This window comes from Diceros bicornis, chromosome 35, assembly GCF_020826845.1.
Source record: "Diceros bicornis minor isolate mBicDic1 chromosome 35, mDicBic1.mat.cur, whole genome shotgun sequence".
Taxonomy (NCBI): Eukaryota; Metazoa; Chordata; class Mammalia; order Perissodactyla; family Rhinocerotidae; genus Diceros; species Diceros bicornis.
The window spans coordinates 22876527-23005987 of NC_080774.1; the positions used below are offsets into that span (position 1 = coordinate 22876527).

A 129461-nucleotide genomic window follows, 5' to 3' on the forward strand; every position below is an offset into this window, starting at 1 on the left:
AACAGGAAGGAATATTTCCCAATTCATTCTATGAGGTCATTATTTCACTGATACCAAAACTAGACAACAGTATTATAAGAATAGAAAAACCACAATATCACTCATGAACATAGAAACAAAAATTCTTTTTTTTTTTTTTTTGTGAGGAAGATCAGCCCTGAGCTAACATCCATGCCAATCCTCCTCTTTTTGCTGAGGAAGACTGGCCCTGGGCTAACATCTCTGCCTGTCTTTCTCCACTTTATATGGGATGCCACCACAGCATGGCCTGATAAGCAGTGCATTGGTGTGCATCCAGGATCTGAACCCAGGACACCAGCAGTGGAGCGCATGCACTTAACTGCTACGCCATGGGGCTGGCCCCCAAAACAAAAATTCTTAACAAAATTTTGGCAAATTGAATCCAATAATGTATAATAAATTATCTTAGTTTTTGTTTATCTCGGAATGTCTTTATTTCACTTTCAGTTTTGAAAGATAGTTTTTGCTGGATATAAGATTCTTGGTTGACTTATTCTTCCTTTCAGCACTTTGCCTTCTAGTCTCCATTGTCTCTGATGAGAAGTCAGCTGTTAGTCTTATAGAGGGTCTCTTGTATATGATGACTCATTTTTCTCTTGCTGCTTTCAAGAATTACTCTTTGTCTTTGGATTTCTTTACTACCATGTATTTGGGTGTGGATCTCTTTGCATTTTTCCTACTTGGAGTCCATTAAGCTTCTTGGATATGTAGATTAATATTTTCATCAAATGTGGGGAGTCCTCAGCCATTAGTTCTTTAAGTAGTTTTCTTCTGCTTTCTCTCTCTCTTCTCCTCTGGTGCTCCCATTATGCATGTGTTGGTGCACTTAATGGTGTCTCACATTTCTCTATGGCTCTGTTCATTTTTCTGCATTCTTTTCTCTCTCTGTTCTTCAGATTGCATAATCTCTATCAGTCTATCCTTAAGCTTGCTGATTCTTTATAAGCTCAGGTGGGTGGGAGAGGGAGAGAATGGGCCATAGTTCAAATGCTACTGACTCTTGCTGTTCTGAGATTTAGTAGATTTTCTTGAATACATGTGTCTTTGTTTGCTGTATGCACTTAAGACAATTTCCAGACACTTTAAATGGTTGTTTTTTCCAAATAATTTTTATCAATTTTAGTGGTTTGGGGAGAGGGACCAGACACCACTATTCTAGAAGCTGTCTCTGAATATATAATATATAAATATATATATTTGAATATATATAATGAATATAAAATTGAATATATAAAAAAATATAGGGGCCGGCCCAGTGGCCCAAGCAGTTAAGTGCGCACGCAGCCTGGGGTTTGCCAGTTCAGATCCCAGGTGTGCACCGATGCACCACTTGCTAAGCCATGCTGTGGCAGTGTCCCATACAAAGTAGGGGAAGATGGGCATGGATGTTAACCCAGGGCCAGTCTTCCTCAGCAAAAAAGAGGAGGACTGGCATTGGATGTTAGCTCAGGGCTAGTCTTCCTCACAAAAAAACAATAAATAAATAAATAAATATATATATATATATAATATACAAAAAGAGTAATACATCACAACCAAATGGGTTTTCTCTGAAGAATGCAAAGTTGCTTTAACATTGGAAAATCAATCAGTGTGATTTACCATTAAACATACTTAAAAATAAAAACTATAAGATCATCTCAATAAATGCAGATAAAAACTTTAAGCAAATCAGGAATAGAAGGGAACTTCCTTACATCTACCACCCCAGAAAAGAACCCTACAGCTAACGCCATCTTTATGGGGAAAGGCTGAGAGCTTTCCCCCCAAGATCATGAATAAGACAGGCCAGTTTACTCTCACCACTTCTATTCAGCATTGTACTGGAGGTTCTAGCCAATATTATCAGGCAAGAAAAAGAAATAAAAGGCATCCGTATTTGAGAGAAAGAAGAAAAACTGCCTTTATCAGCAAATAGCATGTACATCTATGTTGAAAATCTGATGGAATTTACAAAAAAGCAACTAGAACTAATCAAGATACAAGATCAATGTACAAAAATCAATAGTATTACTAGCAAAAAATAATTGGAAGTTAAAATTTTTAAAAATACTATTTACATAAAAATTTAAAAAGCATAAAAATATGAAATACTTAGGGATAAATATAACAGAAAATGTAGATTGTTGCAAGAAATTTAAAAAGTCTAAATAGGGGCCAGTCTGGTGGCATAGTGGTTAAGTTTGCATGCTCTGCTTCAGCAGCCTGGGGTTCGTGGGTTAGGATTCCAGGCGCAGACCTGCATACCACTCATCAAGCCATGCTGTGGTGGCATCCCATATACAAAATAGAGGAATATTGGCACAGATGTTAGCTCAGGGCCAATCTTCCTCAGCAAAATAAAAATAAAAAGTCTAAATAAGTGGAGAGGTATACCATGTTCATGGATTGAAAGACTCAATATTGTCTAGATGTCAGTTCTTCCTAAATCAATCTATAGATGCAACATAATCCTAGTCAAAATCCCAGCAGGCTTTTTTGTAGAAATTGACAAGCTGATTCTAAAATTTGTATGGAAATGCAAAGGACTTAGAATAGTCAAAACAACTTTAAAAAAGAAGAAGAAAGTTGGAGGACTTACATACCTGACTTCAAGACTTATTATAAAACTACAGCAATTAAGACAGTATGAGGGCCGGCCCCGTGGCTTAGCGGTTAAGTGCGTGCGCTCCACTGCTGGCGGCCCAGGTTCGGATCCCGGGCGCGCACCAACGCACCGCTTCTCCGGCCATGCTGAGGCCGCATCCCACATACAGCAACTAGAAGGATGTGCAGCTATGACATACAACTATCTACTGGGGCTTTGGAGGGAATAAATAAATAAATAAATAAAAATCTTTAAAAAAAAAAAAAGACAGTATGACATTGGTGTAAAAATAGACAAGTAGTTTAATGGAATGGAACAAAGAGTCAAGAATTAGACTCATATATGTCTATGGTCAATTGATTTTCAACAAAGGTGCAAAGGCAATTTTGTAGAGAAAGGATAGTATTTTCAACAAATGATGCTGAAACAATTATAGTGGGTTGAATGGTGGCCCCACCCCCAAAATATGTCCACATCCTAATTCCTGGAACTCGTGAATATTACCTTATTTGGAAAAATGGTCTTTGCAGATGTAATTAAGTTAAGGATCTTGAATGAGAAGATCATCCTGGATTGTCTGTGTGGGTCCTAAATCCAATGACAAGTATTTTTATAAGAGACACAGAGGAGAGACACACAAGGAGAAGGTGGTGTGAAGTTAGAGGCAGAGAGGGGAGTGGTGTGAGGACAAGCCAAGGAATGCCGGGCAGCCACCAGAAGCTAGAAGATACGAGGAATGGATTTTCTCACAGAGCCACCAGAGGGAGCATGGCCCTGTCAACACCCAGATTTCAGACTTCCAGCCTCCAGAACAGTGAGAGAATAAATTTCTGTTGTTTTAAGCCACCAAGTATGTGGTAACTTGTTATGGCATCCTCAGGCAATTAATACAGATATCCACATGTGAAAAAAAAGGAATTTTGATCCACAGCTTGCACTATATACAAAAATTAACTCAAAAATAGATCATAAACCTAAATATAAAATCTAAAACTATAAAACTTCTAGAAGAAGAGGTAGGGGAAAAAAATCTTTGCAACCTTGGGTTAGGCAAAGATTTCCTAGATATGACACCAAAAGCACAATCCACAAATCAAATATCAATAAATTGGACTTCACCAAAATGAAGAACATCTGCTCTTTGAAAGACAATGTTAAGGGAATGAAAAGATGAGTCACAGATTGACAGAAAGTATTTGTAAATCACATATCTGATAAAAGACTTGTATCCAGAATATATAAAGAACTCTCAAAACTCACAATGTGAAAACAAACAACTCAATTTAAAAAGGGGGGGCAAACAATTTGCACAGATACTTTACCAAAAAACATGTATGGATGGCAAATAAACACATGAAAAGAAGCTCAACATCATTACTCATTGGGGAAATGCAAATTCAAACCACAGTGAGACCACTGCATACCTCTTACAATGGCTAAAATTAATGATGGCAATACTAAGTGTTGGTGAGGATGAGGAGAAACTCTAGCTCTCATAGTCTGTCTTACAACCACTTTGGAAAATAGTTTGGCAATTTCTTTAAAAGTCCACAAACACCTACCCTATGACCCAGCAATTCCACTGCTAGGTCTCTACCCAAGAGAAATGAAAATGCATTTCCAGGGATGGCCCGGTAGGGTAGCAGTTAAGTGCACGTGCTTGGCTGTGGCTGCCCTGGGTTCGCAGGTTCGGATCCCGGGCGTGCACCGACACACCACTTGTCAGGCCATGCTGTGGCGGCGTCCCATATAAAGTAGAGGAAGATGGGCACAGATGTTAGCCCAGGGCCAGTCTTCTTCAGCAAAAAGAGGAAGATTGGCATCAGATGTTAGCTCAGGGCTGATCTTCCTCACCAAAAAAAAAAGAAAGAAATGTATGTCCACACAAAAACTTGTATGCAAATGTTCACAGCAGCTTTATTCATAGTGGCCCCAAAGTGAAAGCCATAGCATCGACTGGATCTACACCATCAACAGCTGAATGGATAAACAAGCTGTGGAACATACTTAGCAAGGAAAGGGAATGAACTTTTTTTTTTTTTTTAAACCTTCTGCTGATTCTTCAAACTCGAGTACAAATGGCAACTTCTCTTTTTTTTTGTTTCCCCAAAGCCCCAGTAGATAGTTGTGTGTCACAGTTGCACATCCTTCTAGTTGCTGTATGTGGGACGCGGCCTCAGCATGGCCGGAGAAGCCGTGTGTCGGTGCGCGCCCGGGATCCGAACCCGGGCCACCAGTAGCGGAGCACACGCACTTAACCGCTAGGCCACGGGGCCAGCCTGGGAATGAACTATTGATGTACACAACAATGAATGAGTCTCAGAATAATTATGTAGAGTGGAAGAAGCCACACCAAAAAACAGTGCAGACCATACGATTTATATAAAACTCTAGAAAACGCAAAGTCATCCATGGTGACAGAAAGCAGGTCAGTGGTTGCCTGGGGATCAGGGAAGGGGCAAGAGGGAGGGATTACGAAGGGCACAAGGGAACTCTGGTTGGGGGATGGATTCATTATCTTGATTGTGGAGATGGTTTCCCGGGTGTAGACATAGGTCAAATCTGACCAAATTGTACACTCTAAGTGTGTACAGTTTATTGCAGTCAATTATACCTCATCAAAATTGTTTAAAATAACTAATGTCATATGACAATATAATATAAATTTTTAAAATAAGCTGCTGTGCTGGGAGTTGGAGGCCTTTTCTCTTGTCTTAAAAGGGGGGTCAGGAGGCAAAGCCAGGTCATCTGACCCAGAACCTGTGCCCTTAACTGTCGCCTGCCTCCCAGTTTGCACCGAGGATGGTCCATTTTGGGACCTAAATGGAGCTCAGAGTCCCCTGGGCATAGCACAGAGCCCAGAGCACACGAGCCCATTTGAAGCATTTATGATGCTTCACCTTCGTCTGACTACTACAATGATGATCATGATTTTTCTTTTCTTGCCTCCATGCCTCAGTGACTATCAGCTTCTTGAGAATAGCCCCTTGCTCCTATAACCGCATATTCCTACCTCAGGGCCTTTGCACAGGGTGTTTCCTCGCCCAGTGACACCATCCTGTTCACTCTTCACCAGTTAATTCCCCTCGTCCTTCAGCTTTTGGCTTACAAAGGTTTTCTTTGAGATGGACCCACCCACTCCAAGCCCTGACATCTAAATTACGTCCCTGTTATTCTCTTTCATATGCCCTGATTCCTTCTTGAACATAATTTCCTTATTATGTAGATAATATTTCCTTATTATGTAGATAATTACAGTTATCTGACCCTGGTCTGTCTTCGAGGCGGGTCACGCCTGCTCCTGCATTGCCAACAACGAACGTGACCTTGAACGTGTACTTGGGCTCCGAGTGGGCGCTCAGCAAATGTGTGTGGGACGAGCGATGACATGCTCCGTACAGCGCCCGGTATGTTTGGGCCACAGAGCCAGCATTGAATCTCCTAGGCGTTCAAGTCTGCCACGTTCCACCCAGCAAGAAAAATTCAGAGCTGACATTAATTCAGGCCCCACATACATGATTCTCTCTGAGTAAGACATCAAGACAATCCCGCCCTTTGTCAGAACTGTGGGAGTCTGACTTCCGCGTCGAGAGAAGCCAGTCTAAAATCAGTCGCTTTTTGAAACCATCAGCCTAAGAAATTAAGGATTCTGTCACCGTGCCCTGAATTTCTGGGCCCAACAATTAATTCCTTCTAGATTAAAGGATTGTTGTGTTTCTGATACATTATTATGCGGAGTGGGCTTGCTGTGAATTTTAAAACTTTAACCAGAATCCTCATTAACTGGAATCTTTTATCTGTGTGCAACTTCTAGAAGAGGCCAGTGGCTAGAAAGTGAGCTGATGCATCCAAAAAAAAAACATTCCAGAGGGCATCCTAATGCGCATTCAGTCCAGGCAGCTGTCCCCTCTCCAGGCCATTTACCCATAATGCGCCAGGCTCAGGCTGGACCTTGTACGTCACCCCACCGAGTCCTTGCCCGCCCCAGCAGGTGGCCACAGTTATTATCTCCAGTTTATAGGTGAGGAGACTGCAGCTGGTGGAGGGAGGTGAAGAGCCCTGCTCAGGCCAATGGGTGGCCCAAGTCTATCTGACCTCCTGGCCCCATGCTTGACCCCACCTCCCTCTGCACCTCTTCTCTCTGGATGACAACAAAGATCGCTGTGCAGAAGACCCCAGGCCTTTTCAGTCCACCAGCCATCCAAGACCCATTCCGGGGTGTGGGGACCAGTGTCCAGGCCACTTATGTGCTGGGAGCAAGGCTCCCTGGGCCCTGGGAGTAGGAGGTCAGAGGGAGCAATGACCCAGGGAACAAGGATGCCGTCCTCTGGGAGCACCCACTAGGACCCTGGCCCAGGGAGGCTGGCCCCCACCCTCCATCATGAGCAGGCTCTGTCCCCGCTGCAGTGTGGGTCCCGCTCCTGCGATATGTCTGGGAACCTCAGGGTTCTCTCAGGCAGGGGCCAGCCTGGCTGCACTTACGGTAGAACCTGAACTCAGACGCAACCCTGGAGGGGAGATTTCCGGGACCCCTGCCAGATGCTGGCTGAGGCACTCCCAGATTAGCCCAGTCCCCGCAGCGTTTTAGCCGCGCCCCCTTTTTAGTTCACACATAGTGTTTGCGCACACAGCCATTTCCTCACCCCACCCCACCCCTGGGCAGGCGGGGAACCAGCGACCCCCAGCCCAGTCTGGTGCCTGGAACCCAAGGATCTCCTTCTAGAAACTTTAGAAACTCAAAAGGGAATGAGTCAGGAGCTCCAGCATCCCTAAGAAAATTCCCCCTTCCTTCTCCCACACAAGAGGTTGGGAGGCAGGCGGCGCCAAGAGCAGATCCTGTCGCAGGGCTTTTTCCTCCAGGCCCACGGCGCCGGCTTGTCCCTCAGCCACATTGGCAGGGAGGCTGCTCAGCACTTCTGCCCAAGGTGGTGGGACTTCCCGCAGCATAGAGCAACTAATGATATTTTTCTCATTAAAAAAAAAAATCGAGGGGCCGGCCCGGTGGCGCAAGCGGTTAAGTGCGCGCGCTCCGCTGCGGCGGCCCGCGGTTCGCTGGTTCGGATCCCGGGCGTGCACCGACTCACTGCTTGGTAAGCCATGCTGTGGCAGCGCCCCATATAAAGTAGAGGAAGATAGGCACCGATGTTAGCCCAGGGCCATCTTCCTCAGCAAAAAAAAAAGGAGGAGGATTGGCGGATGTTAGCTCAGGGCTGATCTCCTCACAAAAAAAAAAAAAAAAATCGAAAGGAAATTCTGACACATGCTACAACACGTGTTGGATGGATTTTGAGGACATTATGCTAAGTGAAATTAGCCTGTCACAAAAGGCCAAATATTATATGATTCCACTTATACAAGAGGTATCTAGAGTAGTCACATCCATGGACAGAAAGTAGAAAGGTGGTTGCCAGGGGCCGAGGGGAGGAGGGGATGGGTGTTTAATGGGTACAGAGTTTCAGTTTGGGAGATGAAAAGAGTTCTGGAGACTGATAGGGGTGATGGTTGCACAACAATGTGAATGTACTTAATGCCACTGAACTGTATATTTAAAAATGGTTAAAATGATAAATTTTATATTATATATATTTTACCACAATTTTTTAAAAAGATTAAAAAAAATCTAAAGTTTCCCTTCATCAAGCATCCTGCTCTTTGCATTATGCCACTGAATCCTGGCAGCAACATTTGGAGGTAAATTCTACTATTGTCCTCATTTTATAGGCGAGAAAACCAAGACAAGGGAGGTGACATGAGCAGCCTGTGGTCACCCAGCAAGTAAGCGGCAGGGCGTGCTGTCTCCCCACCCGCGGCACTGGCTACAAAGAGAGCCGCCCCTCCCTGACCACTTTCCACAGTTCTGCTCAGATTCCCCTGCCAGGGGACAGCAAACGGGATCCAGATGGCGGTTCCCCCGCTGACCGGGATGGGGCTGAACTTGAAACCCCTTTGCCAGGGTTTACCAAATGCATCCCAGACTTCTGGAAGTGTCTGTTGCCCTCCTGCTGGGGTAGTGGGGGCCAGAGAGGCAGCCAAGCCTGGCCACAGGCCTGGACAGTGACTGTTGGGGGCGGGGGGTCGGCACCAGCCCCCAGGTATTCCCACAGGCCCTGGATACTGCCCAGTTTCCTCAAACGGTGAGACCCATCTTATTCCCGCCAGTATTAGTGTCCTGGGGCTGCCATAACCGAGTACCACAAACTGAGTGACTTAAACAACAGAAATTTGTTGTTTCACAGTTCAGGAGGCCAGAAGTCTGAAATCAAGGTGTCAGCAGCATTGGTTCCTTCTGAGGGCCGAGAGAGAGGATCAGTTCCATTGCTTTCTCCCAGCTTCTCGCGGCCGCAGGCGTCTCTTGGCTTATAGAAGGGCTCCTCCCTGTGTCTTCACATCATCTTCCCGCTATGCATGTCTGTCTCTGTGTCCAAATTTCCCATTTTATAGGGACACAGTCATATCGGATTAGGGCCCACCCTTATGACCTCATCTCAACTTGATCTTCTGCAAAGACTCTATTTCTAGATAAGGCCACATCCACAGGTACCAAGGGTCAGGACTTCAACGTCCTTTGTGGGGACACAATTCAATCCTACTCTGTTCCACGATGCAGTTACTCCTCTCAGCTGCCCAGGAGCCAGTGGGGAAGGTTCTGACGGTCGGGGACATTTGTAAAGTGAAATGCTATTTCACACGCTCTCTAAGGTTTTATGAATTTATAACCATCACTATCCTGTATCAAATGCTTGCTGTGTGCCAGGCACGAGGCATCCGTGCTCCCCAAGCCTTAGCTGCAGGGCGGCTGTTATCATCCCGTTATACAGGTGAGCAACACAGCTCTCAGTTGGAGGAATGAGACTCAAAATATTGCAGTTAGAGTAAAAAGTATTCGGGCAGAAGAAGAGGTATGTGTGGGGAGGTTATTTCTACCTCCCCCAAATCTCTAGAATCTGGTGACTTCTCTCTATCCCATGGTGACCTCCTGTATTAGTGTCCTAGGGCTGCCCCCCAAAATTACCACAATCTTGGTGGCTTAACACAGCAGAAATTTATTCTCTCACAGTTCTGGAGGCCGGAAGTCAGAAGTCAAGGCGTCAGCAGGGCTGCGCTCCCTCCAAAGGCTCTAGGGGAGGATACTTCCTTGCCTGTTGCAGCTTCTGGTGGCCCAGGCGTTCCTTGGCTTGTGGCTGCACCACCCCAGCTTCTGCCTGTGTCTTCAGATTCACCTTCTCCTCTTCTCTGTCTGTCCTCTGGGTGTCATTTATAAGGACATTTGTCATTGGATTTAGGGCCCACTCAGGTAATCGAGGGTGATATCATCTCAGGCTCCTTAATTTAATTACATCTGCAAAGACTTTTTGTCCAAAAAAGGACACATTCTCAGGTTCCAGCACCTGGACATATCTTTTGAGGGTCACCACTCAACCCATCAGTATAGTCCCAGACACCATCCTCCAAGCTGGGCTACTGCAACCACTCCTGCCTCCCAGCCTCTGGCCCTTGCAGCCAGAGGGATCTTTCAAAAGCAGAGACCAGACCCAAGACCCTCTCCATTAAATCTCATGGTGACTCCCAGGGCCTCAGGAAGCAGCTCAGACGCGGCCCCCAAAGCTCCCAGGGCCCGGCCCTGTTGACCGCTCAGGCTGCGCATCTCTCTCCGGCTCCCCGCCCCCAATCCTCTTCTTACACGTTGACCTGCCCTTGGTTCCTGCAGGGGGCCAAGCCTGTTCCTGCCTTCAGGCCTCCCCCACGCTGTTACTGCTGTTCCCTCTACCTGGGACTCTTCCCCTGGGCTTCTCCTGGGTGACTTTTGCACATCCACCAAGTCTCAGTTTAGATAGCCCCACCCCGCCCCCGACAACCCTGCGGAGTCAGGGGCTGCCTCTGAGCTCCCACAGCCCCAGGGCTCTGACCGTCATGGGTTATGGCAGTGGTTTATAACGTGGGTTCACCTGTCCTCGCTCTCTGGACTGGGAGCTCAGCCAGGGCAGGGCCCACGTTACCCACATCCGTCTTGCTCTCCACAGAATGGCCGCTACCCGCTGCAGGGCACAGTTGGTGTCCTGTGACGTTTCAGGGTGGGCAGGAAGGTCAGACATCACTGAATCTTTCTCTTCACCTCCCACCCCTGCCCAGCTTCCTTCCTCAGAGTCTTGAGGAACACTTTTTTCTTTCCTTTAAAATCTCAAGTTCTGTTTGAACTTTTCCGTTTGTGTGTTTTATACATAATAGCTTTATTGAGATATAATTTACATACCATACAATTCATCCACTTAAAGTGTACAATCGATGGTTTTTAGGATATTCAGAGTTGTGCAACTGTCACCACAATCAACTTTAGAACATTTTCATCATCACAAAAAGAAATCCTATACACATTAGCAGTCACTTCCCATTTCCCTCCAACTGTGCCTCCTCCCCAGCCCTAGGCACACTTGCCTGCTTTTTGTCTCTATAGATTTCCCTATTCTGGACATTTCATAATGAAATCATACAATATGTGGCCTTTTGTGACTGGTTTCTTTCACTAAGCATGATGTTTTTGAGGTTCATCCACATTGTAGCATGTATCAGTACTTTATTCCTTTTTATTGCCTGAATAATATTCCATTACATGGATATACCACTGTTGATCCCTTCTTCAGTTGATGGACATTTGGGTGTTTCCACTTTTTGGCTATTATGAATAATGCTGCTATGAATATTTGTGTGCAAGTTTTTTGTGTGGACATATGTTTTCATTTCTCTTGCATATACACTTAGGAGTGGTGAATGTGTTTTTTAAATGAAAAATAACTTACATTTTAAGTTACAAACATGATCCATTAGAGATCACCAGAGTGGCAAAGTAGAAACAAGAAAATATAGACACAACCATAATCCCCACAAAGATATCTGGGGTCCAGCCTTGCAGACGTCCCTTTGCTCACAGTTACATATATGGAGCATGAATGGACGGCCATGTATGTGGACACTGTGACAACTCCCGACCCTTGCAGAAGACAGCCTGTGTCTGGCTTCCTTTGATCCCTCATGTGACTATCAATAAAGACCCATTCAGTGCAGATTGAAAATGAAACCAGCTTTGACTTCACAGGACACACGGCTAAAGGTAAGACAAAAAAGGAGGATTTTCAGCTGCCTGGAAGCAGGGCAAAGATTTCCAAGGCGCTAGAACCTCTCTGTCTTTGGCAAAAAAAAAAAAAAAAAAAAAAAAAAAGCGAGGCAAAAACCCCAAACACCTGGGGAATCGTTATATCAAGGTGGATGGATTACAAGTGATTTATTTTCTTAAAAAAATTTAATGATATTATATTATTATAATGTTTTAACCCTAAAAAGATTCTAAGAAGGCTTTGAGGGATTAGGGATGAAAAAGAATGATTTTACAAAACTCAGCAATTCCTCAGAAGAGTGCAGCCAAAAAGGCTTTCTTGCTCCTTTATAGTTTCTTCCAAGAACCGGTTCGCTGAGGCAGCGGCCGAGCGAGCAGACAGCCGCAGACCTGAGGGGAGCTGTGACTATCTCGACTCCCAAGGGGACAGCTGCTTGTGAGCATGTAGGAAAAAACAGGTAAGAAAGGCATTAAAGGTTCCTCTCTTTAAAACTATTGTGGAAAACAATGGAAATTCTTAACCATTCATGACTAGTAAGAAAGGCTGTACTTTCGTGTTTGCTTTCTTAAATATCTTGCTGCGTAAGGATCTGTTCCCAAACTATATGGTCTTTATTACAGAATAACAAAAAATCATTCTTAGAAGCATCCCTTCTGAAACAGTGATTAGTAATTCTAATATTTATGCTCAGGTGTTTTAAAAAGAGTCTCACTTATTCTAAAAAGTACCATTGGGGGCTGGCCTGGTGGCATAGTGGTTAAGTTCGCACGCTCCACTTCGGCGGCCTGGGGTTCCCAGGTTCGGATCCCAGGTGCGGACGTATGCACCGCTTATCAAGCCGTGCTGTGGCAGCGTCCCACATATAAAGTACAGGAAAATGGGCATGGATGTTAGCCCAGGGCCAATCTCTCTGAGTAAAAAGAGGAGGATTGGCAACAGATCTTAGCTCAGGGCTAATCTTCCTCACAAAAAAAAAAAAAGTACCGTTGAATAGAAATACATCCTTGTCTGCTCAGAAGCACGGTCTAGAGATGGCCGGATGCCTGGTACAGAAGCTGCACTTTCTACTCCTTCACCAAGGGCAGACATTGCTAAGTGCACTCTTTTCCACCAATCTAAAAACTGTCTTTGTATCCCTGTCTATTCTTCTCAAAAGGCAACTTCTAGGCGTGGATCAGAGGGGGCCAAAAAAAAAAAAAAAAAAAACCTCATTTCTGCGCAGGTGCAAACCCAAGACGCCACCTAGTGGCAGAGCTTCCTAATTGCAGGCAGAGTTCCTAGAAAGAGGACGGGTTCCCTGAACTAGCTTTGCAAAGCCAGACAAATCCACAGTAAACGACTGATTCAGTCTAGTCTTGTGTAAATACAATAGCTCTCCTAGAGAAGAGCTGAATTTCAACACGGGTTTTCCTTGCTTTAGCCCAAGAGCTTGGCCAATAGTAGCATTTCAGGGCAACAATTAGTAGCAGCAAAGGGCCTTTGGGAACCCCCAGATACTGCCCCAATATTCTCTTTGCCAAAGACTGACCCTTCTGTCTGACCCAGGCCTGACTTCTCCAGTCTGCCCAGATTTCTCATTCTGCAAACTACAGGTAACATGCTTTGGATTCAACATGGGTACTTTTTCCTGAGCACAGGGCAAGGAGTTTATTTAAAGGCTCCTCACAGCAACCTACCCTGAAACAAGTGCAGCCATCCCCATTTTCCAGGGGAGAACACTGAGGCTCAGACAGGGGAAGAAACTTGGCCAAGGTCACACAGTGAGGAAGACATAGGCAGGATTGAACCCTCCTGGCCAAGCTGTGCCTACAGAGCCCACAACATTAGCTGCACGTTGAGCCCCCTCCTGACAAGGCGCCGCCCTTCTTGCTAGAGGAGTCCAGGCAGGTCAGCTGTGCTCCTGGGAACATCCCACCGGGGCTGGGCACAAGCAGCCCAGCGGGGCCAACAGGCCCGTCAGAAGGGAGACGGGCACAGCGCAGGATCGCAGGGCTGATTCTCTACCTGGACTATCCTGGCCACCTGCTCCACGGTTCTGCAGCCAGACTTTTGAGTCCCACTCTGCTATTATTAACCTCCATGGCCTCCCTTTCCCGGGCAAAATACCTCTGCATGGGCGGCTGTGATAATGCGTGCAGTCGCAGATAAAGGCTCAGGGCTGACCCGGTAGGAAGCGGGTCACTGCTGGCCCCCACGCCCCTCTCCACTCTCCTGTCCTCCTTTGGTCTCTCTGTTCTCTCAGCATCTCTGTTTCTGCTTGTGTGACTCTACTCTGAGCTGCTCTCTCTCCATCTCAGGCTCGAGTGCCTCTGTGCTGACATTAGGGCTCAATCTCTCTCTGTCTCTGTGTTTCTCTCTCTGTCTCTGACATTCTCTCTCTCTTATTGTCCCTCTCTCTGTCTCTGCCTCTTGTTATCTCTGTCTTTGACATTCAGCCTCTCCGTCTCTCTTTCTCTCCCTGTCTCTCTCTCACTCTCCTTGTCTCTGTCTCTGTCTTCCCTCCCCATCTCTTCCTCTTCCTCCCTCCCTGGGACCTGGGAGGACACAGCCAACTTCAGCTTCTTGTGGCTGCAGCCTGCAGACACGGGGACAGCCCTGGCTGACTGCCAGCCCGCCCCATGGGGCAGGTCCCTCCCTCAGGCCAGGGCCCCCATCTCCTCTACCACCTCCCGGAACAGCCTCCACGCAGGCGTGTCGTGAGCAACCAGGAGCGCTGTGCCAGACCTGCCGAGGACAGAGGCACAGCGTCCTTCCTAGGAGAACAGGGAGGGGGCCGCTTCTCAGCGTACAGCTGGTTCAGAGGTACAGCTCCTGACCCAGCCCAGGCACTAGGGGATCCTCTGCCTGCCTGGAGGTGGAAACCTGTCGAAACCGCACCCCAGCACCCAGGGGCCCTCCCAGGCTGCAAGCAATAGCTACCAGAGCTGGAATTGTAAGAGCTGCCATTTTATATGTGCACACACATACGTATTTAATTCTTAGGGCAAAAGGTGACTATGGTATGCATACTTTTTGGTATTAATTTTTTCAAACCATGCAAAAGGATTCACAATGAAAACTAACACCCTCAATCCCCCAGTTCCCCTTCCCAAAGGCAGCCAGTTACCAGTTTCTTGAGAATTCTTTTAGAGACAGTGAGCGCGTGATTCAAGTATTTATGGGTATATATTCCTGTAATTTCCTCAAAATGGTAGCATCCTTTACACACCGCTGCACTTACTTTTTTCATTTAACAACTGATCTTGGAGATCGTTTCATAATAAATCACTTAGAGCTATCTCGTCTTTATACATATAAAATTCACATACCACAAAATTCATCCCTTAACATGTACATTTCAGTGGTTTTTTTAGTATATTCAGTTGTGCAACCACACCACTATCTAATCCTAGAACATCTTCATCATCCTAAAAAGAAATCCGGTACCCATTAGCAGTCATTCTCCATCCCTTCCCCCCAGCCCCTGGCAACCACTCATCTACTCTCTGTGTCAATGGATATCCCTATTTTGGACATTTCATATAAACACAACATGTGGCCTCTTGTGTTTGGCTTCTTTCGCTCAGCATCATGTTTTCAAGGTTCATCCATGCTGTAGCATGTGTCAGTACTTTGTCCCTTTTAATGGCTGACTAATATTCCACTGTATGGATATACCACATTTGTTTATTCTCTCATTTTTTTTTAATAGCAATATAGCATTCCACTGATGCATGTACCTTAATTTACCAGTCTCCTGCAATGGGCATTTATGTTGTTTCCATCTTTTGCTACTACAAATAGCGCTGCAGTTAATTTCCTGGTATTCTTTCCAAATATACATGTGAGAAACATCCTCGGTATGGAATTGCTAAGTCAGAGGAGTATATATTTTACATTTCATTATATATTACCAACTGTACTCCAAAGAGGGCATATGTGAAGTGATATTTTCCCCACACCCTTCCTTGCCAACCCATTTTATCAAAAATTTTAAGTCCTTACCATCAGTTTTGGAAAGTGCTGTCTCATTGTGGTTTTCACCTACATTGCTTTTCTTTTGAGTCAGGTTAAATGTGTTTTCATTCCAAGTTGTCTTCATACTTTTGTCCATTTCTCTATTGGTTCATTGATTGATGTCATTAATTTGTAAGAGCTCTTTATATATGGAGGAAATTAGCCTTTTTATCTGATTGATATGTTGCAAATTTTTCCACAGTTAAATCATATTACTTTTTTTCTGTGCAGAAATTTTTATGTACCCAAATGTATCTTTTGTGCATTCTGGGGTATGTATCTTTCCTAAAACTCTTAGAAAGATTACAAAAATCTATGCCTATTTATGATACATCAGAGCAACGAGACAAATAAACAGATGGCTCCAGCACAGAATGCTGTGAGTGAGGAAGCCCACTGGACACATGACTCAGTCTTGGGTGTGTGGGGCACCTTCCTAGAGGCAGGGAAGGGTGATGTCTGAGCTGAGACAGAAGGGTGAGTGACAGGACAGGATGGGAAAGCTCTGCGGCCAGCTGGAGAGCACAAGGTGGGCTGGGAACTGAGAGACATTTGGTGTCCAGGGCCTGGGGCAGAGGGAGGCTGAGCAGGGCAGGCCATGTTCAGTTCTCAACCAGAGGGCAGCAGGGAGACTGAAGGCTTCCCTCACAGAGTTACTTGGCTCCATGTACCTTTGGGAAGATCCTAAAGCACTGGGAGGGTCAGAGAGGAGGTGAGAGGCCACCGAGGAGACTAAGGCCACATCCCACAAAGTGGGGAGACTGGATGGAACAGAGCCGAGGAGGGGGCAGGTGGAGAGAGGATCCAAGCTTAGCCCCGCAGGGCTGGACCAGAGGTAGGGGCAGGGAGAGCCTGGAGTCCAGGTGCTCGAGGAGCACACATCCCCCATATGGCTGTCCATCCACTTAAGACTCCCCAGGCCAAGCCCCAGGCTAGGAATCCATTTCTCCTGGGCCCAGTGGCTCTGTCTGCCTAAGACGGCTGCCCAAGCATGATTTATACCAGCTCTAGACAGCCTAGAGCCCATCGGCCAGCCAGTGCCTGGCATGGGGGAAAGATGGAGGAAGGACTGGCTCCCCACCCTTGGGGATGTGGGGGTTGGGGTCTGAAGGCCAGAGCCTGTAGGGTACAGAGGGATGGATGAGGCCTGGGGCACCCTGGACCTGCCCCCTCTGCCTGGCTCCCACAGGAGCCAATGACCTGGGGTCCTCTTCCCAAAGCGCCCTTCTCTCTGTGTCTGTCTGTCTGTCTGCTTGTCTGTCTCTTTTTCTGTCTCTCTGTCTCTCCCTGTCTTTCCGTCTGTCTCTTTCTATATCTCTCTGGCTCACTTTGTCTCCCTCTGTCTCTGGCTTGCTGGCTCTCTTTGTCTCTCTGAGTATCTCTCTGTATCTCTCTGTCTCTCTCTGATTCTTTTCTCTCCCCTTCCTCTCATTCTCCTCTTACCCCTCAGAATCACTTCCTTGAAGGTGGAAACCATTCATCTTGGGGGTGTCAGGTGGGGCGGGCCAACGTGCTCGTGGCCCAACAGGTGCCACCAGGACCTGGCAGGGCTGGTGGGCAGCTCCAGGGTCTCAGCTCTGAGTGGCTCGTCTTGCCTGCCCTTCATGCCTGCCAGATCCATCTAACCAAAGGGACTTAGGGCTGCCACTCCAGATGTGTCCCCCAGGAGGTGGGCTTCACCTCATTGGGGCTGGGAGATGAACACCTTCCCACACAGAAGATCCTCTCACCTGGCAGACCTTGTTCCTAGACCCTTGGTCAGCAAGCATCCCCCTTACCAGCCTAGAAGTTCTACTACCAATGATTTAGGGCTTAAATGAGGAAGAAATCCTGCTAACTGCCCCCCAACATTTAACAACATTCAACACATCAGTCATTAACACTCTAGTATGAACAAACCAATAGCTCCTCCCTCTATCCCCCAGCTGGGTGGATGCTGCCTAAGGAGACCTCATTAGTCCATTTTTGCAGGAGGAGAGGTGTGGAAAGAGATGCAGAGTAAGAGACCTCAGAGAAGGCAGGTGGGGCAGAGGTGAGGGGCAGAAAGGAGGGGATTTGGGGGAAGGTACCAGAGGAAGGGAAGTGGGACAAACATTAAGGAGAAGGCCTCTCATTTGTGCATTCCTCACAGTCAACAAAGCACAGTCACAGGAAAGTCCCCAAGTCTCTCATCACCCCTGTTTTCCAGATGGGGAGACTGAGGCCCAGAGAGAAGGAACTTGCTCCAGATCACACAGAACATCCAGGCCTCTTAACTCCAAATACAGGCACCCTGTGCTGCCATGCTTGCTCGTGCTCCGCCTGTCACTCTGTTGTCCTCCCTCCCCCCCAAGGTGCAGCCTCTCCGCCTGGGGATTCCTGAGGAGGGCAGGAAGGCCCCCTCGGAGCCCTAAATTATGATTTTCCGACAGCTTCCTTCCTCCCATCGCTCCCTTCCAGCCCGTCCCAGCTCCGTGAGGAAGGAATGAGCTGGGTGAGAAGGGCAGCTCCACGGAGCATAAATAACTTGGCCAGGCAGCTGCAGGCTCTCCGGGTCCCCCAGGGCCCCGCCCTGGCCCAGTGGGGTGCCCCCTGCTCTGGGACTAGGGACAACAGGGCCAGGCCTCCAGATCAAAGGCGCAGAAAGCGGGCATTGTTCCCCAACCTGGAAGCACGGGGAAGGCCCGGCCCTCCAGCCCTACCCTTTGTCTGGGCAGAGGCTTTGAAGGCCACTGGGGTTTACACGGCCCCTTCTTCTCCATGACATCCAGGCACTGCCATCAGGCCTGGGCCCCTGGGGGCTGCTGCCACAGGCTCTGGGCCCACTTGTCTCCCTCGGGCTGCTTCCTCACCTATAGGATGGGCACGATATGGGTACAGATGAGATGGGGTGCCCGGGCAACAGGACTGATATCATGGGCACCCCCGAGCCAGAGAGGCTGCCCTGAGGGACACAGGCGGAGGAGAGGGGCCCTTAGCGAGGCCCCGGTGGGAATTCACGGGGAAGGGAGGCTTCGACCCAGGTCGTTTGCTGGAGAACAGCATTTCCTGTTTGGACTAGCCCCGGGGGACGTGTCAGTGACTCCATACCAGAAGGGCTGTATTTCCCAAACCCCACAGCCTGCTCCGGGAGGGGTGTGTGTGTATGTGTCTGAGTCCATGTCCCTGTGTGGTCCACACGTGTGTGTGTCCATGTGTCGTCTCTCGCCTCATCAGCTCCCAGATGGGAGTCCAAATCTGAGCTGAGTTCTCTTTTTCCCCAAAGAAGCCCCCCCCCGCACGGCTCAGCCAGAGGGCGGCAGTGTGGCCTGGTGGGTGAGTGCGCAGGCCGGCACCCATCACTCACCAGCCTGGACCTGGGGCGAGCCCCCCACCCGGGGGTAATGAGGCGGCCTCCCCGGTGACAGAGAGAGGGGCAGGAGACAATGCAGGCAAAATGCTTAGCACAGCGCCTGGCACACGGTCAGCGCTCGGGAACGGAAGCTGCTGTCGTTACTGGCGGTTGTGGTCTGGTCTTGGCAACGAGAGCACTAGGCCCCCAGGGAAGAGGCCCCGCCCACAGGGACAGGCCTGAGACCTCGAGGGAGCAGCCCCCCCCCCCCCGTCTCAGCAAACACTGAAACCTCAAATGACCAAGACCCAGGCCCCTGCGGCATTTCCTGCCCTTCCAGCTCAGGGAGGAAAGAGGACCAGAAAACAGGCTGACAGCCACCAGGAAAGTGCACCCTGAAAAGGGGCTTCGGGCTGTGCCCCAGGACCACCATGCGGAGACCCAAAGCTCTCACACTTGCCCAGAAGCATGAACTCTTAAGCCAGAGGGATCTTAAAAAGGTCCTGTGGTTTGTTTTTTCAGGCAAGGAAATATGGCTCAGAGAGAGGAGGTGACTTGTCCCAGGTCACACAGCTCCCAGTGCTTGCTCTGGAATTGACACTTAGGCCTATGGGGCACTGAGCCTGTGCGGTAACCACCAGGCTGCACCTCCACAGGGTGTGGCTGTAGTTATAAATCAATTCCCTGGACCAGGGGATCCCAGCCTCAGCAAGGACAGGGCCCCCTCTGAGGTCAATATGTGGATAACAGCTTTTACTGAGAGTGTCCCTCGCTGGGTAAATTCCACAGCCGCCTGAAGCTCCCATGAATTTGGTGGCCTTGGTAAAGGAATGTGTATGCCATTAATCACAGGTGCATCTCGACATGTTGCAAACAGACCTGGCAGTGCCTCATTCTGAGACATCCATCCCACGTGTCCCCGACACCTCGTGGGCCTTCCAAGGCACTCCCCAGGACATAAGCCACTGCCCAGCACTTCTTCCTAAAGAGCTGCATGCCCTTCAGTGTCACCTTTGGGGAGATGGTTTTTGACCCCAGCCACTTGACTTAGGCTGCAGATGGACCTGGGCCTCTCAGGAGATGGCCCCTTGAGAGTGACAAATCATCCACGGTTATGGAGTCACTGATCTAGTCGTGTCACAAACAAAGGCTAACCAGAAAGGTACAAAGCTGAGTTTCTTGGGGGTCAGACAGATAGCACACAGTAGGCGCCCAAAATCATACATGGAAGGGAGGGAGGCAGCTCCCCAAGCAGGCAAAGTTGGTGCCATGATGATGTCATTGGAGGAGGTGGGGAGTCCTTGGGTGACCACATGAACCAGGGGCCAGCGGGTGCCAGGGCATTACCGTGACATGTCAATCCTGCCCCGCCCCCATAAGGAATGTGCAACTGTTGCCCTTACAAAGAGAAACTGAGGCTGGAGAGGGGCAGAACTTGGCCAAGCTAACTTGGGCAGAGGTGGCAGAGGCAGAATTTGAACCCAGCTCTCACTGCCCCCTCGGGGGACAGGGGATAGCTCCCTCTACATCAGCACACTCTCCCCTGTCCTGACTCAGGCCCGGCCCTGGTGAGTCAGGGGAGGCAGTCCCCAGGAATCAGAGGGAGAGGCTGGCAGATCCTTCCTGCTGGAGTGTTGCTAGCAGAGATCTTGGATCTGGACAAGCCACGGCAGGATCCCACGGGACAGACCCCTGGTGCACCACCAAGCTGGGCAGGGGGCTCCCTAGCCCAGGACTGCCTGCTGCACCTCAATCCAGGCCACAGGGGTGGTTAGAGACTGTCCTATAGCTTTAGAGGGTTCCGGGTCCCCTCTAATGAGAGCTGTGGTCTCTCCCCATAAACACACACTCCTGTCACAGACACACATCACACACATGCACACAGGCATCACACATGACACATACCCATCACACTTGCACACACATGCATCGCACACACCCATTGTGTGCACACACACTTGCATACACCTTTGCAGGACTCACAGCCCTCTCCCCAGAAGCTCATCCATGTACCCCTGATGAAGAAACTCCACTCCAAGCCAATCCTTACCTTGTTACAGATGGGGAAACCGAGGCCCAGACCAACATGCTGTCTGCACTCTTCCCTAATTGTGCTTAAGAGCTTACCCCCTCTGAAGTCAGGAGATCTGGGTTCAAATCCTGGCTCTTCCAACCACTGATGGAGCGCTTTAGGTAGATGACATCTCCTCTCTGTGCCTCGCTTTCTCCATCTGTAAAATGGCAATAAGATTGGACACTGACCTTATGGGGTCAGCCCAGGTCTTCTCCTCCCAGGGAGACTAGACAAGTGCCTGGGCCTCAGTCCTCTTCTCTGTAAAACGGGATAATTGTGCCCACCTCGCCCAAAGTGGTTTGAATATTAAACCAAGACAGGATGTGAATCGGAGTTGAAGCGCCCTGCACACAGTGGCGCTCACTGCTCAGGAAGCCTTTGTTGCATGGATGCACAGATCTCGCGTGCCCAGGGAACGGGATCCCTGAGAGGGGATGAGGCCCCCTGCATCATTAGCTCAGACGTGGCGGGTTTGGGTGCTCGCTGCGTCTGAAACCGTGCCCCCGGCCTCAGTTCCTCAGTCTGCAACACGTGGGAGGGCACCTCCGAACTGGCACCTCGCCCCCAAAAGGGCCACGCGGCGCAGGACGCCAGGCTCAGGTGGGCACCTGGCAGGCCTCCTGGCGGGGGCGCCCGGCCCCCCGGGGCTCCTTCCGGGTTGGCAGCGGCGGCGCAGGGGGCGGGGGGCCGCCGAGGGGCCGGGCGAGGCCGGGAACGCGCGCCCCCGCCCCGCGCCCGCCTCCCGCGCGCCCTCCCGCCGCTGCGCCGGGAACCGGGATCCGCGCGTCCGGGGCGGCTGGCGGCGCGGGCGGGTGGCGACGGCAGGCTGGGGGCGGCGACGGCAAGGGGCCGCGCGCGGAGGGCGCCGGGCGCAGCATGGGCGGCCCGCGGGCCTGGGCGCTGCTCTGCCTCGCGCTCCTGCTCCCCGGAGGCAGCGCCGCGTGGAGCGTCGGGGGAGCCCAGTTCTCCGGGCACAGGTAAGGGCTGCCCCGCACCACCACCTCTGTGTCCTGCCGGCCCCGGGTTGGGAGCCGGGACTCCAGGCACCCCCAGCCTCCGTGCAAGCCCGGGATTGGGAAGGGAACCCAGTCCTCCAGCGCAGTGCCAGCCCGGGTGGGGGCAGGGACCCTGGCCGCCCCGCTATCTGGCAGAGGCTCATGGCAGTGCAGGGGGTCCCCTACACCAGGTGTCTGGAGACGGCAGCCCCCGACAGCCTCCTCCACCCCCGACCACTTCACCTCCAGAGCCCCAGAGGAGGAGGAAGGGGCACAACGAGGGAGAAACCCCCCAGGACTTCCGTCGCCCTAGTCCAAGGGCGCCCCTCCCTGCACATGGGAAAAGCCCAGGACACCCCCTAGCCGTCGCTCCAGGGACCCCTTTCCCTTTGCCCTGCTCCTGGCTTTTTTTAGTACCCGGGCTATTTATTTCCCTCCGAGGAAGACTGGGGTGGAGTTTCTCTGCCCGTGGGTCAGTGTCAGCCCCCAGGGACCTGGCATTTTGGACAGATATGGCAAGGGATTCTCGTCTTCCTGCCGCTCTCTCAGGAGCTGGGAACAGTTTCTCTTCTGCTGTTTATGGAGCATCTTCTAGTACCTGTGAGGGGGCCTTTTATGTGCAGTGTCATCATTAATCCTTCAAAGACTGAATTGAGGTAGGGGGCACTGCCCCCATTTAGCAGATGAGCAAACTGAGGCCCCAGAGAATTAACATAATCTTCTAGGTTCATGGGCTGTTAATAAAAGAGCTAGGATTTGAATCTGTGTCTTTCTGGCCTTGATGACAGTGTTTGAACCTGCCCCGGCCACTGTCCTGGCTGCAGCCCCTGCGCCTGCTGGGGTCCACTCTCCAGGGCCAGCCACTGTTGTCTGAGGCAGACAATACGGAGTAGCCAGGCCTTTTCATCCCATTCAAAGGCCTGCCTGACCCCCACCCCCTACGGCCTCAATTCTTTACTTCTTTTCAGAAATGCCCCTTTCCCAGTGGTCAGGGGCCAGCATGCCCCCGCTGGGCTAGCAAGAGCAGATGACGTGGGCAGCACTGGAGGGCAGAGGTGGCCGAGGCATCAGAGGCCAGAAGAGCAGTTGTCTGAGACAGGGACGGGCGGGTGACAGATGTCACAGCCATCATCTACTGTATGCTCACCACAGCTGACCTGGGCTGAGCATTTTACCTGAATCCATCACCTCCAGAATCTTCCCGATTGCCATGGGAGGCATGCATTTTTAGGGCCCCCATTTCATAGAAGGGAAACTGAGGCTCAGAGAAGGGATATGACCTGCATAGGTCATGGATGTGAGCCCCCAGGGTCCCGGGTTCTAAGATGACCGAGACTCTGAACTCAGAATTCCCAGTGTCAGGCTCAGATTGATGGTTGAGAGGGCTTAAGGTCCGGGCTGCCCTCCAGCCAATCCACGGCAGCGCCCCCCAGCCTGGGCTGCTCACCACCGGGGCTTCCTGGGTGTGAGCAGGATGGTGGCTATGGGCCGGTATCTGGTGGTCACTGGGGATTGTCACCCCATCTGTTCACAGAAGGCTCACAGTGGCCTGAGCATCACAAAAGCCCTATGGGCAGTGCTGTTGCTCCCATTTTATAGATTAGAAGACTGAGACCTAGAGAGGAAAAGTGGCACCTCAGTCCAGGCCAGCCAGTTTCCTGTGTTCTTTTCACCCCCGCAGAGGTGGTCAGCTTGTGTGTCTGGGAGAGGTTTGCATGTCTTGGTTAGGACCAGACCCTGGCCCTCTGGCTCTGGCTCTGTCACCACTTGATGTGCGACCTCAAGCAGGTCACTTCACAGCCGTGGGTCTCAGTTTCCTCGCTGTTTCCCTCTTTCCTCCCCTTGTCCCCTGCTCACAGGCCTGCTCTGAGGGTGGATGGCGTCCCATGGGAAGGACCAGCGTGGGGCCTGACATTCAGTGGTTCCTGTATCACCAACATTAGGTGGAGGAAGGGACCCCTAGCTGGAGGAATCTGTGGTCCTCAGCTACCTCCCCTTGTGGCCCCGTCCCCGTGGCATCACTGGAGACAGCGTGGGGATGTCACACCCCATCAGCTCTCCCTCCACCCCCAGCCCGGCGCCCCAGGTGCCCTTTGGCAGCTGAGGGACCAGTGGCAGAAAAGAGGCTTTGTGCCTGGGGAGGGGGAGGCCTGGGAAGGCATCCAAGGGGCCGCCCCCAGCCCGAGGAATGTGGCGAGACTTTGAGACCCCTGGAACCAGGGTGCCCTGGGGCTGTGCAGAGCAGCCTTGGCTCGCCCCTGCCCCTGTCCACCCCCCAGTCCCTGCTGGGGCTGCTTCCTGCCGCTCTGAGGTCCCTTCCAGCCTGAACCTCTTCTTCCTTTAACGACCCGTCTCAGCACTGTGGCTGTAGAGTTGAAGCCATCACTGGGGTCCTGGCCCAGGCCCCTTCCCCCTGCAAGACTGGCTTCCTCTGGGCAAATCCTAGGATCAGTGGAGAGCGGAGAATTCTCTTCCCCAGCCCCTCTCTCGGGAGCTCAAATCCCAGCTCTACACTCGTGTGGGTGACCTGGGCAGGTGATTTCTCTCAGAGCTTCAGTTTCCCCCTCTGTAAAATGCAGAGCCTGACAATTCCTATCCTGCAGTTGAGGGGAGGACCTCGTGTGTGGAAGCCCCTGGACCACAGCTGTGGGGTGAGGGGCCCGTGCCACAGTCCAGGAACGAGAATTACCGACAGCTGTTGGCACTGTGCTAAGTGGGTTGCTGAAACCTCCACCGCCGGAAGAGATTCTGCTGTCCCCATTTGCAGATGGACAAAGTGAGGCCCAGATAGGGTCAGGCCTTGTCCAAGGTCGCCGAGTTAGGAAGCAGCAGAACTAGGACTGGAACTCGGCCCCCAGAGTGGGGTTCTGGCCTAGTCACCCCCCCCACCGCCATATGTCTCTTTTCTTTCCTCCCCTCTCCTTTCCATAACGGCCCTTGGCCCCCAGCCCGCTTGGCTGCCTCCTGCAATTAGCCCTATCACTGTTCCGGATCGCAGCCCTGGGCCCTGCAGAGACAAAGTCCCCTGGGCCCCTTGTGGCAGGGAGTGGAGGGCAGGTGGGGGGCCCTAGTGTGGGGGGCCGGTGCCAGGCGGAGCTGGTCTGGCCTGTTTTCTCTCCTTCCGCCGGCCTCTGGGGGCCCAGGAGCTGCTGAGTGGGCAGAAGGGGCAGACCCAGGAGGGAAGTGCTGCTCCTCCCAGCCCCTGCCCTAGGCCGGTCCTGCAGGAGGTGGCTCAGCTACACTGGGCTTCTTGGGCAGCTTATCGCAGACCACAAGCTGGGAAAGGAAGCCCCCAGGGGCAGCAGCGTGGAGGCGGGCCTTCCAAGTACTGCGCCCATGTCTGGCAACCTGGGTCTTGGCTCCTCTGCCCAGGGCCGCTGTCTCTTCTCAGTCATTCAGTCATTCAGCAAACCTCCCTGAGCACTCTTGGGCTGAGCCTCCTGGCTTGGTCCCTGCCAATACCGTCCCCCAGCATCTGTTGGGAGGGAAAAGCTATGGGCTGTTATGAGGGGTTGAGGGGGCCCCCTGGAGGTGCCCGACCCCTCCTGGGGCCTCAGGACTGAGACCTAAAGGATGAGTTGGAGTTTGCTGGAGTGGGGGAAGGGGCTTTCCAGGCAGAGGGAATCTCGTATGCAAAGATCTGAGGTGGGGGAGAACAGGCCGCGTGGGAGGGAGGGCAGGAAGGTCGAAGGGGGGCAGCGTGAGTGTTGCTGTGCAGGACAGGGGAGCAGCATTCAGGACAGGGCAGTCAGGGCTCGCAGGGCGATGGGGAGCCGGCGTGGGCTGCAGACTCCAGGCCAGCAGTGGCAACTTTAGGTCTGTGCTTTAGAAAGAGCTCCTGCTGCCCCTGGAAAGTGGACAGAGAGGTTAGAGGGTGGCAGGACCAGGCCAGGACCCTGCAGAGGAGTTCGGGTTTATCCTGGGGGCAGGGGCGCTGGGGTCTTCAAGGCCAGGGAGGGGCAGGGCATGGTTATTGGTGACTCCCCCACATGGAAGGGGTGAGGGACTGACCTTGAACCCTACCTGGCCTGAGTGTCCCCTCCTGTCTAGCCGGCCATCAGCTCCGTGTCTCCAAAGCAGAGGATTCAGGCAAACTCCAGCACGTGGGAAATAAACCAGGGGGCCAAGCAGTGACCCACGTGGGGGAGATTTTAATTCAGGAAGAAGAAAATCATCCCTAGCTCCGCCCTGGTAAAAAGAGGGACAGCTCTGGCAATTGTGGGCAGTCACAGGCCCACCTCCCCAAGCCCAGGTCAGGGGCTGGGCATGTGGGGGTGTGCACACATGTGTGTGTAAGGGCGCATGGCGCTGTGTCTGCAGGTGTGGACCTGAGTGCAGGGAGGACGGCATTTCTGTGGCTTCATGTCCTGCCGGATTTGCCTTAGTCTGATTGTGCTTGAGTGTGTGTGTGTGTGTGTGTGTGTGCGCGCTTATGTGGGTCTGTGTGTGTGCACATGGGCACAGGTGTGTCCAGGAGTTGTATGCACATATGAGTGTGTCCATGTGCATGTGTGCTCACTGTGTGTGCGTATTGATGTGTGTGCATGCATTTGCGTGTGTGTGTTGTGTGTGCATCTGTACACTGGCGTGGAGCCTTCCTTCCGTGCCCAGGGGCCCCCTCCTGTGTCTGGACAGCTCTGACTGTCCCCTGCTCAGATTGTTCCCTTGCTCCTTCCTTCCCTCTCAGAGCCCCTGGGCAGCCTAGGGGATGTCACACAGGCTGCAGGGACACCCCCAAGCCACCCTGAAATTGTACCCCAAGTTTTATGTATTTTTCTGGGGAGGAAGCACAACTCACATCAGTTTCCCAAAAGGGCTTATGTCCCCCTCAAACAAAACCCTGACAGGTTCAAAACCACAGCTCTAGGGACCCAGACGCTCTAAAGGGTGGGGGCCTTTTTGAAATGTATCTTTTTAAACATAAAATCCTCACCTGCTCATTAGTAGAAGCATTTCCAGCCTAAGATTAAGGCTGCAGGCTCTGGGGTCAGATGGACCTGAATTCCAATCGTGACTGTGTTGCTTATCTTGGGTGCCCAGGGCATGTCCCAGACCCCAGAGCCTCAGTCTTCCCATCTGTAAAGTGGCTCATAATCTGGGTGTAGAGGGCCCTGGGCGCAGCTCCTGGCAGGCAGCAAGCATGGTAACCGGTGGTTGCTGTTAGCACAGGAGACAGAGGGGATGGAAAACACATCCCTGCCCCCAGAGGTGGTAATTTGATGTGATCATGTGGTTTTCCCTAACTTTATGCACACATAGCTATATATGTGCATCCGTGTATAAATAGTCTTTTGGCTTTCTCTTCCTTTCTTATTTTAATAGAAATGCAGTCATTCTCTATCGGTCTGCACGTGGTTTTTTCTCTGTCACCAGGCCCAGAGGTCTACACGTGGAGACCTTGGGCTCTGCCACAGTGTCTGGTTCTCTGCATCTAGTGGTCTCATTTAGGCTGTTCCCAACGGTGCTGTAATAAGCACCTATCATCTCTGCCATGGGGTGGCTGGCCAAGGGTTCTCTTGAGCTCCTGCCATGTCATTGGGCCAAACGTAGCCATCCCTTCTCCTGGCTTTCCTACCTCCATGCCTTTGGCAAGGCTGTCTCCTCCTTCTGGACTGATTCTGTGAAGGGACTTCCCCAGGGTCCCACAGCGAGTTAGTCCACTGGTCCTGGCCAAGGACATTCTCCTTCTGGGGTAGGGGCGGGGCGGCAGCTGGGGGGCCTGGACTTCGGAGGTGGCAGGCACCTCTGTGATGGCTGGGACATTCCAGGTGCTCAGCAGCCCTCAGCCCTGCACAGGGTCACGATTTTTTTGCCGGAGCTGGGAAAGGAGGGCCGTTTCAGGTGACCTGTCTCAGCCCAAGCCCCCCCACCCCACCAGACGTGCCTTTGTGGCCTCAAGCCCAGGGTCAGCAGGTTCCCAGGCTGGGGCCTTCACAGAGCCATGGACCGTGGCTCAGGAGATGGGGAGGAGATGGGAGCTGAGGCCTCTGGGATGGAGTCAGGGGCCAGGCAGCGCCATCCACATTCCTGAGTTTAAATCTAGCTCCACCACGCACCAGCTCTTGTGACATGAGCAGTTGTCTTCCCCTCTCTGAGCCTCAGTTTACACCTCTATAAAATGGTGGGGGAGGTGCCTTCCTGGCTCACCGTGAGAAGATGCATACAGTAGGTGCTCAATATATGCAACGCAATATGATTATTAGTTGGCATCTGGAGAAGTCAGTCCTCCACCCTTGAGACATTGATTGTGCATCCCGGCCGTCACACAGAGGGGACACAAGGACAAGTGAGACAGGGCCTCTCCTTCGCATGCCAGGGGAGGGAGGGGGCAGACATGAGTCACCAGCTTAATTCAACGTGACAGGTATATACAGTGGTGCGGATCCAGGGCAGGAACCATCAGTTCTGCTCAGGTTGGGGTGGGGGTGGAAAGGGACAAGGGGAGAGGTGCTGAGTGGAGAGGTGGAGGGCGGGTGCTCCGGGCAGCGGGCCCAGTGTGAGCAAAGGCCTGGAGGTGAGGGATCCAGGTGTGGGCGCGGGAGACCCCGAGTGCCGAGGGTGGGGCTAAGCAAGGCAGGGACACGGCCAGGTTTCCGTTTATCTCTAGGGAGAGATGGAGGGGCCACTGCTGTTGTCCAGATGGAAGGCGAGAGGCAGTGGTGACCTGGACAGGTCAGGGTTGGAGAGAAGAGATGTTGAGGAGGGGAGTCCCCCATTGGAGATACCATGCTTCCATCTCGGCCCCCCGCGGCTCATTCCCCAAGACCTCCCGAGAGTGCACAGCCCCCCCCAGGGCTGTGGAATTCGCTTCTCAGCCACAGCAGCACAGAGACTCCCACTGGGGCCCAAAGGACTCTGAGAGCTCAGGAGACTCTCTGCCTGGAGACTCGGGGCTCCTGGAGAGAAGGCGGGCCTCCTCACCTGTCCTCCTGGGGTCCTGGGCAGGGGGCTGCGCCTTGCACCTGAGCTTCCTCACTTTGGATCTGTTTCAGGAACTGGTGCTCATACGTGGTGACCCGCACCATCTCATGCCACGTGCAGAATGGCACCTACCTTCAGCGGGTGCTGCAGAATTGCCCCTGGCCCATGAGCTGCCCGGGGAACAGGTGAGTGAGACCGGGTGGAGAAGGAGCGATGGCGTTGCAGGGGGAGGTGCACAGTGGGCAGAGGCCTAGCAGTGGGACTGCATCGGGAGTGCGGGGGAAGGCGAGGCCCCCAGGGGTGGGTGGGGCAAAGGGAGCATTGGCCCTCTGCCCAGTCTCAGCACCTCCCCTTGTGCTCTTGGGGCACCCTGGAGGGCTTCCTGGGGGAGGGATTCTACCATTCACCCACATGCCTTCACTCAGTGAGTTTCACTGCTGGGGACAGGCCAGCTCAGCGTGCAGAGGCTTCCTGTCCAGCTGATACCCAGATCCCCCCGGCTGGGGGGTTGGGAAGGAGTGGAAGGGCTGAATCCCAGAATGCAGGAGGAGAGAGGCTCCAAAGGGGCCTGGAGAGGGCAGAGGACCCTGGAGGCTCTGGGTTTGTCCTCACGGACAGTGGGCGAGGCGACGGAAGACCCTGTCTGAGCTTGGCCCCCTGGGCACTCTTGCAGCTACAGAACCGTGGTGAGACCCACGTACAAGGTGATGTACAAGACGGTGACCGCCCGCGAGTGGAGGTGCTGCCCGGGGCACTCGGGGCCGAGCTGCGAGGAAGGTAGGACTGCCCCAAGGTGCAGGCCAGGTGTCTCCCCTGGGTGCGCGGGAGGGAGCGGTGAACTGTTGCTGAGTTGGTAGATGCCGTGCGCACTGGGGTCCGCTGCGTAGAGGTGCTGGCGAGGTGCAGCTCAGACCCAGTTGGTGCCTGCTGTCCCCTGGGCGTTGACTGCCTGCCTCTTGGGGGGCCTCTCAGGACCCCTGGAGGAATTTCATACCTGCTGTGTAGCTCATGTCTTAAGTCACACCATCCCAAGCCTTTCCTCCAACCTTGGAGAAAACCCCTCAGGATATTGATGTGGTAGGTAACAGATAGGTCAGGGGGTCATCAAGGTCGGGGTGATTATACCCGTCCTGCAGGTGAGGAAACTGAGGCTCAAGAAGGCGATGGGCACATAGCTCCTAAGAGGCAGTTAGGATTCGAACCCCAGTCTACCTGGCTCCCCCCAGGGTCTCAGAGATGGGAGGACTCCCCTGGACGCTGTGTGTGTGGAGCATGTCCCAGGCAGAGGGACCCTTCTCACCCTACCCGCCTTCCCTGTGTGCACCGTGGGTGGCGCAGGGCCGAGCACCGAGCAGGGGCGCAGAGCAGGCAGCTCAGCCTCCCTGGAGCCTGGCCACACAGTTACTCAGAGAGCCCTGTCCTCTGGGGCACCTGCCTCTGCTGAGCGTTCCAGGCCACTCCCATCCTCACTGGCTGGCTAAACCTAGTGAGAGGAAGGTTTTTGGACACCAAGGGCTGTGTTCCCAAGAATGGCCCTAAAGAGGATAGCCTGGCCTAGGACCAGCGTGAGAACCAGGCCTGTCGGCGCCTCAATGGAAAGAGACGTTCAGGGCCCCCGAGGCAGCATGTTCTTCTGAACATCAGCCACCGGACGCATTCTGAATCCAGAAACATGAACGTGTGAAACACAGCCTCCAAATCGAGGGAACGCGATGCTAACAGAAGTCGCCCCTCCTAGGGGCTTCTCAAGAGATTTACACATTTCACCTCCCTGGCACCCCACAACAGCCCCGGTTCGCAGAGGGGGCAACAGAGGCCCAGAGTGGTGGCCATGTGCCCTGAGTTACACGGGATGGGGGGCAGAGCTCACCACAAAATGAGGCAGGGAGGGGCCTGGCGAGTGTTGATGTGGGGTGGAGGAGTCCCCATTGGAGCTGGGGAGGAGCGAGACACCCAGAGGGAGAAGAGAGCCACCCCGACACCCAACAGGGGTGCTGTACAGAGAGGCAGGCTTAAAGGCTGGTGTGGGAGGCTGGGGGGCAGGGGGCAGACATGAAGAGGAACCAGGAGCAGCACCCTCCCCTCCCTGCTGGGAAGAAAAGGGGAAGGCGAAAGGGCCCCAGGGGCAGGAGGAGAGCCCGCCAGGAGGGGCTGCTGCCAAGGAGGCCGCAGAGGAGCTGATAGTGGGGAGGGGTGAATCCCAGGATGTGGGGGCTGCCTAGGCCTGGTAAGCCTGAGCCCAGGCAGGACCTGCCCAGACAAAGGCCACTCTGTCCCTGGCTCCCCTCCCAAGGGCAGACCTTCCTGGGTCTATGGGGCGGTCATAGAGTGGGTGAGGGGGGAGGACAGGTGGGGGCAGCGCCCATGCCCTTGAGTCCAGCAGCTGGAGGCCGTGTGTCCAGGAGCCAGGATAAGGGCTGGGGGCTCCGCCAATGGTGAGGCAGGGACGCAAGTCGGGGGCTGGGCCAGGCCAACCCTGACGTTTGCCATCTCCCTCTGCGGGGCCTTCAGTTCCCAGCCTGAGGACGGGGGTGTCCAGGGCTTCATGGGCCAGGCCAGCCTTGCCACACACCAGCTGCATGGCCTTGGGCCCGGGACTCCCAGTGCGTTGTGCAAGTCATTGTGCAAGGGCACCGGACTAGGGGGTGGGGAGGCTGCAATTCAGGTGGCGCTCGACTCACGCCCACCAGAGGGAGGGGCATCTTCTCTAAAGGGCACCGCGCTGCTGTGTGCACCTGCAGCAGCCTGGGGCGCCCCCGCACTGAGCCTCAGTGTCCGCATCTGTGAAGTGGGCGGGATAATAGAGTCTGCCTCCCAGGATGTTGCAAGGATGGAATGAAGCAGGAAAGACCTTGCGGGTGATGTGGCCGCCCATGGTGGGCACTGCGTGATGACCCGTGGGACGGAGGGGCCTCTCCCCACCCACAGGGTTGGAGTTGAGAAAAGGGATGCCCAGGCCTGGATATTCTGGAAACCTGCTGTATTGGGCCCTGGGAATAAGGGCTGGGGAAGCATGGGGACATTGCTGGCCCATCCCGGGCCCTGCCCTTCCTCTGACAGCCGGATTTAGGTCAGGCTCCCCCAGCTGTTTCCCCTGCCAGTGACCGCCCTCGTGGTCTGCCCAGTGCTGTGACATGACCCTGGGGCCGTAGAGCTGCGTCACCAGGGGCTACAGGGCCCAGAGTAGCTGGGGTGAGCTGAAGGAGGAGAGGCAACACCCATCATCCCAGCATCCAGCCCTGGATCCGGCTCTGCTGTGTGACCTGGGACAAGTCACTTCACCTCTCTGAACCTCCTCTCTATCTGGAAGCCACCTGTTACTGAAAAGTGCTCACCTCATACCTTATCATGAGGACTAGAGACTCACGCCTGTACATAGTAGATGCTCAATAAATGTCCTGCTCTCCCTTTCAGCCCCCTGTGCTGGGGATTCTGTGTTGGCTCTTGGGGACCACCCTGCCTCCCACCTCTGAGACCCTACTTCTCAATCAGCTGCTCTGCAAACAGGCCTCCAGTCTCCAGGCTTGACGTTCGTGAGGCCGGCAGACTTCATGGCTCTTAGACCTGGTTTTCCCATCTGCAGAATGGGAATGTTCACTGAGATGATGAGTGAGGATGGTCTCCTTGCTGTTCGTGACAACCTTTGAGGAAGGGGCTAGAATGGGCCCCATTTTACAGATGGGAAACTGAGGCTCAGAGAGGGAAAGAGGCTGGCCTGGGCTCACTCAATGCCTGAGAGCCAGGACTGGGACCTGCCTGACCAAGCTTCTGTCGGTGCCTCCAGGCCTTGGGACATGGGCCCTGAGCAGCCTGGGCTGGTGGGTTCTGCTGAGAGCTGAGCTGCTGTGGCCACCATGTCACCCTGCCTCTGGGGCTCCCTGCAGACAGATCTCTCGCCTGTCAGCCCCACTGTCCAGATGATGAAAGTGAGGCTCAGAGAGGGTGTGGGTCTCACATAAGGTCACACAGCAAGTAAGCGTCATGGCTGAGATTCTCCCCAGGGCTCTGGCCTGAGGTCTGCGGTGTCCCCCTGCCTCAGACCCTCCTGTGGTAATGATGAGAGGAAGGAAAGCTGCCACTGTCCTCTGTCTGTGCCAGGTACTGTGACTTGTACTCACCTGTGTCATGCCATCTTGTCATGGTAGAGAAGGTCCAGATGTGGAAACTGAGGCTGGAAGAGGATCTTGCTCGGGATCACAGCCAAATTCAAAGCCCATCCATCTGGCCCGGAGCCGGGATCTTTCCTCTGCAGCTGCGCTGGCTGAGGACTTCCAGGGGGAGCGAGTTCAGACAGTGGGGGCACATTGAGGCTGGCAGAAGCCATTCTCAGCCCCAGCCCCTCCCAGATGGAAAGATAGAGGAGCTGGGGGATCTCTCGCCGCCTTCTTCTCACGGGCCCCCTAGAGCCAGGCTGCCTCTGTTTCCCCCTCACTGTCCCGACTGTTCTCAACGTATGTCTCTTCCCCATCTGTAGATCCCCACAGCCCTTCTCTTCCGTGATGGGGAACCAGCAAGGGAAGAAGTTTGCCCAAGGTCACACAGCAAAACAGCTTAAGAGCAGACTCAAGGTTCCAGCCCAGGCCCTTCCTGGGCCCTCGGCCTCTCCTGCATCCAGGGCTGGGCGCTTCCTGCACACATCTTTCTCCCTCTAACCACATGCCAGTTTCAGTGCCAAGCCTGTGCTTTACTTTGCAGATTCAGAGTCCTTTGGGCAGTGGCTGTCCCCTCTGCCTGCGCCTTTCTTGGTGCCCCCATCTGGCTACGGTGGCCCCCACCCTGTTATCACTACTCCCGTCTCTCCAGTGCCTGGCACGGGCCTGGTATAAAGTGGGTGCACAGGAAACGAATGGGAACCTCATCTCACCCAAAGGGGGGGCCAGGCTGGACACAGACAAGGCTTCCCAGAGGCCTGCCAGAGGATTCCTGGAGCTCCTGGCTGGCCACAGCCCTGACCTCAATCCCGGCTCAGGCCAACAGCAGCAAATATTTACATTTGCAAAGTAAATTCCCAGGAGGAGCCCTGGGCTGGGGCCGGGGAGGCTGCACCCCTGTGGCTTGTGGTCACGGGACCCAGCAGACCTGGGAGGTGGCCTGTGAACCAGGAAGCCCCTCTCCTGGCACCTCTCCTTGGAGAGAAAGTCAGAAGGGGAGCCCAAGGACACCCCCTAATTTCTCACACCCCCATTTCCAGCTGAGGGCAGGATTTGAATCCCAGCCACCCCCCTCCACCGCCTGTGTGGACAGGCAGCCTCTCCTCTCTGGCCCTCAGTGTTCTCATGAGGATCTGAGGAGAAGGGGCACGGAGGCTTCTTGGCTCACCCCCAGCAGCAGGCGGAGGGAAAGGAAGCTGCTTATGGGGCCCGGGGCTGGAAACTGCAGATGGTACTGGCCTTTCGTGCAGGTCAAGACAGGGAGTGATGGGAGCTTCAAGGCGGCGGCTTTGGTGGGTTCCCTAGTCTGCCCGGGAAGGCTTCCTGGAGAAAGTGACATGGGAGCAGCAGCTGTGGGGTTGGGGGTGGGGAGGCAGTATGTGGGTGGGTGTGTGGGGGTGTGTGTAGGGCTGGCGGGGACCTCCCAGGTGGTGGGAAGTGGCCCACAGTCAGGATCCCAGAGTAGAGCTGGGTTTGTGGTCCTAGGATGAGCGTGGATCTCCCTGGAGGGCGAGGTTGGGGCTGGGGAGGGGCCCTTCAGGACAGACCACCAGGCCCGGTGAAGGGGCTCTCAGGTCCCTGGGGCCTGCCCCAGTGGCCCTGGCCCAACACCAGTGGGGGCGACAAAACCTGTGGCTTTTTGCCTACTGGAATTTTGTGTGGTATGGGTCCATTGTAGAACCTGGTTTGTCCCTTAAACTATTTCTGTTTTTCAGAATTTGGGGCATTTGGGGGGATAATTTTTGTACATCCTGAATCCAGAGCCAACCTTTTCTGGGTTTTTTGACAGTTTTGTTATTTCTTTAAACTCTTTTTTGTAATGTTATCTTGCAATTACTTTGAGCCAGTTATGTCTGCACTGCTGGTCAGGCCACGTTTTCATTAGTTTTTCTAGTTTCTCGCTGGCTCCCCGGTGAAATGTCCGAAAGCAAATCGGTTTAAAAAGAATTTCCAACAACAAGTTCACAGATTAATAACTCAGGGACACCCTAGTGTGACAGTAGAAGATTTATGCGCATTTTCAAGACAGTTGTGTCTACCGTCTGCAGGTTTTTTGCCTTTATTTTGCCTTTCATTTTGTTTGCTTACTGTAAATTCACTTTCAGCCAGTGATTCATGCATTCCCCAACAAAAGGTTTATTGAGGCTGCTGAGGCCCTACTGCGCACCGGGCACTTTTGCAGACCATATGCAAAACAGATGAGGTCCTTGCTCTGGTGGGGCTTGTGGCCCAGCCAGGGGGACGGACGATTGACAGGAAACTGGGAAAGCGGCACAGAAAATGACATGTTAGAGGGTGGAAAGTGCCATAGAAAAAAAGAAAATGATAGCGGGCGGGGGGGGGGGGGGGTGCGGGGCGGAGGGTAGATGCTCTGCCAAAGCTTCATCCCAGAGGAAACCGAAACTTCCACGGGGTTGGAAGGATGGCCGCTTCCTTTGGGTGACTTCCTGAAAAAGATGATAAAATGGCCTTTTCCATCTTCACCTGGGAGCAAAGAGGATGAGGAGGGCTTGGAGAGGCCATTCTTCTCAGGAGCCAACAGGAGGGGCCCTCCCTGCGTCTGCCTGGTGGGGCTTGAGGCCCAACTTGAGGTGCCAGGTGGCCCAGGAGAGAGGAGGTCAGGCCCTGCGTTCAAATCCAGGCTCCAGCCTTCAGGTGGACGACAAAGGATCAGTCACTTCACCTCTCTGCCTCGTTTTCCTCCAAGGGGAAATATTCATATTCACTCGTCCATTCATCTGAGCACGGGGGACAGAGGAGTGGTGATACTGAGTTGCTCTGTGCCTCGGTTTCTTCATCTGTAAAGTGGAGATGATACTAGCACCCACTCTCAGGCTTTTGTGAGGATAATGAGTTAAGACTGTATATGTCAAGTGCTTAGAATGTGCCGGGCCCAGAGTAAGTGCTAAACGAGTGTTTAGGGTCATTATTATTACCTACCTTGTAGGATAGAGCTGGGCTATGTCAAGTGCTTAGCACTGGGCATGGCTCACAGTGGCGTCCCCCCCGCCCACAGAGCCCCCAACCCCTGCCCCAGTCCTGGGCTGCCAACCCACCTTTCTCCGCCCTGGGTGAGATTTACCCCCTGTGCCGGGGCAAGTCACAGGCGCCCAGGGAGGGTGTGCCGGGGATGCAGGCCCAGCCCAGTGAAGGCCCCGTGGTGGGACCTGGAGCAGGGTCTGGCAGCTTCCCCGCTGGGGGCGGGCCAGAGGGACCCGTCTGGTTTGAGTTCCCGGCGCCTCTCACTCCCTGCATCAACCCGCAGCCTGGCTTGGAGCTGCCAGGCCTGCGCCTTATTTGGGTCTTGTCTCCCCCCGAGACGACACTTCGTGGCCTTAAAAGGCAGGCCTGGGGGGGTGGAGGGAGCAGAGCCACTGCTGGCTCCAGCTGCGGCCCCCTGTCCTTGGCTTGTCCAGCCCATCCCTCCAGCTGTGGAGAAAACCAGGCTCCCAAAGCCAGACCAGCCAGGGCGGCCTGCTCCTCGTGGGGGTGGCGGCAGGGGTGGGCTCCTGGAGTGGGTCCCCCTTGCCCCCCAAGGCAGCCAGACTCCCTCTGGTTTTCATTTAAAACCAGGGCTGGATCCACTTCAGTGTCTTCTTACCAAGTGGGGCAGGGAGAGGGTGGACAGTGATGTTGCAGCTTCTGTTTATTGAGTGCCTACTGTGTGCCAGGCCCTGTGTGTGCACAGTGGGCGCTTTGCACACGTAACCATCCTCAAGCTTCACATCAGCCTGGGAGGTGTAGAGGCCTTATGATCCCATTTTACAGATGGGAAAATAGGCAGGTCCAGAGAGGACAAATCACACAGGTCAGCAAGTGGCAGGGCTGGGACGCGACCTCGAATCTGTTAGCTCTAAGCTCTTAACTCATACAGCTCGCTGGGGTCATTGGGGAAGCCCCCAGCCTCACTCAGAGCCCCGACCCGTTGCCAGCCCTTCTCCCCACCCCCATCAAGTTGGCAGTCTTGTTCCAGCTCAGCCCAGTTCATGCCGTGTGACCCAGGTAAGCTCCCCCACCTCTCTGGGCCTCTGTCTCCCTCTGCACTGGGGCTGCAGTGGCAGATGAGGGGGTCTGACAAAACGGGTGGCGCAGGCCACAGGGCTCTCACCCCACTGTCCCTCAGTTGCAGGCTCCTCTGGCTTCGTGGAGCCTGGGTGGTCGGGAAACACCCTGCGGCGGATGGCGCTACGGCCCACAGCCTTCTCAGGTGGGTCCTGGGGCAGCTGCTTGGGGTCCCCCTGGGCTAGGGGAGGTGTGGAGAGGGCACAGGCAATGCAGTGATTGTCTAAAAGCCAGCCGGGTCCAGCAGTAGAGGGTCAGGGATAGTGCCCCGCCCTTGCCCCCCCACAGGCTAGAAAGGAAACTGTGAGGGGGAGAGGATGGGCCCCAGAGGGAAGTCTGACCTGAGCCCAGGAACCCTGAGACCCATGACCCACAGACGCAGGTCCAAGCCCCTAGTTTCCTCTTTTTATTTAAATTACACTTTTCTGAGCATCTGCAATGTGCAAGGCATCTCGCCAGGTGTTTTCCATCATCAACTTGTTTAAACCTCACCGCTGTTCCCCACCCCCCAGAAGGCATCATTGTCCCCATTTTAAAGAGGAGGAAACTGAGGGTCAGAGAGGAGACATGCCCTCCTGAGGCCGCACAGCCAGGAAAGGGCAGCTCTGGGACTCGACCCCAGGCTCTGTGCTTGTCAAGCACTCACCCCACCCTTACTCTGAGCTCAGCGTCCTCAGGTATGAACAGAGATGACACTGGTCCTAACACACAGCATTGTGGTGAAGACTGGAAAGATGAGCTTGTAAAGCGCTCGGCCCCAGGGTGCCTGGCAGCCGGGACGTTCTGTAATCACAGAACGTCTTGAATGAATGACTTAGGGGTATCACGGGGAGGCTTCCGGACGGTGGTTCTGGAGGGACGGTCAGAGGGTGACACCTCTGAGGCCAGCCCAGTCCAGACTTCTGTGTGTTGGTCTCCAAAGCCAGAAAGCCCAGGCCAGCCCCGCCCAGGTGGGAAGCAACAGGATTTCCTGCCCTGGCTTCCCAGAAAGGAGTCATTTTGGATGCCGAGGCTGCCCAAGTCGGGTCCTTGGTCCTGCTGTGGGAGAAACGGTCCACTCTGCAGGCTCCGGAGCCAAAGGAAACCCGCAGGGCATGGCCCACCCTGGACAGGCTGTGACCCTGTACCCCTTCCTTGAGCTGGGCTGTCTCATGAGTTGGGGTCATCAAGTGTCTCTCCCTCCACCCATCCTGCCCCCAGAGGCCCAGGGGCTCCACGGGAAACCTGGACCCCTGGCCCCAGCCCCAGCCTCCTCCCTCTCTGCAGGTTGCCTCAACTGCAGCAAAGTGTTGGAGCTGACGGAGCGGCTGAAGGTGCTGGAGGCCAAGGTGGGTGAGCAGCTGCCCCCTTGCCCCCCACCTCCCCAACCCCTCCCTGCAACCCCCGCCCAGCCCACTCAGCGTTCCCACACTGCAGCTCTGAGCTGAGCTTCGACACCCACGGGCAGGCGGTTTCCCTGCCTCCTGTTGGTTCCCACCCAGCTTTCTCGGCCTCGCCTCCAGTGCCCTTCCCCGGGACCCCTGCTCACCGTCAGCCAGCCCGGCCTGCTTCTCCTCCAGGAGGCCCGTGAAGCTCCCCTTGTGCACCCCCATCCCTGTCCCAGCCAGATATTCATAGGCACCCCCCAGAGCTCATAGTTGGGTCCCCTCTGTGCCCTGTCACCTTCATCCTTTGTCCTCCTTCCCATAACATCATCTTCCCGGTTTCAAAAGCAAAACATCTATTGCACATCTCAAATTATTTCAAGATAAAAGGTTTTTAACCATTAAAAAGTAAGACATTCTAAATTTAGAAACAGGAAAAATTCAGAACCATGAAAAACCTACCGAAAAACCACTTGTGACAGCTGCCTGTGCCCCAGAGAGAGCGACCGTCCACATTTGAGCGTCTTCTCATCCAGATTTTCTAAACACACGTAGAGGCATATGCACTTGATCTGCATATCCTTTCCTCCATCATTCCCTCCTCTGGGAACTCATCTCAAGGAGATGATCTGTGAAGATGTTTACCAAAGTGTTTACTCTTAAGAGGGAAATTTGAAAACCAGACAGCAGAAGCGGCGGTTGCGCTTAGGGAACATGGCTCTGTGGAATAGTAGACAGCTGTTAACAACATCTCCATCTTCTAACGAGAAAAGATGCCCCTGGTGTAGCCAGTGGAAGAGCGAAGCTTCTGAGCAGCATGTGCTGGAACCCCAGTTGTGAGGCCTGGGAGCCCCAGGAACCCCCCACTGCTCCCCAAACTTCCTCCCAGGAGAAGCTGGCATGAGGGGCAGTCAGATCTGGGGTGTGGTTCTCAGTTCTGGGTCTGTCCAAGAGTGTCACCTTTTCTCTGGACAGGCCCACGTGGTCCCCTGCCCTGGTTAGTGGGCACTCTGGCTTCTCTCTCATCCTCAGTCAGTGGCTCAGGGGGCCTTTCAGAGTCTCCCCCACACTGGGTCCAAAAGTGGTTTTGTATATACCTCATGTCCTCTTATGTCATGTCAGACTCTCCCAAACATCCCTCCAAATTTAGTAAAAATCCTTCCAGCCTGTGGTGCTTTAACAGACCAAGAGAAGTTTCGTATTATTTATGTAGGTAAGCATAGGAAAAAACCACATGGCCCAGCAAACACGGCGACAGTCACAGAATTCAACTTGGGTGGCAGTGATGGTGTGTAATGGCTCTTCTACATTGAATGGGATGAATTGTGCAGTTTGAAAACCACAGTCACTTCTGATGGAGTTCTGGGCCCATGAGCCCACATCTCTACTCTAGGCTGGGTTCTGCTGGCTACATGGGCCTCCTGCTTCCCACACCAGGGCCCCTCGCTGACCTGTCCCTGGTGAGACCCTGGTACCTACCCCGTCCCTATCTTCCTCTTCCTCCACAGGTGGCAGTGCTGACTGTGACCGAGCAGGCAATGTCGCCGACTCGAGCTGCCCCTGAGGACCCCGCCCCGCTCTGGGGCTCTCCAGCTGCCCAGGGCAGCCCCGGGGATGGAGGCCTCCGAGGTGAGTGGGGCAGTGGGGACCACACCCCCATGTGGGAATGAGTCAGGAGAGCGAGAGTCCAGTCCCCACTCTGCCGCTGACTCCCTGCCTGACCCGCTGTGGGCCGGTGTTTCCAGCTCTCCAATGGGCCTGAGGCGATGGTCTCCAGGGGCCCTGAGCACTGGCGTCCTGGGAGGCCCAGCAGCTCCTGCCCCTGCCCGCTGGTGGAGCTGGGGGCAGGGACTCTGAATGACACTGACCCTTGCCTACCCGCCCCCCATCCCCAGGGCTACCTGGAGCCAGAGAAAACACGAGGGCCCCGCTGCTCCCTCGAGATGGTAGGTGCTGGCTAGGGGGGTGAACCAGGGTCCGGGTGAGAGCAAGGTGGGAGCTGCTAAGCTGATGAGCTTTCTCCTCCAGATGGAGTTGGTACCCGGGGGCTTCCTGGGCCCACTGGCCCCAAGGGAGACACCGGCAGCCGTGGCCCAATGGGGATGAGAGGCCCACCAGGTGAGTGCCCACAGCACTGCTCCCCCAGCTCCCATGGCCAGCCCCCCAGGTGGACCCTGATGTGGCCAGAGGTGGCCTGGGCTCCTTCCACCACTTGTCTCTCAGCTCACCATCCCTCCACTCACGCCTGGGCTCCCTAAAACCTTCTTCTGAATTCACTCAGCGCCTGCTCCCTGGGTACCCACTCCCAGCAGGCTCTGAGCTGGGCACTGGGGTGGGGTGAGACCAGTCCTTACCCTCCTGGAGCTCCCAGACTCGGGGTGTGGGAGAGTAGGCAGAGGAGAAACAGCAGTGCCCCCCACCATGTGACCAGGCTTCTTTGGGGGACATTGCAGGTATGGGAGCCCCAAGGAAGGAAGCCCAGACGCAGCCTGGATGGGGTGGGGCCGGGGAGGGCTTCCCAGTGGGAGTGACATCTTAGGTGAGGCCTAAAGGATGACCTGAAGTGGACACCAGGCAGAGCAAAGGGAGGACTGAGAGAGGGAACAGCTCATGCAAAAGCCTGGAAGGGAGAGAAGAGAACATTCTGGAAATCAGTGTTTGCTAAGCACCTACTGTGTACCAAGTGTCTGTTAAAAGCCCGTGGGGAGGGCTGTGTTCATCACCCTAATAGACGACCAGGGAGGTCAGAGCCAAGACCTGCCCAGGCTTGTGGCCTCCAGCCCTCTCATACCCGCTGCCCCAGGCTACCTTGTCCTGCCCCCTCGCGGCCACCCTGGGCCTCCCTGCCTCCTGCACACCCACCAACCCCCCTGGTTCCATTGCAGGTCCGCAGGGCCCCCCAGGGAGCCCTGGCCAGGCTGGAGCCATCGGCACCCCTGGAGAGAGGGGACCTCCGGGCCCACCAGGGCCTCCAGGCCCCCCTGGCCCCCCAGCCCCTGTTGGACCACCCCACGCCCGGATCTCCCAGCATGGTGAGTCCCCCAGGGTCACGGCAGGTTGAGGTGGGGTGGGGTGAGGCTGGCATAACCATTACCACAATGCTGCTGCCGTCTACCAGACACCTTCTGTATACCAGGCGTGCCCTTGGTCGGCCACGTGTCACTCAGTCCTCTGGCAGGTGCTGTTGTCCTCTGTTCACAGATGGGGAATACTGAGGGCCAGAGAAGGGCAGTCACGCTGGGCCATGGGGGACTGACTTCAAACCCGGAGCCTGGCTCAGAACCACCCAGCATCAGGCCCTCCTCCAGCCGTGGAGCTGGCCAGGATCCAGCCTTCAGAGCGCTGGGGAGCTCAAGGCCTGGCAGCAGGAAGTGAGCCCTGAGCTCCCAAGGCCACGGCCCTGGACCTGAGCTCAGAGAGGCCCCGGCCCCCTCCACCCAGCTGGGCCCTGGTGTGCATCCTTCACCTCCTCCCCAGCCTGACCTACACGTGTGCTGCCAGTGGTCAGAGCTTGGAGTGCCAGATTCAACCCTGTCTGTGCCATATCTTTGGTGCATGACCAGGTGCCATTCATTCATTCTCCCATTCATTCCAGCTCACCATTCATTCTCTCTCTCCAAGCCTGCTGCCTCATCTGTATGATGGGGATAGTGACAGTGCTGGCCTCCCAGAGCTCTGTGACACCCAACCACAGAAGCCTGGCACAGAGTAGGTGGTCAATAAATGGGAGCTTTTATTATTATTCCCATTCGACATGTGACAGTACAGGCTCAGCAGAGTGGAGAGCCTTGCTGGATGTCACCAGCTAGACTGTGGCAGGGTTAGAACCCAGGTCTCCTTGCCTCCTGGTCCTGCGTGGCCAACACTGTCCCCTCTCCCCACCCTTGGAGCAGGTGCCCATTGGCCCCAGTAACACTGTAGGCTGTCCCACAGGGCAGTCAAAGCTGGCTTGGCAGAGGTGGCAGGTGAAGACTAACCACCCCACTCTGCCCAGCCCTGCCCAGCCCAGCCCAGCCCTGCTCACTTACTGTCTTTCCTACCCCAGGGGACCCATTTCTGTCCAACACCTTCACTGAGACCAGCAGCCACTGGCCCCAGGGACTAGTTGGACCCCCAGGCCCCCCAGGGCCCATGGGTAAGTTGAGTCCAGGTCTAGGGTAAGGAGTGGGGTTGAGGAATGGCAGAGGGACTAGGGCTGTGGCTGTCAGGAGGGAGCTGATGGTGGGCTTCCTGGCATTGAACTCTGTTTCGGTCCTGAGGACATCCTGTCTCATTCCAGGTCCCCCTGGACCTCCTGGTCCCATGGGCATCCCTGGGAGTCCTGGACATATGGTGAGTATTTCTGCAAGTACTCCCACTCCTCTGTCCGTCCACCCACCTATACATCATCCATCCATCCTTTTATTCATTTATTGAGGCATTTATGGAGCACTTAATATGCAAACTCCTTTTCGTACATTTTCTCATTCAATTTATGTAACAAGAAGCAAGCATTGTTATCACCTAAGGCTCAGAAAGGTGGAGATTCTTGCCCTAAGGCTGTGGCCAGCACATGGCAACTTCCAGATCAGGGTGGGGACTGTCTGACTCCAGGGCCATAACTCTGGGGCCATAACCCCAAGCTGTGTGAACTGCCCGCTGTGTGCTCAGCATTGGGCCCAGGCAAAGCTGGGGCTCCCTCCCCGAGCCCTCTGCCCCGCCCCAGTCCCTGCCCACTCCATCCTGCCCCAGTACAAGGCTGAGGTCCTGTCTTGTTGCTCAGGGACCCCCAGGCCCCACTGGACCCAGAGGAGCCTCTGGCCACCCAGGAGAGAAAGGCGAAAGAGTGAGTACTGAGGTGGCCTCGGGTGGAGGATTCTGGGGAGTCCTGGGGCCCAGGGTCAGACCCCCGACAGCTGACTCCATTCCTCTCCTCCCTCTCACACAGGGACTGCGGGGGGAACCTGGCCCCCAAGGCTCCACGGGGCAGCGGGTGAGTGATGCTGCCCAGCCTGCGGCACCCCCTCCAGGATCCCACAAGCACAGTACCCCTGCTCTGGCTCCAACCCCCAGGGGCCAGAACTGCTGACCCTCCCTCCTGTCCAGGGCATGCTCTGCTTCTATTTCCCTGTCTCCCGTCTTGTCGGCCTCTTAGAATCAGGCCATCTCTGGCTCTTTGTCTCTGTATCTGTTTCTCTCTCTTTCCTTCTGTGTCTCTCTCTGACTCTCTGTGTTTCATTCTTTCACCCTCCATCTCTCCAACTATGATTGTATATTTGTCTATTTCTCCCTTTAGTTTGGTCAATTTTTGCTTCATGTATTTTGAAGCTTCGTTTTTATGTGCATACACATTCAGTATTTTAATGTCTTCTTGGTCCTTTTATCTTTATGAAATTAATACCTTTGTCTCTGGTAATATGCCTTGTTTTGAATTCTACTTTGATACTAAAATAGCCACACCAGCTTTGTAATGCTTAGGGTTTGCGTGGTATATCTTTTTCAATCCTTTTACTTACAACCTGTGTCTTTCTATTTAAAGTGCATCTCTGGCAAACCACATATACTTGCTTTTTTATAAACAGTCTGACTGTTGAGTTCATTTACATTTAATGATATGTATAATTATTGATATGGTTCACTTTAAGTCAACCATCTTGCTATTTGTGTTCTATTTACCCCAACCTCTTTGTTTCTTTTTTCCCCTTTTCCTGCCTTCTTTTGGATTGAATACTATTTGCAATTCTGCTTTATTGCCTCATATGACTTTTTAGCTATACTTCTTTGTGTTATTTTCCCATGGTTACTCTAAAGATAACGATATGCATCCTCGGCTTATCACAGTCTGCTTGAATTAATGTTATACCAATTCATGCATAAGTAGGAATGTTACAACTGTATAATTCACCCCCTTCTCTCCTTGAGCTATTGCTGTCATATGTTTTACTCCTGCGTTTGTTGTAAACCCCTCAAAACATTGTTGTTATTATTGCTTTACACACTCAGTTGACTTTTAAAGAAGTTAAGAAAACAAAGAAAAATAGTCTTTTACATCTACTGATGTATTTATCATTTCTAATACTCTTTATACCTTCCTTAGCTCCAGATTTCCATCTGGGATCATTTCTCTTCAGCCTAAAGAATGTCCTTTAGTCTTTCTTGTAGTGTAGGTCTGCTGGCAACAAATCCTTGCTGTATCTGTTTATCTAAAACTGGCTTTATTTTACCTTAATTTTTGAAACATATTTTCACTGGATATAAAATGATAGGCTGGCAGTTTTCTCTTCTTTTAGCACTTTAAAGATGTTGTTCCATGGTCTTCTGGCTTATGTAGACATTTGCAATTTCTCATGAGAAATTGGCTATCTTCCTTATTGTTGTTCCCTTGGATATAATATGTGTATTTTCTTTGGCTTTTAAGATTTTCTCTTTACCCTTGGTTTTCAACAGATTGGTTGTGATGTGGTTGAGTTGATTTTCTTTGTGTTTATCCTGCTTTGTGTTCGCTGAGATTCCTGGATCTGTAAGATTGCTGGGGTTTTTTGTTTTTGTTTTTGTTTTTGTTGGTTGTTTCGTTTAATTAATAAAATTCATTTTTTGGAGCAATTTTGAGTTCACAGCAAAATTGAGTGGAAAGTACAGAGAACTCCCTGTCCCCACACATGCACAGCCTCTCGCACTATTAACATCTCACACCACAGTGGTTACATTTGCTACAATTGATGAACCCACGTTGACATGTTATAACCCAAAGTCCATAGTTTACATTAGAGTCTACTCTTGGCATTGTACATTCTGTGGGTGTTGACAAGTGAATAATGACGTGTATCCATCATCATAGTATCATACAGAATAGTCTCACTGCCCTAAAAATCCTCTGTGCCCTGGCTGTTCATCCATCCCTCACCTTTAAGCCTTGGCAACCACTAATCTTTTTACTCTCTCCATAGTTTTTCTTTTTCCAGAATGTCATATAGTTGGAATCACACAGTATGTAGGCTTCTCAAATTGGCTTCTTTCACTTAGTAATATGCATTTAAGTTTCCTCCATGCCTTTTCATGGCTTGATAGCTCATTTCTTTTTAGCTCTGAATAATGTTCCATTGTAGGTACCACAATTTATTTATCCATTCACCAACTGAAAGACATCTTGGTTGCTTCCGAGTTTTGGCAATTATGAATAAAGCTGCTATAAACATCCATGTGTAAGTTTTAGTGTGGAAGTAAGTTTTCAGTTCATTTGGGTAAATACCAATGAGTGTGATTGCTGGATCATATGGTAAGACTATGTTTAGTGTTGTAAGAAACCACCAAACTGTCTTCCAAAGTGATATATTATTTTGCCTTCTCACCAGCGACGAATGAGAGTTCCTGTTGCTCCACATCCTCATCAGCATCTGTTGTTGTCAGTGTTTTTAATTTTGGCTATTCTGATAGATATGTAGTGGTATCTTGTTTTAATTTCCAATTCCCTAATGACATATGATGTTGAACATCTCTTTTTTTTTTTGAGGAAGATTCACCCTGAGCTAACATCTGTGCCAATCTTTCTCTATTTTGTGTGGGTTGCTACCACAACGTGGCTGATGAGTGGTGTAGGTCTGCACCTGGTATCCAAATCCACGAACCCAGGCCACTGAAGTGGAGTGTGCTGAACTTAACCACTACGCCGTGGGGCCAGCCCCTTGAACATCTTTTTATATGCTTACCTGCCATCTGTATATCTTCTTTGGTGAAGTATCTGTTCAGGTCCTTTGCCCTTTTTTTCCCCCTAGCTTTATTGAGATATAATTGACAAATTGTAATTTGTTTAAAGTGTACAACATGGTGAGTTGTTATACATATACATTGTGAAAGGATTCCCACAATCAAGTTAATTAATATCTCCATCACCTCACATACTTACTTTGTGTGTGTGTGTGTGTATGCGTGTGATGAGAACACTTAAGATTCTACTTTCTTAGCAAATTTCAATTATACAATACAGTATTATCAACTATAGTCACCATTATATATTCAATCCTCAGACTTAGTCATCTTTTTATTTATTTATTTATTGTTCCCCCAAAGCCCCAGTAGATAGTTGTATGTCATCGCTGCACATCCTTCTAGTTGCTGTTATGTGGGACACGGCCTCAGCATGGCCGGAGAAGCGGTACGTTGGTGCGCGCCCGGGATCCGAACCTGGGCCGCCAGCAGCAGAGCGTGCGCACTCAACCGCTAAGCCATGGGGCCAGCCCCAGACTTAGTCGTCTTATAAGTGAAAATTTGTTCCCTTTCACTAACCTTTCCCCACCCCTGTATCTCCTGGCAACCACCATTCTACTCTCTGTTTCTATGAATTCAACTTCTTTTTTTAGATTCCACGTATAAGTGATACCATGCAGTATTTGTCTTTATTTATTTTCTTGATCCATTCATCCATTAACGGACACTTGGGTTGTTTCCATTCTTGGCTGTTGTAAATGATGCCGCAATGAACATGGGAGTACAGATATCTCTTCAAGATAGTGATTTCTTTTCCTTTGGATATATACCCAGAAGTGGGATTGCTGGATCATATAGTAGTTCTATTTTTAATTTTTTGAGGAACTTCCATACTGTTTCCCATAGTGACTGTACTAATTTACATTCCCACTGACAGTGCACAGGGTTCTCTTTTCTCCACATCCTCACCAGCATTTGTTATCTCTTGTCTTTTTGTTAACAGACATCCTAACAGGTGTGAGGTGATTTCTCATTGTGGCTTTGATTTGCACTTCCTGATGATTAGTGATGTTGAGCATCTCTTCATATACCTATTGGCCATTTGTATGTCTTCTTTGGAAAAATATCTATTCAGGTCTTTTGTCCATTTTTTAATTGGGTTATTTGTTTTTTTGCTATTGAGTTGTGTGAGTTCCTTATATATTTTGGATAGTAACCCTTTATTGGATATGTGGCTTGCAAATGTTTTCTCCCATTCCATAGGTTGCCTTTCCTTGCCTTCCCTTCCCTTCCCTTCCTTTCCCTCTCCTCCCCTCCCCTTCCCTCCCCTCCCCTTCCCTTTCTTCTTTGAGGAAAATTAGCCCTGAGCTAACATCTGTTGCCAATTCTCCTCTTTTTGCTGAGGAAGATTGGCCCTGGGCTAACATCCATGCCCATCTTCCTCTACTTTATATGGGATGCTGCCACAGCATGGCTTGATAAGCGGTGTGTCAGTCCACGCCCAGGATCCGAACCCATGAACCCTAGGCCACTGAAGCGGAGCACGCGAACTTAACCGCTACTCCGCTAGGCTGGCCTGGTTGCCTTTTCATTTTGTTGATGGTTTCCTTTGCTGTGCAAAAGCTTTTTTTTTTTTAGAATTTCTTTTTTTCTTTTTCTTTCTTTTCTTTAGCCTTGAGCTATCATCCATGCCAATCCTCCTCTTTTTACTGAGGAAGACCGGCCCTGAGCTAACATCTATTGCCGATCCTCCCCATTTTTTCCCTTTTTCTCCCCAAAGCCCCAGTAGATAGTTGTATGTCATAGTTGCACAGCCTGCTAGTTGCTGTATGTGGGACGCGGCCTCAGCATGGCCGGACTAGCGGTGCATTGGTGCGCGTCCAGGATCCGAACCCGGGCTGCCAGTAGCAGAGCGTGTGCACTTAACTGCTAAGCCACGGGGCCGGCCCACAAAAGCTTTTTTTATTGGGTTGTTTATTTTCTTATTGTTGAGTTTTAAAAGTTCTTTGTATATTTTGGATAATAGTTATTTATCATATGTATCTTTGCAAATATCTTCTCCCAGTCTGTGGCTTTTCTTCTCATTCTCTTGACATTGTCTTTTGCAGAGCAGAAGTTTTTACTTTTTGCGAAGTCCAGCTTATCAACGATTTCTTTCATGGATCATACCTTTGGTGTTGTATCTAAAAAAAGGCATTGCCGTAAAAAAGATCATCTAGGTTTTCTCCTTATGTTATCTTCTAGGAGTTTTATAGTTTTGCATTTTACATTTAGGTCTGTTACCCATTTTGTGTTAATTTTTGTGAAGGCTGTAAGGTCTGTGTCCGGATTCATCTTTTTGCATGTAGGTGTCTAGTTGTTCCAGCACCATTTGTGGAGAAGACTGTCTTTGCTCCATTGTATTGCTTTTGCTCATTTGTCAAAGATCAGTTGACTGTATTTATGTGGGCCTATATCTGGGCTCTCTATTCTGTTCCATTGATCTGTCTGTTCTTTTGCCAATACCGCACAGTCGTAATTAGTGTAGCTTTATAGTAAGTCTTGTAGTTGAGTAGTGTCAGTCCTCTGACTTTGTTGTTCTTTGATATTGGGTTGGCTATTCTGGTTCTTTTGCCTCTCCATATAAACTTTACAATTAGTTTGTCAATATCTGCAAAATAACTTGCTGGGGTTTTGATTGGGATTGCATTGAATCTATAGATCAAATTGGGAAAAATTGACATCTTGACAATATTGAGTCTTCCTACCCATGAACTTGGAATATCTCTCCATTTGTTTGGTTCTTCTTTGATCTCCTTCATCAGAGTTTTATATAGATGTTATATGTATTTTGTTAGATTTATACCTAAGTATTTCATTTTTAGGGGTGCTAATGTAAATGGCAATGTGTTTTAATTTCAAGTTCCACTTGTTCATTGATGGTATATAGGAAAGTGATCGACTTTTATCCTTCAACCTTGCTATAATTACTTATTAGTTCCAAGAGTTTCTTTGTTGATTCTTTCCGATTTTCTACATAGAATATCATGTCATCTGCAAAGAAAGACAGTTTTATTTCTTCCTTCCCCATCTGTATACTTTTTGTTTCCTTTTCTTGTCTTATTGCATTAGCTAGGACTTCCAGTATAATGTTGAAAAGCATTGGTGAGAGGGGACATGCATATTTTGTTCCTGATTTTAACAGGAAAGCTTTGAATTTCTCACCATTAAGTAAGATGTTAGAAGTATGCTTTTTGTAGGTGTTCTTTATCAAGTTAAGGAAGTTCCCCTCTAGTCCTAGTTTGCTGAGTTTTTATCATGAATGGGTGTTGGATTTTGTCAAATGCTTTTTCTGCCTCTATTAATATGATCATGTGATTTTTCTTCTTTAGCCTGTTGATGTGTCAAATTACATTAATTGATTTTCAAATGTTGAACCAGACTTGCATACCTGCAATAAATCTCACTTGGTCACGGTGTATAACTCTTTTTATACATTGCTGGATTCGATTTGCTAATACTTTGTTGAAGATTTTTGCATCTATGTTCATGAGAAATATTAGTCTTTAGTTTTCTTTTCTTGTAATGTCTTTGTCTAGTATTGGTATTAGGGTAAAATTGGCCTCATAGAATGAATTAGGAAGTATATCTCTCTGCTTCTATCCTGTGAAAGAGATTGTAGAGAATTGGTGTAGTTTTTTCCCTAAATGTCTGGTAGAATTCAGCAGTTCTGGACCTGGTGCTCTCTGTTTTGAGAGATTATTAATTATTGATCCAATTTCTTTAATAGGTATAGGCCTATTCAGATTGTCTATTTCTTCTTGTGTGAGTTTTGGCAGATTGTGTCTTTCAAGGAATTGGTGCATTTCATCTACATTATCAAATTTGTGGGCAGAGTTTTCATAATATTCCTTTATTGTCCTTTTAATGTCCAAGGGATCTGTAGTGATGGTCCCTCTTTCATTTCTGATATTAGTAATTTGTGTATTTTCTCTTTTTTTCTTAATTTTCATGGGTATGGGCTTATCAATTTTATTGATATTTTCAAAGAACTGGCTTTTGGTTTTGTTGATTTTCTCTTGGATTTCCTATTTTCAGTTTCATTGATTTCTGCTCTGATTTTCATTATTTCTTTTCTTTTGCTTTCTTTGGATTTAATTTGCTCTTCTTTTTCTACTTTCCTAAGGTGGAAAATTAGATTATTGATTTTAGATTTTCTTCCTTTCTAATATTAACATTCAGTGCTATAAATTTCTCTCTAAGCATTGCTTTTACTGCATCCCACAAATTTTGATAAGTTGTATTTTTATTTTCATTTAGTTTGAACTGTTTTTAAATTTCTCTTGAGAGTTTTTCTTTGACCCATGTGTTATTTAGAAGTGTGTTGTTTAATCTTCAAGTATTTGGGGATTTTCCAGTTATCTTTCTGTTATTGATTTCTAGTTTAATTCTATTGTGATCTGAGAACATACACTATATGATTTCTATTCTTTTGAATTTGTTGAGGTATATTGAAGGCCCACAATTTGGTCTATCTTGGTGAATGTTCCATGTAAGCTTGAGAAGAATATGTAATCTGCTGTTGTTGGATGAAGTGATCTATAGATGTCAATTATATCTAGTTGATGGTACTGTTGAGTTCAACTAGGTCCTTACTGATTTTCTGCCCGCTGGACCTGTCCATTTCTGACAGAGGATGTTAAAGTCTCCAACTGTAATAGTGGATTCATCTGTTTCTCCTTGCAGTTCTATCAACTTTGGCCTTATGTATTTTGATGCTCTGTTGTTAGGCACATACAGGTTAAGGATTGTTATGCCTTCATGGAGTATTGATCCCTTTATCATTATGTATTGTCCTTCTTTATCCCTGATAACTTTCTTTGCTCTGAAGTCTGCTCTGTCTGAAATTAATATAGCTACTTCCACTTTCTTTTGTTGAGTATTAGCATGGTATATCTTTTTCCATCCATTTGCTTTTAGTCTATATGTGTCTTTATATTTAAAGTGGGTTTCTTGTACACAACATGTAGTTGGGTCTTGGTTTTTTATCCACTCTGACAATCCTGTCTTTTAATTGATGTATTTAGACCATTGATATTTAAAGTGATTATTGATATAGTTAGACTAATATCTACCATATTTGTTACAGTTTTCTCTTTGTTGCCCTTGTTCTTTTTTTTTTTTTTTCCCTTGTTCCTCTTTTTGTCTTCCACACTTTTTCTGCCTTTTGTGGTTTTAATTGATCATTTCATATGATTCAATTTTCTCTCCTTTCTTAACATATCAATTATACTTCCTTTTTTACTTTTTTAAGTGATTTCCCTAGAGTTTGCAATATACATCTGCAAATAATCCAAGTCTACTTTCAAATAACACTATACTGCTTCATGGTGCAGGTACCTTACAATAACAAAATATTCCCAATTCTTCCCTTCCATTCTTTGTATCATTGCATCTCTCTCTCTCTCTGTATGTGTGTGTATATATATATATATTTATTTATTTATTTATATACATAATCAAATACATTATTTTCAATAAATTGTTATCTGTTAGATCAATTAAGAATAAGGAAAATAAACGTTTTTATTTTACCTTCACTTATGCCTTCTCTGGTGCTCTTCCTTTCTTTATGTAGATGCAAGTTTCTGACCTATATCATTCCCTTCTCTCTGAAGAACTTCTTGTAACATTTCTTGCAAGGCAGGTCTACTGGCAACAAATTCCCTTAATTTTCGTTTGTCTGAGAAAGTCTTTCTTTCTCCTTCACTTTTGAAGGATACTTTCACAGGGTACAGAATTCTAGGTTGGTGGTTTTATTTTCTCAATACTTCAAATATTTCACTCCACTCTCTCCTTGCTTGAATGGTTTATGAGGAGGAGTTGGATGTGATTCTTATCTTTGCTCTTATAGGTAAGATTTTTTTTCCTCTGGCTTCTTTAAGATTCTTCTTTACTTTTGATTTTCTGAAGTTTGAATATGATATGCCTAGGTATAAGGTTTTGGGGGGGGGGTTTTTTGCATTTATCTTGCTTGGTGTTCTCTGAGCTGTCTGGATCTGTGGTTTGGTGTCTGACATTAATTTGGGGAAAATTCTCAGTCATTATTGCTTCAAATATTGCTTCTGTTCCTTTCTCTCTTTCTTCTCATTCTGATCTACCCATTACGTGTATGTTATACTTTTTGTAGTTGTCCCACAGTTCTTGGATATTCTGTTATGCTTTTTTCAGTCTTTTTTGTCTTTTCTTTTTAGTTTTGGAAGTTTCTATTGTCATAGTCTCAAGCTCAGAGATTCTTTCCTCAGCTATGTCCAGTCTACTAATGAACCCTGGAAAGGCATTCTTCATTCTGTTACGCTTTTTTTGATCTCCAGCATTTCTTTCTTTCTTTGAAATATACATGCAAAATATTTTTTAACCTGGAAACTCTAAATAATAATATTAAACCATATGCGTATGTGTCCAACACCAAGCTTAAGAAACAGAACCTTATCAGTACCTTTGAAGGCCCCCATGTGCCCCTCCCCGTCACTTCCTCCTTGAAAGGTATCTTTAAGGGAATATGAAATCTTGGCCAGGAAACTGAAGGACTTGTGACTGCAGGTAGTGTTTTCATTATTTTTTCCTGCTCTGGGTAGAACTTCAAGGAGGGGATGATCTGGTAAATGAATGGCTGAAATCCTGTTGGGTTTGTGTTTCTGGACCACGACTCCTGATACCAGAAAGAAGGGCCTTTGCTATGGTTGGAGTATTTCCTAAGAGGCCTGGGAAGAATGTGATTGCTCTGAGCTGATTGACCCTATGAAGAGGACCTTCAAATGAATTCTAGCATTTGTTTTTAATTCTTTCTTAGAGTTTCCATCTCTCTGCTTACATTATCCATCTATTCTTCCATGTTGTCTATTTTTTCCATTAAAGCCCTTAGCATATTTTTGTGTGTGTTATGAGAAAGATCAGCTCTGAGCTAACATCCATGCCAATCCTCCTCTTTTTGCTGAAGAAGACTGGCCCTGGGCTAACATCTGTGCCTATCTTCCTCCACTTTATGTTGGACACTGCCACAGCATGGCCTGACAAGCGGTGCATCGGTGCGCACCCGGGATCCGAACCTGGGCTGCCAGCAGTGGAGCGCGCGTGCACTTAAACACTGTGCCACAGGGCTGGCCCCCCTTAGCTTATTAATAATAGTTTTTTTAAATTCTTCGTCTGATAATTCCAACATTCATGCCATATCTGACTCTGGTTCTGATATTTGTTCAGTCTCTTAAAACTGTTTTTTTGGGGGCTGGCCCAGTAATTTGCATGCTCCGCTTCGGCAGCTGGGGTTCGTGGGTTCAGATCCCGGGTGTGGACCTACACACCGCTCATCAAGCCATGCTGTGGTGGCATCCCACATACAAAATAGAGGAAGACTAGCACAGGTGTTAGCTCAGGAACAATCTTCCTCAAGCAAAAAGAGGAAGATTGGCAACAGATGTTAGCTCAGGGCTAATCTTCCTCACCAAAAAAAAGAACCTATTTTTTGCCTTTTAGTATGCCTTGTAATTTTTTGTTGAAAGGTAGACATGATGGCCTGGGTGAAAGGGAGTGCAGTAAATAGGCCTGTAGTAATGTAGTGGTGAGCTGTGGGGAGAGAGGAAGCATTCTACAGTCCTATGATTAGGTCTCTGTCTTTGGTGAGCCTGTGCCCCTGGACTCTGAACTTCACCACTGTTTCTCAGTTTTCTTTTATTCTGTTTTCCCCCTTAAGTGGGACAGGATGGCTAGAGGGGGCTGGAGTTGGGATATTTTCCTTCACCCATGTGGAAGGCTAGAGCTGCCTAGAGTTGGGTATTTCCCTACCCCAGGTTGATTAGGCTCTGATAAGACTCCAGCAGGTTAGACTCTGGCAAAATAGTTTCTCCTGATGGCAGGCCTTGTTAAGAACAGAATGATCTGGCATATTTCAAGATGGTTCCTTTCTCCCTCCCCCTGCCAAAAGCACACGGGGATTTTTCTCCAACACTGAGGACCTGATAGAGCTCCTGGAGGTAAAACGCACAAAAGTGTGGAAGCCTGCCAAAGACTGGGTTCCCCTGGAATTTTTAATTCTCAGGTGTCCACACTGCAATTCATCGATTATGTTTAGGTTTTCCTACCCTGGCATTGGTTCTCAGGGAGGTCTCTCCTCCAGTAAATTGTAATCTGCCTGTCTGTCTCTACAATTTTGGGGGCAGTGGTTTGCCCTGTGACCTCACTTCTTTGATGGCTCTAAGAAGAGTTGTTCATTTTTCAGTTTGTTCAGCTTTTTACTTGTTGTTAGGACAGAATGGCAACTTCCTAGCTCTTTATGTGCTGGACCAGAAACCAGAAATCTGTCTTTTTTTTTTTCAAATCAAATTTGGAAAAAATTTGGTTGATATTTCTTGAAAAAATTTTTTTCTGTTCCTATGCTCTCTTCTTTCCTTCTGGAACTCCAATTACACTTAATACTCTCCCATGAGTCATTGAGGCTCTGTTAATTTTTTTTTTTGCTGAGGAAGATTCGCCCTGAGCTAACATCTGTGCCAGTCTTCCTCTATTTTGTATGTGGGTCGCTGCCACAGCATGGCTGCTGACAAGTGGTGTAGGGCCGTGCCCAGGAACTGAACCTGGGCTGCCAAAGCAGAGCACGCCAAACCTAACCATTAGGCCACGGGGCCATCCCTGAGGCTCTGTTAATTTTTTTAAAAATCTTTCTTCTCTGTGCTCCAGTTTGAATTATTGCATTGACCTGTCTTCAAGTTATTTGATTCTTTCTTCTGTTATGGTCAATCTTCAGTTAATTCCAGCTAATGAATTTTCTTTTAAATAATGAAATCTATTTATTATTTGAAAAAAAACAACATGAAAAATTGAGTGTCTCATTGCTCTCACCCTTCTCCTCCAGTGTTTTTTCATATACTCCTCTTTTTTCCCCAAATAAATAAAATTGTTTATTATCAAAGCAACTGAAAGCTATTTTCACACTTGTTTTTAGTTATAAAATGTAGAGCATATAACAACATATATGAGGACCGGCCCCATGGCTTAGCGGTTAATTGCGTGTGCTCCGCTACTGGCGGCCGGGGTTCGGATCCCGGGCGCGCACCGACGCACCGCTTCTCCAGCCATGCTGAGGCCGCGTCCCACATACAGCAGCTAGAAGGATGTGCAGCTATGACATACAACTATCTACTGGGGCTTTGGGGGAAAAAAAAAAAATAAACAACATATATGAGTATTCTTTTTTTTTTTACTTTTTTAATTTTATTGAGGTCATATTAGCTTTTATCATTGTGTAAATTTCAGGTGTACATTATTATACATAGTATATATATAGTATTATATATAGTATAGTATGTTATATATAGTATAGCAATCTGTATAGATTGCATCGTGTTCACCACCAATAGTCTCGTTTTTATCCGTCACCATACACATGTTCCCCTTTACCCCTTTTGCCCTCCACCCACCCCACTTCTCCTCTGGTAACCACCAATATGTTCTCCATATCTATGTGTTTGTTTGTTTATCTTCCACATATGAAATCATACCATATTTGTCGTTCTCTGTCTGACTTATTTCACTTAGCATAATACCCTCAAGGTCCATCCATGTTGTTGCATAATGGCACGATTTTGTCTTTCCATGGCTGAGTAGTATTCCATTGTATATATATACACCACATCTTCTTTATCCATTCATCCATCGATGGGCACTTGGGTTGCTTCCACATCTTGGCTATTGTGAATCATGCTGCGATGAACATACAGGTGCATGAATCTTTTTGAATTGTTGATTTCATATTCTTTGGATAAATACTCAGTAGTGGAATAGCTGGATCATATGGTATTTCTATTTTTAGTTTTTTGAGACATCTCCGTACCGTTTTCCATCGTGGCTGCACCAGTTTGCACTCCCACCAGCAGTGTATGAGGGTTCCCTTTTCTCCACATCCTCTCCAACACTGGTTATTTCTTGTCTTGTTAATTGTAGTCATTCTGACCAGTGTCAGGTGATATCTCATTGTAGTTTTGATTTGCATTTCCTTAATAATTAGTGATGTTGAACATCTTTTCATGTGCCTGTTGGCCATCTGTATATCTTTTTTGGAAAATATCTGTTCATATCCTCTGCCCATTTTTTGATTGGATTGTTCATTTTTTTTGAGTTATGAGTTCTTTATATATTTTGGAAATTAATTGCTTGTTGGATATATGATTTGCAAATATTTTTCTCCCAGTTGGTAGGTTGTCTTTTTGTTTTCTTGATGGTTTCCTTTGCTTTGAAGAAACTTTTTAATCTGATGTAGTCCCATTTGTTTATTTTTTCTTTTGTTTTTCTTGCCTGAGTAGACATGGTATTCAAAAAGATACTGCTAAGATCAATGTCACAGAATGTACTGTCTATATTTTCTTCTAAGAGTTTTATGGTTTCAGGTCTTACATTCAAATCTTTAATCCATTTTGAGTTAATTTTTGTGTATAGTGTAAGATAATGGTCTACTTTCATTTTTTTGCATGTGGCTGTCCAGTTTTCCAACCCCACTTATTGAAGAGACTTTCCTTTCTCCATTGTATGTCCTTAGCTCCTTTGTCAAAGATTAGCTGTCCATAGATGTGTGGTTTTATTTCTGGGCTCTCAGTTCTGTTCCATTGATCTGTGTGTCTGTTTTGTGCTAGTACCATGCTGTTTTGATTACTATAGTTTTGTAGTATAATTTGAATTCAGGGAGTATGATACCTCCAACTTTGTTCTTTTTTCTCAGGATTATTTTGGCTATTTGGGGTCTTTTGTTGTTCCAGATAAATTTTGTTCTATTCTATTCTATTTCTATGAAGAATGTCATGGAATTCTGATTGGGATTGCACTGAATCTGTAGATTGCTTTAGGTAGTATGGACATTTTGACTACGTTTATTTTTCCAATCCATGACCATGGAATATCTTTCCATTTCTTTATGTTTTTTTTTTTTTTATTTCTTTCAATATTGTCTTATAGTTTTCAGAGAATAGGTCTTTCACCTCCTTGGTTAAATTTATTCCTAGGTATTTTATTCTTTTTGTTGCAATTGTAAATGGGATTGTATTCTTGACTTCTCTTGCTGCTGATTCGTTATTAGTGTATAGAAATGCAACCGATTTTTGTATGTTGATTTTATATCCTCCAGCTTTTTACTATATTTGTTGATTATTTCTAATAGTTTTTTGGTGGATTCTTTAGGGTTTTCTATGTATAGAATCATGTCATCTGCAAACAGTGAGAATTTCACTTCTTCCTTTCCAGTTTGGATCCTTTTTATTTCTTTTTCTTGCCCAATTGCTCTGGCTAAAACTTCCAGTACTATGTTGAATAAGAGTGGTGAGAGTGGGCATCCTTGTCTTGTTCCTGTTCTCAGAGGAATGGCTTTCAGTTTTTCACTGTTGAGTGTGATGTTGGCTGTGGGTTCGTCATATATGGCCTTTATTATGTTGAGGTGCTTTCCTTCTATACCCATTTTGTTTAGAGTTGTTATCAAAATTGGGTGTTGGACAGCTAATGAATTTTTTATTTCAAGTATTATCATTTTCATTTCCAGGATTTTCATTTGATTCTTTTTTACGGTTTTCACATCTCTCCTGAAATTCCCCATCTCATTATCCATTATATCAATTCCACTATATTCTTTAACATATTTATCATAGATATTTTGAACTCCAGGTCTGCTAATTCCAACATCTATGTTGGCTATGGATCTGTTTCTAGTGACTGATTTTTCTCTTGAGTATTGGTCAAATTTTCCTGTTTCTTCACATGTCTAATAATTTTTTATTGCATACTGGACAACATAGATAATATAGTAAAGAGAATCTGGATTCTGTTATTTTTGGTGTTGATTTTTGGTCTAGGGTGTGGATCAGACTCAGCTTTGTGACTTTAGGATGGGCAGTTCACAGACCATTGAAGAATTAGAGGGGTGTACTTATGCAGACTTCACTCCCCTACTGTGGTTCCCTGCTTTCCAGTATTTCCCCTCAACTTCCTCCTTTGGCAGTCTCAACTCCAAAGCCTCTGACTCCTCAGGCCAATAAGACTACAGCTTTCTGCTTGCGCTGTTTGCCAGGCTGAGGGGGCTGGAGTGTGCCATCAGAGGAAAAGCCATAAATATGTGGATTTTACCCAATGCAGTTCCCTTCTTTAAAAGGTCCTCCAGTTTCTGGCTGCTCTTTCTCTCTTTCTATTGCCTTCAAACAGTTGTATTTTGCATTTTGTCTAGTGTTAGTCCAATACAAGCTACTCTGTCTCTCTCAATCTCTCAGCCTCTCTCAATATATGTGTGTGTGTCTCTCTTTTTCTTTCCCTTCTTCCCTCCCTCCCTCTCTCCTTCCCTCTCTCATTGCTTCTACCTCTATCTCTCCTTGCAGGGAGAACCTGGCCCCAAAGGAGACCCTGGTGAGAAGAGCCACTGGGTAAGCTCCAGCCCAGCACTGACCTCCCATTGCCCCCTCCTACCCTGGGCACTCAGGAGATTATTTTGGAGTGGGAGCACCCCAACCAAATCCCCATTGCCACCTGGTCTCCCAGGGAGGAGCCTTGACAGATCTCAGCCCTAGCCCCCTCCCCTATCCTGTCCCTCCCCACTGGGCAGGGCCAGCCTTGTCAGCAGACCCCTCGCTCTCTGTCTCTGTCTTCGTCCCTGTCTCCGCCTTCCCTCTGTGGCCTTTTCGGGCCAGGGTGACCCTGCCTGTTCCTCCTGGGTGGTTTGGGCTGACCCAGTCCAGACTGCATCCCCTGCTTCCATAGCCCCCGCCCAGCAAGGGCTTTGGCTTCTGCTCCCCTGTCTGCAGAAGAAAGGGAAGCATGAGCACAATATCCACACAGAAGAATGGGACAGCGTGCCTCAGGAAAGCCAGGAAGCAGAGGAAGGAAGGCATAGAAACACTGAGGTAGACAAGAGGCCCTTGGTAAAAGGAACAAGGGTCCTAGACACCACGATACACATAGGAAATCCATGAAGTATGGGAAGGGAGGCCTAGAAACCATCATGTACACATTGTACATGGTAAATGAGGTCAGGAGACCTAGATAGACTCCACTATACCCAAAAGACCTGTCATTAACATGACATTCTAGACATCATCACATACATGGGAGACCCAGGAGGAATGGGAAGAAAGGCCTAGAAACTGTGATACACACAAGAGCACCATGGAAAATGAGATGAGGGGATCTAGATACCACTATACACAAGGGAAGCCCGTGAAGAATGGGAGGGGAGGCCTAGAAACTGACACATATACAGGAGACACAGAGTGAATGGGAAACGGGACCTAGAAACCACATGTGGAGTTCTAGAAACCTTACAGTCATTGGAGATAGTTGCAGCAAATGAATTTCGGGGCCTAGAAATCCGCCGACCCGAGAGACACATAGGAGGAGGACCAAAAGCCCCACAATGCAGGGACCTGGAAACCATCACTGACATAGGCGACATTTGGAAAGTGGATGGGGTGGGAGGCAGACACTCCTACAGGAGAGACAACTGGGAAGCTCTTTTGGAGGCTAGTATCGTGCCCCATACCCTGCCCGGCTCTCCGGTGCAGTCTGGCTGGGACGCCCTACTTCCTAGCAGGCACTAGTTAGTGAAGACATGGGAAGCACCCAGCGCCTGCCCTGCCCTCTCTGCTCCTGATTGTGGGGTCAGTGATGGATACAGCCGTGGGAGCCCCCCACCCTGCACGAGCCCTCCCCTATGTGTTTCCATGACTTCTGGGGCCCTGCTACCTCTCTGGCAAGCCTCTCCCAGCCTCCACTCCCCTCCACCACCCCCAGTGGCTCCAGAGTGTCTTAAACATGCTGCCAGAATGGGCATGAGCTGGGCTCATGAGCATGAGCAGGTCAGGGAGACCTGTGTAAGCCCAGCCCTCTGCTACCCCTAGGCCTCTTCACTGGCCTCTTCCAGAGGCCCTTAGTCTGGGAACATATTTTTCACCGAGCCCAGGAGAGGTGGGAGAGGAGAGGTGAAGTCTGAAGTAGGCTGGGCAACCCCATCCCTGCATGGGGATCCCGGCAGGAGAGTAGATGCCTGAACTATCCCAGACCAGGCCTCGAATTCAGGACCACATGTGAGAGGGGCCCCCCAAGAGGTAGCAGGGCCCCTGCCCATCCACCTGCCTCCCCCTCATCCACCTGCACTTCTGCCCCTGCTTGCCGCCTGCCTGGGAGGGGACCTGCTGGGCTGGGGGTGCATGAGGCTTTGGGGGCTGGGGGATCAGCTCTGTTGGGGGCAGGTGGGGATGAGGTTCAGCGTGGGGAAGGGCCCTGAGGGCTCCTATACATACTCCACCTACCGACCCCCACGTGATGAAGCTGTAGGAGCCACTGGCCCAGCCAGGGCTCAGCAGTGACACCCAGTGGTCACAGGGATGCACTACAGGCACTGCCTGCATGTGTTTGAGCTGAGCTAGCCCATTCAGAAAGAGCTCATACCGCTTACACAGACAGGAAAAACTGAGGCTCAATTCCACAGAGCGAGTTGTTGGCAGAGCTGGAACTGAAGCCCAGGCTTTTCAGCTTCCAGGATCAGGGGAACCAGCTAACATTCCCCAAGCATCTCCTCCGTGGTGCCAGGCCCCTGGCTGGGCACTGTGGACATAGATGTGATTTGGGCACAGTCCCCACCCTCAGAGTGGTCACAGTGGGGTGGGGGGAAACAGACCAGTAACCAGCAGCGACAGGCCAGGGGGAGCTCAGCTGTGATAAGGGAGGATTTAGCATCCTCCTGGAGGAAGAGACCCAGGCTGAGGCCCAAAAGGTGCATTAACCAGGCAAAGGGTGTTCAGGCAGAGGAGAGGGAACATCATATGCAAAGGCCCTGAAGAGTGAGCCTGGGGTGTTCGAGGAGCTGTAAGTACTTGGAGTGGCAGAATGTGACAGGCAAGGGGTGAGACAGAGGTCAAAGAGGCTTTCAGGACTTAGGAGGCCATATTGAGGAGTTTGAACTTTGGTCAGATTTTTGTTTGTGAAAAATTCCTCTGATTTCTCTGTGGAGAATGGATGGGAGAAGGTGGCAACATGGGAGATGCAGAAAGAGAGAGATTAGGTGGGAGGCTGTGGTGGTCATCCTGGCAAGAGACTGTGGGGGCCAGAACCGGGAAGGGGGACAGCGAGGATGGAGAGCTGTCAGCAGAGCTGAGACACTTGAGTGCTAGTTTGGCTGTGAGTGGGTGCGAGAAGTTCAGGGAGACTTTTACAATAGTATAAGAGAGCCGGGAGAAGGAGGCGCACTGACGTGTGTCCATGGAAAATGGGAGATGTCTCTGTTATAGCTGAATGGAGGTGTCCAGCAGGCCCTAGATCAGGCCAGGCCAGGAGGGGACTGGGGCGTCATCAGCACAAACACAGACCACCCATCTAGAAAGAGATCCAAATAGCAGAACTTCTTTTTTTTTACATTTTTTTCTCCAGATTTTTATTTTGAAAATTTTTAAACATGTAGAAAAGTTGGTATAATGAACATCCTTCTCCCCTTCCTCTAGACTGACCAATTATTAGTTTTGCCACATTTACTCTATCTTTCTCTCTTTAAATATTTACAGACCTTTTTTTCCCTAATCCATTTGAAAGTAAGTTGCAAACCTCATCTGCATCTCCCCTAATACATCAGCATATATCTTGAAAAAATATGGACATTCTCCCAAAGAGCCACAATACCACTATCACACCTAAGAAAGCTGACGTTGATTTAGTGAAATGATTCCATTTAATATATAACATATATAAATTTTACCAGTTGTCTCCAAAATGCCTTTTATAGTGGGTTTTTGTTTTTGTTTTTGTTTTTTTTCTGCTGAGGAAGATGCAACACGAGCTACATCTGTTGCAAATCTTCCTCTATTTTGTATGTGGGTTGCCGCCATAGCATGGCTGAGGAGTGGTGTAGGTTTGCGCCCAGGAACTGAACCTGGGCTACCAAGGTGGAGTGCGTCAAACTTAACCACTAGGCCGCTGGGCTGGCCCCTGGTTTTTTGTTGTTTTTTTTTTAATCCAAGATCTAATCAAGATTCATGCATTGCATTTGGTTGTCACATCTCTAGTCTCTTTTAATCTAGAACAGGCCCCCTGCCCTTTTCTTCTCTTGACTTTGTCTTCTTGTGAATGTCCCACTGTCTAGATTTGTCTGATTGTTGCCGCATGATGAGATGCAGATGAAATACTCTAGGCAGGAGCACTGGCGGGGGATGTGGAGCCCTCTTACCGTGTCTCATCAGGAGCCTCATGATGTCAGCTTCTCCCACAGTCCATGCCGGGAGTGGCTTAACGTAATTTTTGAAGGTCATCCATTTTTAGATCCTGCTCCTGTAATATTTGAGGAGGGATTCCTTTGGTGTGCAGCCCGTGGTGACCTTGTGACCCCTAGCCTTCAGTGGCCTGTTGGTGGCCTGAGGGTAGCCCAATTCATGTGAAGTGGACAGGACAGCTAGATGGTAACAGACTGTCCGAGCAAGGCCACAGCAGGCTTACAGACATGTTGGGGGGCCTCTCAGTGGTTAGATGTTTTTTTTGGAACAGCCACCTTAAAGGGTTGGATTATAATTGTACCAAGATGCATATTATACATCATCCCTTCATTTAATCTGTACTAAGTAAGGGACACTGAAAGGGACTCTCAGATACATCAGGGCTGGAATAGGTCTGTTTGCTGTCCTGGTGCTCTGTTGGAATTAAAGATATCTACATTCCGGAAATAGCTTTAGTCTGGACAGGAAAGAGGAAGGAATAAGGGAGTGTGGAGTTTTTGCAAGACTGTGGGCCCAATGCTGGGGAAGGAAAGGACAGACAGACTGGGAGGAAGTGAAGGTGAGGGCCGGCCAGTGGTCTCTGGCAAGGAGCCCTGGGCAGCAGCTGGCACACTTGGGAGTGGTGAGCCCCACAGCAGGGAGGCCTGGGGGGTGCTTTGTGGGTCCGCTGCCACATCCCTGGGCCTGAGCGCTAGAGATGCAGTTGAGAAGAGAGGGCGTGGCTGAGGGCCGCACTCCAGGGCGTGCAGAATATGGACCCAGAATAGTCAAAGCCCAGGGAGGCATGAGCCCAAAGTGAGAAGGGCTGGGGAGGGGGCACCCGGGCGTGAGTCTCGGCTCTGCTTTCATTTTAAGCCCAGCTTCCCAACAAGGATGCCACTCAAACATTTTCTAATTTTACTCGTATGTATTCCTTTTGGCGTGAATGGAAATGATCTTGGTAAGTAGCCTGATCCCACTGAAGGAGTTAATTAGGGTGAGACTACTGTAGTATTTAAGGCAAAAAGTGAGTTGATTCAGAGTATTAAGTAAACAAGAGTACAGGTGGCCCAGGGATGTGGCAGGAATCACAGCGGTGACATGAGAACAATTGGTTTCAGGCAACAGAGATGGGGGGGCGGGGCTCTGTGGCAACCTCTGTGGCAGGTTCCGTGGCAGGCTCTGAGACAGCAGCGCTGCCCCTGCAGATTGGCATCCCCGCGCCCCCTGCGCAGCAGGATTCGCAGGGGTGTGGGGAGAGAGCAGCCAGCTGGGATCCATCAGGACTTACTGAGGGGGCTGCTTCCGCCTGCCTTTTCCCCGTCCTGTCCTCTCCTGTTCTTGTCCTGGCTGTCTGTGGCCCCTGGGCTGTGGCAGATGGTGTGGGGCTGCAGGTGCATGTCCAGGGTGGGGCATGGGCCACCAACAGGCTTTGCAGGGCCCCCTCCCCTGCCCCCTTCACGGCTGCATCTGTCTCTTTCCTCCGCAGGGGGAGGGGTTGCACCAACTACGCGAGGCTTTGAAGATTTTAGCTGAGAGGGTTTTAATCTTGGAAACAATGATTGGGCTCTATGGTGAGTAGAGACAGACAGACGGACAGACAGCCCGGCCCCCGCCCGCCAGCCTTCCCCAGGCCCTCCAGGGTGGAGCTGCCTGGGCCCAGACATGAGGCTGGAGAAGGTACCTGCCCCAGGCAGTGGGGACCTGGGAGGCCAAGACCACCCATCCCTCAATGACTGGTCCCTACTCCACAGATGAAGGGGGACAGAGAAACCCGGGCCCCACCCCTGTGATCAGACTTGCGCCTCCGGGCATTGTGGGAAATGTGGTTTCCAGGCCTGCCGAGGAACCAGAGGTGACAGATTTCATGCTTGGAAGAAATTATTGGCAATGGAGCCAAACTCCAGAGCAGCAGGGGATTGTGGGTTACAGAGCCAGACTGCCACAGTGCAGGGGATGGTGGGTAATAAAGTCAGAGCCCAGGCCCACAGGAGGATTATGGGTAATGGATCCAGATTCCACTCAGGCTTCAGCTCTAGAGAAATCATGGGTAACAGAGCCAGTCTCCAGGCCCACAGAACAATAGGTCATGGAGCGGGGGACTGTGAGTGACAGAGCCAGGCTCAGGCCCCAGGGAACTCTGGGTAATACCCCACCCACCAGTTCTGACCTCTCCTCCCCCATAAGTCCCCAGAGGCTCTCACAGGGCAGGCACTCCTGGCCCCAGGTGTCCCCCTTACAGTTTCATTTCCCATTCTGGGCCTCCTAACTTGCCCTGCGGGTCCCTTTAGTGGCCTGAGAGAGCCAGATCCTCACCCCAGGCCTTCACCTACCAATTCTCCACATCTGGTCATTTGAGGAACCAGGCAAGCCCTGTCCCCATGTAGAAGGGGAGCCCGAGGTCTCGACAGAGACTCACACCCAGGCTCCTGCCCTGAAGCTGGCTGGTGCCTGGCCCCTCCACCCACCCTCGGCTCCCGGGCCCAGCCCTCGGAGGCCGGACTCGCACCGTCTGCTCTTCTCGATCTCCCATCAGGCTCCTAGCTTACAGAGCTTCCTGCAGCAGCAGGCTCAGCTGGAGCTCCTGGCTAGACGGGTCACCTTGCTGGAAGCCATCATCTGGCCAGGTAACGGCAGGGTGGGCAGGCAGGGGCAGCCCCTTCCAGGAAGGGCCTGGGAAGGGCCTGGGGACACAGAAGGCGCCTCCCAATGCTGGACCCAGGCCAGCAGACACTCGTTCTTCAGTCCTTCCATCAGCCAGCAGACAGTGCTTGGCATAGAGAAGGCTCTGGTAACTAGTTCTTGAGTGAATGAGCACCTGCTGTGTGCCAGGCACCTTGCTGGCAGAGGCTTCAACATATTAGACCGACATAGTCCTGCTCTCCTGGAGCTTAGGGTGCAGGGAGGAGGGGAGCCCTGGAACTGGCCGTTAAACCCAGGGTGAGGAATACCACAGCAGAGTGAGTTACAGGCAGCCAGGAGAGCACAGAAGTGCCTCTGACCCAGGCTGGGGGGTGAGGAAGGGCAACTCAGGGAGGGCTTCCTGGAGGAGGTGTCGTCTAAGTGGAGACCTGAAGGGCAAGGATCGGGGTGAGTGAGCAGGCAGAGGAAAAGCATGGGCAAAAGCCAAGACACCAGAGAGAGCCTAGAAGGATTGTTCCATGAGTTTGCTGAGGGGTGAGAGCTGAGGCCAGAGGATTTGGCAGGGCCCAGTTTGAGAAGGTTCTTGAAGGCAGACTGGGGAGGCACAGGAGGAGGTTAGACACCAAGTGGGCAGTATCCATCCCTGTGCCTGTGTCCTCAAGGTGGGGCCAAGGAGGACTCCCCATTAAACTGGAGCCTGAGGCTGGCCCTGGAGAGCGGCAGGGATTGGCTGCCCTTGGGGTTGAGCCCCATCCCTCACTGACCTGCTAAGAGGCTTCAGCAGCAGCCCTTCTCCCACTTCCAGCCTCCGCATCTCACAGCCCAATCCTAGTGCCTCAGTGCACACAGGCCTCATACATCAGGTCCAACCTGATGGGGACACGGAGGCCCCATCCAGGAAGGAGGACCAAGGTTAGAGTCAAGCCTCCTTCATTCAGCAAAATGATAGGGAACACCTACTGAGTGCCAGGTCTGGGTGGGCACTGGGGCCCCAGAGAGCAGATCCCAAGGGTACCTGCCTTGGAGAGCTGCCCATCGAGTGGCAGGGAATCCTCTGTATCTGTAGAGATGAAGCCCATGGGGTACAGGAGCCCCAAAGGATGTGGGTGCGGAGCTGGGGGGTTCAGAAGCCTTCCTGGAAGAGGGAACACTTGCACTGGGTCATGGAAGATCCTTACGAGTGTGCCAGAAGGAAGGAAGGGCAACCCTAACAGAGAGTCCTGCATGGGCAAAGGCCTAGAGGTTGGAAGGGGGCTGTGTGTGTGTGTATGTGTGTGTGTGGTCTGCCTCCAAAGCTTCTCCCACCACGCCACCTGGCTTCTCTAACTTCCAGAAACATCAGTGACCATCTCCCAGACCTCCTTCCCTCTCACAGAGGAGAGACCAAGGACCAACTCCCAGGCTCTCAGCACCTTTTCAGGTGTCCTCCATCTCCTCTCAGGAGGATTGGGGCAGGAGCCAGAAGGAACACATTCAGGGCCCTGTGGCCTTGGATCTGTACCCTGCCCCGCTTCAGCCAACTGCCTCCGCAGCCCAGGAAGGAAGTGCTGGTCACCAGGGAAGGCCCACGCCCTCTCTCTCAGGTGGCCATGAACCTGGGAGAGTGGCCCCAAGAGCCTGCTTGGGGTGTGGGCCTGGAATGAAGATGCAGAGAAGATGGAAGCCTCCCATTGGCCCATAGTACACAGCAGGTGCTAACTAAAGCCCCAGATGGGGCTCATGTTTAGGTTATAATCAATAATGATAATAGTAACAGCTGTCACACATCTGGCCCACCCAGGTTGGGGGATTTACACTGATCACCTCTGGTCTTTTCAACAAGCTTGCTAGGTGGGCACCCATTTTACAGATGAAGAAACAGGTTCAGAGGGCTTACATACATGACTCCCTCAGGGTCAGAGGGATAGTGGCAGTAAGGCCAGGGGTCCACCCCAGGTCTGTCCTCTACAGCGCTGGCTCTTTTGGGTCCATCAACAAAGGTTCACTGACACTCTGCTTGGCCAGGCCCTGAATGGGGCCCGGGGAAAACCAAGGGTCCCGAATTTGGTCATGTCAGAATGGCGTCTCATGACCGACTCCCAGAGACCAGACTTGCAGGAGCCCTGGGTCAAAAGCACACCAGCCCAGTGACCATAGTAATCAGCATTCACTCTGAAAACCATGTTCCACTCCTGGTCTCCTTAAACACCGCAAGGCTGTGGCAACAGCAGTTCCAGGTGAGGCTCAGAGGTTCTGTGACTAGCCCAAGGCCACATAACTGGGACACGGGGGGCTGGGATTTGGTCCTAGCTGATGTTGGAGCCCAAGCTCTGTGCCACCCTCCTCCTATGCTCCCTGAGTTAGGGCATGAAATGTCCCTTGACTGTGACCGCACATGCCTGTCTGTCCCAGGGACCCCAAATCTCAGCCCAGAGGTGCATGGAGGCTGGGGCACACAGGGGCAGGGAGCTGGACAGTGATGATTATGAGGGTACAGCCCACTCCCCTGGCGGTGCCCTTAGTGGGAAGCCGGTACTTCCAAGTCCAAGTGTCTGTCCTGTGAACAGGGCTTTGGAGGCTCAGCCAAGTCCTCCATCCTGGGGCGTTCCTCCCTGAGCATCCCTCTCCCCCTGGAAAAGCAGCCCACCCTTCTCACCTGCCTGACCTGCTCATTTAACTGTGAGAGGGACTGAGGTGATAGTCACAGAAGGCTTTCCAGAGGAGGGAGGTCCTGCTCTGAGTTTTGAAGGATGTGTAGGAGTTTCCCAGGTGGCCAGAATGCCCATTATTCAGTTTAACTCTTGAGGGTCAGCTTATTTCCAGGTTGGGGCATATCTCACGATAGCCAAATTAACAATGACTTAATAATTATTGGAGTTGGCTGGAACCTCAGAGTACATCTGGCACTGTCCCCTGGTTTTAGAGATGAGGCAACTGAGGCCCTGAAAGAAGTTTGACTTGCCCAAAGCCGCACAGTAGGTCAGTGGCAGAGCCTGGCCTGCCTAAACCCTTCCCCACTACAGGTGGCCTGACCTGAGGAGAGAGGAAGAGTGAGTCTGTTCCCTGGCCTTAGTTTACCCAGCTATGAAATGGGGATGATTGAGGGCATACTTTCACCCTAAAATGTGGAAAAGAAAAAAAGAGCTGTACTTTTTATGGAGCATTCATTATGTGCTGAGCATTTCAGAAGCATGGTCGTTCATTATCCCCACTTGACGGAAAATCAAACAGGCCCTGAGTGCTCTCATTGGGTTGGGGGCTAATAACTCCTGGGGGAGACACTAACCAGCTTGCAGACCCCCTTCTTTCCCACAGCTCTGCCTCCGGACGCCAGGGCAAAGTGCCCCTGGCAGAGTGCCCGTCTCCCCACCCCCCAGAGGGCCAAGGGGAGGTGGGTGCCTCACACAGACCTCACTAACCCGGCCTCTCTCCTTCCCTCCAGCAGAACCAGAGGGGTCGGGGGCAGGCCCTGCCGGCCTGGGCACCCCCACCCTCCTGCGGGGCAAGAGGGGAGGACACGTGGCCAGCTACCGGATCGTGGCCCCCAGGAGCCGCAACGAGAGAGGCTGAGGGCGGTGGCAGCCCCTCGGGGTGGGCCAGGCCAGGCTTCCCTTCCCAGGCAGGACTTGGCCAGCTGTCTCCTGAGACCGCCCATCCATATTTATTAATGTCCTCAGGGTCCCTTCTGCCACCTAGCCCTTTGGGGTAGGCAGGTCTGTCTTGGCACCCCATGCATATCTGCCTCGGATGAGGCTGAGCAGGGACTGGGGCCTGAGAGGGAGGGGCTGCCCAAGTGAGAGGTGAGACCTTGCTCAGGGCTCTGGGCCTCAGTTTCCCTTTGTGAAGTGGGGTGATGCAGGCCTGCAGGGAGGGGAGTGGCAGGTTCGAGGCTTGTCTTCTCATCAGCCCCCTGGGCATCCAGGCCCCCAGGCACTGAGGGAGTCAGGAGTTGGGGCTCTGCTTGGCCCTCAGCACATGCAGGGATGAGGGAGGGCAGGCTTGTCGCCCCCTCCTCCCCAGCCACACCTCGAGCAGCCCACCTGCGCCCCTCCTCTCCTTTTTTTGGTGCTGGGTGCCCAACCCTGAAGTCAAGCTACCTAATCTGACATGATATTCAGGGCTCCTTGCCTCAGTTCTGCCCCCTGAGCCCCCAGCCCCTCCCATGTCCCTGGTGGGGGGTGGAGGCATGGAGAGGGAGGGGCCACCTACTCCAACAAACCCCTTTGTTATGGACACCAGGAGGTAGATGTGTACCGGCCAATAAAGGCCCCCAGCCTGATTCCCCACCCGTCTGGTCTCAGTGTATGCCCTCTGCCCTCTTGGCTCTGTCTACACCAGCCATCCCTGGGAAGGGGCAAGAACTGAGGGGACCAGGAGGGAGGAACTGCTGCTGCAAAGCTAAGGAAGCTTCTCCCCCTGCCACCACCCACTGCTTCATGCCCACGGGGCCCTGCAGTCACACAGCCACCAGCCACCAACTGATTCGGCCCCTGTCCAGCGGGGACACTGGGGGCCATGGGCAGTGAAGGGAAGCTATTCCTGGTGAATCAGGAATAGGCTGAGACCTGAGGATGGGCAGAAATTAGCTGGGAAATGAGCAGTGAAGAATGCTCCAGCCCAGCAAAAGCCCTGAGGTGGAGGACACAGCTTCCTGGAGGAGGAGGCTGCACGTCTCTGGACCTTCGGGAGCTGCTCTGCTGCAACTGGCTGTTCGTCCAACGCTCAGTCATTCATTCATTCATCCCCCTAATGCCAACACAGAAGAGTCAGACAAAACTGCGGCCCCCAAGGAGGTCCAGGTTGAAAAGTGAACTGGTTTTTATTCTAAACAGTACGAGGGTGGGGAGCTGGAGGGGCCTCTCCTGCCCCCAGGGGTGCCCCTACATCCCACTCTGACTCGGAGCACACAGGGCAGGGGCTGGGGCTACCTACCCACAGGCCAGGCCTCTAGTCACCTGAGGGCCTGCCTGTGCTAGGGGGGCCCAGGGCCCTCGGGGTGGGCAGGCCTGCCCCTCCCCTCAGTCACCAGGGCCTCGGCGCCCACCTGCCCCCCGACCAGCAGTGACACGGCACCCTCCACGCGGCCTGTGGCTGCCAGTGCCACCACTGCCTGCTCCGTGGGGAAGCCCATGCGCTCCAGCTGCTGCAGCCTGTGGGATGGCAGGGGCAGGGAGGGAGTGTCAGGGCCACTTCCAGCCCCCACACCAGGGCACCCTACCCCTGCCCACCATGCCTTACCGCAGAGAGGAAACGGAGGACTTGGCCAGCCATAGTGGGCTCTCAGGACCCTGGGCTGGCCCCTCAAGGAGCGAGGCCTGGATCCCCTCCTGTAGCATCTGCTCATCCAGGGCCGCCCACAGCTGGGTCCCTGCGGGGAAGCTGGGCCCAGCCCAGGCCTGGCCCACCTCTGAGGAGCCTTCCCAGGTTGGCTGCGCAGGCCCCAGGCCTGCCGGGAGTGGGGCTGAGCCTTCACTGCGGAACCAGAGGCTAGAGGAGGCCATGTAAGGAGGTCCGGGGCTGGGAGGCCTGGAGGAGCAGAAGCAGAAGAGGGCCTGACTGCCAGCCACTGCCACAGCTTCCACCACCAGGGCTGGTGTCCTTGGCATCACCCTCACCTCACTCCAGCAGGATGGGTGACAGGCAGCTTAGCCAGGCTGCCTGTCGGGGGAAGAAGCCTGAGTGGCCAGCACCCTGCCAGGGCCCGGCACAAGACGCCCTCCTGCAGCGCCTGCAGTCGCCGCTCGGAGAGCTCCAGCCACCGGAAAGCCCCAGCTGCATCTGTCTGCCCAGGGTAGGGCACTGGTCAAGGAAAACCAAAAGCAGCCAGGGGTGAGCCCACACTGCATGCCAGGCCCTGTGCCAGGTGTGTGATGGACATTCCCTCCTGTTTCCTCACTACGGCCGTGCAACGGATGTGTCGTGACCCTAGTCCACAGTGGAGGCTCAGAGAGGAAAAGGGACCTGCCCGAAGCTGCTCTGCCTGTAAGAGGTGGGGCCAGATATGCCTCACCCCAAAAGCTGTCTCATCCCGTTTCAGCCACCCCCTGCCCCGTTCTGTTCCCAGAGCCCTGTGGCGTGCTCAGGTCTGTGACTTGAGGCCAACTCTTGGGCCCAGTGACATATCCCCTATTGCCCTCAGCCAGGGAAAGATGCTGCCCATGCTCCAGGATTCAACCAGGCCTGGGCAGCTGGCATCCCCAGTCTTAAATGCCTACAGGGGGTCAGCCTGTGCCCACTGTTCTCTCCAACTGCACTGTTTTCCTTGCCAGGCACTAAGTATCTTTGGAGCAAGAGCCTGTGTTGAACACACCTGCACCACCAGCCAGAGGCGGCACCTCCGTTCAGTGCCCAGACAGCCCCAGGCTCACTCTCACCCCTGGCCTTTGACCTTTCTGTGCCCTCTGCCTGGCCCACTCTCTCCTTTTCCACTTCTCTTCACCTGAACTCCTCATCCTGCACATCTCAGTGTAGATGCTGCCTCCACTGAGGAAGTCCAGGTTAGGTGCTTCTTTGGGCCACTTCGGCACCTCCACCCGGCCACGAGCCCCCAGAATGTGTGTGCACAGGTTCCCAGCATTGTTGGGGCTACCTCCTTGTGCCACTTCCTTTCCAGGCACCCTGGGGGCCCAGCCACAGAACCCACATGTCCGCATGGGCCCTCGGCCCAGGCAAAAGATACAGGCCAGGCCAGCAAGGAGGCCGCAGAAGAGCTGTAGGAAGGGTGGCTCGGAGCTGAGCAGCGGCGTCAGGGCGAGCAGCAGCCATGGCAGCAGCCGCGGTGGCAGTGCCCCATGGGGCCGTCTAGGGTGACAACCCTGCCCCGCCAGCATGGCCAAGTGGACAGGCATGTATCCGCAGCCACCGGCTGCACTGGACACCCCGAGGCCTGCCAGCAGCACGGCCATTAGCCCGGTGGCCAGGGCGAGCAGGGCAGAGGCATGCAGGAACCGCAGTGTGCCCAGGTGGCACTCCTGCTGCCAGCCCAGTGTAGGCAGGAGCAGCAGGCTCAGGAGCAGGCCGGGTAGGGCCGTGTGGCCCAGGGCATGGGTCAGCAGCCGGTGCACTGGGGGAGAGAAGGGGTTTATGTGCCAGGTTAGTGGCCCTAACCCCCAAGGCTGTCCCAGGTGTTCCAGGTTGGAAATTACGCTGCAAGGGCCACCTGCTAAGCCAGCCTCCCCTCTCCAGGAGTCAAAGTCTGCCCATTGCCAGCACTTTAATCATGCATGCAGGGGACCAGGACCAAGGACCTTCAAACACTGTGACTGCTCCCCTGCTGTATTAAACAGAACAAGCCGGACCCAACGCTCAGTCTTCTCAAAAGCAACCAACTGTGCACGAGTCACTTAACCTCTGTGAGCATTAGCTGGGTTCCTCAAATGTAAATAGAAGCTGCTGTTATTACTGGGAAACAGGCACTCAGCTGGGGTCACTCCTCGAACCCCCAGCACCTCCTCCCCACTCTCATGCTTAGCTGAAAGCCTTAGTTCTTATTTCCAGCAAAAGTCATCAAAAAGGGAAGTCATCTGAAAAGAATTCCTACCCACAGGCTCCCACCCCTCTGCTGGCCCCTCTGCTTTCCCTTCTTGGCTGTGAATGAGCTGGGCATGCTCCCGTCCAAGGCTGACCTTCCCCAGGGCACACCACTCCTGCCAACTGGTCTCAGGCCCTACAGCAAGTCTCCTGCCTCCTCCAAGGCCCATGTGGCCAGCCCTCACCTTGCCAAGGGTCCAGCAGCAGCTCTGGGGCTAGGGCAAGGCTGGGGCCAGCCCCCACCAGCCACAAGCTGCTCATGAGCAGCATCAGGACCGAGGAGGCGAGAGGCAGCGCTGGTGACAGTAGGCCAGGGGGGCCTCTGGCAGGCATAGCTGGGCTGAAGGTGGTCAAGGGTGGTCTTCGGGGTGTGTGCTAGAGGCAAAGGAAAACAATAAGTTATTTCTGCAGCTTTTCTTTGATTTCCTTTCAACCACCCTACCAGCGGCTCCATTTTACAGAAGTAGAAACTAAGGCTGGAGAGGCAGGCCCAGCAACTTGGCCATGGAGGAGCTCGGATCCTAACCACGTTCCTAGCCATTTTGCCATCCCATCTGCCTATGTGTGAAGACGGGGAGGGGCCAGGCCAAAAGGGCCCTGAGCCCTGATGGGCCCTAAGGAGGAGTCTGGGGTGGGAGGCACAGGGCCAGGGAAGTTTAACGGGGGCCCTGGACTCCCAAAAAGAGGGGTGGAGCCCCCCATGGCAAACTCAGGGCCATCTCCAGCTTTCCTCTGCTTCCCTCTTCCCTCTGGTTGTGGACCAGCCACCTTCCTCCCTCCTCCCCTCCACCGGGCTCAGCCTTAGGGCTCCAGATGGCCCCAGCTGCACTTAAGGGAGGAGGTGAGGCCAGCCAATGGGCAGGCAGATTAGGGAGGAGGCGGGACAGACTGGGTGGAGGAGGGGCAACAGGAGTCCCTCACCCTGAGTGCATACAAAATGACACCGGACTGACACATCCCCTTCGTGAGTCCTGAGCACAGCCCCTCCAGCCCTAGCCCCTCTTCTCACAGGAAGGTTTTAGTATCCACTCCACTTCTTCCTGCTGTGCATCCCTGGGCAAGTTTTCCAGCCTCTGAGCCTCTCCTTCCTCATCTGTAAAATGGGGATTAAGAAAATCCTTTCCTTATAGGATGAGAAAAAGGAATGGGATAATGCAGGGCCGGGCCCACAGACCCTGCTCAATGAACTGCAGCCATCCGCCTAATTGTGGGAGGCAGATATAGCCAGCAGCTGGCCCACCAAGAGGAGGCCTCAACATAGAGGCAACTGCTCCTGCCTAGCTGTTTCAAGCTCTGGCCCTCAAACATGCCAATTCCCTGCCCACAAGGCAAGGGTTTTTCTTCCTTGTTCTCTTCCCTCACATCTAGCCTGTCCTCCAGGCCCTGCTGGAACCCCCCTCACCCCTGGCCAGGCCTGCCTCAGGACTCCCACGGAGCTGATTTCATAGGGCAGGAAGCAAAATCCCACAGAGACCCAAAGGCTGCCTCACCTGCTCCCTTGCTTAAGGGCATCCTCAGCATCAAAACCCACCTGCCAGTTTCCTGCAGGAAAAATGCAGAAAGCTCCTCTGCCTGCAATGTCCTTGCCTCCATCTCGCCAATAGGCAAACTCCTATTCACGCTTTGAAGCCCAGCTCAAATGTCCCCTTCCCCTCCTCTGGCCCCCCACATCATGGATCTTAGCCTATCTAATGAGCACAGCTTGGCCTTTCTCCTTAGACAGGTGGTCTGAGCTGGGGAAAAGGGGTGCTCTTACTCATCCCCCAGTTCCCCCGGGTGCTCCCAGCACATAGCTGGTGCTCTATATGTGTTGACTGAAATAAAGCCACTAGCTTTGCTCCAGGTCCCACTGAGGGGTTTGGGTGAGCTCTGCACTTCCCTGGGCCTGGGAACCTGCCTGGGGAGACTGGGTTGAGTCCAGGAAGGCAGACAGGTGCCAGCCTTGTCCGGAGCTATGGCACCCACTGCCAGCCTGCTTTTGCACCCTCACAACCATCCCTCCCTGGGTACCTCAGCAAGAGTTAAGGACTTGCCCATAGACTAACAGAACTAGGACTTGAGTCCTCCGGGCCTCAGTCTCTTCATCTATAAAATGGGGCTGTGCACCATCAGGCCCTGCCTACCTTACTGAGAAGCCAGGAGGACAGAATGGGAAGATAAAGACGGGTAAGAGTCTTCCGGGTGATGAAGAGAATGGGGGTCCCAAGGTGTAGGTCAGACTCAGCTTTGTGACTTTAGGAAAAGTACCCAAATTCCCTGGACCTCAGTTTCCCCTTCTGTAAAAACAAGAGTTTTGGATGGGGGATATTAAAGGGCCTTCTCAACCTCGACCGTTACCGGGGAGGGGGGGGCGGCTCTCGGGCCGGGCACCACATTCGGGGCCTCCCATCCAGCCCACCGGCCTCAGCCCCCTCCCCCGCCGGCCTGGGCCACGTGTCGGAGTTACTCACTGCGGAGCGCGCCCCCCGCCCCCGGAAGCCCGCGGGGGGCTCCCGCCTGGGAGTCGGGACTCTAACTTCCCGCCACGGCGCGAGCGCCCGGAGCCCATTTTGTTCGCAGTCGGGCGCGTGACCTCTGCCGACCGGCCGGCGCACCACCCCCTCCGCCGCCGCCCGCCGATTAGTCAGCAGTTGTTCTAGGCCCGGGTCCCTTCCCCCAACCCTCCCGCCGGCCTCCGTTTCCCTCCAAGGCAGACTCTTCAGAGACGGTCCCTAGAGCCAGCGGACGTAACCATTCCGTACGACTTAGCCTCGTGCGGAGAATCACTCCGGCTTGATACCAAGACACGCTCACCGGCCGCTCCGGCCCCTTTGGTGCTATTTTGGCCCGCGCGTCACGTCCGGCGCTCTTTAGAGAGGAATAGCACAAGAGTTGCGGGCGGGAAGGACCAGAAAGCTGTGGTTCATCCCTCCTTCCCCCACCCCCGTGGCCTGGCCCCATGGTAGCGCCCGAGGTTGCGGGTTTCGCGCCTGCGCAGTGCGGCGCCTAAAGGGAAAGCGAGAGGGAGACGGACGTTGAGAGAACGAGAAGGAAGGAGAGAAAATGGCGTCCACGGGTGAGTGTGGTGGAGCTGCGGTCGCGCCGGCGACGGCTGGGTCGCCCAAATCGGGGGCCGCTCGTCTCTGGGGGTGGCCGGGGCAACTAAGTGGAGTTGCTGAGAAGCGTGTGAGGTACCCGCCGCGGCCCGACGAGCTCGAGGGCCCGCGTTCCCCTCCCCTCCCCCCACCGAGCAGGCCGGTTCTGGAACCTTCTGGCGCCCCCGGCGCGCGGGGGGCTCGCGGCGGCGGGGGCGCGCGGGGCTCGCGGTGGTCTCTATTGTGTGGCGGCCGTCGGGTCCCGCGCTCCGGGCCGCCCGCCACGTGGGCGGGGCCTGCGGCCTCCCGGGCCCCGCGTGGGGGGAGAGGCTCGGCCAAGCCTGGAGCCTGGCGCCCCGAAACCGGAGGCGGGGGGCCAACGGCGGCTCTGGGGCTGCCACTCTGACCCTCCCCACCCCCATTTCCAGGGAGGCGGTTCGAGCTGGAAGGCGAGTCTGCCTCAGTGAGAAGCCCGAGTAGGGGGAAGCATATCAACAAAAAAGGCATCGCGGGTCCGTGGGCCGAGGGGCGCCGACCGATGAGCGGGAGCCCCGTCATCCTGATGGCCGGGTCGGCTGGGGCGTACGGTGCCGCCGAGCTGCCCCTTTGGCGGGTTCTAGCCCCGAGCCGAACTTTTCTGCCCGCATGGGCTTTAGAGGGAATGTGCTCCCCCTTTAGAGCCTCCCCATCAGCTGCCCCCTGGGCTTCTCCGTTTATTATAGTTATTAATCCCATCTCTTCCCTCCCTCAAAAGTAATTAAGTAGTCTCCTAGGATCATTTTTCAGTAGACGCCGAGGGAGATCTGTTGTATAAGGTCAGCCCGAATCGCGAGGCCAGAAATCCCTCCCAAAAGAAATTTCTGGTCTCTTTGACCTAGGAGAAACAAAAGGCCCGAGTCGGCGTTTGAGTTGTGCTCGAGCAATCGTCTCGCACGTTTATTCTCATATGTTAAGCCGACAGGCTTGTTTATTTCGTGGACTGATAGAAAAGAGGGAAAGGAGGCACACAGTGGGCTTGGAAAGAAAGCTCGGGGTGGGAGCTCGGGCGTGATGTCTAGGGTGGTTCTTGCTGCACAGAGCGTTTGAGAGTGTAGCCTCCACATCACCTGCGGTTTGTTCTAGGGCTAAGCTGTGGTTATTGGTAGGATGGGGCATTATTGCCTCCGGGGGTGTTCTTAGAGGGCCTAATTCCAGGCCCTAGAGGCAGTGGGAGAAGACGAGATAAGACAGGAGAAGCTCTGGGTCCTTCAGAGTTTTAATTCGAAAAGGTTCAAGACTCCAGGAACTTAGGGACAGTTTAAGAACTCTTCCCGAACTGTGTGGTCAGTAAACAGGCAAGTAAATGCTGGCTGTTAGTGCCAGGGTACAGAGTGCCCCTAGAAGAGAGGACTCTGGAATACCACAGTCCAATACACATCCTGGTGGGAAGTGGTTTCCTTAGAGGCCTTTCCACCTTCCTCTTCCCTGCAGTGTTTGAATTATGTAAGGGGGAGTCAGAATGTGTATGTTGAAATTTTTGTGTGGCTGGACGTGCCAATTTTTTGGTCTATTTTGCTCAAACTCTCTTTACTGGTAACCACCAGGTACTGTGTTAGAATTACAGTTGTGGTTTATGTAGACACCCAGCAGTAGGCCTGGCTGGGGAACCTTTGGAGAGTCCCGCAATTTATCTGGACTTTGGTTTCCTTTCCTTTGAAATGGAGGAGTTAGGCTAGATGTTTTAAGAGCTTTTTAAGCCCTTAATTTCTGTCTTTACAGCAAAGCATTTGGGCTCCCACAAACTTCCCCCATACTGACTTTAGCTTATTATGTGGTATGAAGCTCTAAATCTCTGCAGTTTGGATACTGACTGCCCTAAAGTATCTAAAAGCCACTACCTTGGATAATGCTCCATGTTTTTCCTACTTATGTATATCATATATAGAGAAGTACCTAAAGTGTGTCTGGTTTAACAGAGAATTACAGTGCAAACTCCCAAGTAACCACCTTTCAGACCCGGAAATAGGACACTGCCAGCACTCTAGAGGCCCCCCTGGATCACAGCCCCTCTCTCCTCAACCTGGCCTGTTATTTTTAGTGAAATCTTCAGCTGCAAGTTTGGAGGTTAAAAGCAAAACATAACTGATGGCTAAATAATCTGACCAGTGTGTAACTGGAACGTTTTTAAGGCGGTATAATAGTGTTTATGTGCAGTAGGTTGATAACATAAGTTCTCATGAAACAAATTTGCTACCTCACTTAGCCGAACAATGTGGGGCTAAATCTGCTGATTTCACACACACATCGGAGATCATTCGCTGTTCCACATCAGCTTTGCCAACTTTATGTTTTACATAACTCTTCTTGTGTAAAAGTCTTCTTGCAAACATTGAACTTACATGTCAGTGATTTAGAATCATTTCTCACGTAGAAACCTCAGCAAAATGTAGGTTGAAATATTTTGATTTTTGATGCCTCACTGGTGTGTTTGTGAATACCACATGGAAGAAGTGATTTGTATTTACTTTTTATATGCCACAGAGAGCATAACTTGTAGTGCTATTGAAAATGCCTTAAGTTTTAACCTTAAAATGTCTTAGGGTCATCTTGGAAAAATCAGTTTGTTCATTATACATAGCCTTTGGGCATTTGATTTGATCATGTTAATGATTCAGGGTTCTGCGTTAAAGATGTGTACAGAGGAAGGAAAGTAGTCAAGTGAGGTGTAGAGAGGTAGAAAGATGAGCCAACTTGAAAAGATGGATTCAGGAAAATGCTCTGAGGCCAGGTGGACTGTGAGGCAGGATGGAGTTGAGGTAGAAACCCCACCATGAAGAGCTGAGATGTCAACTGTTGCTTTCAGATGAGGGACTACTTTCTGGTTGGAAAAGAAAGGAGCCTTTTGTTCAGCCCTATTGGCAGTACTGTTTTCTAACAGAATAAGATATGTATTTCTTGTGGAGAGCAAAGAATTAGGTAGAATTTTTAAAAATAATTATTTTAACTCCTTTAAATGTAAGCTTAATTCAGTAGTGCTGTGAAAACTTCATAACCATTTTATTTTCTGTTTGTTTTCACTACTCTTAGACACCTCACCGGACCACAGTTTTTAGTCCCTTTCTGTGCATGTTGTAAATTTCATATGAAAAGGAAAATTATAGAAAGGTATACTTAGAGAAGAGAGGGAAAGAAAATTTGTGATTTTATTTTTTTTTTTTAAGTTGAAATCACTTTGAGTTTTAAGAAGATGGTGTTACCTAAAACCAGTTTATTCCCAGAAAGATTAAATGCTTTCTCCTCTGCGGATTATCACAATTCTACGTTAACTCTGCTTCACTGGGATTTATAATGTGTCTAGCTTCTGAGTTGTTGTGCAGATGTAGCCCTGATATGGTCAGCAAACTCTTTAAAGCACTGGGTTGAGATGCCTGTGCTCATGTTTTCTGCCCTTCCATCTCACAGTCCTGTTAGGGAATTATAGTTGGTCTAACTTGCTAAAGTGAAGGAGTGATAGAAAAATTAGTTTTTGAGGAGATGTAGCTACCAGTCTGATGTAACCAGTCTGATGTTCAACTTTGTAATATTAATATTGTTGCATGCCTCCGTTTTATATGAGGGTAAAACTTCTGATCCTGTTGGTTCTTGTTCTTTGTTAGTCTCAGGGTGATGATCATGTATTTGAAATGACAGCCTGTGGTTAAGGGGGGTTGTGGTCATGGGAACATGCAGAGTATCTCTGCCAAATCAGCTGATCTTGACCTCATTAGCTGGCACTATATTCAAACTTTCTGAGTTTAACTGGCTTAGACTTATTTTTTAGTTTGGTGTTGAGAGATAAGAGGTACTCAGTTCAACCTTTGTTGGCCTGTAGGTCCCCCTCTAAATGGTTTAAAGAATTCATCTTCCTGTCATCTGAATTCCTTCCCCCTTTTTTCCCTTGTCCTTGTCTCTGCTGACTTCACACTATTTTCTCTCCTTCTCTAGATTACAGTACCTATAGCCAAGCTGCAGCCCAGCAGGGGTAAGTCAGTCTTTTATTTACAACAGTGTTTTGGATGTGATTGATTAATGTTTTTAGAGTATGGAGCTTCCTATGGTTGTAGAGGATTTAGTAATGGAATCTGAATATTCTATATTCATTTCTTGCATTTAATTTCTCTTACAGCTACAGTGCTTACACCGCCCAGCCCACTCAAGGATATGCACAGACCACCCAGGTAATCTTTAAAATAATTATATGTGGCTTCATCCCCAAGTAAAATACTTCTATCAGCCATTAAAACAATAGCTAGCATAGATCTTTTTCAAAAATTAGGTAATAAAAATGTGTAATGTGCTTGTAATCATAAAATACCCAGACATTTAGAACTTTCACAGTGGGAGTGCCATTGTAAATGAGACCATCCCCAAACTAGGAATTACTAGCTCTCCATACCTTTCTAGTGGCATTTCTCAAGTCAGGTGCTCTGCTCCGTGCGTGGTTCTTCTACATATTTTATTATGTTTAAATTTATTTAAGTTAATCATACAGCAATTCTGCAAAGGAAAGTGATATTATGACATTTCGCAGATGAAAAAGTTGTAGTGCACAGATATTACGTCATTTGCCAGTGGTCACACAGTAAGTGGTGGGGTTATCTCTTATGGCTGCCCTAGCTATGGAGCTTCTGAGATCTTTTCAGTACAAGAATCTTTGTTTAAAAGCCTAAGCCAACAGATTCTAGAAATTATCCTCCTGGTGTTCTCCAGATCACCTCACATTCTGGCATGGTCCATGACATAAAATGGACAGTAACAGCTCTGCTGTGGAAACATTCTAAGATGGGCAGAATGTGATGTCTCTGGCAGATCTTACATAACTGGTCATTCAGATCTAGAATATGATCTTGCTAATATCTGAAAGAACACCTCATTCCTTGCCAAGTTTTAAGTATTACTGATGTCCCAGTTCAAAAGACAGTGCTTGAGGTGTGCTAACCTTAGGAGACGTGCAGTGTCTAGGTCATTTTCTTTAAAGTGGTGTAGTAGTTTTCAGATCTTTGTGTCATGCTGAAAATCTGGTTTTCAAAATTGTCTGACACATTTTAGCCCCGTTTTCGTTTTTTTCTCTGTTCATTTTGTCTTACTAACATTTGTTTCTAGTTGGTAAAACTGTGCTACACTGAGTGTTGGCAGTTATACACCTGTTGCCTTATTGCTCCTCCCTTGAGAGTGTCTTGTTAATATCTTGTATAGTTAACTGAGATTTTGCCTAATTATCTCAGCAACTTTTTTGTGGTTAAGTTTACGAAAATATGAGTGACTTAGATAAGAGGAAAAAAGCATTCGTGGTATTGTGATCACTTGTCTCTTTTTAAAAATCTTTTTACTAGAAAGCAGTTTTTTGATTTTGGTTCTCCAATTTAGAAACTTAGAAGTCAGTCCATTTTATTGCTAAAGTATAAGGTTCATATATGAAGTTCTTGCATCAATTTTCTTCAAGCAGGCGTATGGGCAACAAAGTTATGGAACCTATGGACAGCCCACTGATGTCAGCTATACCCAGGCTCAGACCACTGCGACCTATGGGCAGACCGCCTATGCAACTTCTTATGGACAGCCTCCCACTGGTAAGGCCTGCCTTGAAAAGACTTGGGTCACGTCAGCTAGGGTGTTTGCTAAGAAGCTTGTTGCTTGTGCTCTCAGGTGTATATTCTGGTCCATACCTTGGCATCTTGGGTGTATTCTTCAGATGAGCTGTTTCTTTTTTTCCTTTCCCTTATGTTCTCCGTGAGGAATCTCTAATAGAATTTGGGTGGGATCAATTCCAAGGGAGAAAAGAACTTTTCCTTTTAACTATTTTATACAGTGTATTGAATAATCTCACGACAAAATGAAGAATATGTAAAAGATTGTGCTAATGCTAAAACTGGGTAAGAATGAGCCTTCTTTAACTGAGCTGCTTAAAAATCAAACTGGTTTTTGCATCTGTTTGCTTCATCTGATAGTGTACCCTCTACTTTTTGTTTTGTGCTTTCCACAGTAGAAGGGACCAGTACAGGTTTGACTATCCTGCTCATTCTTGCATGGGAAATGCTTTCCATCTTGTCTAACCCTGTAATGTTAACCCTTTAGGTGTTTTCATTTGTTTAACCCTCAGACTTTCTAACATCACACACAAGGTGCTAATGGAAAACTGCTTCAGGTGCCATTTGCAGATCCATGTCCTTTTCTTCATGTGATTTTGGGAAAAGTTTTGCTTTATTTTATTTTGACTTTATTTTGTGTCAAGCTGTAATAATAGTTGTTCACCTTCCCAAAGGTATTTCAGATGACTACTCCCCAGCTGATTTCCCCCTATTCCCTGAAGGATAGATTGCATGATTAGATTATTTAGAGGAGCAGACTGCCACCCTGCATGTATTATGTTTGTCTGTTGGTTGGTTTCCAGTCCAGACACATTTTATTTTCTGTTTAAGTGTTAACGAATTATTTTAATCCATAGTATGTCTTATGTAAATATATATTCCAGGGAGCTAAAAAATAAACTATTCTAAGAATTAGAATAAATTGTGTCCTAATACTGGGATTGACAGTACAGTATGTGAAAATTTTACAGTAATTTTTTTTATGTTTAGTGCTGTGTGACGTTTCAGGATCCCTGCTTTCTCCCCACCCACCCACTCCCATCTTTATTATTATTATTATTATAAAAGAATATCTAATACAAAAGTCTTAGAGATGTAAAAACTCGTATTTTCAAACTATCTTCAGTTCTGCAAGAGGCTTTAGTGGGGGAAAATCTATCTATAATTTATCTTATTGAGTGACAATGTCCTAGATTTAATGAGAAGTACTTCCTAATCTATCAATCAAATGCATATCTTGAATAGGATGGGAAATATTTAAACTTTCTGTTGGTGTTAGTTGCAACTGTAGGAAAAGCTAGAACTAAAACTATGGAGTTTAAATTTTTAGCACAGCATTTTGAAATTGTGAGATGAACTTTTCGTATTCAAGCTATTTTGTTTTTTACTGAGATATAATTGACATATAACATTATATTAGTGTACAGCACGATGATTTGATATTTGTATATATTGTGAAATGATCACCAGTTAACATCCATCATCACAGATAGTTAGGTTTTTTTTTTTTATTGTGATGGGAACTTTTAAGATCTCTCAGCAGCTTTGAGATATACAATACAGTATTATTAACTATAGTCACCATGCTGTATGATATATCCCCATGATTTGTTTGTTTTATAACTGGAAGTTTGTATCTTTTGACCACCTTCGCCCATTTTTTAAAGCAAGTATCATTTGAAAATAAATACAGCTTAGATCTAGCCTTTTGAGTCTCTAGATTATTTTATAGGGACATGATAACATCATTTGTAGGAAACACGGTGGTCTTCTAGATTCTCTAGAGCCACGTTACTTGAATTGTTCGTTGATTGATTGAAAAACGTCCCATCATTGGGCCGGCCCCATGGCTTTGCGGTTGAGTGCGTGCGCTACGCTGCTGGCGGCCCGGGTTCTGATCCCGGGCACGCACTGACACACTGCTTCTCCGGCAGTGCTGGGGCCGTGTCCCAAATGGAGCGGCTGGAAGGATGTGCAGCTATGGCCTACAGCTGTCTGCTGGGGCTTTGGGGGAAAAATAAACAAACAAATAAAAAAAAAATTAAAAAAAAAAAAATCCCATCGTGACTATGGGCATGGAAAGTGTAGGACATTCTAATACAGAAACTAGTAACTTTGATGAGCAAGAGATTGTGCTTAATAAGGAAATCTTGATATAGACTTTATAGTTTAAGGAGGACCCTTCATATCTCCCTTAATTCTCCCATCATCCTTTGGAGTGTAGGAACCAAAATTAAACCCTGATGAGCAAACTGAGGCTGAACGAAAGTAAGTTGTAACGGACCCTAACAGGTAGAGGTAGCAAGTGGGTTCAAGCACACTTAGTACTTTTTTCCTTGCCTCATGCTGCCTTTACATATAAAAGTCATTGGATCATTATTGGAAGGGATGTATAAAAAGACACTTCCTTTTTCTAGAACTTTTTAATTAGGCTTCATGAGAAAGGGGCTATATAAATCTCAATTCATTAATTGGAATATAAATCTTTAATTTTTACTGTTGAGGTTGAACAAAAATTTTGGTGGGTTTGTGTAATGTTTCCTAATAGGTTTTTCCTTAAAGTCGTCAGCACATAGTAGATGGTTGTCTTTTTGCTGTTGGTCTTTTTTATTGTCATTAAATTATTTTGCTCTGTTAATTTTTGTCATTTTGCTTGGCTGCTTGTGTGGGTACTACAGATTAATTAAAAGATTATTAATTAACCCAGTGTTTATTACTGTAATCTTTAGCACTACGAGGCTCTAACTGTTGCTGCATAGTTTTATGACATGAGTTATTGCCCTGATCAGTTTTAGTTTTTGTTGTTGTTGTTTAATTCCTCTTCTTGTAAATCTTATAGATGGCCTGTCATCATGTAGGGAAAAACAAAATCTGTGTAGTAGTGTAGTAATAGGGTAGGTGGAATTAGATTCCAGTTAAATGTAAATAAATGAATGCTTTATATGGTTGACATTAGGACTCTGCAAAGAACTTTTAAATTAAATAAACAGTTCAGATGAACAACATGCCAACTCAAAAAACTTCCATTGCTTGAGGTTCCCTGTTTTGTGAAATATGCTTTCATATACATTTCAATCCAACAGTTTTGAGAAGGAAATTACTGTCTTTGTGTATAATTAATTTCAGAATTTCCCTAAAATATCTGGGATGGAGAAGAAAATATTATACTCTGTGCTACAAAGGGTGACACTTTAGATTGTACAAAGGGAAGTTAGTATTTGTTTTTGGCTAGGAAGTTTGTGTGTATAGTGAGGACACTTTATTCTAACTGAAGTTTAGAACCCTAAATCTTAACTAAAATGAACAGTCTTAATTCAAGAATTGTTTTAAGTACTGAAGCTCTTTTTTACTTTAGTGAGATTGTGATTTTTCTTTGATAGATATAAATGCAGAGTGGACCCAACTTTTTATTGCATGGCATACTTGTGCCCATTGACCATGAGGAGTAAGAGGGAGGAGAAGCCAGCACCTGGAAAGGTTATAACACCTCTCACAGGAAAGGGCCTCAAGTTAGGAGCTGCAGATTTTTGGGTTTTTGTCACGCTCCAACCCCAAGTTCCAGATGAAAGGGCGTGGATCCTGCCTGGTCTGGCAGAGGCAGGAACTAGGGAGAGAACCTGTCTTGGTCTGGTGCACACCTGTGAGAGTAGGTCTCTTTGTGACATTTGGTTAGGGAAATAGCAAGGGGGCTTCTAGGGGTGACCATCAATATTGGTGAGCAGGAAGAAGACCCTTTTGTTTGTGATGGGTAAATACGAGAGGGATGAAGGTGGGTAATTTGATGACCAGCCTAGAATCTCAGAGTTTTATTATGTGAAAACCATTTGCCTTTTAAAGGTTTATTTTGGGAGTATTAAGTTTAATTTAATTTACCAAAAAAATTAAATAAGAGAACCTTTGGTTATACTTAAGCAAATATAATTTGCAGTGTATCTTTATTACTCTGCCATTTCAAATCTTAGTGCAGGTAACAAGCATTTTTTTTTAGTTGTTTGTTACCTGAAACAAAATTTGCAGTTCTTAGCATATTCAGTCAATTGTTAACATCTCCCACTGAAAATTAAACAATGTTCTCTGGAATTTCCAGTTTCCTTAAACATGAACTGCCCATGGTGCAGTACTTGGGACTGAAAGCAAGTAATTCCAAATTATAGCTATAATGCTAAAACTAGTACCTGGATCATTATTTTGTAGCTCTTTTAAGATGCTGTGTCATTTGCCTTTTACTTCCCTTTTGGGGACATTTTATTCCTGCTTGAGAGTTTTTTTGAGTACTTCAGTAATGAGTTGAGAAACCTGTTAGGAAGGCCTGCTAGCAAAACTGGTGTAGAATTAGCAAAAGCAGTCTTGTCTCCTGTTTAAATCTTGAGGGGTGGGGCAGAAGGAACCCTGTTTTCTATACCAATACTTTTCCTCTGTCCCCTCCTTTCTGTTAGGTGTGGTTTTAGAGCAAAAGAGACATTGCTTTGCTGAAAACTGGATACTTTCAGAGAACTTAGGCTTTAAATATTGGGTTGTTGCTATTCTACCTGAAGGGAAAACACTTAAAGGAGTTAAATATCATGATGGTTGCAAATAGGTGGTTTACAAATTGTTCTGTTAATGAGTGTCTAGGTGGATCTCTGAGGAGCCAGAAATCTGATGTAGCTCTGCTTTGTTCTAGGTTATACTACTCCAACTGCCCCCCAGGCATACAGTCAGCCTGTCCAGGGGTACGGCACTGGTGCTTATGATACCACCACTGCTACGGTGACTACCACCCAGGCCTCCTATGCAGCTCAGTCTGCATATGGCACTCAGCCTGCTTACCCAGCCTATGGGCAGCAGCCAGCAGCCACCGCACCTGCAAGGTAAGGCCACACTCTCTACTCCTAAGTCTATAGAGCACCAGCCTCAGGTTTTCAGAAAAGAAAGCAACTGTGCATACTTCGAGAATCCGTGACTTAGTTCTCTTTTAATGGCTACTCTCACGTTCTTTTAGGTGTTAACTATGTTCTTAATAATCATTACAGTAGGGGCCGGCCCCATGGCATAGCGGTTAAGTGCACGTGCTTCGCTGCTGGCTGCCCCCGTTTGGATTTCAGGCGCGCGCTGATGGACTGCTTGTCAGGCCATGCTGTGGTGGCGTCCCATATAAAGTGGAGGAAGATGGGCACAGATGTTAGCTCAGGGCTGATCTTCCTCATGCACACACACGAAAATAATAATAATCATTACAGTAATGTGCTAGAGCACACCGCAAACACATTATTCTCCATTTAGTAGAGAAATGGTGCCATCCAGGGGCCAAAATGAGAAACGTTACTGAAGTGTTGTCTAGTTTCAAAAGAGTGACCTTTTAGGGTAGGAGGAGGCTGTTGTATTTATCTAAACCCAGAAGAAAATTGAGAGTGAGGTTTCCCTCACGGCAGAACAACTGATAGACTGGTACTTTTGATGCTTTTACCTGTGGTGTTATTGCCCCTGTAAATGGGTGTCAGCTTTCTCTTTGGGAAAAACATGGTAGTTCACAGTGCAGGGGTGGGGGGTAGTAGCATCATGTGATTCAGAAATAGTCATATGATCCAATTGTCAATAAAGGATATATCTGTATCCAGAAGTCAAGCATTGGTGTCTCAGCTTAAGGAGTTGACATGATTTTTCTCTGTATTATGTAGGGGCTTGGTAATATAAATATCACAGGCAAGTATAAGTTCATAACTGTGTACCTTGCTATACCGTGACTATTCAGGTGAAGTTCATACTCCATAACTGATTAGCAGGTAAACAGTATTGATTATTACTTAACAAAAGATTTCAGGTCTTTGCTTTAGCCAGTGCACTTAGATGGTTTCTGCATACAGTCTTGAAGGAACATTGAATTTTTTTTTTTTTTTAATTTTTATTTATTTATTTTTTTTCCCCCAAAGCCCCAGTAGATAGTTGTATGTCATAGCTGCACATTCTTCTAGTTGCTGCATGTGGGACACAGCCTCAGCATGGCTGGAGAAGCAGTGCGTCGGTGCGCGCCCGGGATCCGAACCCGGGCTGCCAGCAGTGGAGCGCGCGCACGTAACCGCTAAGCCACGGGGCCGGCCCAGAATTCTGATTTGAAAGAAGACTTTCTGGGGAATAAACGAGATCAACTTATAACCTAGACTTTTTTTCTGCTTGAGAAGTGAGAAATTAGCTCTGGCAGACACTCGTGAAATTACTTCTAAAATGCATAGTGAGTAATCAGAGCTGCTTGGTAGTTTACATCTGCTAGACAGCCTGTGCAGTAGTTAGGTTAAACTGATTCCTATAGGGCCCCATTTCAGTTGACCTGAGCATTTCAGTGTTATCAAGTGTTTGAAGCCCCATATGATGCTTCATTGCAATAGTATATCCAAGCCATAGCTGGGGGGAGGGTGTTATGTATTAACTGGGTTTTTATAAATCATCCTTTTTGGTTCCTTTTCTCTTAATTTTCAATCCTTACCACTTTAAAACAGCTGTCTCTCATGATCAGTGACAGCTGCTGCTTTTTCCGCTGGAAAGAGGGGTTTGTGACCCATTTCAGCTTTTTGGAGAAACTAGTATAGTACTTCCACATCCTCTCTGGTCTGCCTCCTGATTCTTGGGGGGTTGCTTAAAATAGCTCAAGCTCATTTTGCTACAACCTTGTTGCAAACTGTTAGGGCTAAGAGTAATAGAAACACCTGTGTTTTTTCCCTTGCAATTGGGATTGTTACCACTTAAGAATATTTCCTAGTTCATCTGAGCATGAGAAGGGTGTGTGTCTCCCTGCCCTACTCTGATATTTCCATAATGGAGACTTTGAGGCAAGGTTAGATTAATTTATGGCAGTCCACGTTAGGAAATGTTTTCTCAGGTCTGTTCTTAATAAGTGAGAAACATAAACCCACAGATAGTCCAAACTTATAAATGCCATGGACTTAGATAAATGTTATGCTAACCTAAAACTTGCATTATTGTTAAAGTTTCTTATTTGTATTCAAACAGCCCTTTTTAAGAAAAAGCATTTTTCCGTAACAAACCACCTCTCCTCCCGGATCACTTAAACTGGCAACGCAGACTACGGTGACTGCCTTTTATAGCTGTTAATATGGAATGAATGGAGCGTGTTGGTGTCTCTTCTGTGGATGTGATTAATTGTCCTCATTCCTTAGTGTTCTTTTCCAGCAGATACAGTTGGACTGACATGTAGTTCACTTTACACTTGTATTTATTTCTAAGCTCAATCCTAACATTGCGTATTGCTCATAGATTGTAGGGTTCTTACCCAAGAGTTTTGTGATTGAGAAAAAACATCTCACTTTTTTATTTCTACTTTTAGACCGCAGGATGGTAACAAACCCGCTGAGACTAGTCAACCTCAATCTAGCACAGGTGGTTACAACCAGCCCAGCCTAGGATATGGACAGAGTAACTACAGTTATCCCCAGGTGCCTGGGAGCTACCCCATGCAGCCAGTCACGGCGCCACCATCCTATCCTCCTACCAGGTCAGTGTCTTCATTCTGTGGCCAGTGAGCTAGTAGGGTAACAAAACAGTGCTTTTCAGGCTGTTGACCAGCCTCCTCCTGCTTCGTCAAGTGAGATACATTATCTGACTCTCCCAGTGATAAGCCTGACCACATATTGTTACATAGACCTCAGTCCTAGGTTCCCATAGCAGTACCTGGCAGCCGATAACTCTCTTCTCTAAATACAAACAAAAACATTTTTACCACTCTAGGTTCTTTTAATTTTGCTCTTTTAGTTAATTCAGGTGAATGAGAAATAGACATATATGAAAGCAGGTAAACAGAACCGTAGAAGCCACCTTCTCTGATGCATTTGGGATGGGTAAAGTGCAGGACATTATAAAAACAGAAACTTCCTTAATCATTTTATATTTAACTTAACCCGGAGATCCATTTATGCACTAGTCTTTTAATGGTTGGGCCAAGGCCTTTTCTTTTGACTACAGGTTTATTTGTTCTGCATTCTCGATGTCTTATGTTAACCCCACAGCAGCTACAGTGTCCAGTTTTGATTTCTTTAAAGTAGAGGAAGAACTGCAAGTTGTCTCACTCACCTTTAATTTGAAGCAAGTTTTCAAATGAATTGTCTGAATTGTGTCCTAAAGTGCTTAGTTTTGCCAGAAGTAACAATTCCTCTTTTGCACTTACTTCATTGGTTTACACATTAAAGTACAACAAACGTGAACAGGTTTAGGAGCAAATACAGCTAACTGGGTAAGTGTCTCTGTACAGCTTGGAGCAATAGGGGTCAGGGCTTACAGCAGTTTTTCCACAGAGCTCACCCATACCTGTTATGCCAAGAGCAGTTAGTCTGACAAGGTGGTTAGGTACATTTGGTGAAGAGAGGCTTTTGAATCCGTACCACTGTGGTGAGGGAGGCTTAGTTTAATTGTACTTTAAAATATATTGTCTTTTTTGTTTTTCATTATCACGGTTCATCTAGAGTTTAATACCAGTTCTTTTAAGCTTTATTTTTATGTAAGAATGTATCTTTGGTTAGTTTCCCTGCCATGTAGTTAACATACTGAAAGATGAATATCAGTCTAATATTCATCTTTTATACAGTGCCTTGATTCTGAAGTTTCCTTATCTATCTTCTCTTTATTGATGTCCAGATTTCATTAATCAGACATTTCTGAAAGTTTGAAACTATAGCAAAGCAGTTTGAAACTTAGACAAATCTTCAAGAGAAAATTGCCATTTTTATGTGGACGCACACCCCAAGGCCTTGTACCTTCAGAAAAGTCATCCCTCAAGGGAATTATTGTAGGCAGGCTTAGACTGAATGCCTCACTTTAGTCTGCCTCCTTTTTCTCAATGTCTTTTTCACTGGGTCAGCCTTCCCTGAGTGCACATGTGCATATTCTTCCTTTAATACAAGCAGCACCTAAACTCCCAAATCTGCCTTGAATTTAGTTGAAAAGAACTGTTGTTCAATGGTGGTGGGGGCAAAAGGGGAGACTCTCTAGGGGTTGTTTTTAATTATCCTCTCCCTCCTATTGAAAGCTTTATTGTTCTAAATACAAAAATATTTGCTTATTTTAAATTCAAACCGTTGATATGTAGAAAGTAAGGGCATTTTTAAGGGTGTCTGTGTCACATGCTAGGAATGTCTCTTGTGTGTAGAGAGCTTAAAGAAATAAGCCTCTCTTTCCTAAAAAGCTCTTTTTTTTTTCTTTCAGCTATTCCTCTACACAGCCGACTAGTTATGATCAGAGCAGTTACTCTCAGCAGAACACCTATGGGCAGCCGAGCAGCTATGGACAGCAGAGTAGCTATGGTCAACAAAGCAGCTATGGGCAGCAGCCGCCCACTAGTTACCCCCCCCAAACTGGATCCTACAGCCAGGCTCCAAGTCAATATAGTCAACAGAGCAGCAGCTACGGGCAGCAGAGTGAGTTGCTAAGAGAGAAAACCAAATAAGAATGATTATGTTTGGCGTTTCTGAACATGGGGAAATGATCTTTACCGTTGTTTACTTTTGGACTCCAGGATGCCTCTTTAGGGTGTAACATCCTGGCTAACAGCTTGGATGTCCCAGTAAAGACTTCAGTGCTTTTCTACCATTTAATTGTTAATTAATATGCCTTGCAAAAAAAAGAGAAAAGAGAATTTGTAACTGACCAGAGAAAATGTTCTAGACTGCCAGCCCTGCTCTCTTTGGGGAGGTCATATGCAGTGAGGAAAGCCAGCATTCCTTATGGCCTGCCCACCCCAACTCATTAAGCGAGAGTGAGCAGGTAGCTATTGAGGACTACTGCAGTTTCAATAGTCAAGGAAATGCTATGTTTTGTTTTTGTTTTTTGTTTATATTCATTAAGAAAAATAAAATCCTCCTCACAGAGTAGAGTTTTGGTTATGTGGAGAAGTAACCAAAAACTCAAAGCTGTCTTCACAATTTAATCTCTGCCTGGATTGTTATTTTTTTTTTTAATTCCATCCATGGGCATGTCTCGTTACAACTATGAAATGAGGAGTGCTGCTTGATGGAGCCCAACTCTTAGCAACATGCTAAAACCCTAAGACACCTGGCTCTACTTTTGTTTCTTGAGTGTAGTTTAAAGCAGCAGCTTTTGGAGACTTTCGTCTTAGTATACAGAACCCTGTAAACTGTTGGCCAGAGGGTTCTTTTTTATTTGGGAGTGGTTTATTGTAGGTTTATTATAAGCTTAGTTCAGCCTTTCTGAACCAGCATTTTTTTTTGTGAACTTATAAGAGCCTTCTGATTAGGGGTGCTTTGTCAGGTGTAAAGAAGATGGTGCCTTGATTAGTGCCTTGCAATTGAGAATTCTGTGATTCCAGGAGAAAGTACAAACAGGCAGTGATGTAAATGCTGGTCCTTGGCTTACAGATGTGACTCTTTCCTCAGGTTCATTCCGACAGGACCACCCCAGTAGCATGGGTGTTTATGGGCAGGAGTCTGGAGGATTTTCCGGACCAGGAGAGAACCGGAGCATGAGTGGCCCTGATAACCGGGGCAGGGGAAGAGGGGGATTTGATCGTGGAGGCATGAGCAGAGGTGGGCGGGGAGGAGGACGCGGTGGAATGGGGTAAGAGCAAACCTTTTTCTCCTTTTACCTAATTTTGTTTCATCCATAGGATTTTCAATGGAAAGAAGGGACTGAAAGACATAAGAAATTTATTTCCACATTTCCATGGACAATCTGTTGAGCCCAAGCCATCCTCTAAAACATGGAAATGTCATCTTTGTGGCATATATTAAGTGGCAGTTTGTTTTTTTCCCTGCCAATCTACTTGGTTGGGTTGGGGAGAACAAAGAATGGTTTTGAAACTAGAGCTTTCAGTTCCCTTCATGGTGTCCAGAGGTCAAAAGCCTCTGTGGGTAATAGACTTGGGATGGAACACACACAACCCTTCTAACAATCCTAGGTTTTTAACTAATTGCCTCTGAATGGTTGTCTTGAAATACCTGGTGTATATACTGCAGGAAAGGAATGCAGCTGTTTTCCACAATGTTTGTCCCCAACTTCTGTCTGTACTCGGAACTGTCGAACATAATGATGAAGATCTTGGTCCCATAACCCTTGAACATGGCCTGAGGTGCATCTGGTACACACAAAAATCCAATAGTTTTTTGCAGAGTAATGTATATAATTATAGGATCACTGCCCATTGGAGATTTTGAAAAGTCTAAATCGGTTTGACCATTTTGATTGATGGCACAATCTGGTTTAGAAAACTGTTTAGATCGATAACATAACCCTGCTACCTGTGCCTGCCCTTCCCCTCCCTTCTCCCATCCCCTCTTCCCTTTCTGGTGTCTGTACTTTGATGAAGGTGAGGTATAATGTTGGTGGTTAACAAATCCAGAAGGCTCAGTTCTGTGTGTGTTCTGTCCCTATATCAACTAGTAAAAAAGTTATGCAGAATGTTATACATTAAGCATAAATTGGGTTTGGTACCACTGTTGATTCAAGGAAAAATTGAATAGGATTTCTTTTTTATAGAAGTGGACTTCAAAATTAAATAGATAAAAAGTTGACCTTTAATTTTTATATTAACGAATCTGTTTACTATTGAAAGATATTGATTGAAAATACTGTTTTGCATATTCTGCATAACTTAAAAAAGCCTTTGGTGAAATCTTTATTGGAAGAAACAGTCATTTTACAACATGCAAAAATTTATGAATAATTTGATATAAAGTAAAACCAGTCTTCTGATTTGGAGAATGTCATTCCATTATAAAGGTTTCACTTCTTTATGGATGTTTTAAAATAGACATAGACACTTGAAATTACTATCATCACGTCTCCAATCACCTAGAATTCTTAGTATTTTTCAATCGCAAAACCAATTTCAAGTTTATTCATTTTAATACTCCAGAAATAATAATTCTACTAATTTTGCTAGACTTTGCTAGTAGAGGCATCCCCTCTTTCTGGAGAAGTCTCTCCTGGAGCCATAGAAAAACTCATGGCTTTCCCCATAGGTTTTTCAACAGACTGTGAAGCAGTCGGTTGGATCCTCTGGGGACAGGACAGGGGCATTCCTCCCTCTCCTCTTTTTTATTGTGGTGTGGTGATGGTTTTCAGTGTCTTTTGCAGGTAAGGCACTCAATGTTGTTAACATGCCCTTTTTTCATTGCCTCAGTATTTTGATATTTTCATTGGCTGTTAAACGTGGAAACTTTTTAACATGCTTTGTCGCATTTATATGCTACAGGTTACAAAGTGAGAGCCTTGTATACACTTCAATACTTAAAAAGTACCCGTACTCAGTACTCAGCCGGCAGCATAATGAAAAGTGGGACTAGACACGGTGTCCATATGGAGAGGAAAAATATACATAGAATATTTTTAACAAAATGTATTCATTGTATAAATGGAATCCTTCTGTAACTTTGGTAACTGCATACTTGTTGTTTGGTAATGAACCAGAGGAGGTATAATACTCTAGAATTGTGTAACATTAAAGTGTAAACTTTTGTGTTTAAAGAGAGAGAACATTTTATGGTGTGTACTTTTAAAAAGGAAACAAAGCTGCATGCAACAGCTTGAAATTGTATATTCAGGTATTAAAGGTGCAATACTGGTTATTAAAAGCTCAGGGCCTCCCACTAAGGAGCTGCCTTTATTTAATTTTAAAGAAAAAAAAACCCAATTCATATTCCCTCCCCCTTTAAAATATATAAGGCAGTCATTTTACACTGCCATCATCATTATTCTCAACTAATGTGTCTATAAAGTTGCACCCCCAGTCCGTTGAGCCTTGGTATTTGTTGTAAATTCTCCTTTCACAGCAATTGTTAAATCCATTAGTGCCCTGAAATGTATGGCTTTATGCTGAAGATTGGCTGGATGCGTCCTCTGGTGTGTGTTGTGGGCATTTAATGTGGTTGTCTCCTGCTTTATTGTACTGTGACTTGTTAGGAAGCCCAGGGCCTCAGTTGGCTCTCCCCTGGGAGAGGTTGAGGGTGCACCTTTATGAACATGGAAAGGGTCATCACAGCAGTTGCCCCAGCTCGCCTCCCCCTCTCTACACCAAGCTCTCCCTACTTTTCAGCTGATGGGGTGGGTGTTTGGGAATCTATTTCTTTTCCCCCTAATTTGCCAAGTATTGCACTATTAATACCAGCCCCTGAAACGAAAGGAACCAACCACACTGGTGTTTACAATCAGACAAGCAAGGTTGTATATAAAGGAAATTTGAGCAAGCTGCCCTGAAGAAAGGCATAGTGACAAGATGAGAGAGATGCATTGTTTGGAGATGTGTTTAGCCAGTGCCCTTCTTCCCCACGAGCCCCCCCCAAGGCTCAGAGCGGTACTGGCTTTTAAAGGGAAAGGCCTTCATTTCTTCGTTTATCCCCCCAGCAGCGCTGGAGAGCGAGGTGGCTTCAATAAGCCTGGTGGTAAGTTTTTGAGTATTACCATGGATAGTGTTTAAAAAAAATACAGTCAGTTTTTAGAAAACTATAATTTTTTATTAGTTTCATAAGTGGTTTAAAAATGATCTATACAAAAGAGACTAATGGGTACTGCCGGCATTGTCTTAGGGGTAATAAGGTTAACCTATGGTTACAAAACAAAGGGTAACTTGAAGTATTGAGCAACTGCTTCTGTAATATGGGGGAGAATACATTTTTAAAATTTGGTTTATTTGGAGGAAAATTTTTGACTTAAATTTAACACTAATTTGGCACATAACCATTGAGAGTGTATTTGGTTAATGGTTTAAAAGCAAACCAGCAAAGAAAAAGAAAACCCTAGCAAACCTTTCACAAATGTTAAAGGGGCACTGCTCCATTTTAGCAGTGCGGGTCATTTTGAATTTAATGAAGCCCCATCAAATGGTGGTGTAGTAGATAGTTATGTGTGTTTGTAAGGTTTGTAGCTTGCAAGGCGTGCACTAATAATATTTTATATGATCTTTCCTGGTTGGCAGGACCTATGGATGAAGGACCAGATCTTGATCTAGGTAATTTTGAATTCTTGAGTTTTATATTGTGCTTTATAAAGGAATAGCACAGAAACGAATAGCACAGAAGTAAGTACATGCTAAAGTTCAAGAGCTTGATAGATCACTGTGATATTCTTGCTGTCAGGGGCAGTTTGAGCTTCCTTTATCATGAGCGTCTACTCATAATAGCCTTAAGCAAAGTAAACCAGAGGTTCCGTGGCATTCTTGTGAGTTTAGTCGGTAGTTCTCTTAGCTCTATGATGAATACCAGTGGGCAGTAGTGACCAGATGGTTAATGAGCCCCTATAGATACATGACAGTAACTCCCTTCTGTCTTTTCTCTGGAAGGCCCACCTGTAGATCCAGATGAAGACTCTGACAACAGTGCAATTTATGTGCAAGGATTAAATGACAATGTGACTCTAGATGATCTGGCAGATTTCTTTAAGCAGTGTGGAGTTGTTAAGGTAAGTAAAAGCGTAACCATTTGATCTGACAGATCTTCCAACCACAGAACATTTTAAAGAGACCGAATTGACGTTGAGAGTTGTTTCCAAAGTTGTCTGACTTTTCTCTCTGGACATACTGTGGTTTGCTCCTTAAAAATACCCCCCCAAAAAACAGTCTTTTTTTTTTTATAGAAAAGAAATACTAAACATAGTTTAAGCATATTTGATAACTCAGCGTCATTTTTTAAATAATTATCAGTTAATTGTAAGAACACTTATATAGACACTACTTTTGTGAAATATAGAATATATCATTTTTAAAATGAATGTTTATGTATCCACTTCTCAGCATAAGAAGTAGAGCTTTATGTGTACCTTTGAAGTACCTGGCATATTTCTTCCCTTCCCAGTTTTATCCCTTCTTCACTCCCATCCTGATTTTTTTTGTGGTGGTGGTCGTGAGGAAGATCAGCCCCGAGCTAACATCTGATGCCAGTCCTCTTTTTGCAGAGGAAGATTGGCCCTGGGCTAATATCCTTACCCATCTTCCTCTAGTTATATGGGACGCCGCCACGGCATGGCTTGACAAGCGTGCGTCGGTTGGTGTGTGCCTGGTGTTCAAACCTGTGAACCCCAGGCTGCTGAAGGGGAGTGCGCGTACTTAACCGCTATGCCACAGGACCGGCCCCCCATCCTGAATTTTATCATTCCTTTTCTTCTGTTTATACATGTGCCCTCAGTAATGTTTGTTTCACATACTTTTGAAGAATGTTTACTAATGTTTACTACTATAAGGCAGCTCTATTCTGGGAATATACCAGGAACAAACAGATAAGAACCCTTGGAGTTTATATATAGTGGGGAACATACAGTAAAAAGGAATACATTATGTTACATGATGCTAAATGTTATACTGTTGTAACCACAAGAAGGGCAGAGGTAAAATGAGGAATGCAACCATACAGCTCAGAGCAGGGAGGGTATTTCAGAATAGTGGGGGGGAATTGCAAGGCAGAGATCCTGGGGCAGGAGCTTGCCTGGCAAGCTCAGAGAAGCTGGTGTGACTAGAAAGTTTTGGTCTGAGCTACCAGAGTGGTGGTGGAGTTGTTAGTTAGATGAGGAAGACTAAGAGAAATTGGGATTTTGAGATGTGGAGGAGGGGTTTCTAGGTCAGAAACTCAAATGTTTGGGAATCCTGTATTTCATTTATAAACACATCACAAGTTATTTATACATTCTCTTACTAGACAATTGGGTTGTTCCTAGGTTTTTAGTATGTAAACCAGGCTGCAGTGAACGTTCTTGTACATGTCTCCTGGTGGATGGTGCAGTAGTTTCTAGTGTGTACGTATACAGTTGATTCTTGTTACTCACGGTAGTTAAGTTCTGTGAAGTCAGTACACACACTGAATTAGTGAATGCTTAACCACTGCTCATAGGGGAAGTATGTACACACATATATATACACACACACACACATTTCACATAGACTATAATCATAAATTCTGAAAACAGCTCATCCTGGTAGATTTTATTTTACAAAGAAAACAAGGTTCAGAAGTGTTAAGTGACTTCCCTGAGTTGGTATTCAAATTCATCCAGCTGGCCCCAGAGCCAGTACTTCTTGCACTGTACTGCCCTGTCCCATACCATTTCCATTCTCTGATCTTCTCTAGCAAGAGCTGGAACAAGAGGGCAGAACGTCGTCATGTTCTCCCTCAGCTGGGAACATGTCCATCAAGCAACTTAAATTTTGTTGCTGCTCTGTGCATGTCTGCAAATAACACAGAGTGCTACAAGTATTGGTTTTGGAGTTACAGATAAATATTAGTGAGTAGGCAAATTTGCAAATATTGAATCCATGAATAATGAGGATCAGCTGTACCCAGGTGTAGACTTGCTAGTTCTTAAGGTGTATGTGCATGTTTCACTTGACAAGATAACAGTATGGCTACCCAACTTAGACTCTGCCAGCATTCCTGGGATCACATTCACCACATCCTCACCACTACTGGGAATCACCTGACTTTTTAACTTTTGCTAATCTGGTAGAAGAAAATGGAAATGTGGTTTTAATTTGCTTTTTTCTCATTGCTAGTAATGTTGTTCTAATTGCATACCATCGTCTGAAATGTCTGTGTCTTGTACTCATTTTTCATTGAGTCATTTGTCATTTGATGATTTACTCGTAGTTCTTTATGTTGTCTGAATGCTGATCCTTGCCTGTTGCAAATATATTCTTCCAGTTTGTGGCTCACTTTTACTCATTTTCTTTTGATGAATAGAAGTTCTTAATTTTAAGGCAGTTGAATTGTTCATTATCAGTCTTTTCCTTACTGGTTTGTGTCTTCATTTTTTTCTATTTGCAAGACGTTTTGTTCCAGCCACATTTATTGAAAGCTCCATCCTTTCCCTACTGGTATATAATGCTATATCTGTCACATAGAAAGTTCCACACATACCTGGTTCTATTTCTTGGCTATCTTGTATACTTTTGGTTAATTTGTATGATCCTGTGCTAACAGCACAGTTAATTACTGTATCTTTATGCTAAGTCTTGATATCCAGTAAGGCCAATTCTTGTTTTGTTGTTTTTCTTCAGGAATATTTTGTTATTTAATCCTCGGTCTTCTAAATACATTTGAGAATCAGTTTATGTAGTTCCTTAAAAATTGAATGTTTACTGAATAAGACAATTTGAGGAGAATTGGCATTTTTATAATACCGAGTAGTCTTTTTTTTTTTTTTTTCCTGTGAGGAAGATCAGCCCTGAGCTAACATCCATGCTAATCCTCCTCTTTTTGCTGAGGAAGACTGGCTCTGAGCTCTATTGCCAATCCTCCTCTTTCCCCCCCCCCCAAAGCCCCAGTAGATAGTTGTACGTCATAGTTGCACATCCTTCTAGTTGCTGTATGTGGGACGCGGCCTCAGCATGGCCAGAGAAGCGGTGCATCGGTGCGCACCCGGGATCCGAACCCAGGCCGCCAGCAGCAGAGCGCGCGCACTTAACCGCTAAGCCACAGGGCCGGCCCTGAGTAGTCTCTTTTTTCACCCCACGAACATGGTGGATCTCCGTTTTTTTAGGTCTTTAGTAAAGACCATCTCCTTAAAGGTCTTGCAAATCTTCATTAGTTTTATTTTTAGATTTGTTTTATTTTTTAGTTGCTATGGTTAATGGTCTTATTAAAATGATATTTTCTGATTGTTGCAGCTGGATAGAAATAGTTGATTTTGATAGATCTTAAATTCTGGGAGATCTCTATTTGTGATGTATATGGTATGTTATGTGTGGGGTTTTTTCCTAGTTGTGGTGTTTACTATCAAAATTTTGTAAAGTAAAGGAGATTTTGGAAATACATATCCCATTGGGGCCAGCCCACTGGGATATTAGTGGTTAAGTTCACACGCTCTGCTTTGGCAGCCCAGGGTTTGCAGGTTTGGATCCTGGATGCAGACCTATGCACCGCTCATCAAGCCATGCTGTGTCAGGCACCCCACATATAAAGTAGAAGAAGATGGGCGTGGCTGTTAGCCCGGGGCCAGTCTTCCTCAGCAAAAAGAGTAGGATTGGCAACAGATGTTAGCTCAGGCCTAATCTTCCTGACCAAAAAAAAACAACATATCGAATCATTCATACCACTATTTTGCAATATTTATTTTCAGTCTTTATGTATATGTTCTTTATAAAAACCATAGGTATCAGGCTATATATATTACAACCTCCACCTTTAAGAAAAAAGCCATAGGGCCGACCCCATGGCTTAGCAGTTAAGTGCGCACGCTCTGCTACTGGAGGCCCGGGTTTGGATCCTGGGCATGCACCGACGCAGGGCTTCTCTGGCCGTGGTGAGGCCGCGTCCCGCATACAGCACTAGAAGGATGTGCAGCTATGACATACAACTATCTACTGGGGCTTTGGGGGAAAAAAAGGAGGAGGATTGGCAATGGATGTTAGCTAAGAGCTGGTCTTCCTCAGCAAAAAGAGGAGGATTAGCATGGCTGTTAGCTCAGGGCTGATTTTCCTCACCAAAAAAAAAGAAAAAAGCCATATAAATAGACACTATCAAGTATCACTAGAGACATAAACAAATATGTATAGATTAGACTTTGATCAGATGCACATTTAATGCAAAAACACACATGAAGTCCTATTGTGCGTTTTGGCTCCTGAATTCAAGCCAACTGCATCTGGTGTTCAGCTGAAAAACTCATGATCTGTTCTAGCTCTGGAGGGAAAACTGGCTGTATTGGAGTTAATCAAGAATCTTCTTAGCATACTCACAGCCCTGTGTACTGTACTTGATGATTTAAGGGTCATTTTTACTGTATGTGAGATATGTTTTATGTGATGACGTCAAAGCCTGAGTGCCTCCTAAGAGGTGGCTGCTCTCACTGGGTCCCTGTTAGTGTGGGCATAGAAAATGTTGGGGCAGGTGCGAGGACACCAGGAGAAGATGGCTAGGGAAGGAATGGGACCCATTCTGTTCACTTACACACTTGGGAGGTTTGGGCCTGTTTTGGTTTTTGTGATAAAACATACCTAAGAGGAAAAAATCATTTAAGTATATATTTGTTGTAGCAGTTTAGGAAGTAAGCCACCCATAATTCCACTACTCAGAGATAAACTAACATCTTACTGAATGTGTGTCTGAGAAATTACTCCTTTTGACAGTTCAAGGGACTTCTTTGAATTTCACATGGACTTTTTCCTTCCAAACTAGTATGTTCTGGTCACAGCCTAACTATGCTTTTATGCCTAGATGAACAAGAGAACTGGACAACCCATGATCCATATCTACTTGGACAAGGAAACAGGAAAGCCTAAAGGCGATGCTACAGTGTCCTATGAAGACCCACCAACTGCCAAGGCAGCCGTGGAGTGGTTTGATGGTAGGAGCCCTAGATCGACAAGGGTGTGCTCACTGGCATTCTGTACTCTGCCTGCTCTGGGGCACACGGAGGGTCTTGAAGCAAATGTTGCATGTGTCAACTCGCCAGTAAAGACAGGGTCTTGCTACTGTATTTAACTCTGTTAGAACATCATTCTTGAAGTGGCTCTAGGGGCAAGGGATAGATATATTCTCCCTCTGCAGGACTATAGGGCATGGCAGGAAGGAGGAACTTGAGAGCCATAGGAGCAAGGAGACCTCTGTCTGCTCCTGGAAGAGGACTGCATGGCTGTCAGGGAGCTGCTTGCCTGGCTCCCATCGGCCATGTGACGCACCAGTCACTGACCCTGGATTAGCAGATCCCTCCTTTTCAGTCATTACTATTACAAATCCACTTTACTTAAAGTGGTAAATGGTTCTCTAAGCGCAGATACCAGAGGGTACAGAAAGACCCACAGACATGTGAGCCGGTGTACATTTGAGTTTTTATATATATATATGGCCTCGACACTGATGCTGGTGAAGGCCTTTTCTAGCCTTGCTGGTGAAGATCTTAGAGAAGATTGTGGGTGGGGCACACTTGCTGCAGCGGGGATGGTTGAGTTGATAACATGGAGTTGGTGAAAAAGGAGTAGTGTAGCCTTGCCCTGTCCCTCAAGGAGGGAAGAGTTGGAGGTTGGGAGTAATTGGTGTTCTGTTATCTCATTCCAGGGAAAGATTTTCAAGGGAGCAAACTTAAAGTGTCTCTTGCTCGGAAGAAGCCTCCAATGAACAGCATGCGAGGTGGCATGCCTCCCCGTGAGGGCAGAGGGATGCCGCCACCACTCCGTGGAGGTATTTACTGAACACTTTCTCTGAGCTACTTCTTAGATGCTTTGAAGGCTTTTTAGTACACTTGTCTGAGAAATGATTTCTCGAGTAAAGACAAGCCCATCAGAAATACATAAAGATGTGTATAATCAATACTGGACTATTGAATGCTGACAGTAAAAGTTTGTGGGAGTAAAAGGAAGAAGAGAACATGGGTTGATTGGTCAGGGAGGCTGGAATCCCCGTGGAACCACTCTGCCTGGGTGTCAATCCTGGGGCTGCCATTTATTTATTCTGCTTTGGTTTCTTCATCTGTATGAAAATGCCTGCCTTCATACAGTTGTTGTGGGAACGAACTGAAGGAAGGTACGTGGAAAGCGCAGAGTTAGGCCCTGGGACCTGTGGAAAAGTATGGGGCAGGTGATGGGTCAATGACAACTGTGATTTTAGTGATATGTATTTCCCTGTAGCAAATCTGGTGCTATAAAGAGATTTTTTTTTTCTTATTGTAGGTCCAGGCGGCCCAGGAGGTCCTGGAGGTCCCATGGGTCGCATGGGAGGCCGTGGAGGAGACAGAGGAGGCTTCCCCCCAAGAGGGCCCCGGGGTTCCCGAGGGAACCCATCCGGAGGAGGAAACGTCCAGCACCGAGCAGGAGACTGGCAGTGCCCCAATCCGTATGTACTTCTCTTGGCAAATTGATACCCTACATGTCACCCCATTCCCACTCGGGAGAGGAGGACTGCTGGATTCTCTTTGTCTAGAGGAGCATAATGATGACCCTCATTGCTCTGTTGTGGGGTAGGTGGCCTAATCAGTCCTTCAGCAGTTGCTTCAGAGCCTTCTGAAGAAGGACATGGTTCCACTGGACTCCTAGGGTCCACAAGTACATGGTTGTACAGACATTTTGCTGGATCAGACGCTGGTCCTATGAGTGCATTGCTGCCTGAGGCTGTGGCTCTCAAGCCATTTTCTGTAGACAGATTCTGTTAATGGTTTGAGCCAGGACCCAGTGTTTGTGGTGGTGGAGTGCAGTGTGTGCCTGCTCCTGTCGCCTTTGCTTATTCAAGTTCTTTAGTTCAATTGGTGATTTCTGTTGTGATATAATTTTACGCAGGGGGTGTGGAAACCAGAACTTCGCCTGGAGAACGGAATGCAACCAGTGTAAGGCCCCAAAGCCTGAAGGCTTCCTCCCGCCACCCTTTCCACCCCCAGGTAGGTACAGGTTTTGTGAGCATTCCCTCAGCTTCTTGGTACTAAACCTCTGTTGTTGACTTGATGGGCTTGGTAAACTCTAGTTGCCCACTGCTAAGAACCACATCAGTGGTTTCAGTAAGTGCAGCCCTAGCACTGGGACTCTTTTCGTTATATTTCTGTCAGCTGTTCTAAATGGTAACCCAGATGTTGGCATCAAGGAAACGGTTTGCTTTGTTTCTGCTCTGGGAGAAGGCAGCAGATCCTGAGCAGCCTCTGCATCCACCCCTTCTCTTTTTCTTGCCACTGATCTGTTCTCTCCCATCTTCTCCCTTACCTTAGGTGGTGACCGTGGCAGAGGTGGCCCTGGTGGCATGCGGGGAGGAAGAGGTGGTCTCATGGACCGCGGTGGTCCTGGTGGAATGTTCAGAGGTGGCCGTGGTGGAGACAGAGGTGGCTTCCGTGGTGGCCGGGGCATGGACCGAGGTGGCTTTGGTGGAGGAAGACGAGGTGGCCCCGGGGGGCCCCCTGGCCCTTTGATGGAACAGATGGGAGGAAGAAGAGGCGGGCGTGGAGGACCTGGCAAAATGGATAAGTATGTGAGGGTGAAAACCAGCTGCGGGCTCCAGGGCACTATCGAGGGGGCAGCCCCTGCCCATCTTTGCCTGGGTCGAGTCCCACCCTGTTATGAGGAGGCAGGAGGCTCAGCCCAGGCCTCAGGGCTGTGGAAGGGCTTCCTTCCTCCCCTTTACCCCATCGCCCCTTTCTCCCTTTTGCCTTGCAGAGGCGAGCACCGTCAGGAACGCAGAGACCGGCCCTACTAGACGCAGAGACCCCGCAGAGCTGCATTGACTACCAGATTTATTTTTTAAACCAGAAAATGTTTTAAATTTATAATTCCATATTTATAATGTTGGCCACAACATTATGATTATTCCTTGTCTGTACTTTAGTATTTTTCACCATTTGTGAAGAAACATTAAAGCAAGTTAAATGGTAGTGTGCCGAGTTTTTTTTTCCTTCATTTAAAGATGGTTGTTTAACTAAGACTTAACAATGGGAATCCCTTGTGAGCATGCTCAGTATCATTGTGGAGAACCAAGAGGGCCTCTAACTGTAACAATGTTCATGGTTGTGATGTTTTTTTTTTTTTTTTTAAATAAAATTCCAAATGTTTATAAACAGTCATCCTTCTCAGCCTCTGTTCCGCAGTCGCTGCATGTCTGCCTGGAGCATGCCCCAGATAAAGGCTTGTTCAAGTGTCGAGAGGGGAAATCTGAAACAGTAGTGATGTGAAAACAAAGCGGGAATGCCCAGCGTTGGTCACGGAGCTGCCAGCAAGGAAAAGGGGATTGGAGTGTCACTTTGACCCTGAGCCATATCTCGAGACGTGGGGACGTCATAGCCCAGGTCTGTTCAATTTGCAGCGAGGAGGGATGTGTGGAGGATCTGTCACCATGGCTTATTGCCCTCTGAAGCCCCTTCAGTTCACGCCAGCCTCTGAATGCCACTCTCCGGCGGCAGTGCAGTTTGGTGGGCGTTTGGAGTCAGGTTCCACACGCGTCAGAACAAAGGTCAGCCTCAGTGACAGCTGAAAGGGGAACCATTTTTATTTTCACTTCCTACTCAGTGATGTTGAAGCTTCCTTATTTATTTTTTTTATTTTTTGTGAGGAAGATCAGCCCTGAGCTAACATCCATGCTAATCCTCCTCTTTTGCTGAGGAAGACCGGCTCTGAGCTAACATCTATTGCCAATCCTCCTCCTGTTTTTTCCCCAAAGCCCCAGTAGATAGTTGTATGACAGTTGCACATCCTTCCAGTTGCTGTATGTGGGACGTGGCCTCAGCGTGGCTGGAGAAGCGGTGCGTGGGTGCGCACCTGGGATCCAAACCCGGGCCGCCAGTAGCAGAGCGCACACACTTAACCGCTAAGCCACGGGCCTGGCCCCTGAAGCTTCCTTGATGTTACAGGGCCAGTGTTTTAAAATTTGATAAACAGCCTAATACTAAAATGGAGGCTACTGTTAAGATCTCCCTGGTTGCCTTGTGCAAGGTCAGATGGGCATGTTCCTAAAATTGTTGGGAAGAAAATGAGAAGGGCCACAGACCCTTCACCTGTTGGCCTTTTTGGTCAGTCTTATGTTTATGCAAGTCCAAGAAGAGACAAGTGTTTGTTTTAGGTCCAGGCCAGTAGATTTAAGTCTTTTTTTTTTGATGAGGAAGAGTGGCCCTGAGCTAAGGTCTGTTGCCAATCTCCTCCTCTTTGCTTGAGGAAGACTGTTGCTGAGCTAACAGCTGTGCCAGTCCTCCTCTACTTTGTATGAGACACCACCACAGCAGAGCTTGATGAGCGGTGTGTAGGTCCACGCCCTGGATCCAAACCTGCGAACTTAACCACTGTGCCACTGGGCCTGCCCCAAAATTTAAGTCTTGATGCCTTCCCATGCAGGGGTGACAGCAGTCATTCAAAGATGCCTGCCTGCCTGGGGAAAGGGGTTTTCCAAGTAAGCACTGTAAACTCAGTCCAAGAATAAAGAAGTTCATCACCAGACGGTCAAGAAACAAACTCGGGCCTCAACACATCACCCCAGTCAAAAAACACCGGCTAGTGTCCAAAGGTTCCAGGAGAAATTGTCACCTTTAGTCAAGGGAAGGCGTGAGAAAATTTGGAAGAAATTACTTCCCTTCCATCCCCTGCCCGGTGGCAGCAGGGCCCTGGGAAGCATCTGAGGACCTGGTGCATCCCTCACGTCTCACGGTGGCCCTGCCGGCACAGGGTTTGCATCACTGGCCTGTCTCTGCCGGTGGACAGGGAGGGGTCCTCAGCGCTCACTGCACCCCTCCTGCACATATGTTTAACATACATCTCTGTGGTCCCAGGTTCCTTTTTTTTCTGTGTTGCCAGGTCGTTTCCTGTGTGAATATACGTTGCTCTGCCCGCTTTGGGAAACCCTCCCTTACCCCTTCATTATTCCCCTCCAGCCACCAGACCATTTTTCTGTTTCCTTTGTTTCCATTTCCTCTCCCTTTCAAGAACCCACTTCCAATCAGTCTTGCCTCCATGTTGCCAAATCAATGGTGGTTCCTTCTCAGTTCTCCGATCTCCTTTGCTGCCTCCTCTAAATGTAGGAGAGCCCTCAGGCTGGTGTTAGGGTTCCTCTAACCCCCTCCCCGCCTGGCTGACCTCCCACCCTCCATACTGCTGACATCGCCCCCTTCTCCCAAGTGCCAGCTCCTCCTGGGTGTCTGATGGGCTTAAAGCAGGGCTGGATCCTGTCCCACTCCTCCCTGCACCCCATCTCAGCAAACGGAACCTTGGAGTCCTCGATTCCTTGTTCTCTCGTACTCGCCCCAGCCCAACCATCATGCCCGTGCCTCCCCCTCCACCACGGCCCAGGCCACCTGGCTGCTTCTGGGGCTCCCTGCTTCCCTCGGTCCCCGTAGCCCTTTCCCCACAGAAGCCAGAGTGACTTCCTGACACTGTTAAGTCGATTCTCTAAACCCTTTAGGGGCTCCCACCATGCTTGCCATGACCACAAGGCCCTAGGAGATCTGGCCCCCATGGGCCCCTGTGACCTCAGCTGCCCTGCTCTGCCTTGCTCAATGCAGTCCAGCCACACGGGCCAGTGCTGTTCCTCCAAAGGGCCAAGGACGCGCCCTCCTCAGCCTTGGCGGGTGTCAGAAGTGTCAGAGCCAGTGTTCACACCCCTGAGGCCCAGACTTAACCACGACATCACTGGGCTCCTGCATGGTGCCAAGCACTGCTCCGACATGTTTAATTCCTAATAACCCTTCGAGGTGGACAGTATACCCTGTTCCTCAGATGAGGAGTGGGGCTCGCCATTGTGCAGCCGAGGTGAGAGTTGAGGGCCCTCTCCCTCCCTCCCATGCTCTCACCCTCTTGCCTCCCCACACATCTTATTTCTGAAAGGCTGGGGGGCTTACAGATCAGCCACCTCCCAGGCCCGCAGCTGGTGCTAAGGGACAACAAGTGGCCCTTCCTGGAAGCTGCTGCACAACCATCGCATGTGACAGGCATTGCCTGTCTCCTGCCTGGAGCTGGAGGCTGCCCCAGGAGAAGCCCCATGTCTCTGCCTAGAGAGGGGTTTGTCAGCAGCGCTCAACAGTCCTGCAAGAGGCATTCAGGTCCTGGGGGCCTAGGCCTAGGATGGAGGCGTTTATGTCAGTGTCAGGCCGACCAATTTCTCTCAGCCAAAAGAAACGTCTGGACTGCAATGACCTCAGATGCCCTCGGGCAGCCCGGTCTCGAAGAGCTGCACAAGGCTGGTCAGTGCGGAGGAGGAAGAGGTGGAGGATGGGCAGGGGCAGAGGGGAGCAGGAGAGGTGGGAGGGACAAGTCAGAGAAAAAGTCTTGCTTCGGTCCCACACCCTGCTCCAAACTCTCCAAGAGCTCCTGGTCAGTCACACTTAGAATCAAAATGTCCAACTGAGCCTCGTGGTCCCACTAGGCCACACTCAGCCGGCCTGGGTAAGGGCTGTGGGGTCCATGGGGAGACTGATCTCTGCCCCACACGTGGACAAAGGCCCACAGCGAGTGGCTCACCTGCTCCACAGGAAGGAACGTGGGGCTCCAGGGCTGCCGCGGCTGTGGGGCCAAGGACATTGGCCAAGGCCAATGCAACTGGGAGCTAATCTCCCAGACACCGGGCCCAACAGCTGGCTCTCGAGCTGCCCCAGCCTGCCCCCCTGACAGAGCTGCTGGGTACAGGGCAGTGAGCACAGTGTGATGGGGGCAGGTTGGAAAGCAGGCCCTCGGGCTGTCTGATTCTGCTTCTCTCATGGAGGGCAGAGGAGGCAGCTCAGGGAAGCTTGGGGTCACTTGTCCACAGGCAGGGCAGGAGCAGTCATCCTGGTTGGACCCACATCTGGACAGAGCAGCCTAAAGCCCCCTGCGGGTCACTCACTCCTCCTAGGCTGTGCTCACAGGCTCTGTCTAGCCTAGAGAGCTTTGAGTGGACCCAACCAGCACCAGAGCTGCCCAGTGCCAGGGCCGGGTCCTGCCAGTGAGGGCTTCACTTGAACACTCCACGGCCATCATCCGACCTCCGGCTGCAACCAAGGCCAGGCAGGCTGCTCCCTGGCACCCAGCAGTGGGGGCATGAAATCCGGCCATGTGCCCACTGGCCAAGGGCAAGACCAAGCCTGCAGTGGAGCCACAGCATTCTGTACACCAAGGTGGCCTCCAGGGCCTGCGGGGATGGGCTCAGGACAACCATAGCCAAACCTCTCGTCCCTCCAGCAGTTTATGTGGCTTCCCTAGGTCCTGCAAGAAACAGGAGAGGTTACCACACAACAGACAGGGTCAAAGCCAGAGGTGTGGCCACACCAGTCGGCACCACATCTGCCACGTGTCCTAGAATCACAATGGTAGAGTCTATGGTCAGCGTGGGCCTCTGTGATGGCAGGCCACAGCTCAGGGGACTGGAGGTAGGGAGAAGCAAGTCCTCCTCTGGTCCCCTCCTCCTCAGAGGAGTAGTGGACACACATCCCAGCTACACTGAGCTGAGTAATGCTATCATTTTTCACAAGTCTATGACGTGACTACTACTATTGCCCCATTTTACAGATGGTGCAACTGAGGCTCGGGGGCTTAACTATCTCGCCCAATGACCAACAGCAGGGTTCAGTCTGGGTGCAGTCCGACCTCTCCTATGTCCAGAGCAGGAGTCAAATTCCAGCACGGCTGCTGATCCCACACATTCCTTGCCCATTCTGGGCCTCAGTTTCCGCAAATTATAAAATGAGAACACATAAAAGCTTCATACCTCATAGGATTATTTTGAGGATTAAATTACTTAGTATCCACACTCTGATCTTTCCCCCGACCCATCTCCAGCAGTCCTTTCCTCCTCAGATATTGGCAGTCCCAAACCTGCAAGTCCTTCTTGACTCTGTCCTCACATTTACACCTAAGTCACCAGCACATCCTATCAAACAGCCAGAATCCATCCCCCTCTCACCATCCCCATTGGCACCACCTGGCTTCCTCTAGGGCTCCTGCCCTGCCCACCACAGAGCCACAGGGAACCTGTTAAGACCTAAGTCAGGCCACACCCCTCCCCTGCTCTAAATCCCTCCATGGCTCCCATGTCCTTCAAAAGAGGCATGGCCCACAAAGCCCTACTTGATCTGCCCCCAATCTATCCTCATCCCTCCCTAGATCTCCCTCCACTCCAGCCTCACGGGCCTCCTCACTCTTTCTTGAACACACCATGCACCTGCCCACCTGCCGAACATGCCCTGGCTGCTCCCTCCGCCTGAAACACCCACCTGATATCACACGGCTGCCTCCCTCACCTCCTTTCCCAACCACGGATTTTCAATTGCAGGCCCATCCCACCCCAACTCCTGCTGCCTCTCACCTGGCTCCATCCGTCCGTTCTCCCCAGCACCTCATCCCTGTTTCAGCCCAGGGGTCGCCTCCCTGCTAGACTGGCAGCCCTGAGCTGGCTCTGTTTCATTCCCTGCTTTTTGCTCTTGGTTTCCAGCGCCAAGAGACTCAGCACACAGTAGGTGCCACATAACTTCAGCCATTATTATGACTGGTTACAGGCCTTCCTCACTCTGCGGTGGGGGGAGGGGGCTGGAGGAGAGGGCAGAGCAGGACCTGCACCACCTGGGTGTCCAGGGCATTGGGGGGAGCACCCCCCTTTTGAAAGGTCATGAGGATTCAGTAAGACGAGGAGGTCTAGCATACAGTAGGTACTCAACAAATGCCCCTGGTCCTTGAATGAGGGTATTTTCATAACAGTTACGTTCAAACCCATCAGCTGCTCTCCTGACTGAGCCCTAGTTTGGCCATAAAAGTGTCCCTCCTAGGGGTGACTCACCATTTCCTTCAGGTCAAGGGCACAGAGCAGGCCTGGCCACAGTAGGAGCTTTATTAAAGCTCTGAACATTGGCTACTGTTGGTGGTGCTTCTCCCCAATCTGGCCTCCTCTGGCCAGCAAGGCTGTCACCCAGCCAGTCCTGGCGTCCCCAACTGGCCAGCAGCAGCAGGGGGCAGGATTTCCCGCTGATCCCGGCCAGGTCCCTCCTCTCTAGTTTGAAAAGAAACCAGCCGGGGGTTAACCCTCCAGAGCCAGGCCGCCCCAGGCTGCCTCTCATCCCTCTGGTTCTTCTCCCCTTTATTCTGTGCCCAGCCGGGCAGCCAGAGGAGGTCGGGGACCCGCCTCTCCCCTGCCCGCAGGGTAGGGGAAGCGGCGTCAGATATGCGGGCCTTAGCCACCTGCCTACCCCTCTGAGCCTCAGTGTCCTCATCCGAGAAACGGGTTCCCCTAACTCATGGTTAAAAATGAGTATTCAGTGAGCAGTTGGACACGGAGTGGGAAAACGGGGGCCATCCTCCCCCTCCCGGAGGCTGGCCCTGCGGGTAGGAAGCTGGTCATCCGAGGGTGGGCGGCCTCATTTATCTGACGCAGAGAGGTTTACTCCTGCCGGAGGTGACTTTGCAGCCTCCGGCTCCTATCGCTTCCTGAGTTGGTCTTGGGAATGGGCCGTGCGGCCCCCCAGGGAGGCCACTATTGGGGCAGGGGGTGCAATTAAAAGCTCCCAAACCTCTCCCCAGGAGACCAAGGAGGGTGGGAGGGATCGTGGGAACTAGCTTGGGTGGGATGGCCGTCCTGGCTGGTAGGGTCGCCTGGCTCCGGGCCCGCCCCAGTCGGGAGACTGCAGCTCCTCCCCCAGCCCGCCCTGCCAGCCCGGGAACGGCGCGGCCCCTTTAAGAGCGCGGCCCCGCCCGCCCCCTCCAGGCCGGATCCGAATTCCAGGGAGGCGGGGCGGAGACGGCGGGCGCGGAGGCCGCGGCGCGGACCGGGATCCGCGGTGGCTCGGGCGGCGGCCCCGGCCCGGCTCCGGCCCCAACCGGGGCGATGCTCCCCGAGGCCGCGGGATGAGCCAGGTGAGCGTGGGGACCCCTAGCACCCCCTGCCCAGCGCGCACTGATGGGACCTGGCGGCTGCGGCCTCTATTCCTCGGGCTGTGTGACCTTGGACGGCCCCGCTCCCTCTCTGGGCTGAAGACGGAGGACAGCAGGGGCTGGCGGAGGCCGTTCTGAGTCCCGGCCTGGGGATCTAGGGAGGCTCGGAGGAGGAGGCGGGGCCTGGGCCCCGCCAGCGGGCTGCCGGATCACGGATCAGCAACGCGGCCCGGCTCCGGCACCCACTGCTCTGCGACCTTGAGTGAGCTCTCACCCTCTCTGCGCCTCAGTTTCCTCATCTGTAAAATGGAGATAATATCACTGCGCGCTCCGCCCTGGCCACGGTCATTACGGTTACGGTTACTATTACTGCTATGCCGTTGTTACAATGACACAGTCCTTAGATTAGGGGGGTGCTGAGGGAGGACCCGGGACCTTCCCGGGGGGGGGGGGGGGAGGAGGTGGGATCCGCAGCAGCCCTGAGCAATGGAACTAACCCCTCCCTGAGGTCGGGACCTGGGTTCCTCTCCTGTCACCTGTGAGCCCACGGCTGTAGGCGTCATCTTCTAGAGCTCAGCTCTTCATCTACAGGGCATCTACACAGGGCAATGAGGATGGGGGCCTCCCTGCCTGTGAGGGAGGACTCAGCCAAGTCCCCCAATATCCCCCCAAAAGAGCCAAACAGCAAACACTTATGGACACTAAGTCATTTATAAAAATTATCCCATTAGGTCCTATGAGGAAGTTAATATTGTACCCATTTCGCAGACGAGGAAACTGAGGTACAGAGAAGTTTCTCATAGCCAGCACTCAAACCCAGGCATTTGGCCTGAGATGACAGGTGGGTGCAGGTGGCCAACGGCTTAGTCTGTACGGCGCGCTTGCGGGGCCTTCACACCAGTCTGACCTGTGTCCCTGCCCACAGTGACTCGGCTGGCCCGGGCATGGCGGACCCAGTGGCGGGCATCGCGGGCTCTGCAGCCAAGAGTGTGCGGCCGTTCCGTTCAAGTGAGGCCTACGTGGAGGCCATGAAGGAGGACCTGGCCGAGTGGCTCAACGCCCTGTACGGCCTGGGTCTGCCCAGTGGCGGCGATGGCTTCCTGATGGGGCTAGCCACAGGCACCACCCTGTGCCGACATGCCAATGCTGTCACGGAGGCCGCTCGCGCTTTGGCAGCTGTCCGCCCGGCCCGTGGTGTGGCCTTCCAGGCGCAGAGCGTGGCGCCCGGCTCCTTCATGGCCCGCGACAACGTGGCCACCTTCATCGGCTGGTGCCGCACGGAGCTGGGTGTGCCCGAAGTGCTCATGTTTGAGACTGAGGACCTGGTGCTGCGAAAGAACGAGAAGAGTGTGGTGCTGTGCCTGCTGGAGGTGGCGCGGCGCGGGGCCCGCCTTGGCCTGCTCGCGCCTCGCCTCGTGCAGTTCGAACAGGAGATCGAGCGGGAGCTGCGCGCTGCACCCCCAGCCCCCAACGCCCCCACTGCTGAGGACCCCGCCGAAACCAGCACTGCACCGGGGGCTCCCACCCGCGGGCCTCGCATGACACCCAGCGACCTGCGCAACCTCGACGAGCTGGTGAGTTCTCCAACGAGTGCGCGTGCCTGGCGGCCCCTGCTTACACAGACCCAGTGCTGTGTGCCAGGGACCAAACACAGAGCCGGTGCCCGCAACCGGTCCCTGAACCTGGGTATCTGCAGGCTAGCGTGCCCCATGGAAAGGGTTGCATATGTTGAGCACCAAGTGTATACCTGGCCCCAAGGAGATGAGCAGGCCCAGATAAGGAAGAGGCCCAGCTGGGCCTGGGATAAAATCGGGGCTTCCACTGAATTATCTCGCGCCTGCCTTTGTGTGCTAACGTGCACCAGATAAGTGCTGTGTATGCCTTCATCGGGGGGCCGCATGATTGGAGCCCCTCTTGTATGCCCTCCCTGCACTAGAGCACTAGACAGTTGCATCCACAACATCACGGAGCTTGAGGCTGAGTGGGTGCCTGAGACTCTTGGCCCTGGGCAAGGTGCCTGGTACACAGTAGGAACTCAGTGAATGCCTAGGGAAGCTCTGCAGGCCCCTCCCGCTCCCCAGGGCCCTCATCACTTATCTGGGAAGCCAAGCCCAGAGATGCTGCTGCTGGGAGCTGCAGGATTAGTTCTGCTCTACGCATAGGAGGTGCCAGACCATGCCCCCAGCTCCCTCCTCCTCCCAGGACCTAGGTGTCCCTGACACTCCCGCAGCCAGGCCAAGAGTTCCCTTCTTATCAGGAGGTTAGGATTATAATGTGCCCGTCCTGGAGGGAGGGAGCTGCATGGCCGTGGGCAGAGGCTGCCACCCCACCCCTGCCCCAGGCCAGGGTCACCCGAGGCTCCACCTGCTCATTTCCTCTGGTTCTGCTGTGAGCGAGGAGGCGGGCAGGGCCGCCCACATAGCCAGCCTGGCAGCTCCCGGCCGGGGCCGGGGGTGGGGGCGTGTGGGTAGACATGTGCTCGCCGGGCGGTGGCCTGTGTGTGCGTGTGCCCCGTGTCTGTGGCACCCCCGCCTCAGTGTGGTGTGGGCCCCAGCACTCATGTCCATGACCTGCCTCCTCCCAGGACCTGGCCTCCCTGTGGCCTTCATGTCTGTGAAGTGGGTGACAGGCTCCAGGGCTCCCCCAGGCTCAGGGGCTGCGGGATGTGCCTTGTTGGGGTCCCAGGCCCTGGCCTGACCACAGCCCCACCATCTTCTCCTGGTCAGTTTCCTGACCCCTGATAGCCAGAGAGAAAGGAGAGCTGGTAAAGGTCAAGTGTAGAGGCTGCACCCACGTCTGGGGCAACACAGTCCATGCCCCCGTTCCCCAGAAGGACCTACTTCCTCCTGATCCTGGAGCCGCTGACATCAGGCCCCAGAAGGAGGGACGTGACCCCTGACCTCCGGCCTCTCCGCTCTGGCCTCAGGTGAGGGAGATCTTAGGCTGCTGCACCTGTCCAGACCAGTTTCCCATGATCAAGGTCTCGGAGGGGAAGTACCGCGTGGGAGATTCCAGCTTGCTCATCTTTGTGCGGGTAAGAGGGAGGGGCTGCTCCTGCCCAGGGAGTGGGCTGCCAGGCCCAGGGGACAGGCCGTGACCTGCCCACGCCGGCTCCCACAGGTGCTGAGGAGCCACGTGATGGTGCGCGTGGGCGGCGGCTGGGACACGCTGGAGCACTACCTGGACAAGCACGACCCCTGCCGCTGCTCCTCCTCGGGTCAGTGCCCACGGTGAGGGTGGGAGGCTCATCTCTGTGGCTCTCTCTCCCCTCACACGCCCCCGTCCTCTCTCCCCACAGCCCACCGCCCACCCCAGCCGAGGGCCCGCACCTTCTCCCCCCAGAGGGTGTCACCCGCGCCCAGCTCCCGCGCTGGGAGCCCAGCCCCTGGGGGTGAGCGGCGAGGCTCCCGGCCCGACGTGACACCCATTAGCTTACGCAGCTCAAAGGAGGGGCTCGAGACACCGCTCAGGTGAGAGGCGGGAGGACATGGGGGTGAGGGGTCCAGAGGGTGGGGGTGAGGAGTGTCCGCCCTGGCCTGGATGACAAAGGCGCCTGTGCTCCAGAGTGACTCACACCCTGGGAAAAGTTCCCGTGGGTGGGGGCAGGCCTGGCTTCCCATCTCCATGGCAACCCAACCAAACGAACAACACAGCTGGGGCGGGCCCTGGGGGCTGGGTGGCGGCCAGTCCAACCCCGCTTCCCTCTGGCCTGTCCAGGAAACAGGAGGCCTGGGGAGGGGCCACTTAGGGCCTGCGAGGCCTTACTTCCGCTGCCTTGGGGTCGGGGGGAGGCTGGCCGCAAGAAGCTGCTGCAGTCTCTTACTTCTCTTTGGAAGTTCCCAGGACAGACAAGCCCTTGACAGCCCCCACCAACACCCCACCACTACCACAGGTGTCTTCCCGGCCCCTCACCAACCACAAATCTGCTGGTTCGTTCCTCCCCCTGCTCTGTCTGCACAACAGTCCTCTCTCCGTGGTGCCCCATCCCTCTCTCTTGTTCCCCTGCCCTAGGGCCCGGGACCAGCTGCCCCCCCATCCCCGCTCCCGCCGCCACTCCGGGGACAGCGACTCCTCCGCCTCCTCAGCCCAGAGTGGCCCCCTTGGTGCCCGCAGTGACGACTCAGGCACTGGCCCCCGGAGGGAGCGGCCCAGCCGGCGGCTGACCACAGGCACCCCAGCCTCCCCAAGACGGCCCCCCGCCCCGCGCAGCCAGTCCCGAGACCGGCTGGATCGGGGGCGGCCCCGTGGGGCCTCAGGAGGCAGGGGAGCCCAGCTGTCGGCCCCCAGCCCTGCCCGGCGGGCCCGGAGCCAGAGCCGTGAGGAGCAGGCTGTGCTGCTCGTGCGTAGGGACCGAGATGGGCAGCACTCGTGGGTGCCACAGGGCAGAGGCAGCCCCCAGACTCCCCGTGCCCGCAGCCCTGCAGCCCCCCGGCCTCCCCGGGTCTCCAGCCCCAGTCCAGAGTTGGGCAGCACGCCGGCCAGTGTCTTCCGCACACCCCTGCAGCTTGACCCGCAGCAGGAGCAGCAGCTGTTCCGGCGCCTGGAAGAGGAGTTCCTGGCCAACGCCCAAGCCCTGCAGGCTGCTACTGGCGGGACCCCCACCGGACCGGCCCCTGACCCTCCAGCTCCTGACTCGGCCTACTGTTCCTCCAGCTCCTCCTCTTCTTCCCTCAGCGTCCTGGCTGGCAAGTGTGGCCAACCTGGGGACTCTGGCCGGATGGCCAATGGGCTGCCCGGGCCCCGAGGCCCAGCCCTGTCCAGCTCTTCCGATGAAGGCAGCCCCTGCCCTGGTGTAGGGGGCCCGCCAGATGCACCTGGGAGCCCCCTGGCTGGCCTGGAACCCCTGAGGACCTGGGCTCGGGGCCGGATGGATACACAGCCAGACCGAAAACCCTCACGCATTCCCACGCCACGGGGCCCCCGCCGCCCATCTGGACCCACAGAGTCCAGGGCCTGGCATGCCCTGCACTCAGTCAGCCCAAGGGCTGAGCCGGATTCCTGGATGTGATGGACCAGCCCAGCTGTCCCCAGGTCCCCATTCTTTCTCCTTTTCCTTTGTGGCCTTAACCCCTCAGCATCAGGGAGCCCCCCCTGCCTCTCGGGTACCAGACCTCATGGGACCAGACCCCTTGGGACCACATGGCACAATGGGACCTCTGTTGTACATTCCGGTTGGGGGATGAGCATTGCTATTTAATGACTAATATTATTGAATGCCTTAGAGGAGGCTGGGCCAGCCCAGTGAGGACCCCTCCTGAGGTCCTGTGGCCCTGCAGAGCCTGACAGTAAAGTATTGTTTCAGCCACTTGTGTCTGCTTCTTGGGGACTCAGCCTTGGGGCCATCACAGCCTTCTGGGGCCCTCACTACAAGTTGGGTTCTGGAGTTAACTGACAGGGTGCAACGCCTGGCAGCTCTGACCTCCAGGTTTAAGACTATCCGGCCCAGCCCAGAAACGCCAGGTGCACGTGAATTGTTTCCTCCTTTATTACCACCTGAGAGGTGTGACACAAGAGTTTGTCCAGTGAAACTCCAGGAGCGTCTGCGAGTTTCCAATCAGATTCATAGCCAAGTCCCTTCCATCCAATGGGATCATGGCGCAATGAGGTCCCAGAAAGGACTGATCTTGTCCAATGGGGCCTGGGGCCTGGCTGGGTCCAATGAGGCTCAAAGAGAGGCCTGTTGCCCAGGAGACTGGGTGGGAGCTTTCCTCATCCAATCAGGGGGTAGACTGTCCTCTCCAATCCGAGAGAGTTGGGCAATCTCGTCCAATCCGGGTCCCTAGTTGTCCCAGGCAAATGAGGGCCCCTCCGCCATTGGCGGCGGCATCCAATTCGGTCACATGAGGCTGCAGCGCGCCGGATGCAGCGCCCCCTGCAGGCGCAAGGCCGGGTGCGCAGGGCGCGCGCGCACCAGAGCGCAGCGCAGCAGCTCGCGGAAGAGACGCAGCACGTGCCAATTGTACTTGGCGGAGCACTCGAGGTAGCCGCAGCGCCAGCCTCTGCGCACCAGGGCGGCCAGCGCGCGCCGAGGCCCGAAGCGCAGCCGCTGCCGGTCCCGCTTGTTGCCTACCACGAGGATGGGCGCCTCCGGTGCGCCCGCCGGCCTGGGGGCCAGATGGGCATCAGGGCCGCGGTGCCGGGACCCCACGACCGTTGAATCCCCCCAGTGGGTACAGACACTCAGGAGCATCCCCTCCTGCGGCCAGAGACCCCCAGCAAACACCAGACCCGTGTGTCCCAAAGACCGGATACAGCTGGAGACCTTCCCATGGGCAAAGGCCTGGCCCGGCAGGCCTGAGAGCCGGCCCACGACGGTGGAAGAGCCCGCCCACTCCCCGCGGGCAAAGACCCGGCCTGACCGGCAAATGCTCCCCCCCTCCCCACACACAGCTCCGGCCGCGCCCCCACCTGGTCTCCGCGATTCGCTGCCGCAGCGCCTTCACGTAGTCGAAACTGTCCGGGCTGCAGATGTCGTAGACGAGCACGAAGGCGTCCGTGTCCTGCAAGCTCCAGTCCTTAGGATCCGGCCACTCCTGGGGGCGGGAGGCCGGGGTTTGCCGGAGCCCCCTTCCCACTCTCCCGCTCCTGACCTTCTGCAGGGGCCTTGACGCTGAACTCCATCCTCAGGCCTCGGCCGTCCGCATCCCCGTCTGTGCGCCCTCTCCCCCAAGTTCCCTGGGCCCTACTGCCCTCGTGGGCGTCTGGGCAAAAATTTACAAGCGGTGCCTGAAGCCGGTCAGCCACCAGCCCTCCTTAACTCCCGGTCTCCTCTCCGCCCACCCCCTATCTTCCACCTCCTCCTCCTCCTCCTCCCAGCTTTCCACAGCTCAGCTCGGGTCAGGCCCCTCCCCTCCCTAGACGCCCTCGCTGGTTATTACTGCCTTAAGATTATTCCGAAGCGCCCGGCCCGTGTTCCCCCAGCTCTCAGGGACCACTGATTGTTGGCAGCTGTACATGCTGTTCTTTCCACCAGGAAGGCTTCTGCTGCTGCTTTTAGTCAAAACTTCTCTCATCCTTCCAGGTTCAGCCCAAATGCCACTCCCTCCAGGAAGCCCTGCTTAATCCTGCCTGCTCTTTCCTCTTCACCTCTTGGAGGCATCTAGCTCCAAGGATTCAAAGTCTGTTCTGGACTTTGCACAAATGACTAAACGAGTCTTTGCTCCAGGTCACAGGAATGAAGGAGAAGAGAATGACCCCCCCTAGAAAGTACACCCCTGTGTCTGGCCCTAGACTCTCCCACTGCGGCTCTGCCCAAGGCCCCGGGCACACAAGGCTCGCTCTCAGGAGGCGCCACCAGGCTCCACCTCGCCCTGATCCAGACCCACCAGCGGAGGCAGGCAAATAGAGAGGCACTTACGCCAGGGAGAAAAAGCCTCTTTGCAAAATCGCCGGGCTTCGGGCCTGGTCTTGGGAGCCTCCAGGCCGGCGAGAAGGGGTGAGACACACATAGCCCAGGACACACATTCACCCTTCAATGCATGAACACAGTCGGGCACCCCGGGGCCGTCCACGCCGACACACACGTGTGCACCAAGCACCCACACACACACACACGCTGTCACACGCCCCGGCCCGCCCCTGGAGCCGCTACCTCTGGACCCCCGGGGCTCAAACCCGGGCCAGCGCCGTCGCCGTCGCCGTCGCGGATGCTCAGGTCGTAGACGGCGCCGTCGAGCAGCACCGCGGGCCGGTAGAGGCGCGGCCCGTCCGTGGGCCGGTGGCGCTCGGGGTAGTCACCGAACAGGAACTGGCGGATGATGGCCGTCTTGCCCACGCCCGGGGCGCCCAGCACGGCCACCCGCAGGCTGCCCCCCATGGCCCGCGCGCGCTGCCGCGCCCCGCGTTGGGAAGCCTCATGGGCCGGCGCCGCGCCGTGCGCCACGCGCGCCCTGCCCTGTGCGCCCCAGCCCCGCCTCACTCCTCATCGCCCCCCGGAGCACCCGGGGTCCGGAGAGGCCAGGTCAGAGGACGGAGCTGGCGGCGGGAGGGCAGACAGACAGCCGAGCAGGCGACGGCGGACGCACGAGCGGCTCCGGCGGGGGCCGAAGCTCTGGACAGAACAGACCCGCGCGCGGCGCGCAGACACCGCCTCCGCCCCGCAGCGCGATGGAGGCGCCGCCGGCAGCGCGGAGCACCGAGGTCCGACCTGGCCGTGCGGGTCCCGCAGCGGAGCGGGGCGCGGGGGGCGGCGCTGCCTCTCGGCGCCTCCGTCCCTCCGTCCTTCTCTCGCCCCAGCGCCCGGAGTCGCCGCCCCAGCCGGCGGCGCGAGCGAGCGAGCGCAGCCTCGGGGAGGCAGCGATGAGGTAACCGCCCGCCCACCGCCCCCACCTCCCCCTACCCGCCCAGGACGCCCCTCCCGGGAAGGGTCGCAAGAAGGTGAGTGGGGCGCAGGGAGCCCGGGGAGGGACCCAGCCCCCTCGGCGAACCGTGCTCCTCTCACCCGCTCCAAAATAGAAGTCCCTTCCCGCCCACGTCCGCGTCCGCTCCGCCAAACACCGCTCCCCCGAGCTGGCTCCAGACAAACCCCGGCCCGCCCGCCGGAGTCAGGCCGCCCGGGGTCGGGTCCAGCCCCGGCTGTGTGACCTTGGGCGAGTCGCCGCACTGCGCTGGCGCTCTGCTCCGCATCCATCAAAGGCAGACACCGTTTCTTGAGAACCTACTACATGCCGGGCTTTTCACTAAGCTAGTACCTACGTGAGCGTGATCCTTGAATCCACAGGCTCAACCTGGTGTCTCCATTTGAGAGAGAGCACTGAGGCCGGAGAGGGGACTCTTCAAGGTTGAGGGGAAGTGGATGGCCCCTGACCCGCAGCCTTGCGGTCGCCTCTGAGGAGCCCTCCCACCTTCCTGCTGCCCACAGGGGTAGATGGCCAGCACTAAACAATATGTCAAACGGCCGTCACTGAGGGAGGGCCAGAGAGAGGGTGCTGAGCACAGCACACACGGGGGCACAGCAGCTCAGCCCCAAATCCTTGTCCCAACGAGGCTGAAAGATCTAAAAATTGGTCGACACCACTTTCATCACTGCTAAGGCTGAGTTTTCTGCCTGGGTCTCCACCTGTAGCTTCTTCAAGGCTGGAATCCCCCCTCCCTGGGGCTGGTGAGGAGCTCTTTCCCCATCAGAGCCTGGGAAATCTGGCTATGTCTAGCCCCCCATCCTGCTTCTACTTGCTTCCTCCTTGCAGAGGGGGCTCCCACATCTCTGACCAGATGCCCAGCCACTGGGGGAAATGCCCAGACATCTCTATGTTTCTGCACTGACCAAGGGTTTCACTTATCTGTCTTTTCAACAAATATTCCCAATTTTACTGCTTGCCAGGATGCTGAGATGGATTAAAAAAAGAAAGACAGAAAAAAGTCCTGCCTTACGAGAGAAGGTTCTAGAACACATGGGATCTAGGAACTGTAAGAGCAGAGACAAAGTGCCCACCCCAGCCTGGAGGAAGTGGAAGAGGGAGGAGGAGCTAAACCTGGAGTGGAGGGGGTGCATGCATCCTCCAGGGAGCAGGTGATGGCAGCCGGAGGGTGTTTCTCCAAACCAGTGAGTGTGTTTTCATCCTCTCACACTGGATCAGGGACCTGGCTCTGCTTTCACTCTTCGCCTCAGCCACTAGGGAGCTCAGAGCCAGACTGGTGGCTACCTCTGGCAGGTGTTCCATGTCTTCAAGCCCAGTGTGTGGGGACCCCTGACTTCATCTTCCTTTTCCGCCATGATATTTCCCTTCACCAGAGTTCCCCTCTTCAGGCTTTTGGGTTTTGTGAGCTGCCTCAATTCCTTTGGGGAACAAGACAGGGAGTAAATAAACTAAGCCCCCCTTCCCTTTTGGCACTCAGCAGGGTGTGGGGCTGACGTCAGGATGGTCTTCCTTAAGGCTCTCGATGGGGCCCCCTTCCCTGGCTGGAGCACCTTCTTTCCTTGCTCCTGCCCACCCTTGGGAGTCAGTTCTGGGTGTCCTTCCTATGGAAAACCTCCTTGCTTCACTCGCTGACAGAGTGCCTCCTTGGCTTCTTCAGGAACCATAAACAGGGCTGTGTGTGTGTGTGGGGTGTCTCTGAGCCCCAGTGTGGTTTCTCAGTGTGTGGTTTTGGAATGATGGAGGACACTGTGGACAGGGGATGTCCTAAAGCTCCCACGATGTCCTGCAAACTCCACAGGGCTGACACAGTCCCCAGGAGACTCTTGGATCAGCATCACTGGCAGCAGTTCCCGTTTATCAAGGACCTGTGATGTGCGGAGCCCTGAGCCGTGGTTGCGTGCTCACTGAGGCGCAGAGGGATGTCATATTTGCCCAAAATTGTCCAGCAGGAAAATGGCAGCACGGGGACTGGAACCCAGGATCTTGGGCCACCGAGCCTGACTTTCTGAGAAGCCCAACTTCATCTGGGCCCAGCAGCCAGAGGGGCTTCAGGAGGAGGTGAGCTGGAGCCTGTGGCCCTGTGGGGAGGGACTTTGAGGAAGCCCCCCTGTCGCCCATGGGGGCTGAGCTTAGCTGTGACAGGAGTGGGCAGCTGTGGTGCCAGGCTTCCCAAAGATGAGCAAGCCAGAGAACTTGGGCTGCCTGTCTGCGTGGGATGTGAATTTCGAAGTTTCTCTCATTGGTTCCTTCCCTCTTTCCCCAAGGAGAGGCGACCAGGCTGCTATCTGCTGCACCACTGCTCCCATGCTCTTCACATGCTCCCATCCAGTGCTCGAGGGAGCACCCACCAGCATCCGCACATCTGCTCCCTCAGCACATGGGACCTGGTGCTGGGCACACGGTCTGCCCTCTGGGGCTTGTGAGGGAGACAGACATGCAGCCAGGCACAGACAGATGGAAACAGGAGCGCTGGGCTGGTTCAGGCCTGTGGGCTGAGGGGACCCGGGGGAGGCACCAGCCTGGCTGAGGGTAGGAGCTCAGGAAGGGCCTGATGACACACGTAAGCTGAACCCTGAAGAATTAAGCCACAGTAAGTGGGGTGGCCTGGTGGCGGTTGAGAGGGCCTGGACAGGGGCAGTCGTCGGGTGGAGAATTCTGTGTCCCCTAGATCATTGCCCTAGTCCTCCATAGCTGGACGTCCCCCCCACCGCCTGCCCTTTGCCACACAGCTTCTTCCCAACTGCCCGGATTTCAGCCCTTCCCTGGGATCGAGCACCCTGGATTGCATTCAGCTCCCAGGGGTATTTGCTCTGGACTCCTCTGGCCTGGCCATCTGGGCCACTCCGCTGACCATTCATCATGATCTGTCTTGCCTGTTGATCACGGCTCCACACCACTTGTCCCAGCAGTAACTTACCTCCCCAAACCCTGAAAAGGGGGTAACCCCTACCTCTCAGATGCCTGGTCCCTAGTGGGTCCCGGGTCATCATCATAATGCTGCCCATTGATTGTAGCTGGTCAGCTTTCTGAAGGCCAGCGGGGTCTTACAGCCATCAGAACACAAGGAAGCAGCACAGGGTAGAGCTTCCAGGCCCCCAAAGTGAGACCTCTTGGGTTTGAAAACTCCTCTCGGGGATGTGTTATTGGCGCAAGTAACTTAAGCTCGCTGAGCCTCAATTTCCTTCTCTATAAAGGGGATGATAATGGTCTTGACTTCATAGAGTTGTCATGGGATGAAATGAGATGCTACAAAGAGAAAAACAAGAAAATTTAGTAAGGCTGGAGGGGGGACAAAATTTGTACACATGAAACAACTTCATTTTTATTTATTTAATTTTTCAACTATTTTATTTTATTAATTAATTAATTTATTTTTTGTGAGGAAGATCAGCCCTGAGCTAATATCCGATGCCAATCCTCCTCTTTTTGTTGAGGAAGACTGGCCCTGAGCTAACATCCGTGGCCATCTCCCTCTACTTTATATGGGACTCCACCACAGCATGGCTTGATGAGCGGTGTGTCGGTGCGCGCCCGGGATCCGAACCTGTTAACCCCAGGCCGCTGAAGCAGAGCATGTGCACTTAACCACTATGCCACCGGGCAGGCCCCAACTTCATTTTTATATGCAAATAGCTACTAGTTACAAAACATAATGGAGGGGTAGGCGTGTCTACGTGGGTACGTATGCACACAGATATTTCCTGGTTCTGTCTGCTGAGAGGGCCCAGAAGTGCCACCCCAGGAGCAACAAGCACACCCAGCCCTCAGATCTTGGTCTCTAAGACCACTCTCCAGGAAAAGGAACCCAGCTCCTTGGAGAAATGGCTGATGCCAGGGTTGGAGCAGGACAAATACAAGATGAGCCTGGAGCATCTCGTAATATCAGAAAGTAAGGAAGTGCTCAAAAGAAACAAAAGGATGGTGGCATGTCAAAGGGACACAGAGCCTGCCTGGAAGAGCTCCAAATGGCCAAAGTGGGAACAATTTAAGCAACAAAATAAATATCGTACATTTGGATTAAGCCCAAATTATAAAATAGATATCCATGAGTCCAAACTGATATGATTGGATTAATAAATAAATGTGGGAGAAGAAACAGATTTTCCTTCCAGAAGAGTTCCAAATAATTTATGCAGCTTCTCCTTGCCCCCACGCTCTCTCTGAGTGTAGGCTGCACTTAGTGACTTGCTTCTAAGGAACAGAGAACAGAAAGGGGGAGAAGGTAACTTCGCAGTGCAGGAAGCTGCAGCCATGACCTTGGACAAGTGATCCAGGCCAGTGTGACAGTGATAAGTCACGCTGATAGTGTGTACCCCTGATAGGATGTGACGAGAAGGGCACCTCTCTGGTCTTCTTCCTAAAAACCCATAACCCCAGTCTAACCGAGCGAAAAACATCAGACAAACCCAAATTGAAGGCTAGTCTACAAAATACCTGACCTGTACTCCTTGAAATTGTTAAGGTCAGGAAAAACAAAGAAAAGCTGAGAAACTGTCACAGACCAGAGGAGACTCAGGAGACATGACAACCACACGGCATGTAGGATCCTGGAACAGAACAAGGACATGAGTGGGCAAACTAGTGGAATCTCAATAAAGTCTGGAGTTAGTTTAAAAATTATATATTATATAATTTGTTATTTATTTTATACTATAAATATAATTCCTATATATTAGATTACATATTAACAAATATATATTTACATCACAAATATATGTAGAAAAGAATGGAAAACAGCCCATTTACCAAAGAAACTAAAAAATACTCATGAATCTATGTAAGAAGAAATGTGCATGCAAGAACTTTTAAATGAAGAAAACTTAAAATATTGCAGAGATACAAAAAAAGCATGAACCAGTGGAAAGGCATCTACTCCTGTATTTGGATATAAAGATTAATATTATTACTGACATCATTATCAGGATGTCAATTCTCCATAAATTAATATAAACACTTGATGTGATCCAAATAAAAATAATACCATCAGTTTTTTTTGTTTTTTTTTTTTTTGTGAGGAAGATCAGCCCTGAGCTAACATCCACGCCAATCCTCCTCTTTTTGCTGAGAAAGATTAGCCCTGGGCTAACGTCTGTGCCCATCTTCCTTCCCTTTATATGGGACGCCGCCACAGCATGGCCTGACAAGTGGTGCATCGGTGTGCGCCCGGGATCCGAACCCGGGCCACCAGCAGCAGAGTGTGCGCACTTAATCACTACGCCATGGGGCCAGCCCCCCATCAGTTTTTTTTTTTTTTTTTGGTGAGGAGATCAGCCCTGAGCTAACATCCGCCAATCCTCCTCTTTTTTTTTTGCTGAGGAAGACGGCCCTGGGCTAACATCGGTGCCCATCTTCCTCCACTTTATATGGGACGCCGCCACAGCATGGCTTACCAAGCAGTGCGTCGGTGCGCGCCCGGGATCCGAACCAGCGAACCCCGGGCCGCCGCAGCGGAGCGCGCCCACCTAACCGCTTGCGCCACCGGGCCAGCCCCCCCCATCAGTTTTTTTTAAAGACAAACTAGTTCTAAAGTTCAAATGGGGCAAAGAGGATGATTAAGAGGATAGTATAAATATGAAAATATAAAGGTACAATACTTTTTTAAAAACGCAGTGGCCAATGAATAGACAAATTCTCTGGTACAGAACAGAGTCCAGAAGAGCACTCATATATATGTGGGAATTTAGTGTATGCTACAAATGACATTTCAAATCTGTGGGGAAAACATGAATTATTCAGTAAATGGTATGGAGACAACTGGGTAACCATCTGGGAAAAGAGGAAGTTGGATCCTACCTCGTTGCTAACATGAAGCCCAGATGGAACATGATCCAAATGCAAAAACTAAGATCAGACAAGTACAAGAACGAAGAAGAGATTAAAAGAAGACTACATAAAAGCCGATTTCAGCATGGAAAAGTAAAAAGCAATAACAAAATGGGGAGAAATAATGACAAATCGGTAAGAAAAGGACCAATGACCATATAGAACAAGTGGGCAAAAGCTATGAAGACAGCTCACAGAAAAGGACGTACAAATGGCTCAAAAACACATGATCAGAGGCACGCTTAAACATGGTAAGATACCATTTTTTTAAACTGTGAGATAATATATTTTTTTCTTTATTGTGAAATTTTTGTTGTACATTATTGTTTGTCAGTCACTATATAAATGCGTCCCTTCACCCCTTGTGCCCAACTCCCAACCCCCTCGCCCCTGGTAACCACCTAACAGTTCTTTCTGTCCGTGTGTTAGTTTGCCTTCCTCTTATGAGTGGAATCATGCAGTGTTTGTCTTTCTCTTTTTGGCTTATTTCGGTTAACATAATATCTCCCAGGTCTTTCCATGTTGTTACAAATGGGATGATTTTGTCTTTTTTTATGGCTGAGTAGTATTCCATTGTATATATATATCACATCTTCTTTATCCACTCATCAGTCGAGGTACACTTGGGTTGCTTCCCTGTCTTAGCTATAGTGAATAATGCTGCAATGAACATAGGAGTGCATACGCCTCTTTGGATTGTTGTTTTCAGGTTTGTTGGGTAGATACCCAGTAGTGGGATAGCTGGGTCATATGGTATTTCTATTTTTAATTTTTTGAGGAATCTCCGTACTGTTTTCCATAGAGGCTGTGCCAGTTTGCATTCCCACCGGCAATGAATTAGGGTTCCCGTTTCTCCATAACCTCTCCAACATTTGTTATGTTTTGTCTTGGTGATTATAGCCATTCTAACGGGTGTAAGGTGATATCTTAGTGTAGTTTTGATTTGCATTTCTCTGATGATTAGTGATGTTGAGCATCTTTTCATGTGCCTATTGGACATCTGTATATCTTCTTTGGAGAAGTGTCTGTTCATTTCCTCTGCCCATTTTTTGATCGGGTTGTTTGTTTTTTTGTTGTTCAGTTGTGTAAGTTATTTATATATTATGGAGATTAACCCCTTGTCAGATATATGGTTTGCAAATATTTTCTCCCAGCTGGTGGGTTGTCTATTCATTTCTTTTTTTTGTGTGTGAGGAAGATCAGCCCTGAGCTAACATCCATACCAATCCTCCTCTTTTTGCTGAGGAAGAACGGCCCTGAGCTAACATCTATTGCCAATCCTCCTCCTTTTTCTCCCCAAAGCCCCAGTAGATAGTTGTATGTCATAGGTGCACATCCTAGTTGCTGTATGTGAGATGCCGCCTCAGCATGGCCGGAGAAGCAGTGCGTCGGTGCGCGCCTGGGATCTGAACCCGGGCTGCCAGTAGCAGAGTGCGTGGCTAAGCCACGGGGCCGGCCCTGTGGTGGGTTGTCTATTCATTTTGATCCTGGTTTCATTTGCCTTGTAAAACCTCTTTAATCTGATGAAGTCCCACTTGTTTATTTTTACTTTTGTTTGCCTTGTCCGAGTAGACATGGAATTCGAAAAGATCCCTCTAAGACCAATGTCAAAGAGTGTACTGCCTATATTCTCTTCTAGGAGTTTTATAGCTTCAGGTCTCAGCTTTAGGTCTTTGATCCATTTTGAGTAAATTTTTGTGTATGGTGAAAGAAGATGGTCCACTTTCATTCTTTTGCAAGTGGCTGTCCAGTTTTCCCAACACCATTTATTGAAGAGACTTTCCTTTCTCCATTGTATGTTCTTGGCTCCTTTGTTGGAGATTAGCTACCTGTAGATGTGTGGTTTTATTTCTGGGCTTTCAATTCTGTTCCATGGATCTGTGTGTCTGTTTTTGTACCAGTACCACGCTGTTTTGATTACTATTGCTTTGTAGTGTATTTTGAAGTCAGGGATTGTGATGCCTCCAGCTTTGTTCTTTTTTCTCAGGATTACTTTAGCTATTCAGGGTCTTTTGTTGCCCCATTTGAATGTTAGTATTCTTTGTTCTATTTCCATGAAGAATGTCATTGGGATTCTGATTGGGATTGCATTGAATCTGTAGATTGCTTTAGGTAGTATGGACATTTTCACTATGTTTATTCTTCCAATCCATGTGCATGGAATATTTTTCCATTTCTTTATGTCATCATTGATTTCACTCAGTAATGTCTTAAAGTTTTCATTGTATATGTCTTTCACCTTCCTGGTTAAATTTATTCATAGATATTTTATTTTTTTTGTTGCAATTGTAAATGGGATTGTCTTCTTGAGTTCTCTTTCTGTTACTTTATTATTGGCATACAGAAATGCAACTGATTTCTGTAAGTTGATAGGTAAGATACCATTTTTCACCCATCAATTTGGCACACGTCAAGAACACTGAGTTTGTGAGGGTGCGGGGAACAGGCGTCTCATGGGTGGTGGGAGTGTGAACTGGAGAATTTTTAGCAGCAAAATTACAAATGTGCTATACCTGCCTTCAACCCAACAATTGTGGTCTCAAGCGTTTATTGATGTATGAGAGTGAATATTCTTTGCAGTATCATATACTGGCAACACCATAGACACAGCTCAATGGCCATCATGAGGGCACTGGTGCCACCATTCAATGGAAAAGCACACGGCTGTTATAAAAAGGCATGAGGATGTCTCTATAGTGGACTGATAATGGCAAGTCCCCAAGATGTAGTATAGTGCAGAACGGGGTGTATTTCATGCTACCATTTATAAAAAGGGAAAAAACCATGTTAGACATCGTTGAGTCTCTTTGGAAAGTAACACTGATTCCTGTGGGGAGAGGCAGTAGGGGAGGGAGGAGGATTTTTCACTTCTGTCTTTTTTTGCCTTTTGGATTTTGAACCATGTGAATGCGTTACCTTTTCACAACAAGAAATAAAATGTAAAACGCTTATACTCTTTGGTCTAGCGATTCTGGGGCTCGATCCTACAGCTACATTTGTGCCCATGAGCAAGGATGGATGTAGGAAGATAGTCACGGCACTGTTGCCGGGACTCGAAGCGGATGGAAACGGCCTGAATGTCGTCAGCAGGTGCCAGCTATGGCGGCTCATCGCACGAGTTCTGAGGCGAGTCTGTTTGTACTGATGGGTAAGAAAAGCAGAGTGCTAGTAGTGGCAAGAGTGTGCTGCCATTTGTTTAGTAAATACTTCCATGAATTTGCTTGTTTACTTGCATGGAATATTCTGGAAGAAAACCAAACCTAGCAATGAAGTTTGCTTCTAGGGAAGAAAAATAAGAACTGGGAAAGGGTGTGGGGGAGAACTTTATCCTTTGTGTGGCTGATCTTACCATGGTCTGCAATCATTCTCTCCATAAAAACAAAAGACAAAGCAAACCACTAGTTGAAGATAACAAATGTAAAATGAGGTCACGCCGCAGGTCTTAGCACAGTGGCTGGCACACAGGGAACCCGTCGGGCCCCTCCAGAAATAACGGGTTGCTGTTGTTGAATTCCCCAACTGCCTGGGAAAGCCCTGATGCTGGAGAACCTTCTGCAGGACGCCAAGGCCCCCGAAAGGCGTCAGGCCCACTCTCAGGAGCAGGAGCGCCACGTGAGAGGGGAGGAGGCCTGTGATGGGCCCTGATGAAGTGACGGCGGGACAAGGAAGTAGAGGGGCACAGGATGTCCCCTAAAGTGCTTCTCCTAAAGGCCTGGGCCTCAGTGGCGCCCTGGGGGCTTGTTTTCCTGACAGAGTGAGGAGGTGAGGCCCAGGCTCGGGGACCTGGGGGTGAGAAGGCTCTCTCTGCCTCAGCCTCTCCCTGTGCATAGTAAGACTGCTGGCTACCGTCATGCTGGGCGCTGTGTGGGTGGGAGAGGGGCAAAATCATGGTAAGGTCCCTCCTACATCGCCTGAGGCCGGAGCTCGGCTTGACTTAGGAGGGCGAACCCAGGATGTACGATGACAGTCCAAGGCCCTCTGTCCTACCAGGCCAGCCTTTCTCATCAGCCTTCCGTCCTCACCCAGGTGCTTGGTCCTGGGCCTCAAGTTACCCTCATCGCCCCACTGCGGACAACTATCCTACACTTCAACTCTTCAGCACTCAATGGTGGAGGGGTGAAAAGCAAGTTCTGGGAGGCACTGGATGGCTGAGCCGGCAGGTGGTGGGGGACCTGGCAGCACACTCACAGGGTGTTTGGGTGCGAGCTGGGCCCCCGGGGGGCCAGGGGCAGCAGGTGACATGGCAGGCCAGGGTGAGAGAGTCTCTCTTACCAAGGGCTCAAACCCCTTTAGTCCACAGCCAGAGGGGACTCTGCTGCGTTTGTGCAGGGACCCCCAAGCCCGGGGACTTTCAGGTGAGGTGAGAAGTGGAGTTGTACAATCCAGGGCCTTGGTTGGCTCTAGATGCCGTGGTCCCCAGGGAAGCATGGCAATACCCCAGGGGTTAGAGGTGGGCCAGTGGAGGGCCAGGTGCCCCTGCCGATGCCCAGCAAGAGGAACAAGCCCTCTTCTTTCAGCCCCAGGCAGCTGGGAAGGCAGCAGTGTGTCAGAGGTGGGCAGGGTGCAGGGCGAGGCTGGGGCACCCGGGCTGCCCCTCCCACAGAAGCAGGCTGAAGGCCCACTGGCCAGAAGGCACCGAGAACCCACTGGCAGCTCTGCCACCAGAGCCCTGCCCAGGATCTGGCTGCCCTCCCCTGGGAGCCAGACCAATGCCAGGACTGGGGCCACATG

The 129461-nt window shown here is 50.4% G+C and overlaps 5 protein-coding genes across 20 annotated transcripts; 3 read left to right on the top strand and 2 right to left on the bottom strand.

Annotated features, from left to right (window-relative positions):
* Positions 1–21885: 21885 nt before the first annotated feature.
* EMID1 (EMI domain containing 1) lies at positions 21886–69436 on the top strand. Of its 8 annotated transcripts, none has more exons than XM_058531721.1 (17): positions 21887–22075; positions 29086–29199; positions 29688–29791; positions 37289–37372; positions 38494–38555; positions 40100–40220; positions 40487–40537; positions 40620–40709; positions 41477–41623; positions 42637–42726; positions 42871–42923; positions 43354–43416; positions 43519–43563; positions 58658–58702; positions 64002–64086; positions 65000–65139; positions 66489–66564. In XM_058531721.1, the coding sequence occupies exons 1-17, from the start codon at positions 21975–21977 to the stop codon at positions 66498–66500; spliced, it is 1407 nt and encodes a 468-aa protein (XP_058387704.1). In that variant the 5' UTR covers positions 21887–21974; the 3' UTR covers positions 66501–66564. The 8 variants fall into 8 exon arrangements, with proteins under 8 accessions (XP_058387703.1, XP_058387704.1, XP_058387701.1 ...); XM_058531718.1 differs by lacking the exon at positions 66489–66564 and adding an exon at positions 68577–69436 and having other exon boundaries at positions 21889–22075; XM_058531719.1 differs by lacking the exon at positions 66489–66564 and adding an exon at positions 68580–69436 and having other exon boundaries at positions 21889–22075.
* A 498-nt stretch (positions 69437–69934) lies between these two features.
* On the bottom strand, positions 69935–75699 carry RHBDD3 (rhomboid domain containing 3). 5 transcript variants are annotated; one of them, XM_058531730.1, is made up of 7 exons: positions 75458–75540; positions 74788–74940; positions 72850–73039; positions 71814–72197; positions 70750–70912; positions 70373–70660; positions 69935–70284 (listed from the first exon to the last, which is right to left on the bottom strand). In XM_058531730.1, the coding sequence occupies exons 3-7, from the start codon at positions 72995–72997 to the stop codon at positions 70107–70109; spliced, it is 1161 nt and encodes a 386-aa protein (XP_058387713.1). In that variant the 5' UTR covers positions 72998–73039; positions 74788–74940; positions 75458–75540; the 3' UTR covers positions 69935–70106. The 5 variants fall into 5 exon arrangements, with proteins under 5 accessions (XP_058387713.1, XP_058387714.1, XP_058387711.1 ...); XM_058531731.1 differs by having other exon boundaries at positions 75406–75528; XM_058531728.1 differs by having other exon boundaries at positions 75115–75528.
* Positions 75577–103610, top strand: EWSR1 (EWS RNA binding protein 1). 3 transcript variants are annotated; one of them, XM_058531715.1, is made up of 17 exons: positions 75588–75719; positions 79702–79738; positions 79883–79934; positions 81203–81326; positions 86008–86194; positions 88663–88830; positions 90534–90745; positions 91721–91901; positions 94686–94723; positions 95257–95289; positions 95620–95738; positions 100481–100610; positions 101321–101443; positions 101932–102094; positions 102535–102632; positions 102954–103206; positions 103396–103610. In XM_058531715.1, the coding sequence occupies exons 1-17, from the start codon at positions 75707–75709 to the stop codon at positions 103433–103435; spliced, it is 1971 nt and encodes a 656-aa protein (XP_058387698.1). In that variant the 5' UTR covers positions 75588–75706; the 3' UTR covers positions 103436–103610. The 3 variants fall into 3 exon arrangements, with proteins under 3 accessions (XP_058387700.1, XP_058387698.1, XP_058387699.1); XM_058531716.1 differs by having other exon boundaries at positions 94689–94723; XM_058531717.1 differs by lacking the exons at positions 94686–94723; positions 95257–95289; positions 95620–95738; ... (4 more) ...; positions 102954–103206; positions 103396–103610 and adding an exon at positions 93538–94547 and having other exon boundaries at positions 75577–75719.
* A 6811-nt stretch (positions 103611–110421) lies between these two features.
* Positions 110422–115855, top strand: GAS2L1 (growth arrest specific 2 like 1). 3 transcript variants are annotated; one of them, XM_058531713.1, is made up of 7 exons: positions 110422–110532; positions 111282–111391; positions 111476–112124; positions 113477–113584; positions 113671–113767; positions 113849–114020; positions 114562–115855. In XM_058531713.1, exons 3-7 carry the CDS (start codon positions 111495–111497, stop codon positions 115556–115558), a joined length of 2004 nt encoding a protein of 667 aa, XP_058387696.1. In that variant the 5' UTR covers positions 110422–110532; positions 111282–111391; positions 111476–111494; the 3' UTR covers positions 115559–115855. The 3 variants fall into 3 exon arrangements, with proteins under 3 accessions (XP_058387696.1, XP_058387697.1, XP_058387695.1); XM_058531714.1 differs by having other exon boundaries at positions 111319–111391; XM_058531712.1 differs by lacking the exon at positions 111282–111391.
* RASL10A (RAS like family 10 member A) lies at positions 115849–118771 on the bottom strand. Its single transcript, XM_058531732.1, has 3 exons — positions 118142–118771; positions 116959–117083; positions 115849–116654 (listed from the first exon to the last, which is right to left on the bottom strand). Exons 1-3 carry the CDS (start codon positions 118364–118366, stop codon positions 116387–116389), a joined length of 618 nt encoding a protein of 205 aa, XP_058387715.1. The 5' UTR covers positions 118367–118771; the 3' UTR covers positions 115849–116386.
* Between the last annotated feature and the right edge of the window lie 10690 nt (positions 118772–129461).

Bases quoted from the DNA above. Each gene is read 5' to 3' on its own strand.
- EMID1 (XM_058531718.1), top strand. From the start codon at position 21,975: ATGGGCGGCCCGCGGGCCTGGGCGCTGCTCTGCCTCGCGCTCCTGCTC. The intron at 40,221-40,486 runs GTGAGTGGGGCA...CCCCATCCCCAG, and splicing joins CGGGGATGGAGGCCTCCGAG to GGCTACCTGGAGCCAGAGAA. The intron at 42,924-43,353 runs GTGAGTATTTCT...CTTGTTGCTCAG, and splicing joins CTGGGAGTCCTGGACATATG to GGACCCCCAGGCCCCACTGG.
- RHBDD3 (XM_058531727.1), bottom strand. From the start codon at position 75,604: ATGGGGCCAGGCCACGGGGGTGGGGGAAGGAGGGATGAACCACAGCTT. The intron at 70,913-71,813 runs GTATCTTTTGCC...CTGGGCAGACAG, and splicing joins CCTCCTTGCTGGCCTGGCCT to ATGCAGCTGGGGCTTTCCGG. The intron at 70,661-70,749 runs GTGAGGGTGATG...CTGCTCCTCCAG, and splicing joins ACCCATCCTGCTGGAGTGAG to GCCTCCCAGCCCCGGACCTC.
- GAS2L1 (XM_058531713.1), top strand. From the start codon at position 111,495: ATGGCGGACCCAGTGGCGGGCATCGCGGGCTCTGCAGCCAAGAGTGTG. The intron at 112,125-113,476 runs GTGAGTTCTCCA...CTCTGGCCTCAG, and splicing joins TGCGCAACCTCGACGAGCTG to GTGAGGGAGATCTTAGGCTG. The intron at 113,585-113,670 runs GTAAGAGGGAGG...CGGCTCCCACAG, and splicing joins GCTTGCTCATCTTTGTGCGG to GTGCTGAGGAGCCACGTGAT.
- EWSR1 (XM_058531715.1), top strand. The intron at 95,739-100,480 runs GTAAGTAAAAGC...TTTTATGCCTAG, and splicing joins AGCAGTGTGGAGTTGTTAAG to ATGAACAAGAGAACTGGACA. The intron at 100,611-101,320 runs GTAGGAGCCCTA...ATCTCATTCCAG, and splicing joins AGCCGTGGAGTGGTTTGATG to GGAAAGATTTTCAAGGGAGC.
- RASL10A (XM_058531732.1), bottom strand. From the start codon at position 118,366: ATGGGGGGCAGCCTGCGGGTGGCCGTGCTGGGCGCCCCGGGCGTGGGC. The intron at 117,084-118,141 runs GTAGCGGCTCCA...TCCCGCCCCCAG, and splicing joins TGAGCCCCGGGGGTCCAGAG to GAGTGGCCGGATCCTAAGGA. The intron at 116,655-116,958 runs GTGGGGGCGCGG...TCTGGCCCCCAG, and splicing joins CAGCGAATCGCGGAGACCAG to GCCGGCGGGCGCACCGGAGG.